The sequence below is a fragment of the Silurus meridionalis genome, chromosome 22, assembly GCF_014805685.1.
Source record: "Silurus meridionalis isolate SWU-2019-XX chromosome 22, ASM1480568v1, whole genome shotgun sequence".
Taxonomy (NCBI): Eukaryota; Metazoa; Chordata; class Actinopteri; order Siluriformes; family Siluridae; genus Silurus; species Silurus meridionalis.
Window position 1 is genome coordinate 15671225 of NC_060905.1, and position 144179 is coordinate 15815403.

At 37.8% G+C, this 144179-nt stretch overlaps 8 protein-coding genes across 12 annotated transcripts in view; 4 read left to right on the forward strand and 4 right to left on the reverse strand.

The window, feature by feature from the left end:
* Positions 1-3135: 3135 nt before the first annotated feature.
* hepacam2 (HEPACAM family member 2) lies at positions 3136-19842 on the reverse strand. The gene is made up of 9 exons (XM_046835059.1): positions 19600-19842; positions 16380-16730; positions 13735-14019; positions 8272-8571; positions 7579-7704; positions 7316-7337; positions 7180-7214; positions 5187-5260; positions 3136-3968 (listed from the first exon to the last, which is right to left on the reverse strand). Exons 1-9 carry the CDS (start codon positions 19724-19726, stop codon positions 3858-3860), a joined length of 1431 nt encoding a protein of 476 aa, XP_046691015.1. The 5' UTR covers positions 19727-19842; the 3' UTR covers positions 3136-3857.
* Positions 19843-24229: 4387 nt separating this feature from the next.
* Positions 24230-32585, reverse strand: fam133b (family with sequence similarity 133 member B). Its single transcript, XM_046835060.1, has 11 exons — positions 32447-32585; positions 31187-31284; positions 27801-27879; positions 27573-27695; positions 27429-27461; positions 27150-27227; positions 26947-27045; positions 25909-25962; positions 25780-25821; positions 25605-25655; positions 24230-24725 (listed from the first exon to the last, which is right to left on the reverse strand). Exons 1-11 carry the CDS (start codon positions 32468-32470, stop codon positions 24624-24626), a joined length of 783 nt encoding a protein of 260 aa, XP_046691016.1. The 5' UTR covers positions 32471-32585; the 3' UTR covers positions 24230-24623.
* Positions 32586-34517: 1932 nt separating this feature from the next.
* cdk6 (cyclin-dependent kinase 6) lies at positions 34518-73200 on the reverse strand. Its single transcript, XM_046834770.1, has 8 exons — positions 72647-73200; positions 71550-71916; positions 68377-68512; positions 62898-63065; positions 47208-47317; positions 41959-42009; positions 41617-41752; positions 34518-41002 (listed from the first exon to the last, which is right to left on the reverse strand). Exons 2-8 carry the CDS (start codon positions 71768-71770, stop codon positions 40853-40855), a joined length of 972 nt encoding a protein of 323 aa, XP_046690726.1. The 5' UTR covers positions 71771-71916; positions 72647-73200; the 3' UTR covers positions 34518-40852.
* A 24127-nt stretch (positions 73201-97327) lies between these two features.
* LOC124376091 (progranulin-like) lies at positions 97328-103361 on the forward strand. Its single transcript, XM_046834981.1, has 5 exons — positions 97328-97421; positions 97601-97735; positions 97833-98063; positions 102604-102831; positions 103029-103361. Exons 2-5 carry the CDS (start codon positions 97601-97603, stop codon positions 103161-103163), a joined length of 729 nt encoding a protein of 242 aa, XP_046690937.1. The 5' UTR covers positions 97328-97421; the 3' UTR covers positions 103164-103361.
* Positions 103362-111508: 8147 nt separating this feature from the next.
* LOC124376312 (progranulin-like) lies at positions 111509-122536 on the forward strand. Of its 4 annotated transcripts, none has more exons than XM_046835328.1 (14): positions 111509-111594; positions 113878-113952; positions 114188-114322; positions 114497-114769; positions 114847-114984; positions 116270-116431; positions 116509-116646; positions 117958-118119; positions 118197-118334; positions 119613-119774; positions 119852-119989; positions 121228-121389; positions 121467-121604; positions 122238-122536. In XM_046835328.1, the coding sequence occupies exons 3-14, from the start codon at positions 114188-114190 to the stop codon at positions 122331-122333; spliced, it is 1842 nt and encodes a 613-aa protein (XP_046691284.1). In that variant the 5' UTR covers positions 111509-111594; positions 113878-113952; the 3' UTR covers positions 122334-122536. The 4 variants fall into 4 exon arrangements, with proteins under 4 accessions (XP_046691284.1, XP_046691286.1, XP_046691288.1 ...); XM_046835330.1 differs by having other exon boundaries at positions 114614-114769; XM_046835329.1 differs by having other exon boundaries at positions 111543-111619.
* A 6619-nt stretch (positions 122537-129155) lies between these two features.
* On the forward strand, positions 129156-135337 carry efcab1 (EF-hand calcium binding domain 1). The gene is made up of 6 exons (XM_046835502.1): positions 129156-129284; positions 132536-132691; positions 132785-132889; positions 132993-133144; positions 133240-133344; positions 135199-135337. The coding sequence occupies exons 1-6, from the start codon at positions 129209-129211 to the stop codon at positions 135247-135249; spliced, it is 645 nt and encodes a 214-aa protein (XP_046691458.1). The 5' UTR covers positions 129156-129208; the 3' UTR covers positions 135250-135337.
* On the reverse strand, positions 135132-143237 carry rbm48 (RNA binding motif protein 48). Its single transcript, XM_046835501.1, has 5 exons — positions 143082-143237; positions 138763-138953; positions 138088-138233; positions 137469-137995; positions 135132-135382 (listed from the first exon to the last, which is right to left on the reverse strand). The coding sequence occupies exons 1-5, from the start codon at positions 143202-143204 to the stop codon at positions 135314-135316; spliced, it is 1056 nt and encodes a 351-aa protein (XP_046691457.1). The 5' UTR covers positions 143205-143237; the 3' UTR covers positions 135132-135313.
* Positions 143238-143983: 746 nt separating this feature from the next.
* The window catches only part of pex1 (peroxisomal biogenesis factor 1), a 21362-nt gene continuing 21166 nt past the window's right edge, over positions 143984-144179 (forward strand). For both annotated transcript variants that reach the window (XM_046835312.1, XM_046835313.1), the window contains exon 1: positions 143984-144179. This exon is cut by the window's right edge and continues 35 nt beyond it. In XM_046835312.1, the coding sequence (XP_046691268.1) occupies positions 144107-144179 (73 nt within the window). In that variant the 5' untranslated portion in view covers positions 143984-144106.

The following is a 144179-nucleotide window of genomic DNA, read 5'->3' on the forward strand; positions in this document are numbered from 1 at the left end:
CCTACATCACTACTTGACTTTACTAACATGCTTGTGTCTCCACATCTCCACATATCTCCACATCTCCATCTCTAAATCTCCACATGCACATTAAAGCAACTAAAATTATTTTTGGAAAAAATATTTTCTCTCAAATATGTTGATTTATTGAGATTGTTTAAAACAATTGCCATATTCCTACATTGCCCTTATGAACCCTAATGCTTTAAACATAAAAACGGAAGAAAAATGTCCAGCAAATGTGAACTAATAAAATAAAATACATAAGAAAGAAAACACCAAAAATGACTGGTAGATCCCTGAATTACTAGTGATCTCCTCCGTTCATTAAGCATCATGAATTCTTCTACATTTTTAGAATTATCCAGCACAAGGGTCTCCTTTCAGATCAGACTGATGTTATGTGAGGTCTGGGGTTTAGTTGGTGGTCTAGTTCATCCCACAGGTGTTCATTATGTTTAAAATCAATATAAAGTATAAAAGTAAAAGCACCTTGGAACAGGTGTGGCCTTCTTTAGGTCCAAAGTAGGGAAATTATAATGTGACAGCATTCAGAAAACATTCTAGAGATTCTTCAAGCAGTTTGTAGAAGACCTACCCATATGTAAGTGTGATGGTCAGGTGTCCACCAAGTGTCTTTGTTATAAAGAGTAAATATAGTGTATTACAAGGTGGAGCTGGAGGTAGCAGAGCTGAAGATGTTGAGGTTTGAGTGACAACGATGGACAGGATTAGAAACAAGTTTATTAGAGGGACAGCACATGTAGGACATTTTGGGGACAAAGTGAGAGATGCCCATTTGAGATGTGGGAGGAGGAGTGCAGAGAAGGGACATGGGGTATATCAGTAGGAGAATGCTGAGGATGGAGCCACCAGGAAGGAGAAAAGGAGGAAGACCAAGGAGGAGGTTTATGGATGTGGTGAGGGAAGACATGCAGGTAGTTGGTGTGAAAGAGGCAGATGTAGAGGACAGGGGGGTATGGAGACGGATGATCCGCTGTGGCGACCCCTAATGGGAGAAGTCGAAAGAAGACGACGACAATGGTAAAAAAAATGTAGAAAGTGACCAATAATTTCTCACCAATTGTTTAACCATTTTATATGTAAATTGATTTCCCCTCATTAAACTGTTTCTCAAGTGTGTTCTCTCAGCACCACTGCTAATATGAGGCCGAAAGCGTGTCCTGAGAGACACTCAGAATATAGATTAACATGGAAGAGGTAGAGCTGCATCTGAACAGGAAAAGAACATCTGGTTTTATTTAATCAGTTTAAATAACCAAATAATGAAATTGCTTTTATTTTAATTGATTTTTTTCTGCACTACAAAGGCATGTTTGTAAAAGAGGCCATCGTTTGAAGTCAGAAGGCACTTAAGTAAATTGATGATTTGCTGTCTGTCTGAAACAAAGAAATATTGCTGGACATATTGTTTCTGTTTTGCGTTGAATGGAATTGCGTTCAATTGAATAGGAATCAGCTGCTTCATATGTATATTTAATGTATAGTATTGTTGACTATGCATCGAAATGCGATTCGCAGTCTCCTTATATGCACATCCCTAATACCTACTGACGATTAAATAGCTACCTAGCTGCTGTAAGTGGCATGAATGGCATTACAAATGAAGAAAAATCATGAGAAAACAAGGAAATCTTCACAGAGCAATAAGGAAAACAGTTTGTGGGGTGTTTCTCTGGAGAGAATTGTCAGTCGAAATCATTTTTCTAACGCAGATAGTGCTTTAGTTCCTGGTTAATAAAGACAGCGACAGCGCTGCTGATTTCCCTGTCAAATGAGGGAGTGGTTGGAGCGACAGACAGTTGTTGCTGTAATTCCTCTGCTCCTCCTGCAAAGCACACAGTGAACAGATGGTCTCCCACCATAAAGCCTGCTCACACATACACAATCTTCGGTTAGTAGCAGCATTATGACTCAGCTCCACTAAAACATCACGCATACCCAAGTGCTTTTTAGTGGTCAGGATTATCGGTGCGCCATATGCAGCGATAATAAACCAAATGAAAGTAAATGGGATCCGCCAAACAGCAGAAACAATCCGATCGGGTTTAACAGTTTCCCTGCAACCTTGAAGCAGCTTCAGAATGCATGGTGTGTGCTGAAACGAGCTCAAGTAGATATCTTAGGTGTAATGTCATTGGATTTAAAATGCTTCAGGATTTATTTTTTTTTGAAACATCACGGCTCGAGGGGAAGGGCCCTGCTGGAGTCGTGTCCTCAACCTTCTGTCACTTCTAACGTCCAGACTGTCGACGAGCAGAGACGGCCTGAGGACAAACTAGTCTATAATACACTCAATAAGAAATCAAACATCTCAAATGTATTATTATTCGTACACATACAAGTAAAAGTAATTCGTTCCTGTTCTTAAGTAGCTTTTTCACGTAAATGTACTTTTTCCATTTGGTGAAACTTTTACTTCATTATATTTCAGTCAAATATTTTACTTTTGACTCGACATTTTGCGAAATCAATCAGTCGTTCCTTTTTGTTTATGAGGATAAAAATGTAAATCAAACACACAGCGAGCAACCAATCAGGGTGCTGTATTGAACTTGTTTTGACTGTTGTGCTGAGAATAACTTCGGAGTCTTTTCACATAAACTAAGTTCATGAAGTAAAGAATCTTGTGACAAAAATGATAATAGGAAAATTATAGCCATAATAAATCATAGTACTTTGGTGCATTTGAAGGCAAATACGTTTGTACTGTTACTCAAGTAAAAATTTAAAGGGACACTTTGATATATTTTAACTCTGTGTGTATATTGGTGTATCTCTATTTTAACCCAAAAACAAGTTTTTTTTGCCCTTTTTTATTAAAAAATTAAAATACATTTTTCTTTGCATTCGTAGTGTGTTTAATGCCATGGTACCGTCTTGAAATCAATGTTTATTTTTTATATCACTTATGTTATAGCAGCTATAAACAATTCTCTAATCAGTTTCTTGTATTTTTTTTCTCTCGCCTTTGCTTTTCTTAAATGAAAAAAGAAAAGAAAAGTAAAAAAAACTTGCCCACCATAAAACCCCCCAGAGCAGCTGGTGTAAAAACATCTGTGTGACCAATTAGAATTAAAAATTTAACAGCGTGTTAATAAAATGAAGTCGACATGCAACATGAATAAATCTTTATTTTCAAAATAAAGAGCACATTTTTTCCTCTTATACACTGTGAACATTAGCAATCAATTGCATTCGCAATATATAATATACAGATAATTCTATGACATATACCAGAGATATAATGTCACTGCAGTGTGCAAAAAAATACAGTATTAGGAAGAAAAAACAAAAAAACAAAAACATTTGCCTATATTTACATGCTTGACAGATGAAGCAGTGGCTAGCCTGCATTTGATATTGCTGTATAAATATATAAATACTCTCAGGTATCAGTTAAGCTGGAAACGTATAAGTCAGAATGATTACGAAGCTTTTCAGATATCCAGTAATACCACTAAAGCTGAACATGAGTGAGAATGAAGAGGAAAATAACGGTAATGAAAAACAATAAAACCAAGAAAGGCTATATACAAAAAAAAACCGGGGACCCTGGTGAAAATAGGTTGTGAGTAAATATCTCAGGATATTTAGCATTGGATGAGAATTCCCATTCCTACTTCGTTCAAGGGTTGTAGATTATCAAATGTTAAATGAGTAAAACCATAATTAAGTGATGCTAGGAAGAAATAAAGAAACCATGGCATTGACCAGCATCGCCAGTTTTTTCTTTTTTTTCATTGCTTTTTTTTTTTTTTTAAAGTCTTTGCAAAACACTTCTCCCATAAACCCTGCTTGTTATTTTGTTTTGTTGTTTCCATTGAACCTGCCGCTCACTTTAACAGGCTCAGTGTGGGAGTTTCAGGAACATGCTTGATGACATCATAGATGGTGGTATGCAAATCTCGTGATGAATCGAGCCGTGTCAGAGATCTGCATGACGCCTGGGGAAAATAAAGAGGACATTACAGAACGGCAGATCCGTGCATGCTAAGTGTCTAAGACGTTACTGGTATCTCCATCCGTATTTGTCTGCATTGCTGTCTGTATCGATATATAGTTTTAACCCGATTGCAGTGGCTAGGGATTTTTTCTTTTTTTCATGGAAAAAAACAGAGCAGAAAAGTCACTTGCGGAAGAAATGTCAGTACTGTGAGCACAGTGTGTTCCTAAACCACAGCTACATCACCCAGGTTAATAATAAGGCTGAACTAAAGAGGTTTGAACAACTGGATTTTAATCTTATTTGCAACCTTTCATCCTGCTGGATCCAAATAGGAATACACTCTAAATCCAACTGCCCTCTCTCCTCTTCCATCAAGTTTCTCAAAGAATAGTGCACCTACACTATATTGCCAAAAGTATTGGGTCACCTGACCTTTCTTGCAATATGTGGTTCTTTTCCAAAGCTGGAGGCACTCAAATGTACAGGACGTCCTTAGATGCGCTATAATACAATTTTGCATTCACTTGATCTTGGAAACCCAAACCTGTTCCAGCATGGCAATGCCCCTGTGCACAAAGTGAGCTTCTTGAAGATCTGGTTTACATGCTTTGGAGAGAAAGATCTTGAGTGGCCTGCTATAGAGCTCTGATCTCATCCCTACTGAACACATTTGGGATGAAGTGAAAGGCTGACAGCACCCCAGGTCTCCTCACCTACATCAGTACCTGCTTTTTGTAACACGTCTGATGAACACAAATATCCATAAGCACACTCCAAAATCTAGTGGAACATTCAATTAATGGGAATTATAAAAGCAAATTGGGAGGTTCCCTGGTGGTCTAGTGGTTATGATGCGGCGCTCTCATCGCTGCGGCCTGGGTTCGATCCCCGGTCAGGGAACCAACCCCAGCCATTAGGGTTGCACAAGTCTTAGTGCCGGTCCCAAGCCCAGATAAATAGGGAGGGTTGCGTTAGGAAGGGCATCCAGCGTAAAAACATGTGCCAAATCATACATGCGGATGGTCCGCTGTGGCGAAAGTAAGTTATAAAAGAAAATTGGGACTAAATGTGGAATGCTATGCTCAAAAATCACATACCAAACTTATGACCAGGTGACCAAATACTTTTGGCAATACAGTGTATATATTCATATAGAACACATTATCTGTTCAATCTGTATTACATCCCAAATAAAAGTACAGAATAGATGACTAACCTCCCTGGATTCCATTTTTCCAGGTATGGAAACAAACTCATAGATGCCAAAATCTTCAGTGGCATCCTCATGACCTAACAGAAGAGAATAATAAAGAGAATAAATCACAGGTACGATATAAAATACTGAATAGCAGGGGGTCTGCAACCACCAAATCCAGAACGAGAATTATTTCAGACTGGTTTAATTTTATTTTGCTGTCTGTTTTAATCAGGCATTATGACATTATAACAGTATGAGTGCTGAAGTGAATGACAGCGATTATCTCTTCATCATGGCACCTGTTAGTGGGTGGATATGTTTATTAGGCAGCAGGTAAACATTTTGTCCTCAAAGTTGACGTGTTTAAAGCAGGAAAAATGGGCGAGCGTAAGGATTTAAGCCATTTGGTTTGACAAATTGTGACGACTAGACGTCTGGGTCAGAGCATCTCCAAAACTGCAGCTCTTGTGTGGTGGTGGTCAGTATCTATCAAAAGTGCTCCAATGAAGGAACAGTGGTGAAAATTGATTGACAGGGTCATGACAGGGTCGTGGGCAGCCAAGGTTCATTGATGCACGAATCAACAGACGAGCTCCTGTAGCTCAAATTACTGAGGAAGTTAATGCTGTTAATGTTCGATGGATCACGACTGTTTTGGCAGCAAACAACAAATCAACATAATATTAGGCAGGTGGTCATAATGTTATGTTATGCCTGATTGATATATACATATACATATTGATATACATATTCCCAGTTCATGGAAAAATTGGCTTGATACTGGTCCATGGTGCAAAAAAAGGTTTGGGACCGCTGCTCTAAAAGATCAGGCAACAGACTGTAAACATCGAAAAAAATGTTTGGAAGGCAACTTGAGACTTTTGGTATTAATATATTATAATAATGTCATTAAATTTTAAAGAATCAGACTTCAGCCTGAATCAGTGTAGAGAATCAGCCTGGTTTTATTTAATTAAATTGTCAACAAACAAAAATGTGAAATATTGTTTTTCTTAAAAAAATGTTTAAAATATTTTATTTACATTTTGTGTAATTTTGTTGCATCTTTTGCCATCGTTTTGGAGTTTTTTTGTTTTTTTGTTTTATGGCTAATATACAGGATGTTCCAACAAACAAATGAACAATTAAATGAAATAATACTTGCATGTTTATTAATGTTAATGATTAATAATAATCAGAACATTAATACTCATAAATGATCCATAAAATAATGCAATTTAAAATTATATTATATCAATTATTGTTGTTGAAAACTGCTAATTATTCTAAATGTTAATTCATGAATGAAAGAATATTGGTTTTCTGCTGGTTCGGATCCAGAATCAGAATTTAGAAAGAGTTTTAAACGTCAAGTATGTTTGCACTTCCAATAATTAGTTTTGGTGAAAGAAGTTTCCATTTGCAAATCTTTTTTTACAAAAAAAATAAAAAAAAAAATAATAAAAATAAAATGAAATAAATAAAAGTGCTATTGCACATTTTATAAAACAAATGAATGAAAATTTAAAAGTATTAAAAAAAAAAGTGGTATTGCAATCATTTTTATGGCACTATGCGAATTATAATTCGGATTCTTCTTCTTATTATTATTATTACAATGGAATTTATTACTGTTACATTTCAGTTTGTACTATATATTAGTATCATCCTTCTTCCTCTGTACTCCCTGTGCTCTCACTCCTTGTTTACATGTCTATTCACTGCTTTCATCGAAAGCAAACTTCTCACACTGACTGTAACTGTACAGACACCGAAACTGACGTCTTCCTGCTTCCTCAAATATGTACAGCTCACACTGCACCCTGGAATTGTGGTTATTAGTTTTGAAGCTGATAAAATGGTCATAATGTGTCTGTGTGACCAGGAGCTATGTACACATCACTGATTAACAGCACACACACACACACACACACACACACACACACACACACACACACACACACACACACACACACACTTGTCTAGTGAATAAATCATGCAGGGTGCTTACCTGAGCGATGCAAACCTCTCTGTTCAGGGATAGGCCTAAATACAGAGAAGCCAAAACCAGACATCATTTAACCACAGAGTAAACAATAGAAAATACGTCCCTGTGTAAATATTGAATCGAACCCCGGGTTTCTTACCTGCTGTAGATTTTCATAAACACTATAGAAGAAGAAACACATCATCAGATATGATATGATAGTCATATAAGGCAGCATTAAAATAAAAATCTCCACAATTGTTCATGAACTGGCCCTAATATGGAAAAGACTTGTACGCATAAAGCAATAATTTTGTCAACTCGAATCGCAGATCAGCTTGACTTTGGTGAGACTTTCTATATAAACCTTTTAGTGACGTGTGTACGTGCATCCGCACAAAGCGAGGTGTGGCTCAGAGGTACCTTTTTTCGCATGGCACGACTTCCTTAACAGCAGAACCAGCATGCAGACGATAATGAGTAAAGAGAAGATCCCGATGAGGGTTAGGAAGGACACCGCGGATTCCTCCTGGACAAGATTTTCTTTGCCTGGCAACAGATTTTGACAAAATATATATATAATTAATTCTATAATTTATTTAGTTTTAATTACTATATAAATCTAATTATATAAGAACTTATAATTGGCGTGGTTTGGGGTTGACGCTAGAATAAATGGCATACAAATGAAACAAAACATTAAAAAAAATATTAACAGAAAAACGATATGCTCTACTATAAGTCGCACATTGCACTAAGAACATCCAACATCCAAATCTGAATAACTACTTGTAATAGGAGTGAAAGTAAAAAGGTGTGAAATTTAAATGCTGTTTAAAAACAAAACAACCCCAGCAGGCTCTTGGAACAGCTGTCAGCCTCTATTTACTTTCCATGCAGCACACATTTCTCATAAGGTATTGAGATACGTGCCTAGCAACTGAAAAAAAAACTAGCAAGCAAACACAGCACACTTATCAGATGCTTGCTGTCAAATCATCAGAATCATTAGACTCCCTTTGAGCCTTGATTGGGAAATCTCTCTCTCCAAAGCAAGCAATTAAACATATTGCATATTGATGAGCATTCGAATAAATATCACCCTTTAATCTATACCTTTGCCGAGATTGGCCACCACCAGCGTGAAATGAGTCTCGTCCTGTTTTTTGGTGACGTTGTTAAAAGCCCGGCACGAGAACTTTGAAGCGTGGCCCAAATTGTGAGACGCCACTTCGAAGCGAGGGCCGGTCATGAGAACCTCCGTGTTGTTGTCACGTCTGGAAATCCATACGCATGTGTTGGGGGGGTTCGAGTCAGCCAGGCAATCGAAAGACACCATCTCGCCCTGATTTACGGTGAACACCTCGCCGATTTTCAGACCCTGTTCACAGTTCACTTCCAAGTTGTAGGGGCCATCTAAAGGAGGTGAAGACACTCATTAACATTAATCGCATTAATCATAATTACAGCAGTTACCGTGGTTTTTCTTCAGCGTTTGGAGTCGCCGCATTGTCAGATTCTGGATTGATTTTGAAATTCTTATGCTGACCTGTATGGTCCTACATGGTATTGCACCTAATTATTTGTCACAACTTTCTACACCGATTCTGGTTTTTTAGATGTTCCTCCTTCCCATTTACGGTCTATGGGGGGAAACTGTGTAATTCTCTCCCCATTGAGATTAGACAGGTTGAATCTTTTATGTCTTTTAATCTGCGCTTAAAACCTTTTTTTTAGGATAAATTTGTGGTCTTTATTTTATTTACATATTTTATTTGTACTCTTTTTTTTTTATAATTGGCAAGTGCTCTGAGATGTAACTGTTATATAAAATAAAGAATATTATCATTGTTATTATTATTATAGTTACTGAATTATTTAACATTGATACAATGAAAACACCAGAAGTCACTAAGAACTTCAGTTAATGCGAATGCAAACAAAAACAACAATTTGAATGCTTTTACTCCGGTTCTAATCAACACCGGGGCTTTTTCATTGGTTCAAGAATAACATTCAACACTGTTTTAATGCAATAATGCTGTAAAATGTCTGTAAAACAAAGTTCCAATATCTGATCACTTATTATATAGTTACGATAGTCTTTCCCCTCATTATCTCCTTTCTCATAGAGATCATACGCAACCTTTCATCTTACCGAGAAAGTAAAAAAAAGTCTTCTGTCCCTTCATTTGAAGGAAAACTTATCCAGACAATGGAGACTCCTACTGTAAATGCTAGATAAATATCTCCACAATCACATAAGAAATTCTTTCTTTGCATTTCCCAGGGATGTGAGGAAAATGGGGTCAGAGAACAGGGTCAGATATGATATAGCGCCCCTGGAGCACAGAGGGTTAAGCGCCTTGCTCAAGGGCCCCAGGTGTGGCAGCTTGGCGATACTAAGGACTTGAACCCCCCCAACCTTCTGATCAGTAACCCAGAGCCTTTACCAGTTCCCCCTATAGAGTTTTCTACTAAAACACTCGCAAAAAAACAATCAGTACCCTCAGACAATGATGTTTGTAAACCAAAAAATTTTATCCAGTATTAACCTTTTATTATTGCTCTTTATTAATAGCATGGGGACCTTAACATAACATCAGCTATAAGTAATTTCTAACTGCATACAAATATTTAGTGTCCGAGTTACGATGGTTTGACGTGTGGTTTTTTTTTTTATCTTATGATGACGATAGTGAAATAGGAAAAAAATGTCAAACATTTTTTAATTTTCGTGTGGCATTTTAATTGTATTATATGTTGGGATGCTGCCACCAGTCTAAAGATTTCAGTTGTCTCTGTTTTAAAGTGTGTTTCTTTTCTGTGTTTTTCATGTTACGAAAACCAATTTTCAGCTCATCGCTCTTTATCATCTGGGTAGTTTAGGCCGTGTCTCAACTTACGATATTTTCAAGTTACGATGGGGTCATTGTACACAGCGCATCTCCAATGTAAGTCAGGGACTAAACTAGACCAGGACATTCTAGAGAACAGACCTCTCAGAGAACAGAAAGATATAAATCCTGAAATTGATCTCATTCCACTAAAACTTCTACAGCTTCTACAACTACACACACTACATTTTGTTATTCCAGCACATGAAAGACGTGGAAAACAACCCACCAGTTGTGAACGAAGTACACACGAGGTAAAAAATGACTCCAGTAAAAGAAAAAGTGTCCCGTTAACCTGTCACTTGACTAAAAGTACAAAAGTATTTGCCTTCAAATGTACTTGTGTCCGAAGTACTGAGATTTATTATGGCTATAATGTTCATTTTTGTCACAAAACTCAACTATGTGAAAAGGCACTAATGTGACTCTCAGCACACTGATCTATTAATAGAATAATATTAATGAGTCAAACACTGATTGATTTCTTTTTCAATGATCATGAGCCCAAAACCTTCTTTGTAACTTAATAAAAAAAAAAAATAAATAAAAAATCACACGAATAAGGCCACTGGTGTTGTGTTGAGTTCGAGTCTAGAGTTTCATTTATTCCTCTCAAAATGTTCTGCTTGATGTTGAACTGATGCTGAACTGTATGTTGGTGATAAGTAGATACACCAAGCGCCAATCAAAACCAGTTTGAAAGAGAATGACCCTGACTGGTGGCTCGCCAATCAGATTTTTTATCCTCTCCTAAATAAAAAGTAATGACTGATTTTACAAAATATGGTTAAAGTAAAAGTTTTCCCAAATGGAAATTCTATAGTAAAGTACAAAGACACAAAAAAGCTACTTAATTACAGTTACAAATTTCATTTACTTCCTTAATGTCCACTGCTTTAACCAACACTATATAGATAAATGTTGTTGTGGACACCTGACTTTTGGGAAGATTCCCCACTACATTTTGTGGAGATTTAGGTCCATTCAGCCACAAGGGTTTTAGTAAAGTCTGATGTAGATGAAGGTAGGAGGCCTGGGGTGCATCCACATTCATCCCAAAGGTGTTTGGAGGGTTGAGATCTTATATAAAGCATATTTTCATGGAGTTTGCTTTGTGCACAGGAGTATTGTCATGCTGGAACTGGTTTGAGTCTCCTTGTTCAAGTACAGGGATTATTGTGTGCCTCCAACTTTGTGGTAAGAGTTTGGGGTGAAATCACATATGGCTCTAAAAGCTAGGTGTCCCAATACTTTTGTCTGTAAAGTGTGTCTGAAACTGTACTGGAGATTTATTATGCTTGAGAAAACCAAACATATCCAAATAAATATCCAAATAAAATGGTAATAATATTAAAAAATTGAAATAATTGTAACTGATTAAAAAGTTTGAATACTGTTTTTTTTATAGTAACAACTTGTTCACAGGGATTTCAGAAGAACCTTCAGCCATTTCAGAAATAGCCTCCACTGTCAGTGATTCTTTTTTTCTAACCCTCACAGCTGTGACTTTAACTTGTAACTTTAAGACTTGGAGGAAATTTTAAGGACTGAGGACAGTGAAGCAGTTCCTCCCAAACTTAGCAAGAGAGAGAAAACTTCACGTGGGTGAGGGAATGATTATATATAGCTGTGAAAAAAGACAAGACATCTGGGCAACAAGCTTTTCTTCCTTTTTATGAGCTATGGTACTCATAAAACTCATAAAAATTAAATGAGAAGAGAAAAAAAAAGAGTCTAATTTATAATTTTTATAAATGCTTTTTAAAAAAGCACGTCTTATTTATGTTTTTTTTTATTCTGTATAACCTAATGTAATAAAACTAAATGCTGATGCTTATGTGCATATAAACTCATGTGTAGGGTCACAAAGGGGTGTAAAATATCTGGTAAATTTCAGGAAACTTTCCATGGGAACTTCATCTGGGGAGTTTTGGAAATATTCCAAGTTGGAAACTTACCAGAAAATTGTTTTAGGAAATTTGTATAAAATGGATCATATATAAACATAAATATAAACATTTTGTTTACTCATAAGCTGACATGCATGCAAAATAATAGATTTTAAAAAATTTAATATTTTTTATTTGATTTAATTGTTAGTATAGTTTTGTTGCACAATAGCTCACACACAACAGAAGGAGGCCTTAAACATATATGTATGTAATTTTATGTAATTTAAGTGAAAGATGGATTTTTATTTATTTATTTTTTGTGTGCAGGTTTGAATAAATTATGTGTGTTACGTGATTCAGGAATGCACACTGCATATAGGGTCTCCTCTGATTCAAAAAGGAAACAAAACAAAACAAAAACAAAAACAAAACAAACGCTGCCTCTAGCAGTAGCGGGCGGTCAGGGCCAGTAAAACCTTCTCTGCTGGCCTAAACACTATCAGAAGCAGTGACCTACATTTACAACCTAAATTTGAATATTTGTTCCATGAAATTGTATTAATTTATTCCCAACAGTTTATTCTCTTCATTTCGTAGTGTTTCTCTCGGCTGCACTGCTTCCAGTACGTGTATGTGAATGTTAAATTTTGTTTGTCCAATCAGATTTCAGCCTCTATGTGCTGCAATGTTAATCTAATCTGCCCAGGGCCTTCAAAGTCTGTACTGCTGGCCTTTTCACCATAGAGAATATTACCAACAGGTCTGTTTCTTTAACCAATCAGATTTGATATTTGCCTCACAGGGCAGCTAGCTGGCCCAGAATAGCGTCAGCATTTTTCCATCCTCTGAATGGTTGGTCAGAGGGAAACTGTTACAGCCAAAGCTAGAGATCATGAGGAGGTCAGCCAACCCTGAAGCTAGCTAGCTTGTCTCAGACCGGGAAAGGCTTTGTTCTCCACTTCCAAACCAGTAAATACGAGTGTTACCACTGGATTACAGCCTCTGAGGAGTGGTGCAAATTATGAGTATGAATCTCTAGTGAGTATATTATATTTTATTTAGATTTTTATGTTTTTGTCGTGTTATTAGACAAATATTGATGCTTAACTGCTCCAGATGATGTAGGTGCACAGTTGTGGTTGTAGTGTAAAGGTTTGGAGTCTTAACTGGGTTTCTTGCTTTAGTAAAATGGTTTTCACCTTCCATATGTGAAATGTCTCTCTCGCTGTAATGCCACGCATTGTTAAATTGGGGTTTTGTACAGTATTGATGGTTTCTATAATTGCAACATGATAGTGGTGGTATTAAGAGGGGGATTAAGTCGGGTACGTCCCCAATGAAGGCCACTAAATGCACGGCCCGCCACTGGCCTCTAGTAGTCTTGCTGTAAGTGGGCTGTGTGCATGTGATTGATGAATGTGCAGGTAGAAATTTAACTGAAACTGCATTAAATCTGGTTGTTTTAATCAAAATGATCTTCCAAGATTTTTTTACATTTAAGTTCTAGGCTAACCTGCTAATTCCCAGTTCATACTCGTTAATTCCTATGGAAAGTGGGTTTCCGGTCTTCATTATTCCTGGAATTTTACAACCCTACTCATGTGTGATATTGAAACACAACTCTTTAACTACAGTGTCAACATTTCCCAGTTCTCATGCGACAAGAGGAACTTCCTAGGCATGACATATAATGATTTACTGGAGAAATGTAACAGAAGAGGATATATGAGAGAAATAAAACTCTGAGGGCGTAAAATGAAAGAGGGAACAGAGAAAAGTGAGATACTCACAGTACACGCTAAGCTCTATGAACTGACTTCGGAAATGGCTGATGGGGTTTTTGACCGAACAACTGTACTCGCCAATATCTTCCTTCTTCACTGGGCTGATTTGCAGAATGCTGTTGTTCTGTAAGAACGCATGACGTTTGCTCGGGTTGACCGGATGGTTGTTTCGAAACCATTTAAACTCTGGCTTCGTTCCTTTTTCCACGGTACATGTCAGAGTCACGTTGTCCTGGTCTTCCATAAGCGTGCCTTTGGAGCTTTTCTCAACCACAGGGATGGAAAGAGGCTCTGGAAAGGAGATATAAAATACAACTCAGTCAAAAAGCTCTATGAGAAGAACAAGGGGCCTGGTTCTAAAAAACACCATGTACAAAAACCTAAGGTAAAATTGGAAGGAAAAAAAAATGTATTCGATGTAATGTAAGTTCTTCACTAGTGTTCAAGATCTGATTTTTGAAGAAATTGTTGACTTCCTTTTAGTTCATTACCCACAAGTCATTTTGTCTACCCACTTGATAGTGAAGGTATTGCGATTTAGCCCTCACATCAATTCTAGCCAAAGAGAGTGATGCAGCAGCGCTTTAGTCTTTTACATCATCATAAACACCATCATTTCATAGATTGTTTACTGGTCGATTGAAAAATCGACCCAGACGACTAGCCGTCACAATTTGGCCCTCGTAAAACTTGCTCAAATCCCTACGCTCGTCCACTTTTGCACAAAACTACAGTATCAGCCAAAAAAACCGCAGCTGAATCACTAAACCCATCATGAGATTTCAATATACAAATGTTGAACTAGTGGACTTCCCAATAGGGATTTGAACTGAGGTAAAGTCAAATGCTTGAGGGTCTCAAGTAGAATGCACCAACTGTTAATAGGATGCAAATCCCATCCCATTAATAGAAATAAACCAAAAGTTACTAGCACTTACTACAGATAATGAAAAAATTTAGTAGAAAACCATACTGGACTTAAAAGAAAGGTGTTTTGCTAGAACAAAATTTCGAAATAGCTAGAAAACGTCGTTCTGAAGGAAAATGATTTAAAGGTTTAATTTTTTAACAAGTGATACACTTTTGTGTGTTTTCAGGTCATTATTTGAAAGGAAGCTAACTCCACAAATACATTAACATATATTAAATGAAATGGTTTTCCTGGTATCAACATAAATTTGCTCCTCCTCTCCACAACTTCTCCATTTTTTTTGCAGAAAAGAGGCTGAGCGGGTCTGTCAATTCATGTTAAGAGACAGAGCTGACTATCTTGTGCCAGTACATTTTAATTTGAGCATATGGTTAAGAAAGCTACAGGAAATATTGCACTGCAGCCTTCCATATCAGTATGCTCGAAGGTATAGGATTTCTATACGTCTCATTTGGATCGGAAATTGCAATCATAAGCATGGAGATTTAAAGATACTCATACTGAATTAAAGTGTCAAAAAAGATCAAATATATTTAGGGAGATATTTAATGGAAAATTGCAAATAATGCAATAAATACTAAAAAATTCAGAAATATTACTGTAGAAATAGTAAAATTACTATACTATACTACACTATACTATACCATACTACTATAGAAAAATTTAATGTTGTAATGAGACTTAAAAGTTTTAGTTGCTTTTTGTGACTTAACTATACACATCAAACACAGTACAAATATATCACCCACTAGTGAATGCCACAAAATAGACAAGTACACTATTTGGGCAAAAGTTTTTGGGCGCTGAACATAAGATTCGTATGTTCGTTTTTTAAACACCCAATTCACACTTTGTCCCTGTTTGCTACTATCATAACCTCAACTCTTGTGGGAAGATGTTCTACTGGATTTTGTAGATTTGTGCTCATTCAGCCACAAGGGTGTTCGTAAAGTCATGTACTGATGTAGGTGAGGTGAGAAGGTCTGTGGTGCAGTCAGCGTTCACATTCATCCCAAAGGTGTTCAAAAGGGTTGAGGCTCAGAGCTCTATAGCAGAAGATTTTCCACTCCAAACCATGCAAAGCATAATTTCATGGATCTGGCTTTGTGCACAGTGGCATCGTCATGCTGGAACAGGTTTCAAGTAAAGAAAAAAATTGCCACTTTTTTGCGGAAGTCAGGTGTTTAAGTACTTTTAGTATTTGTATATTGTGTATATTGCGTAACACTGCAATACTGGTGATAAAATATTTAATTCAGCATCTCATAAGATTCTTGAAATTTTACTGACTAACAAGATAAATTATTCCACCAAGATTTTGTTTAAATTTTTTCCACTGCTTCAATTGGTCTTACTCAGGTTTTTTGGCAATATACAACTTTATTGCCATTGCATAGCAAAGGTACACAGCAACTAAATGCAGTTAAGCCTCTACCAGAAGTGCAAATAATAGCGACTGTGCAAACTGACAAGTGCAGATTAATATGCAAATATATATAGGTGTATTCACGTACAGCAAATAAATATAAAGGCTACGGCGGTCCAAGATGTGCAATAGCTTTTGAGTAAGTACAAAGCTTTTAAAGCGTCCTACTAAGAAAGAAAGACAAAATAAAAACCAGCCCACTTTCCATATAATAAATATGAAACTGGAGGTTTTTAGAGGGACGGGCATTTTTAGTGATGTAATCAAGTCATAAAGAAGTGAAGCCATTCTTACCGTTTACTGTAATCCTCACGTTCTTGGTGACAGTATCCGATTTATTAACTCCATTGCGGTTGATGTGGATCGTTAGCTTGTAATCTCCCTCATCGGCTTCATCCAATCTTGTGAAGTTCAGAGAGATGTTGGGCGGAGTGATGTGCTCCACTGTTTTCTTCAGGACCAGGTCATGGATCGCTCTGTTGTTGTCGAAGGTCACCAGATGAATTAGTTCAGGGCTGATCTGAAACCAGGTGCCCTGGAACTGCACTTCATCTTCATTGAATTTATTTTCCACTGGTATGTAAAGCGACTTGCCCAGGACTCCGTCCACAGCGGAAGGCACCGAAACGAGCTCTGTGTTGGCGCCTTTGGGAAAAGAAACAAAAACGTGTGTGAAACCCCAGGCAGGATTATTCTGCTGATGGCAACCAGAGCGCGAGTGTAAATAAATACTAGTGCAAGGAATGACAATGTGTATCTCGAAGATAAATGCTTAAATGTGTTTTGGTTTTTTATTATCTTCCAAACCCCCAAACACAATAATATGTTGGAAAATCATAACTAACTATCTTTGTGGATACACTACAAATCCATCGCACATAACTGTAGAAAACATGGGGGGGTTCAGACAGACAGCAAATCATCAATTTACTGAAGTGCCTTCTGACTTCTAACTCATGACCCCTTTCACGAACACGCCTTTGTAGTGCAAAAAAAAAGATTATGAAGTGTTCTGTCTGCAGGAAGATACAGCTCTACCTCTGCCATGTTAATCTGTATTCTATGTCAGAGGTCCCCAACCTATTTTGTGCCACGGACCGGTTTAATGTCAGACAATATTTTCACGGACCGGCCTTTAAGGTGTGGTGGATAAATGCAACAAAATAAAATGATAAGATCGGCATAAAAACTGGTATTTTCAATATATAATAATAAACGTGAATCCACTGTGTTGTTTTTTGTTTATTTTGCTCGCTTGGGGGTTTGAATTTAGCGGTAATGTATTATGTTAGAGGCCGGAGCCCCTTTAAGAAGGTAGCGAATGGAGGTAAGACATGTGACCGAGGCATCATGACATGCATCAAGCGGGAGTCATAGACAGATGTGGCGGAGAGAATCCGGTAATTTTCCAAAATAAAACATCGTTCAGAAATAATGTAAGTTATGTTTTCTTTCTGTGTGCCCCGGTACCAATTGATCCATGGATCGGTGCCGGTCCGCGGCCCGGGGGTTTGGGGACCACTGTTCGATATGACTCTCAGGACATGCCTCAGCAGTGGTGCAGAGAGAACACGCTCGAGAAACGGATTTGCTAGGAGAAATCGATCTACATATAAAATAGCAGTCACAGAATATTGTTCACGTTCTAAATAATAAAAGTATTGCGCATCTACTAATAACAATATAGAAATAAATCCTTATTTACAGATGCAATTTATTTTTTTAAACGATGCATCACATCGTTAACTTTTATGCCGAGGCACTGACATAAATTTAATTGAACATCTTTAGTTAAACAACAACTTTTTACTTTTAAATACTGTTTCTTTTTTTACTCAGGCCTAATTTTGACAATTCCAAACATTTATTTCAGTTATACAGTAAAGCAATTAAGGGTAAAGGGCCTTGCTCAAGGGCCCAGCAGTGACAGCTTGGCAGTGCCGGGATTCAAACCCATGGTTATCCGATCAGAAGTCCAGGATCTAATCCACTTCCCTTGTTTCTACCTTAGAATAATTTTTTTCCACCGTGACCACACCAAGAAGAGACCCAAAATATTTTTCTTTGACACAACAGTGGTCCGTAATTAAGCAGTTTTGTTCCTATCGCCGTAACGATCTAACTCTGGACACACAGAAACTCTCTCAAACTCTTTCAGTTCAAACCCGGAATTTGCATGTTGTCCATTTTAAAAAAACGACACTCTGTGCAGGTTTCGCTTTTCTATTTGTTTCCGTGCGACACATATGGCACGCTGTAAAAGATGAAAAGCCGCATTTCGAGTGATTGCGATTAAAAATGCAAGAGGTTCGAACCAGCCTGTTCTTGTATTCTGTTTGTCCACATGCTGCAGTTTAATCACCTATCAAGCTGGATTCACTCGATCGGTCCTGTAACTGGCAAGAGCAAATATTGACAGGCAATACTGGATTATTGTAGCCAAACATAAGATCCTTTTTCACTTGGCGAAAACTGGTCTTTGAACAAACACTGAAAGCGATGTGAAGGAACTGTATTCGATCACGTCATTCGCCTGTCCTGTTTTAAACTGCTCTTCGGAGAAACGTATTAGGGAGAAAAGTCTTTTGGATTGTTATGAAGAGTAAGCGCATTATGTGACATCGTAGGGAATCGGCCAAGGGGGGGGGATCGGACTGGATGTTTAACACACGTGTGAATGGTAGAGAAGGAGTGTAGAGAAGGAAAGATCAGTTACCTATACCTAACTGACAGCTGCTGAGCTGTATATGTTGCTAGGAAAGAACTATTAGGCCACACTTTGCTGTACCATGTTGTGCATTACAATAGAGTCCTGTGTGCCTCATGTTGTGTCCTAAATAATAAATAAGAACACCCCTATAACACTACACAGAATAAGAGAAAGGGAGGGAGGGATTAAAAGTGGACTGCAGGCTAGAAGTGTGTCCCTGTTGACTGCATGCTGGGCTGAATAGCATGAAGCGTGCTTGGCCCTTTCTGCCCCTGTTGTCTACAAACAAACCACAGATTGTTGTGGTGACTAAGGGATCTCCATGACAGGAGGTGTCCAGGCGTGGTTTTTAACCATATAATTAAGAAGCCTTCGAGTAAGTCATATGTAGCTGTTCGCACAGGAGATTGTTGAGCTGGAATTCGATGGCATTCCAAGCAGAAAAATAAATGGATTGCATCAAAACAGAAACAACAAGATCTTGTGATGGATTGACTGTGTGCAACAAGTGATGGCTGAGGAGAAACAGGAACTTGAGGTTTACTTGAGTTTGGGTGAGAATTTAGTTTCTGCATAAAACATGTGAAAAATATATATATGGTTATCAGAAAGAAAAAAAAAGATATACAATTTATTTTTGCTATATTTATAATATAAAATAATATGATCCAATATATATATATAAAATCTCAAAATAATATCAACTCATCAGTATAGAAGATTCCCTTTCATCTACAAAGTTGGCCATAAAAGATAAACAAAAACTTGATTCTTCAAGGCCTCCTTAAGATCTTATCATCTTACCTGAGATGATGAGCATGGCACATAGGAGAAGATTCATGACGGCTGCGACAGATCCCGTGTCTGCTCGCTGCTTGTGTTGCAGAGATCGGTAGGACTTGTGACTAGAAGGGGGAACTGGTGACAGCATTTGCCAGGGAAATGAGAGAAGCGACAGGCCCCTCCTCCCATGGGACAGCAGGAGGAGAGCGTACACACACACCTGGCAGAGGCTTAGACAGGCCACCACCTCCTCCAGGACCAGATATGAAAGAAAAAAAAGACAGTCCCCCTGCTGATACACACGGCTCAGGCACTGCGGATCGGATCGCACAGAGATCTACTTTTTTTTTCTTCGAGAACACCCACTCATTGAAAAATGGAATCTGATAGGTATAGCTATATAGCTGTAGGGTAGATACTAGTGCATCTAATCCTAACTGAGATACACTTACACACACACACACACACACACACAGAATTTGCACAAGGATATGCAAAATTTCACCTGCACACAGACAGGGCTCAAGGACATGGAGCATGAACGCTTCTGCAGAGTGACCATATAAACCTGTACAACCTAAAATAGTTTGTGTTGTGTCTGTATAATGGAATAACAAAAAGAAATATATTATTAATGTAAATATAATATATAGTTTATCTATCTTTTAGTTTATCGTTTTTGGTTTTTACCACAAAGGGAAAAATAGATATATTTATAATTTGCATGACTGCAAAATATAAACTGCAAACTGGTTCAATTGGACGATGGCATGATAACTTTAGTCTAATGTATTTATTAAAGAGGGACACTTGTGTTATAAACACTACATGGACGACATTTTACAGACACCTGACCCTATGTGCGTTCCATATCGACTCCCCGTTTGCAGTCATAACAGTCTCCATTCTTCTGGGAAGATGTTACACCAGATATTAAAGTATACTTTTGGGGATTTGTGCCCATTCAACCACATGGACTTTAGTAAAGCCAGGTGCTGATGTAGGTGAGGTGAGGAGGCCTGGGGGGCATTTACCGTTCACATTCATCCCAAAGGTGTTCAATAGGGTTGAAGCTCTTTAGCAGGAGATCTTTCACGCCAACCCATGTATAGCAGATCTCCATTGTGTTTGTTTTGTGCACAGGGGCACTGTCATGTTGGATCAGGTTTGGGTCTCCTAGTTCATGCTACAGCATCTAAGGATATTTAATACAATTGTGTGCCTCCAGCTTTGGGGTAACAGTTTGTGGAAGAACTATATTTGGCTGGAAAAGTCAGCTGTCCCAATACTTTTATCCAAATAATGTATATTAATGCATTAATCATGATTTAAGTCAGTCCCTAGATCAGTTATAGCACTCATGACAGGTGAGCATGGTGGAGGGATCAAAGTCGATGTGTAAAAAAAAATGTGTAAAGTGTAAAGATCTAAGGACCATATTGTGTTGGCTAGACGGCTAGACGTTTACATTAGAGCATTTTTCAAAAATGTCATGTTGGGTGTAACGGTCCAAGGAAATAACAGTGGGTGTCCAGCAACTGGTTTAAAAACACCTCAGGCTCATAGATATACATCGATCAGGCATAACATTATGACCAGAAGTGAATAACAATATCTCTTCATCATGGCACCTGTTAGTGGGTGGATATATCAGGCAGCAAGTGAACTTTTTGTAATCAAATTTGACGTGATGGAAGCGGAAAAAATGGGCGAGTGTAAGGATTTATGCGAGTTTGTTTGACAAATTGTGATGTCTAGACGACTGGATCGGCGCATCTCCAAAACTGCAACTCTTTTGGTGTTCCTGGTCTGCAGTGGTCAGAATCTATCAAAAGTGCTCCAAGAAAGGAAGAGTGGTGAACCGGCGACAATGTCTTGGGCAGCCCGAGGCTCATTGATGCATGTGACGAGCGAAGGCTGGTTCTTTTGGGGGGTCAATCCAACAGACGAGCTTCTGTAGCTCAAATGACTAAAGAAGTTAATGCTGTTGATGCTCAACAGTTCAGAACTGTTTTAGCAGCAAAAAGGGGACCAACACAATATTAGGCAGGTGGTCATAATGTTCTGCCTGATGGTGTACATGGGGAGTAAAAGCTACCCAGTCTGGGCCGATCTTACAGAAGAGTAAAATAGGTATAAAAAGCTATTGGAGAACAGTGTAGCTGTAGATTATGAGAAGGTTAACCTTTGAAGGCAGTGTGAAGCTCTGCAAACCTTGAGTCCTTACATTTTTGTGGATGTTATTTTGACAAGTATCACCAACCCAAACATTGCTGCAGACCAACTACACATGTTCATGATAAGGGTACTTCCTTCTAAAATGGAAGTGGGTTTCTACAGCGGGAGGTTTAGGAATGGTTTTCCCGGATCTCAATCTAACAGAGTACTCATGGGATGTGCTGGAGAAACCTGACCCATTGAGACAACGACTTGCATGACTTGAAGGATCTGGTGTTAACATCTTGGTGCCAGATACTTCAGAGGGTCATGTGCAGTCCAGGCCTCATCTGTCAGAGCTGTTTTGGGTGCCATAGGAGAACCAGCACAGTATTAGTCAGTTCTCCTGTTAGCCACAAGAGGTCACTGCTGTTCAGATGCAGAATGTTTCTCTGTAACTGCCTTTTGATATTAACTGGGAAATGAACCCTGGTCCAGCAATGCCCCGGGCCTGCACATGCTAGTGTTTTCCCTGCTTTCAGACCCAGATCAGATAAGAAAGAACGATCATTAATTAATTAGTTGAATCAGGTAACCAATTAAATGCAATATGTGCAGGACTTTAGGACCAGGTGGTGAATCCTGTGCAGCTGGAGTCATGCCAAAGTCATGCCATTTATTACTGGTTAGTATTTCTGAAAAATGTTTTACTTTTAATATTTGTCTGCTATTCACATTAAACACAAACCAGGACAAAAAAAATATGTACACCAGAACAAACAAACAATAAAACAAACATACGCCAAAACAACAGTATTTTAAAATAGAAGCATTTACATTTTACGTTGTTGTTAGTATAATGAAGAAAAACAGAGAATTGAGTTTTCCCCCTACAATGCATTTTTTGTCATTTGAATAAATTTTGAGCTGTATGAGTTTTGTATTTCATCGGATGTGACGAGGATGGACAGGATTAGGAGACTTTGTACAGAGTTCCTGAACATTTTTTATTTAAAAAATTTCATGCTTTTCCAGACTCAAATATGCAGACTTCCCTAAAGACTTTTAAACCCATATTCAACATCTCAAATGATGATTTTAAATTCCAACTATAACGTGTGACGTTACAATCTCTGATGTCGGAGTAAGAATCTGCAATGTTCTCCATGTAGACACGTGTTCTGGGGGTCGGGGGGCGCTGTACTGCTGCCTCACAACAACCAATCACAGCTGTCCAATCAGAGCCGGTCTAGCGCCGATCTTTTGATAGCGCTGATGATGGTAGTCTGCTCCAAAAACACGTTTTTAACAAAAAAATTGTTTTTTACAAATTCTTAATTTACAATTTTAGAAAACTGAATAGGGCAATAGTATGAAAACACATTTTTCAATACTAATAATTCAATAATTTCCCCAAATCCAAAATTGGAAATCACTCATCAAATTCCATACTTTTCCAAGGAAGTTTTATCAACACGCTGAGAGAGAAGTGATTGACATAATTTGCTCATATGCACAGGAGGGACATGGGGTATATGAAATGGTAAAAGAAAGTTGAGAAGCGAGCTGCCAGGCTGGAAGAAAAGAGGAAGGAGAAATAGGAGGTTTATTAAATGTGGTGGGGGAAGACATGCAGGTGATTGGTTTAAAAGAGGGAGCTGTGGAGAACAGGGTGATATGAAAAAGGACAATGAAAGAACCAGAAGAAAGAAGTAGTAGAAAAACAGGAACCCCTGAGTATATCAGAGCAATAATAATGATGACAGCAATGATGATAATAATATAATAGGTACATCATCTAATAAACTCATTACGCATTAATCTATTTCATCAAGATTGGTCATTGGTGGAGCTGGAGGTAGCAGAGCTGAAGATGTTGAGGTTTTCGTTAGGAGTGACGACGATGGACAGGATTAGAAATGAGTTTATTAGAGGGACAGCGCATGTAGGACGTTTTGGAGACAAGGCGAGATTGAGATGGTTTGGATATGTGCAGAGGAGGGACATGGGGTATATATTAGTAGGAGAATGCTGAGGATGGAGCCACCAGGAAGGAGGAAAAGAGGAAGACCAAAGAGGAGGTTTATGGATGTGGTGAGGGAAGACATGCAGGTAGTTGGTGTGAAAGAGGCAGATGTAGAGGACAGGGGGGGTATGGAGACGGATGATCTGCTGTGGCGACCCCTAATGGGAGCAGCCGAAAGAAGAAGAATTAAGATTTGACATAAGGCCCATCTTTACCAAGGGTGCCAATATTTCTGGAGCTAACTATATATGAGATGACAAAAAAAAAATTATCACATGATAACACAAATGTAATGCATTTTACAGTAAGCATGTAGTATTACAAAGTGAAGAAAAGCACAGGGGGTATGAAAATGTTTGTTTGCTCTATTGTTTTACTCTGGTTAGAAGAATTTAAACCCCTTGTGTATTAAAAAAAAAAAAAAAAGAATATAAATACATAAAATAAACTCATCTTACTCAATTTGGGTTGTTTGATGGGTTTCCTATTTAAAAGTGCAGTATGTCATTTTGAAGAGTGAGAATTCTCAAAGCCCATTCCTTTTTCTTTCTTTTTTTTTTTGGTTCAGGCTGCTTTTTCTATTTACAAACTGCTCCTTTAAAATCCCATTGTGCACATATTGCATCTGACAGGCCAATGTTAGAACAGCTCTTTATTGGGACACACAATCATCTGCTAAAAAAAAAAAAAAAAGAAAAAAAAAAAAAAAACCCTCTCTCACAGCCGCTCTCAAACAGCCAGCACACGACCCATCCATCCACTCAGACGCACTGCTACACCTCAGCAGCTTTCACAGTCCCACTGGTAGACATCGGTGGGGTTCTCCGGCGACAGGGGGAAAGGGTTCTGTACAAATACGCAGTCACACTCCTGCACTCTTTTCTACGTCCGATCCTGAGCTCTTCTTCTTTTTCTTCTTGCTGTGCTTTTTGTGCTTCCGCTTCTTCTTTTTCTTCGATTTGTCCTGCGTAACCAATAATGCACACGGATGAGCGACGGTCAGGGATAACGGTGCCCTCCGCGTTATACACCGGGTTACATAACAAACAGCATTCATAAGAGCGTTAATAACATTAGTGTGCGTAATGCAGCGTTTCCACTGTGCTCTCGTCTCGTCTCGTGGAAAAATATTCAATAAGCGCAAACTATTTCGATGTTTGTTTCCTATTAGCCGTCGTGCGTTTATTTTTATTTTTAAACATTTAAATAAACGAGTCAGTTTATAAATATGCCCAATACTGAAGTGCTCAGAAACGCATTTTGTCCGTCGTTGCACTTTTAATGTAATAATGAGCACCATATTAATGATTATAGACAATTTCTATGAAAAATGTTTGTTTTATATGGAAGTCTTAAGAGCCCATGCTTTAAAATACAGTGATCAGTACTTCATTTCTCTGTGTATTTGGCATGTGTTCTAGAAGCTGCATCATCACAGAGTCATGGATGAGAAGAAAGCTGTCCGTTCTGCAACTTTATCGGCGAATATAGCAACCCTGAAAGTTCATTACCAACTCGAGAGACTGGGACGTCTGCGTGGCCCCGAATAATGCGTGAAAGATACCGTTTGAATGGGTTGTGACACGGAGCCAATGTTTAGTCTTGAAGACACTATCTGTGATCAGGGTGTTTTCTGAATACTGTAAATGTATAGGAATTTAAAAACAGATTGGAGTGAGGAAAACTAGTCATACTTTCTGAGTAAAAAATAACTCAGACGTAATATTCCCTTAGATTTTCCTTCCTTCGAAGGTAGACTGTATAGGCAAAAGTATTGGGACACCTGTCTTTTCCAGTATGTGTTTATTTGGTTGGGGTATTTATAAAGAACAATAAAACTCACTGTGCTCTTCTCCTTCTCTTCGCTGCTCCGCTTCTTCTTTCTGGATTCTCCCTGTTTGTAGAAGACACAAATGTGAGTCAGCATTGTTTTTTCCTCCTCTGAAAGAACAGGATGTACACTGAAACCAAAATCAAGCCCATTTTCATTAAAGTGACAAGAAGTTGAAGGTACTCACATCGTCGTCTAACTCGGACTCGTCTTTTTTGCCCTTTTCCTCCTTTGGAATGAAAACTTTATGAGTCTTAGAGACCAGTGAACAAATTTGTTCCAATGCAAACCCAATAGACAAATAACATTTTATCACCTTATCTTTCTCTCCTTCCTCCCTGAGCTTTTTCTTTTTCTTTTTTGATGACCCCTGAAAAAAATTAAATGCCAAATTAATGCCAGGTCACAATCTGAGCAATTAAAAAGTCAGTCAGCGACGACACTTTTCAGAGAAACCAATCAATTTTCACTTCAACGTATTGTTGCAGCTTTGTGCTGTTTATAAATTAACACCATCTGGCCAATCAGATTCAAAAATTTCATCCGCTAGAACAGGGTTATTCTCTATCAATATATGGACCCGAGTAAATACAAAATGCAGCTTTTAAATTCTGATTTTATTTATTAAGGGAAAATAAGCTGTCCATTTCCATTTCAGGAAAAACAATATGTTAATAAAAGTCAAACATGGTGGTGGTTGTGTGATGGTCTAGGGAAGCTTTGCAGCTTCAGGACCGGGACGACTTGATATAATTGAACGAGGGAACCATACATTCAGCGCTCCACCAGAAAATCCTAAAGGAGAATGTCCAGCCATCAGATCATGGAGCTCAAGCATAAGCGCACTTGGGTTATGCAGCAGGACTATGATCTGAAACACACCAGCAAGTCCACCTCTGAATAGCTTAAAAATAAATAAATAAATAAATAAATAAATAAATAAATAAATAAATAGGGTTTGTAGCAGTCTAGTCAACTCAAATCCGATTGAGATGTTGTGGCATGACCTTAAACAGGACTCTCATGCTCGAAAACACTTCAGTTTGTCAGAATCAAAACAATTCTTTAAAGAAGAGGGGGCCACAATTCCTCCAGGTCGATATGAAATGTTATCGTAAACGCTTGAACAGCTTTTCTCCCTTAAGAAATAAAAGATCATTTAAAAACTGTATTTACTCGCGTTATCTTTGCGTTAAATTTGCATGATGATTCGATTTTAAAAAGAAATTAAAAAAATCCACAAAGGGGGCAAATAATTTTTCACAGCACTGTACCTACAAATTTTCCGCAGCAACTTTTATCGTGTCTCTAAAAGGATCGAAAAGTTCGGCGAGACCTACGTGTAAAACGTTACCTTGCTGTCTGTATCGGATTCTGCGTCCGATTCGTCTGAAGCTCTCCGTGCCGAGGATCGCTTTCTTTTTCGTTTCTTCTTCACGCTCTTCTTTTCATCCTAACACCGATATAAAGCGAAATCAGAAACCAAAAAACGAGGACCAGGAAAAAATATCTGAGCGATCTGAGAGCATGTCACGGTCGGAAAAAAAAAAGCCGTACCTCGTCTTCAGACTCGGATGACGAGCTGCTGGAGGAATCAGAACTCGATGAGGAGGAGGAAGAAGAAGACGAAGAATGCTTGACCACACAGAAAAGCAGAGCTCATTAGATATCAAGGATAACGGACCCAAAAACGAGGGAGAAAAGTGTAACCAAAAGGGGGAGGAGAAAAAAACAAAAAAAACAATACGCCTTCAGGTCTCCTGAATTATTTGCAAAGCAGATCTTGGGACAGAATTGAGGGAATGTGGGGGGAAAAAAACGGAAAGCTTTTCTCACCCTACTGGATTTTTTCTTTTCCTTTTTCTTTTTCTGTCAAGATAAAAAAAGGACACAACATTGTACTTTATTACACTGTTATGACTACAAACACACACACCGCAACCTTTTAATTAATTAATTTATTTTTTATAAGAAGCTGACCTCTTTCTTGTCTTTCTCCTTTTCTTTCTCTTTCTTCTCCTTCTCCTTATCTTTCTCCTTGTCCTTCTTCTCACCTCCTCCGAGGATTTTTTCGCGGTTTTTCTCCAGTTCCTTCTTCCATCTCTGGGAATTGGAAAAAAACAACAAAAAAATAAAACAAAGCAGTAAAACAACCAGCAGCAGTTTATATGCAAATGTTACACTTCTTTAAAAATCACACAAGTGCACCTCATTCATTTTATCCTCAAAGTCTGCCAGAGCTCTCGAGCCTTTCTTCTTCTTCTCCAGCTGCTCCTTTACTTCCTCCCTACAGCCGGTTGATAAGATACGGGAAGACTGTCAGCAACAAAAAATACACTACATGGACAAACATTTGTAGACACCGGACACTGCATGTATTTCTTGAACATCCAATTCCACATTTAGTCTCTGTTTGCTGTTTTAATAAGCTCCACTCTTCTGGGAAGATGTTGCACAAGATTTTGTGGAGATTCGTTCTCATTCAGCCACAAGAGTGTAAAGTCAGTTACTGAAGCAGATGATGTGAGGAGGTCTGAGGAGCAGTCAGCGTTCACTGTGTGTTCAATAGGGTTCAATAGCTCTCTAATATTAGATCTTCCACTCCAACCTATGTAAACCATATCTTCATGGAGTTTGCTTTGTGCACAGGAGCATCGTCCTGCTGGAACAGGTTTGGGTCTCCTAGTTCAAGTGAAGGCAAAGTTTCATGCTACGGCATCTAAAGACGTCTTATACACTTGTGTGCCTTCGACTTTGTAGAAGAAACACATATAGCTGGAAAAGACATGTCAGGCATCGTTCACCAACCGTCTCTATAACAGCCGATAAAGAGACAAGTTTTTTTGACGTGCTGCTAAAAATGGCTTCACCGGTCTAACAATTCTACAAGGTTTGTGAAAAAGACAATACATTAGCAATCTGCAACGTGTGTAACAAAGAAAATCGTTAAAGTTGGCTAGTGCTGAGAGAGAGAGAGAGAGAGAGAGAGAGAGAAGCATAAAGAAATATTAGACAAAAAAAATAAATGGAAATCATATGCCTTGATCATCAGTCGCTGTCTATTGTGGAAAACGAAGATTTCCGGCGACTCGTGTCCTACTTGGATTCACGTACATCAGTGATTCTCAAATTGTGGGGCGCGGTCCTCTAGTGGGGGGAATAACGATATGACAGGTGGGGACAATAACCGACAGAATTTAAATATATTTATTTATATATTTTTATATATTTTTTGCGTTCACCGTTAACTTTCATTTCAGTAACCTTCAGTTAGGGTATCTACACAACACAACTACACTTTCATTTTCTGCATTTCTGGACTTGATGCTGTTTGATGTTATTTATCATGTAGCATAACAATCGGACAATACAGTTGCCATTAATAAGGGATCAGTGATCGGCCCCAAAAACTCTGATCGGAGCACCCCTAACACCGATAGTTGATTGACTATCGGCAAAAATACATACTGAGTTTTTCCGGGGTGCGTTATACAGTACAAGAGCGGCCTCTAGAGGCGAATCACTGACACCACATGCAGTTTATTTGAAGTGTTAATATTAAACTGTTGATTTATTGTTTTGAACACAATATACATTTTAATATTTTTTTTATCCTTTTTACTATTATTTTATATATATTTGCATGATTTAGTTCTGTGTTTGATTCTTGTAATAAAGTTTAGTACTATTTTACATGGAGCGTTATGTTTGTTTTCGAGTATTCATTTTAAAAATCAAGTACGGCAAGTACGGTACAACCTAGCTATCAGTCAACCTCTATTAGTAATGGAATCACAATAATATAAACATTAATGACATGTAATGTATGTCAATAAGAAATAAATAAAGAATATTTACATTTTCAATCACATTAAACAGTTATAGAAGAATTGGTACAATGAGATAATACTTCTGGGTGGTACAGGAAGGTCAAAATCTTTTGTTTATCCTCAATGAAACAATTCCTCTCTAAACCACCACAAAAGTAAAAAAAGATTACAAGATGAATCACTGTATTTAAAGACAACCAAAGTATAAAAGTAGGCTTAATAACAACAACAATAATTAGGGCTGCAATCCATCCATCCCTTTTAACATACTTTTATACTTTATTTTATTTATTTTTATGTTACTCTTTTTTTTATCTTTATATTGTATTTCTTTTTGTTGATCCTACAAGTTCACAAGTTGGACAGTCGTAAAAAGCATTTCACTATGTGTCATACTGTGTGATTGTGTATGTGACAAATAACATTTTTGCAAAATATAATCGATAAAATTAATAATTGATAATGAAATTCGTTGTCAACGAATGCTGTTATCGATTAGTTGGGCTGCTCAAGTTATGGTTTAGCATGACGGTAAGAAAATACAGCCGCTTGGGAAAATGGCAGACAGTACAGGTGGATAGTACAGGGTCAACCGGCAGGAACAAGTGTGCGTCCCAAGTCATCCCAGGTATGGGAGTATTTTATATTAAACGCAACAAAGAAAACTGTACTGGAAGTTATGTACAGTGGAGTTTGTGTGAGATCGAGGTACCACAGTGATGCACACACACATGAAAATAAAACACACTGGTGTCCTGGATGAAGGTGAAACATCAGCATGGTGAGCAGTGATATTGTGTACACTCTTTGTTTGTTACTTCAGAAAAGTCGCACTGGATCTGTTCTGTTGTGACCCGTGAGCTTCAGGTCACGCAATCAGCTCGTTCGTGGCATGGTGATGGATTCAATTAAAACGGTGCGAACAAACACTAAATATAAAAGCAGCAAATAACAGCAGCAGTAAACGAACACATTTTAATTCACTGTTGTGGTTTTCAGCGAATGATTATGCATTTGTACACCAATCTATATATTTTTCTCTTTTTTTAATCAAGTCTGTCAGCTTGCTGCGTTTCTCCGTTCCATTCTTTTTTTATAACGTTTGTCTACTAAAACAGTAACTTATCCTGTTTTCAAACCTGATTTTTTAATATTTATATATTTAATTTATGCATACATCATCGAATTATTATACAAAATTAAATGATATATTCTCGATGTTATCTTCACAACTGAGCAAAACGTCTGTATTTTTTTAAACAACGATTTGTCAAAACAATGTTGTATTATATTTTAGAGATTTTTTTAAGCATGGTTGTCAACTTTGCCATCTACAAAATACAATACAGTTGATTGACAAATTGCGTCAGCTTGCATTTATTTAGTTTCTTGTCAGAAAGGAAAACAACCCAACACGAGTGAATTTCTTTAAAGGAGAAAGTCCACATGCACTCCTCAACAAGCAGCTACTATAAGCTTAAAAACGACTAAATTAAAAAGATTTGAACTCAATATGTGGCTCCTGCATTTTTCAAGTATATTTCATACACATATACCCTAAATTAGGGTTTTACATAGTTACACACAACAAACATCGAATTCGAAGGGTTCTTTTTCAACCCGATTATTCGGTTAATCGAAGAAAAAAGAATAACCGGCCGATTAATTGATTATCAAAAGGCTCGTTAGTTGAAGCCATAATAATAATAATAATAATAATAATAATACACAAATGACTGATATTTAGATGTTCAGAAGTCATACCATGTTGGTCGAGGTCTGCTGAGATAATCCTGGATCGAGGGGCCGCTGGCAGGCGTGGGTCCTCTGGCTCGGGCAGCAGCTATGGGGTTCATGTAGGGCTGTTAGGAAACAAAAGTGCACTGTGACTGAATAACCAACTTAAGTCTTGCGACACTGAAAGAAATGGTTTCTGTCGATCTGAGAGAGAAATGGAAACTCTCACACTGCCGCTGGTTTTGTCGCCGGATGCCTTCATTGCAATGGCACTAAAAGGGCCGCCAGTCACATTCGCTGAGCTCAGCGAACCGTTTTTTTGTGAGATTTTTGTCTCAGAGCAAAACCAGTACAGCTTATTATTATTACCCATGAATGTATTCTGCAGAGCCTAATCACACACAAACAGTGGAGAGAGTCAATTTGTGGAGACATGATCTCCTGGTGGAGTTTCATCAGTGTCATCAGAACTAATGGGAGGTTATAAAGGACTGAAGGATTATGTGGAAATGTTGAACTGAAAGCTCAGTCCAGTTGGTGAAAGTCCAAATTTGATACTGGGTCTTTGTTAAAGGGTGAACGGATGGTTCCTGAACTTGGTTCTTATGGTCAATCATGGTGGAGATGAGATGAGATGATGTGGAGGTGCTTTCCTGGTGACACTTTAATCAAAATTGAGAAAACCAGCGTGGTTACTACATCATTTTGCCCTGACGTCCCATCATTTGTTTCCAACAGGACACTAACTCCAAACACACAGGTTTAATGGAAGATCTATTGGTCCATTCAAGCTTCCAGAAGACCTGGAGGTTCCTCACACACTCCCTCCCCCTTACTCACCTCTGTATACAACTCAAAATCTACTAATCTCAATATTTTCTTGCAAAAGCTAAAGTTTTGCACTTTATTGCAGAACACTATACGCATGTATACATTTATATGAACCGTTACTCAAATCATGCAGCCTTCTCCTCCACCTTCTCTCCAGTCTGAGCCAGGTAGCCGAGCTAACGTGGCTAATCCGAGGTGTCTAATTCACCTCCATAAATCCTACACAATAAATCTCCCAAGCAATTCACCAGGCTTTTATACTGTTCATATAATATAATAATTATTATCTAATCCTTTCCAATCATTTGGGACTTCACAAACAACTCCAACACCAATGAGGCTAAGCTAACTAGGCCTCAACCGAGTCTTGCCTCTTATCTGGGATTAGTGTTACCATTTTTGTACTGCTTGTCTTTATAAAAAATACACACTATTAATAAAAATGATTAAACTCACCACTCGGTTGTCCCGTTTCCCCATTTTTATAGATTATTTACCGCAAAATGAGAAAGTTACACTCTTTATTTACATGCATGCTGCAGCAGCTTCGCGTCTGAGAGACTGGACTCTTCCACAACCTAGCGGCCACTCGAGGTAGTGCAGTGTATTACACTACACTGCAGCAGTGTGTTAAATAAATACAGAAGTAAATACAGATGGTTCGATTCGGTTCGATTTTACGATATTACAAAGACGATAGTGATACAAAAATTATTTGTAATGTTTTAATTTGATTTTAAAAAGAATGTTATATTAAGTTCGGTATCTTAAAATTGTAATCCCGATCTTAAGGAAGATACCGATACATTCGTTTTAATATAAGATTAAAACATTAAAAATATTTTTTGTAAAAATAACATGGTAGTATAAATGACAGAAAAGAGAGCAAACAGCATAAATATTGTACAAGATATTTATTTTAGACATGGCTCAGAATGGAACATAAAGTTCAATGTCGAAGTTCAGGATGTGGTCATAATGGTCATCTCTGTGTCTGAGTTAGAGTTCAGCTAACAGCTGCACTGCAAAAAAAAAAAATAACCATCTAAATCTAAGTAATAAATGCATGATTTTAGAAACAAGTCAAAATGTTTTTCAATGCGGTACGATATTTACACTTGGTAAGATTTTATAAAATAAGAAAACATATGTAGAATTTAGAAAAGAGCAAAATAAAACCCGAGCTACTAAACAAAAGAATTCCTCTTAATTAAACTATAGTCATCATTATATATTATCTTAAACTGAGACAAATCGTTAGAACTAAACACAAGATTAGTGTTAAAATCAAGATCATGCATACATGCATATTATCAACTAATATTTAACCAAACAAAGCAAAATCATTACTTGCTGCTTTTCAAAGTTTGTAAACTTATTGCAATATAAAACATTAATGAATGTATTTTGTCGTTACTGAACATTAAAACATTTTCAACATGAGAAACTGAAATCAAACTAACTTTGTAAAAAGCCATAAGTAATTTGTATAAAGAACAAAGTAAAAAAAAAAAAAAAAAAAACATAGTGGATAAGGTTTGGAAAGAGTGTAGTGACTTAATACTGCAGACTCTTCTAATTTGTTATTAGGTTGTAAATAAATGTGTTGGTGTTGTGTACATAAAACAAACATTGTAACAAATAATACTAATGAACAAGTCCTAAGTGTGAGTATAGAGCATTTTTACTAGGCAACCTTAAAACCAGTTTTTGCAGCTAAAATAAAGTCTTAAAAGAAACATCTCTGATGGAAATTAAGCTCAATTTGCAGATAAAATAACTAGCTTTCGAAAAAGTAAGAAAAAAGGTAAATAATCTTAAAGCAATCATAATAACATTACACAATCTGCTCTTGCATAGGATATTATTCTTAAAATAGGATCAATAAGATTTTTATGGCTTAAAATAAGATTGTAAATCACATTTTTGCAGTGTGATGGAAAGAAACTGTTATTGGTTCTTCTAGCATGAAGACTCTTGTAGCGTTTGCCTTATATAAGAGGAGTAAACAGACCAGGGTTGAGGTAAGAGGTGTCTTTGGTTATATTTCTTACACTTTGTAAGCATATAATATCTTTAAAGTAAAATATTTTTAGTTTTTTATTTTATTTTATTTTTGGAAGGTCAAAAGTTCAAATCCCAGCTGGGCCCTTAAGCAAGGCCCTTAACCCTCAATTGCTCACTTGTAAATCAGTCTAGATATGGGAGACTGCCAAATGCCATAAATGTAATTGTAAATTCATAGGTTTTAATGTACAGTGCTGTTCACAGTTCAATCCGCTAGGGGGTGCAGAGGATCAGCCCAACAGTAATAAATAGTTTAATCATTTCATCTCCCCTCACAGTCAGTGAATAAATGAATTAATTAGAAGCCTGGCTTTGCATCTCTACGACAATTACTGTTGGAATCGATATATTACTAAGCTCTATTATGTTTTATGAATTTATTACTCACAATCAATTATTTACTTGTCTCACAAACACACATGCACAGAGGCAAAGGCAATTTTAAGAAGGAGACTCGATAAACGGTTTTAAAATATTTATTTAAAAAGAAAACTGAACACATGCAACACATGAGCACAAGCAGCTTTTATTCATCAATGGCCTCAAATTTTGGGTGGGTCTTTTTCTTTCATCATATATTTGAGCCAAGCCGTGAGAAATTAGCAGCAAACGAACAAACAAACAATAAAACAAATACAAAATTTTACCCATAAATAATTAATGCAAACCAAGTGTGTGTGTGTGTGTGTGTGTGTGTGTGTGTGTGTGTGTGTGTGTGTGTGTTGTTTGCTAGGGGATAAAAATGTGGGGCCATTAGCAGTACCCAAAAAACACTCAATATAAATTGGTTTCACCAAAATTTCGGATATTTAAAACTGAAGCTGGAAATGGAATTCAGTTATTCTTTTGTGAATCCGATTCGATGTCAAAAAGAAACAAAAACCCCAAATGATAACATGATAACTCCCTTCACTGAGAGGGGCATGTTTATGCTGTATACTATTGGATTACAGAAGGTACTGATTATAGAAACCTGCTGTACTTGTGTTTGTTTTGGTGGTTGCTGTTGTTCATCTTCACTCATCATAGTAGAGCTCATGCAAAGCTGCAAAATTCCTTAGTTTCTTGAACTTAAAAGTACGAATATGACAGTAAAATGGTGAGGATCCATTGCAAAAAAAAAAAAAAAAAAAAGAAAAAAGAAGAGAAAAGTAAATATAAAACATTTTAATGTTTCTAATGCATGTGTTAGAAACCTCATGTGTTATGAGTACCATTTCAGGAACTGGTAAATGTCAACCACAGTTGCTGAAACAAACAATGTAGATCAGAAATCCACACACCAGCTTTCAGAACAAACAACCTGACACCTACCAAAAAACACGTAAACAAAACCTACTTCTGGTTACTGTGTATGGTTAAAACGCTACTATGCAGAAAGCAACAAATCAGTAACTATCAAAATGATCGATGTTTACCTGGAGCCACAAAGTATAATATAAATGCAACAAGGCAACAAAAAACAGCCTATTTTATGTTAGACATGGAAACTCTAAAAAAAACCATAAAATACCTTACAAAACAACTTGAAATACTTTTAAATTTTCCAGTGAAATACAAAAGTACAATGAAGCCCATATGTGTGTTGGACACTAAAATCAAAAAGACAAAAAAAAAAAAATCAAAATAAAAGAGCAAATAATCGTTCATAATAGTACTGGATACAGCTTTTAAAGGTAGTTGTACCAAAAGGACACAGTAATTTGGGACGCTCAGTAGAAGTAAAAGTACAGATTCGATCTGTTCAGTGACTTTTTCTTGGTTATGTGAAGCACGTAAGGCAAATGATGTGGAATCAGCAGTATTAGCATTGCTTATAAAAGTCATTCAAGTCTAATGTAGGTCATAGTTCAATGTTTTCTAGGGGAAACGTCTGCTGAAAATGAAAAAGAAGAACAACAACAACAAGAAAAGAAATATTGAAATGTTGTTTGTTCACGTTTGCTGTTCTATTAAAACGATCCTGTCCGATACTGATGCTGATACTGATTCTACTTCAAGTTTAAAAAGAATTCTAATATCATAGCACCATCAATACACCACCAGCTAGAATAAAGAGGATTCTAACACGACAGTCTTTTCAATGTATTTCTATTAAAATGCCAATAAATAAAAAAAATATATAAAAAATAGAGTGGAGGCAAAATATAAGGAAGAGAAGAAATCGAAACAAATGCAAAGTACCACAATCCAGCAAATACAATAAAAAAAAAATTGATAACTGATTAAATAAAATTCAACTGATTACATTTCGATTTCCAATTAAAGCCAACGAGTACGAACAAACAGAAATAGTCGAATATATTGTTCCCGTCACACTTGTGTACTCGTAATTGCTATTGGGAATATGAAGGAATCGCATTTCACACAAAAATAGGTTGATTTTTCAAGGTGCTGTTTGTGTCAAATATTTCAGGCCAACATTCAAAAATGTTCTTACGATCTTTAAAAGTCTACATTCCAAAGCTTTAATCTCGGCTTTAATTCCAAGCCTTTGTGACAGAAAAGGCTTAAATTAGAGCGAACGAATAAATCGAGTACTTTCTTGTGTACATTTCTGTATGACATCTAATACCCACTAATATTTTAATGAAAAATTATCAATTTTCAATCCTTCTCATTCTTTGGGGAGAGAAAAAGAACATGCTGTCCCTGTGCAAACAGTCATATTGAGGAACTGCCTGGAAGTGAAGAAGAGGTTTTGAACAACATATAAAACAAAAATGGAAGGAATGTTAGCAGTGTCCGGCAACAGCAACCAAAAAAGACAAAACTAGCGCATGGTTTGTTATAAATCCATGTGTGGCGATTTGGGAAAATCCTTGTCAGTACGATTTCGCTGTAGCGGTGGAGATTTTCACAATCAGGATTTGATGAATTCATCATGATGTTCACTGCCTGAGAAAATCTTTCAGCAGATGTATATGGTAAGCTGGCTCCTTAAATGAAAGAACATGAAAACATTGGTCTTCATGAAATATAGATATTTAGCCTATGTTTTCCCCCCCAAACCACCACACATGTACATATCTAGAATAACTTCTATTCCTCAATAGACTTGTGTTCTAATCATGAAGACTTCATCGGCTCATCTAGAAATTCCCTCTCTTACACCTGGAAGTCATGACATTGGAGTAACACTTGGAAATATGTCACGTCATGATTGATTCGATTGTTTAACATAGAATTCTTGGATTTCCTCTCCAAACTGGATGGCGTTTATTAAGTCGTTTCCACTGATGAGTGATGAAACTCCTCCAAGATTAAAACACAAGTCCAGTTCTCCATAAAGAAAAATGTCCAAACTGTAACAGTGTTAAATGTTGATACCAGTAATTCGATGAACAATGTGTGTAAATAGCCATAGTTTGAAAGCATTATTTATTATTCTATGCAGTCTGCAGACCTAATCTACTACAGCCTAAATGCTAAACAATGAACTTCAACTGAAACAGACATGAAATCTGTTGACTCGATGCATACGACCATAAATAGACCTGAGTGTGTGTGTGGTAGAGTGAGTTAATATCTGATATTTATCAGATATAATTATTTGCTATGAAAAGAAAAGAAAAGAAAAGGAAAACAAACATCCATTACAAATCAGCTGTAAAATCAGAGCTATCTGATAAGTATGAACCAATGAATATACTGAGATCCTGAGTGTATGAAGGAAGCACCAGTGCTTATCTGGATGAACCTGTAGATTAAGGCCTACGACACGACATTTGGGCGTTGTTCTTTTTCTCTTCAGCCTCATCTTGGACCAAAGCTCCTGGGCCCACATCCTACATTACCTAAAGCAGCATTTCCTCCTTCTTCTTTTCCCTCCTCCCTTCTATCATCATCAAACCAGAGTGAAATGGAAAATCGAAGGATCAAATGGAAGTTCGAACTGAACGTACTAAAATTCTGAATATACTGAAAACACACAGTTATTACATAAATCTTGCCTCGACCTCTGCAAAACACTCGTTTTCACACCACATTCGCTGTCTCAAAAACTAAACATGTTCTACTTTCTCAAGCATTACTTGACTACGACTATTTCTCGAACCACCTGCCTTTGACGAATCTACTTGCGCTTGTTGCAAATCCTTTCAACTGTAAAATGCATTTCCAGACCTCCAGCTATATAACAAGTTACTACTCCATTTACACAACTGGGTGTGTACATACTATATAATATAAAAAAAAATTCATACATACATTCATACATACATACATACATACATGTCTCTACACCTTCAAGTCAACTAAAATTAAGACAATACGTCATCAACAATCAACACTGAGATTTCAGAAATAAACTGAACAGTGTGGAAAGATCTATTGGTGTAGATACTATGTGTCGCGATACTATTTGAAGTCTAAAGGCCAGTTTTCCAGACACTAAATTACACCGGTCAAGACTGGTTTATGCTTCTTTCTAGAGGTCAAAAAAGCAGTTCAGAGCAGAGGGAGGAGTTCAACACAATTTCGAATAATTACTCTTTGAAACTCAATGTCTAAATGGGCCACCCAGTTGTGCTTCAATAGGCTAGCAGTAGGAAAGCCGTGGGAACTGGTGGCATCTTTGATTCTCTGACAAGATTTCCAAAGACAGTTGGGTCATAAGGTGGTCGAGAAACAATGTTGGGCTGTATTTGTTAATAAAGTTTCCCAGTAGCATGGGAGCATGTCAAAAGCTAAAGAGCTTGTGAATATATTATATGTATATATATATATATATATATATATATATATATATATATATATATATATATATATATATATACACACACACACACACACACACACACACACACACACACACACATACATACACACACACACGAGTGGCGTTCAAGTCAAGCCGGGACTTTTGATTTTATAAAATAAAAGAACAAATTTCAAAAAGTGGAAACTATATTTATTTTTTTTTTAACATACTTCCCTATATACAGTATACATTTATTTACTTATCCCAGAGTTTAACCAAAGTCTGGAAAGATTCAGCATCGAAAGATTTGTCAGTACGCCTGAACCATCCTAAAGCCGTTTACAGATTATGTGTTCATTATCCAGGACCAGGAGTTTTACGAGCTGAATGTTCACAGGAATGACTGCTGTGGGCTGGGATCCATCACAACCGCGCTCGTCACTGACAGACGTACAACCATCTTTCCTTCAAATGTCTTACTGCAGCCGAGGGTCTCATCACCGCACTATGCTTAAAGTTTTTTGTAGATAACCGTCTCTGGACTGGCCCTCGACATGTGCACTGCCTATTAATAATAGGACACACTTGCCAATTACTTCTGTGTTCAGTACCGCCATGCTAGCATCCATTTTTATACTTGTAAAATGAAAAGTCCCATTTTGACTTTTGTGTATGTGCGTGTATGTATTGTGTATGTATATTTTCTCTCTCTCTCTCTCTCTCTCTCTCTCTCTCTCTCTCTCTCTATATATATATATATATATATATATATATATATATATATATATATATAAATAGCAATCCCTTTATTCTGTTTAGCATTGTATAGGGATCCACTGGGAACACAGGACCAAAAATTTCTACCACCTTATTATCTGACTGGTATGTTTTTCTAAAGGTTTGTTGAAAATCTTGTACCAGCAGGAAACCAACACATATATGTAAGTATGTATGTATGTATGTATGTATATATGTATGTATGTATGTATAAGCTCAGTACCAACCCCTCGACCCCAGAACTGCGTGACAGAAAAACAAACTAATGCAGCACTTTACTGTCTGTAAACATATTACCATAAATTCATCTTGCTGGTTGGTTGGGGTGGAACGGTTTCTATGATATCTGCATTTAGAAGATTTTATTACAGATAAAACCTTTTTTTAACATATCTTGGTGTGCTTCAGTTTCATCTTTTATGTCGTTCATCTACTGTATGTACACTACGACTTCCTCTTTACTACCTCGTTTTCACAAATTTACTCAGATATTTATAATAAAGCATAAACCAGACTTTAGTCTGTGTCCAGAAAACCAGCCTGAAGTGTTGGGTGTATGTCAGGGTTAATAAAGCATCATTGAAGCCTCGACAGTGGTAAAGGCTTAAACCATAGCTCTATGCTTAATCCTCCTTTGTAAGGCACTAAACTGAAATGTGTCTCCAATGCTGTCGAGGTCCACAAAGACCAGCCTTTGGGGATATTCTGACAGATAAATTACCCTAAAACGCTTTGTCCCAGGACTCCAGGTAGTTTTAGAGAGTGAGCACGAGTGTAGTTGTACAATTCCATCCTATCGCTTGTGGTTCTGTTCAACAGACCCGTTATAGCAGTGAAAAAACTAAAGGGTTATTATCTATGATCCAAATGAAAGGTTGAGTCAGTCACAGGCAGTGAGCTTGCTGGTTTAGAGAAGTGTGTGATTGAGGCAGTAAATTCTAGCAGTTGTATTTTTATTATGTCCATCAAGTGATCCCTGGCAATATGGTGTAGCAGCCTCTATATCAGATTTCTGGCAGTGGAGTTTCCTCTGGGTAGAGAGACTTCCTGCTAAAGAAGACAAGCAGGCAGGAAAGCAGCTTTTTGATGTTTTCGTTTGCTGGTTTGTTGTGACTCGGATATTACCTGCTGCAGTGAAAAATGCATCAACCAAAAGTTGCGGTAATACTTCAACAAGGCCAAAAAGCAGCATGTAATGCAGCGATGGAAGACAAGTTCAAAAAGGACTTGTGCCTGTAAGTATATATATATATATATATATATATATATATATATATATATATATATATATATATATATATAAAAACGTAAGTCTTTCAAGCAGCTCTCTCCTCCAGGGAGGGATTTTTGCTCGGGAAGGGTTGGGCATAGAGACTCTTGCTGGTGCTGTCCAGGTTTTGAAAGTATGGATGTGACAGGGCATCATAAGCCGATATCCTTCGGCCTGGGTTAAATGACAGAAATTTCTGTAAAGTTTAAGAGAAAAAAAACAACAACATGAAAACCGTTAATGTCCTTCAAAATGAACACGTTCACCAGTGGTGTAAAGTATTTGAGTAAATATACTTCATTACAGTACTTAAGTCATTTTTTGTCTATTTTATAGTTTTACTGAGTATTAAGTATTAATGATATAAGTCAATTTTACTCTCTACTCAACTAAATGAATGATTGAATAGATGTACATTTTATTTCACTATATTTTAATCGATAATGAGCAGTTCCAATTACATTTTGCACCCCTTTTTGAAAGTTTTACTACTTTGCCTTTTTTGACCGACTTGTTTGATCTATGTTTCGTTCTGGCATGTTGAAGAGACTGTTGTGTTGATCTTGCAGTGTTAATGCAGTGTTGAGTTGTACAATTTGTTTTATATTTTTTTAGGAAGTATAACCTCACCAATCAACTGTTTAGGTTCAAATACTCAAGTAATGTTCAAATCAGATACTCTATGACTTTTACTCGAGTACTATTGGAATTGGTGATCTATTTACTTGTAACGCAGTAAGTTTTGCAGTAAGCAATCTATGCTTATAGCTTTAAAATCATATGCTAATGAGCAATACACCAAATACTTACGAGTAGAAGTAATTTTCCATGCTCATCCATATCAGGCACCAGGTCTTCTATAGGCTGAGGCGACCGAGGAGGAAAGGCACTCTGAGGTAAACCCACTTCCTGGGGCCAATCTTCAGGAGGAGGGACTCCAATCACACTGGAATCATCAATACCATCACCATCATCATCATCATCATCTCAACATGCTTATTGACATAATTTTTTCATGACATTTTTGCATTGCAACACTTTTTCAAATGTTTCTTTTTGGCTGCATAAATGTGACTAATATTTTCCAATTTTGCTCATCTTTTAATTAGTCATCTAAAGAGGATTCATGAATATATCAAAAATGATACTTACTCGAAAATCTTGCCCAATTGGTCGACATCGGAATTTCCACGGAAAAGTGGTCTAAAAGAGAGCAAAATCAAGTATGAAAGTTTAACCCTGAAAGATGAACTTGCTTTTAAATATGCTAATTTCTACCCATTCTCATAGATATATTGTATAGGTAATTCATTTGTAGATCATAGATTTTTTTTTTTTACAGTTTTTCTCATTTGCTTTGTAGCGTTTCTCAGATCAGAAACATCATGTAGTCGCTTGCATCATAAAAGCAATTTGCGTTGAACAAATTACAAATGCTTTGGCACCTTCTTTTAATTGATTGTGTACAAATTGTCTGCTGTTTCTTACATTATCAAATGTTTGTCATGTCGATCATAATCTATTATACTGGTTCTAACCTGAATATTCTTAACCGCTGAAACAGCTAGATTTTTGTTCATGAAGGCAAAACGGCTAAACCAGTTGTCAAGATCATTTTTTTCGTCAATGTGCTTGAATTAATGAATTATGAGTGTTATGAGGAGAATGTACGGCATCAGATCAACCGATGATCCACTAGTTCTCTAAAACAGGTCAAAGGTGAATCTTGTGAACCTTCAATTGGTGAGCGTATACAGAAAAAAAAAAGAATTACAATTTCTGACAATCGATGAATCACCAGGAAACAAACAAACGCTAGTACAGTGCAGTAAAAGTGTGAATCCTGTCTGGTCTCTTGCAATCAATATCCCACATACAGTAATGTGTACATTTGTGCTGTTGTAATTACTATACAGAAGCCTTGTGCATTTTCAATCACTGTAATCCAAACCGTAGTTTACATCAGGAAACACTGAAACCGTGCATATTGAAAACATAACATACTAAACATTTTGCTGATCTTCTGACAAAACGACTTGTTATTCTAATGCCGATATGTTCGTTCACACAAAATACTCACTTTTGAAAAGAATTTTGAGAAAATACAGGCTTTTGCAAGTGATCCAATGCGTGGTGCTGTTTGTACAAATTGTTGTTTAGAGAAATGCATTTACTGGTTTGCAAATATTATGGATGATTCTTTCTAACATTCAAATCTCAGGTAAAAAAAAATCTATTGTCATGAAACAAATGCAAGCTTTTGAAACACGGTTAAAACACGGCCGCTCTTCAGGATTCACACACACATTCGTCTGTTAACAGTGATATGTTTGCTGTGCAGACTTGTGTAGAGTGAAAGTGGAGAGGAGAAAATTCCCCTGGAAAAAGCCAGCCAGGCCATATAGCAGTACAGATGTAAGGAGCTGCACTCCTGTGAATGCTGTAGTTTCCTGGCTGAGAGAGAAAAAGAGAAAGAGAGAGAGAGAGAGAGAAAGAGAAGACTGAGGGCTTTTTCAGCACATGATGAGATGAAGCGGCGCTCATTTTGGAGTCTTCCTGCCTGGAACACTGCTGCTTGCGGTGGCTTTGGCCCGTCATGATGCCTGTAGGCGAGCATGCTTCCCCTGGCACGTGTACAAATTCCAATCACCATTACTGAATCCAAACCACATTCACCAAGGAGGGTGGGGGGGCAAACGCTATTTATCCCTGTAGTCTGTTTTGGCTGTCTGTACGCCTCTGTGTGGGGGAGCAGCAATGAGCCGTGCGAAATAATGGCTCCAATTATCTAAGAAACATGAGAAAGAGCTATAATAAGTCCTGCTCTCACACACACACCAACTATATTCTCATCCTCGCACTAAAAGTGGCATGCTCAGACTTTTTCACCAGAGGTCGCCCTACTACTACAGAACACCCGAGATCAGCACGAGGTCTTTTTCAATCCACAGCCGTGCGGAACTCGACTAACAGTAAAGAGACAAAGAGGCGGCCTCATGGTAGCATCTAACTGCCGCCTTCCATCACCTCGGAAAAGTGCTTTCTGACTCAATCAGACGAGCATTTTTTACTCGCCTGAGCAATCAGGCAGACGTTATTTTAAGGACGAGTCCACGTCAACCGGTCGGTTTTCAGATTCAAAATGCTCGAAAAACAAGTCAGAAGTGAAACCGGCATTATTAAACCAATTGTCTCAGTGTGTGTCATCAGAAAAAAAGGGGCTTATATATTTATTTCCCATCTAGTGAAAGGGTACAAAATGTGAAATGTTGAAAGACTTTGCAGCATGTTTAAAACACACAAACAAATAAAAAAACCCTTATCCTGGTCTGCGTCATGCCAAAACAAGTATGCTTAAAATTCACTGAAGCTGCATTCTCCTCTGCCCCAGGCCTACTTGTTATTCTGAATGAAGAAGAGAGCACAAGGCTGATATTATGCATCCTGAGTGAGTGGGCACAGTCACGGCAACACAGCCAGGCCAGGACACACAGCTGAGTCACACTCCGAGTGCCAGTCTCTCCATCCACATTCCGCACTGATAGCCAGTGGAATGCTCAAGTATGCTGTGTGTGTGTGTGTGTGTGTCAGTGAGTTAATAGGAAAGCATTCGTGAAGCCATGTAGACACAGCACACACACAATTGTGAGAAAGCAAACAACAATGTAAAAGTCTTCCTAGGAAGAACTCTGTGTTTCACGTTAGACCTTTGGATCGGTGGAATGTCAACAACATTTCATGATCATTCATAAACCTGGTGACTAATCGTTCCGCCATCTAAGAGATGCAGATACAGACTTGCACGGAGCGTTCGAAATTCTCATCGAAAATCAACTCAACTAGGCCACCCAGATGAACTGCAAAGCTTTATACACACACACACACAAAAAAAAAAAAAAAAAACCTCCGTTAAAAGGACTGTAATGACAGGACCACACAATACACTGTAACTCAGGTGTGTTACATTAAAACAACTTCTTTGTTTAATTCAAGAAGAAGAAAAAAAGTTGACCCTCCAGGCTATAACCCTTACTCCCCGAAGTCTATTTCCGACCAAAAATAAAACAATAAACCAGACGGAGTGTTGCTAGCTCAGGTGCACCATGTCTTTATCATCCCCCAGTGACTTTTAAACCTCCATTACTCGGATCTGTGAATGGCTCGCACTTCTTAGACAACAGAATGGAAAGCTTCTCCCGGGTGCCTTTTAATCTGCAACAGGTGTCCTTTTTACAAAAAAAAGTCTTCGTAATCACCTCCAGGAGAGAGAAAAAAAAAGAGAGAGACTCATAGCAAGAGAGTGAGAGTGAGAGAGAGAGAGAGAGAGAAAGAGGTGTAGTGCTAACACGGATCAAAGCGTCTCCCTTCTGCCCTCTGGCACTCTTGGAGGTAGGCCAGTAGCCCGGTGCAGTGGTTTTTTTTTTTTCTTTCACAGGTATTGTGTGAGCGAGACAGCTTTTACCAGTACAACACTTCACGTTACACAACCTGACTTATGCACACAGTCACACACCTTTCTCAGACCTGTCCCTGATTTTCTGCAGTCAAGCCCAGTACTAACCTCCTATCTAAATCTGATATAGTTCGTTTATGTTCTCAGACTATGCTACTGAATGTTATTGCATACAAATCAGTGCAGTTGTCTGAGAAGTTATTTTTAGAAAATGATTGGCCCTGGCAGCATTACAAATAATCAGTAAACGTACCCACTGAAGGAAGCATCCCAGAAATCCTACTGACACACTATAATACCTTAACGAGCTTAAACCCGGAATCAAATCCATTTTTAGTGAAAACTTTTCCTGTTCGCCGTTTACTTTTCAGTACCACGGGAAACCAGCCCTGGTGTGCAACCTACTACTGCTTCTACTAATAATAATCGTGTTATTTCAACTTCCTGAATTGAGGTCTGCATAATTGTACATTACAGTTAGGCCTGATAGGATGTGAAACACAGGATGTGTGAGTGGATCTGCAATCTGGCCTCCCCATCATCCACATCTCCCTCCTCACGAGGAAGACATCAACCCCCACATCCTCCTCAGCACAATGAGGGACACTTAGCCAGCCATCGACAAGTAGGAAATACATGTGCCTTAACACACATAAATGTAAAGTACGCTAACACACATACTTTACACTACATGCAGGTACACACACGCACACCTCGCATACTGCACTATCATAGCCCAAAACCCAGATGGGGCCTTTCTGCTGTTTGCTTGTTGCTTGGGACGTGTGTCTTACTGGTGGCAGTTAGGGGAAGGAAATTCAGATTGCAGATGGAGCTTGCTTTTTTAAATGCACCTTGCCTTTCTACTGCTTTTCTTTTACAGAGTGGTGCTTTTCATTCATACACTTCCGTATTAAGATCGCATTCATGTTTTACAGCGTTGTCACAAATTAATAATAAATAATAAAAAAAACAAAACATAAAAGACTCCTAGTAGGCTTTTAGGTCAGCACAAGCTTTTCTACAAGCCTTTGAAAGTATGCTGAAGTAACAAGCTCCATTTTTCCAAAAGAAAACCGTTGTTTTGATGAGGCTCGGCCCAAAATCTCCTATTAGAGCTGAAGAATATAATTTGTATCCTTATCAAAATTATGTAGCCCTCATGCCTTGAGGATGGTGGGATGGAGTCCTCCAGAAAGCACCTATCAGGATCGATAATCGGTGATGCAGTGACACTTTCCTCCAAGGGGAACATAACAAATAGTGCCTAAACCGCCTATATTATATCTGTGTCCCCCAGCTGTACATGAATAAAGTAATGGTGCAACTTGTGCAGCAGATCAACAGAGACCGTTGCTACAACTGACATAGAGGAACATGGCACTTGAAGTTCTCGCATGCCTTCTGCAACCACAGCACATGGTATTTCCCCAACAGTTTAACACCCTGAACTGACCGCAAAAAAATGAAAGACTCGGGCATTTTCTACATTCAGTGTGAAACTCTGAGGAATAGTTACTAATAAAATGTCTGAAACTGCCCACGTAATGCTGCTTTGCTAACACAGTTTGATGCAACTCGAAATAAGCTGAAATATTGCTGACTTCTATAGCAATTAACACTGTTACCACTTAAAGGTAGACTAGAAAACACTGTTGTCTTCTGAGAAATGGCTTTAAAGCTCAGAACCCAAACATTTGCTGCTCTGCTATATTTTTGAGTAAATCCTACGTAGTGAACAACTATCAATGCTGTGGGCCAGACTGAGCAATCGGGTCACTCAGGCTCGACTTGTTTTCTTTTAGTTTTAGTGAAGCATGTGTGCTTTTGAAAGTCATATCTGCTTCATCAAAATCTCCTTCCCACTTGTGAGACTGCAGGAACTGTGAGTTTAAGGGTAAAAAGGGTATGTGTGGGAGCTAAATCCTACTGGATGTACTTTACTTACCTTCTCCTGAACATCTCTGCGAAGATGCACCCCACGCTCCACAGATCCACCGGGGTCGCGTAGCTCGACTGTAGGAGCACCTCTGGAGCTCGGTACCAAAGAGTAACCACCTACAACACAAATGCACACACTGTCACATGCAGATTGTACATGGACACTCGTCCCCATCCTGGATTTTGTGCATATGTCTTTATGAAGAGGATGTTTTAGAAATTATGCTGCATTTTTTTCTGTGCCCCGGTGTTTGAGTTATGTAAGATATGAAGACATATTTGGCAGTGAAAACTTCTAAATGCTCATTTTGGTATGCCAAAATCACACAAACTTCACAGCGAGTCTTTATCCTGCTGAGAAAAAAAAAAAACCCAGAATGCTCAGTCGACTTTTGCTAACTTATTTTTTAATAAAAAACTTAACTAATATAAACCAGCGTCCTGTTTTCCCTGTTTTTTGGATGTGAATATTTCTCCGGACCTCTATGAAGCCTTTAATGGCTTATCAATCTATTGAAGTTGGATTGCTGCTTTTTCTTATTGAAAGCCATGTTCAGTCCGTAAACTCAGTGACTCTTGGCCTTACAGCTGCAGCAGACGGCACATACAGCTGAGCAGCTACAGTAGGGAGAGCTTCCAGACAAAACTCAGTGACCCTGCTCCAGTAAAGTGGAAGGCTTCCAGGTGCTTTCCCTCTCCAGAATGCCGTCCTACAATGGGCTCACAGCCCAGAAACCCTTAGGCTTATCGGCCAAATCAGCCGCCCCTGTGTTTGTAAGCAAAGCCTGGGGAGTATATCAGGGGGTGGGTGGGGACAGGGGGTGGGGGGTGCGTATCATAAAATGTGCCAAATTGCTGAAGAGAATGTTGTTCCTAATGAGCGCTGGTGTGGGAAGGAAGCTGTGAACAGCACACGGGACGCATGCCACTGATTAGAGCTTAATTAGATTTATATAGACACAGCAATTCAGTGTGAGAAGGAACTATTCAATTGAAGAACAGTATATTAAATAAGCAGAGCAGGTTTCCTTTTACAGCAGAGTGTTTTATTCCTCTTGTTCCACGGCAATTTGTTAAGGATTATGACCACCTAATATTGTGTTGGTCCCCCTTTTGCTGCTAAAACAGTCCTGACATGTCGAGCATTAGCAGAATTCACTTCTTCAGCATTTTAGCTGCAGGAGCTCATCTGTTGGATCGGAACCACACAGACCAGCCTTCGCTCCCCACTTGCATCAATGAGCCTCGGCCGCCCATGAACCTGTCTCCAGGTTCTAACACATCAACTTGCTGCCTAATAAATATATATATATATTTGCTGTGATGGTCAATTTAAAGAAACCTCTGGCACTGAAGACTCCTTGCAGAAAGCCTAATCATTCATGTCAAAGAACAGGCTCAGATTACATAGAACGTTCTTCATACAGGGACGTGTGAATTAGCTGTTACTGGCTGCTAATAACAGTAATATATTAGAAGTAGCACATTAATATAAACCTGTGATCTGTAACGATGCTGCAAAATTCAGCTCTATGTTGCCAAGTGAAGGACTAGCTTCTGTGGTTTAAGTCGCAATGAACCTCGCAAATTCTACATGCAGTCAACGTATTGCAAAACATTTACATACAGTTTCAGAGCGTTCGATGCAGGACTCGGTGCAGCGCTTCACATTGACAACTGAAGAATGCAGCAATGCAACATGATCTTACTCCAAACATTTGTGGTCGCTTTACTCATCTATGGCCACAATCTTACAGAGCCCCTGAATGTGCAATCGCAAAAGGTGTTCGTGCAAGGCCATGTGTGAATGGAAGCAAAATGAAAGCCTCATTTTTAGTGTGTAAAATGAGTTATTTTTAAATGCCGACACTTTCTCAAGTTACTCTTCCTGATTAAGGGGAATTGGAGAGGAAGCCAATGATGAAACATGTTGGTCTCTTTGTTGTCATGTGACAGAAACCCAGGCACATGATTAATTCTGAAATAGGTGCTCGCCATTATCATACAAACTCCATTCAAACTTCATTCTTACAACTCCTGGAGATATGGTGATATGATTTCAGGTGCTCGGGAACTGAACAAGGACACGGCTTAAAATGATTAGCATAGCATGAGAACACTACATGGGTACGTCACAGTACAACGGGTTTTACAAATACATTTTCTATGAATTGCATTGAAAATGCTCGCTACACCACGATGCATGCCAGTTATCATGCTAGTTCACTCTATAGTTCAGCTTCAGTGTGTGCTCTAGATTAAAGCTAACTCTAGCAGCAGTAACGAGGGGTGCTGTTTAACTTCTAGGAAGAACCACAGTATATCCGCTTTTCTCAGCGTTGAGTCTGTGGTGTAGACTTCTATTAACACACACATGCATATGTTCTTGTCATATGGTACGCATGCTATAGCGGTGCAAAAACTCTCAGGCAAAGATTCAGCTACCGAGGTGCTACCGCTGGGTTGATTTCGAAGAGCAAACTGTTCAACTCAGCGCCATAGAGAATAGGGTTCATGATCTCAAAACACAATGAAACTGGTTTTGAAAAAAAAAAAAGACCTAGCAACACATTGTAGCCATAAGCATTGTACAGTCGTTTGGATTTCGTCATTTGCCAGAAAAAGATGGTGTAACTGTATCGTGTGGCATTTACACACAGCGAGGGGCCTGTGTTTAAATGGCACATGCGCACTATTTGCACGGCTAAACTGCAGCGAATATGATGAAATAACATCAAATCCTTTTCACTAAGGGCAGAACTATTACAGTGACAGTTAATTCCAATGTGTTTCTCCAAAAAAAAAACACATTTCACACATACTTTGCATTGTTTTTGGTGTGATGTTTAAACTGTGACACAAAAATCAGCAGTTTCTCAGTTGTCATGCTACTGTATTCGAACCCCACCACAAGTCCATCACTGATGCAATCACTGACGGGGTCAATGAGTTCAGGGTGTGAGTGGGGGGGATTACTGGGATGGTGGGCTGTTATAGGTCACCCACATGAAGACATTGCTGGTTATTTATTTGCTGTTTGGCACCTCATAAAGACATTTTGGTCTTTTTACAAGAAAATACAAAAATGGCTCGGATTAAAGAAACCCAAGGAGATGAAGACGACTTAATAAAGCCTGTTTTGTGGCAGAAAGTCAGGGACTGCTCTCTTGTCTCACTTATGTCTTTATTTTCGCTCGGCATGTGCCCCGATGGGATTTTTGGAAAATAAATTAAAAGTTAAAAGCTCACTGAAGCGTTCACTGCTAAGCGGCGCCGGCTTTGATCAATGGTATTTTCAGCGACTTCAGTGCATACTATGCTGATTCTGTTAGGCTAATAAACTTTATTTAATTGTATCCAGTGGTAATACATGGTTATAATAATTTGTCCGAAAAAAGACAATTTAAACAGCATATTTACTCACTCGAAGGGAGAAAGCAGCTGAATGAAACTGAGCTCCAGTGAATCAGTTGTATACTGTATGTTCGGCCTTTTTAGAGTTACCTTACGCGTTATATCATACTGCTACAAATCACTCTCACCATTAACATTCTTAGAATTCTAGTAGTAAATCAACCTAGCACTTGATGCATGCTAACAGTTAAACACTTGGGTTAAAAGGGAGCCGGTGATATACTTTAAAATACTATCTGTCTATTATTTAAAAATTGCGAGTTCGAATCGTGATGATGCCACAGCACTCTAGAGTTTCAAATCTTTCTTAGGGGATTTGTCACATTCTTATGAGTGCACTGCACTGCCTTGCGAGTGGCAGTTCGACAAAATGCCTGAATGCACACGTCTCAGAGTGAGCAAACGTTAGCCTTCACCCTCCCTAACTGTTGTTTGATAGGGCAAAGCTGGCTGGTGGTTAGAAATTGGCAGATGAACACAAACGGGGGGATTGTTTTTGTAAAACGAATTTTTTTGCTACATTCGTGAAAGTCTGTGCATTTTATCATTTCATCGCAAAAAATCGCTTAGCATTAAAAAAAAAAAACTGTAATATCTGTAAAATGTTGTCAAGAATAATTTTTTTTTTCTTTAAAGCCGAGAGCCGGGTTTTAAGCCAGTCGCAGGTTCACATTGAATGTCTATGCATTTAATTCACATGCTATAACATGTCTATACATGCTATAAGTGGACAGCTTGTTTTGCATTAGGTAATGCTTTCTCTATCGAGCCGGTCCTGTGTGCCGTTGGCTGCTAACTGGAGGGTCAGATAAAGTGGTCCTGGTTGCCTTCAGATTAAAGGACAGCATTCTGTGCATTCCTATCTGGTGAGACGGCATGGGCTCACTCAGCACAAGGGGAAACAGTGGCTCTGCAAGCTCTACTCAGCAACACTGCTCGAGCACATCCACACCACACAAGGCCTACTCAGTCAAGCTGCACTTCCACTATACTGGACTGTACCACCTTGCACTTCTTGCATGAATACGCTGCAGTCCCCAGCCTCATCGTTTCCTTCCCAGCCGCATGGAATTAAAACAATAAAGACAGAATGCTGTTAAGAACAAGACTGGCCTTTGGGTTTGGCCATCAGCCTGTGTTTACATTCTCTTTCTCTCTCTCTCAAAGGAAGTGAAGGATGAAAGTCCCTTTCAACACATGACCTTCGTCCGCATTCTTTCAGGCTGCCCTTGGACACTTTTGAAGGGACAAGTCTACTAACTTGGCAGGGGACAAAGGCCCTTCCTTAAGAATGAGCTTCTACCAATGACCTCTTATTTACTTAATTACAGATCTTGTATGTGATATGATTAGAGTAAGATTAGAAGCTTAGTGGTCAGTCTATTAAACTGCTCTGTTGTGTTATTTATGGAAATGCGACCTTATGCGACTTGGAGCAATGAGGAAAAATTCAAGGTGGTATCAAAACGTTTTAAGACTAGCTCTGTTTACAAAAAAGCACTTTATTTATCTATGTTTGCAACACCTTCAAAATAGTCCCCTTGCACAGCAATACAGCACTCGCAGCATTCCTGCCACTTCTGGAATATGCACTTGGAAGTCTTTTCGAAGCTCGTCAAGGACTTTCTGTGATTCGAGCTGGACCTCCGCTATAATGTCAAAACGGCTAATTTTGACCTAGATCTTCATCTTTGGGAAGAGGGCAAAGTCCGCAGGAGACCAATCTGCTGAGTAGGGTGGGTGCGGAAAGTGAAATCATGTGAATTGTTCTCTGCTGATCATCATGCACAAGTTGCTGAACAGTTTCAAAATGTTTGGAGTTTGGGCTAGTTCTGATTTCTTGTTTCTTGATATATTGAGAGTCTATTGCAGAACACTGGGTAGTGGGAAAGTGGGACCCGGATGGAATGCCATTCCATTGCAAGGCATAGTGCACAACATATTCACACCCAGTGGTTGCCAATTTATATACCCGTATGTTTATTGCGAGGTGGAAGGAAACCAGAAAACATAATTCCAATATAATAAGTAATAATTCCACATGGACATAGAGAGAATGTTTATGTAATAGCTTGCAAGCCATCACCATGAGGCACATATTTGCATTATATCATTTTTCAAATCAACCTCGTCGATTTCTACATGCACCAGGCAAATAAATTACAAAACTGAATATGACTTTTATGTCCGTTGTGTCATGTTCTGTCCTGTGACACTTCATTCCTCAAACTCGAATACACAACTAAACGTCTTACTCGTACAGTTTTTTCTTTTTTCTTTTAAAATTCCATTTACAACAGTGACAAGTCTATCAGGCCTGAACAAGACTGAAAGATATGAAGTCACAAGTGAGCAAAGCGTGCATGCAGAACTGTATACAGTAAAAGAAAAAAAAAAGAAGAAAAAAGCGTCCCCAACTGCTGCCAAAGTATGCAGAGCTTACAGGAATGTTGTATGGGGCCCTCTCTGAGCAAACAAAGAGAGTACAGTCAGCCTCTCTTTCCCCTGTGCTACCACATCCGCACATCATTAGTTGGAAAATTCCTGATATATGCCGTAATTTTTTGCTGGTACAGGCAAAGCTTTAATATCCAGATGCTGTTGTGCCCCCTCGATCAGTCTTTCTGCTGCTCTGGTCCGCTGCCAAGATGTCATCAGCAATCAATCTAAACTGAGGTATGAGTAAGATCTCGTCGCTCGTGGACTGACATTGGTGAGGGTCACACAGGAAATACCAAAAAAAAGGAGCTCCTCGTGCATCATGTGTGTCTGTTGCAGTTCAGGATCCGCCCTCTTTTTTTTCCCTTTCTCGTTCCTTCCTTCCTTTTTCTTCCTTTTTGGAATACCGGAAGAGATATCTAAACATTCCCAGAGTCTGCTGCACGTGCTCTCTTGCATGCCTTGTTTTCGTTCTTTCCTTTTTTCTTTTTTTCTTCTTCAGCCATTCCACTGCCTGTATATCGGTCCCGAGTAAAAGCACATTGTCTGGCAGAAAAAGAGTCGCTTTTGATTTCCCCTCAGCAGAAGAGCCTTCTGGAAATCCAACTGGAGCTCGAAGAAATCTCTAGTTTCATCAACAGTTTTTGATCGAAAGTAAACTGGGCTTCATTGTGAGCGCCTTTAATGCAGCAAAGAAAAAAAAACTTCATGGGAGAAAAGTCTGGAGTCATAACCCCTCTCAACAGCCTTCGAGTTTCTCACAAGTGAAGGCATATGACAACGTTACTTAAAGTTATTTCTTGTTCCATTACGTCTAAGTTGCCGGGTCGAAAAAAACTGTCGAACAAAAAAATGATTTGTATAAGCCTCACCTATTATTCTGGGTGTAACAGGGACCTCATAATGTCAAATTACCTCTCACCTGTTTCGTATCAGCGTTGCTAATCCTCAGAGCCAACTTTTGAAAGTTTGCATAAAGATGAACACGATTTGAATGCGAGTTGGGGGAAAAAAACATCCAAAACAGGAAGTTAAATCAGGATATAAGAGCATTTGTTGTATACTGAATGCAAGTCTTCCCATGGATTCTCACTGGTTTATATTTGAGCGTCACTGTACCATCACTTTAATTATCAGTTTACCTCCTGCTTCTGCCCCAGTTCCCTCCAGAGGTGGAGATGACACTGTGTTTCTGTTCACTTCTGACTTCTCATTTCATTCTCTTTTTAGTCAGAGGACTGGGTTTTCATATAGGAAATGCTATGACTTTAAATACATCTGATACTTGCATTTGATACAGAGCATTTTTTCAATAATCGATTAGAGTGCAACAGAGCGAAGAATACATTTCTCTAAACCATACACCAAGATCATTTAGGGATGTTTAAAAGATATTTCTCATTTTGGTAGCTAGCTATTTCTAATTTTTTTGTGGTTTAGCCTGGTTATCGCCAAACTGAAACTCTTGGGGCCCTTGTGCAAGGCCCTTAACCCTCCGGGACGCTGTTTAATGGCTGACTCTGTGCTCTGACCCCAGCTTCTTTCTTTCTTTCTTTCTTTCTTTCTTTCTTTCTTTCTTTCTTTCTTTGAAACAAATCTTACTTACTCATCTGTTAGATCATAACAGTTCTAACAAGCCTGCATTTTGTGCTGTTTTTGAATAATAACTCAGTGGGGATCCTCCTGCTTTAGTTTAAGCTCCATGTTAGGGAGAGGTTAAATTCTTGCGAACTCAAAGCCAGTCATGTAAATCGTCTTCAAATATGAGTTCGTGAAACGATCCGCTGCTCTTGATGTAATTTGTCATGTTTGATTAGTGTCATTTGCATGGCGAATTAGTTGAAAAAATTTGCTAACTGGGAGGGAACTATTGTGCAGGTGGTAGAGTAAACTGGCACATTTTTGCACTCAACCGCCTCCAAATGCAACAAGTCTGAGCAAAGCTAAAAATAATGTTTACCTGGCAGTTGAAATAACAGGTATTAGATGATGGCGTATATGACATTTTATCACGTACGGTTATTGCAATTCGAGTCCTATCCGACCTGATAGTCGGGATAGTTCGGTTTACAGAGGCAAAGAACCTTGTGAACGTTGGAGGAAAACACACACACATATATATATATATATATATATATATATATATATATATATATATATATATATATATACACACATATGGAGAGAGAGAGAAAGAGAGAGAGAGAGCGAAAGAGAGAGAGGCAGCAGTTACGTTTTGCCAACATGAGGAATTCATTCCACCAGAAGAGAGGAAGGAAGCATCAAGGCCCAGAGGACCCACAGCAAAGGTTGCTGTGGAGTTTGTGGTATGCAGAAAAACAGTTGCTGGATCAAGTCTTTTTTAACCGAGAACAAAACTGAGCCGGATTGGGACACTTAAGCCACATGACACCACAAATGGCATGCAAATAACAACATTTTTAAGTTTTTTTAACCATGCAAACCTTAAACTTTGGGCACTGACGGATACAGAATCGCATTCTTTACACTCTTAGCTACCTACTCGTTTCACTGTAGTCACTCTGAATTTCAGTAATAAGCTGAGATGCGCATGAGGGGATACCAGCCTCAAATGGACACTAAACTCATTAAGGTATTTCAAAAAACACAAACGCTGTACTGCTGTATTGCAGTGCATCAAACTCAAGCTCAGCTAAATTCACTTGAATCATCGTGAACGAGAATGTTCTGAGTTCAAACTGTTTATCTTAAGATCTTATTACAGCTTTTCTCAGTTGCTTTGGAGCATTTGTCGAATCATTCTTAATACTTGCAAAAGTGCATTTCTCAAAACATTTTGTATGAACAGCACCACACATTGGATTATCTTCCAATCTTTCTATTTTTCTCAAAATCTTAAGTTCATTTCTCATAAGTATTTGTATCATCAGAATGATAAGTCCTTTTGTCACTGTTCACAAACAAGTTGAACAAAATGGTTAGTCATGTTATGTTCTCAATATGACCGTGCACGGTTTCAGTGTTTCCTCGTGTAAACTACCGTTTGGATTGCGATCATAAAAAACACACAAGGCTGAATTGATTCTGTATGGCATCTATGAATTTCAACAGCAAAAATTTACGCATTACTGTATGTGGGATATTGATTGCAAGAGACCAGACAAGATTCACACTTTTACTGTACTATCGTTTGTCGTTTCTTACTCTTTAACCTAGTTGATCATTAGTTGATCTGATGGCATACAATAGTCTTTATTAGTGACATTCAAGTTTAATTTGCACAATTCACATTAGCAAAAAAAAAGAAATAGAAATTGATGTTTGACAGGTTATGACAACTGGTTCAACCATTTTGCATTTAATGGCTTTTATAATGGATTGATGCCTAGATGTTTGAGACACTAAGAATATTCAGGTGAGAACCAGTATAATATATTTTGATCAACACGACAAAAACAGCAAACAACTGTACACACTCAATTAAATTAATGTACCAAAGCGTTCGCAATTTTTGTTCAAAACCAAGAGATCATTTCTTTTATGATGTGCACAAGTGACTACATGAGGTAGAGGTTGAACAAGTGGCTTTGAGAATTTCATTTCTGGTCTACCCTCCAAAGCAACTGAGACAATCTTTAATGATCATTACTTATCACTACTATCAAAAAACTAAACCCAAAAGATGTGGTGAGGCCTTTTCTGGTGTACACTCCCAAAGAGCATATGGCGTTTCTAAAAAAAAATTAATTTTTGTTTTTATAAACAAATTCATTATAAATAATTTAAACTACATGAAAAGACATTTGATCTCAATAATGAGTTACTTTGTCATGATTACTTTCTTCTCGTTATTAGTATTATTAGTAGTAGTAGTAGTAATCATTTGAGAATGCTCATAATATATTTATATATAATCATTTTTTCCTATTATTATCATCTCTTTCTGGTCATTTCTGGGACACTTTTTGCAACTGATCTTAAAAAATTCCAGGACATTAAAAGATGATAATGTTTAAAAAAAAAGGGAAGTGTAACCATGACTCTTTCTGTCTACAACATTATAACAGATAACTTTTTTAAAGACAGAGATATCGACATAATGTGTGAGCATCCAAAAGCTGCTCAAAAGCACTATATATAAATATAGCTATATAGCTATATAACTATATATATATATATATATATATATATATATATATATATATATATATATATATATATATATATATATCTATAACTATTACTATATATATATATATATATATATATATATATATATATATATATATATATATATATATATACACATAACTATTCATTAAGCACAGACTCAGCCATGATACAGCGCCCCTGCAGCACAGAGGGTTAAGGGCCTTGCTCAAGGGCCCAAGAGTGGCAGCTTGGCCATTCTGGGGCCTGACCTAACTCAGCAACCCAGAGCCTTAACCAATGAACTACCACTTTTAACTGATTGAACTTATCATTCTGCTTCTATATTACTTTCGAACACAACTCTGCCCATAACTATGGCAAGCAACATGAATATCTCTGAAACCTGATACAATGAAGATCTATTTGAAATAATTTACATTTCTTTGTCTTCTTTATTTTGCCCTGTAGCTGTAGATGAAAAGAAAAAACAACACACCACCTGTTAGAATAAATGATTCAGGGAATATCCCTTCAGTTAATCTTTAGTAAATCTATTTTTATAAGCAACATGGTGCATATAATGTTCTCTTGGGTGCTTTCCTAATGGCTTTCATGAGACAACCCTTAAACGGTCGAAAAACAGACATTCCACTTTTACACCAACTCCCACTAGAAGCTGGAATCGGTTTTCAGCATGCATCATTACCATTACCTAATTCTGATCTCATAGACTAACGCGTGTAAAAGGCAACAGAAGGTACGTTATGACCATCACCATCACCAAGTGTATGTATTATTTGCTGTAACCTAGTTACCAGAGCAGTTTCCCCTCTCTTGTGTCTGTACATGACCCAGGATAAACACTTGCTAATGTATCCGAAAAGGCTAAAAGACGAGAAAAAAAAAAACCTTGCTATATTTTGAGCCTTTGCTCTCAGGCTTTACCCCGTCAATCAGAGGTGCACAATGGCCACCAGGAGAGTGGAGTCATTATAATGATCAACAATACAGTGGTCCCATGAGATTTGTAGGGTCAAGCTAATCTCCACATCAGCAGCACCCAATGGGTGGTCTTCTAGCTTACACGCCCTCAGCCTCTCCCTGTCTCATCTACATACTGGAAGAACGAACAACAGCTTTGAGACAGCTGCAAAATAGCAGTGCTTATGCTAAACACTGCGGTAAAATGTTCGGAGCTTTCTTTGCTTATTGAATATTTATTGTACAATTGCTATAAGCAGAGCTGGAAAAATGTTTAAAAAACACCCTTTAAATGTGATTTGGTGAAAATTGTCCTGCATTTAATAATCATTCAACACCACATGCTCATGTACTCCTGTCATCTTTGCTGTTGTTGCTCACGAACCCAGCAGTGGCAACTAGGTGGCTAAGGGATTTAAGCTCATAACCGTCCAACCGTCCCATGTCTTACAGACAGTGCTCACACTCTAAAAGGGGTAATTACCTGATGTAATCTTTTTTCTAAGAATGTGACCTGGTTGTTGGTACCAAAAAAAGCTGGTTTGTTTGTTTCGGAAACCTCTAATCTCCTGATTTTTACACAGGGGTCTCAAGACTTTTTACAAAACAGTGCCAAAGGGGAAAAATCCACTGAGTAGCAGTGCTATTAGTAGAACTGCCTGTTTGATGAGAGGTCAAAGGGTAAAAATGAAACTGGGTTGTGCTTACAGGAAGGCTTATGTAACTGGAATAGTCATTCTTTTAGAATTTTTAAAAAACATTTTAGAATGGTCTCTCACACATCAAACTATAAAGATGGACTACAGGGAGAAGACTGTATGCAATTACATGCACATGACAAACAGATGTGTAACACGAGTTCATCACTCTGAAATAGCAAACTTATATTTTGCTCTAAAATAACCAAACATTTTTGTATGACTTTGTAGACACCTTTGTATCAATCTATATATAGCGATAACTTCCTTAGCAATTCAAGCTACTTATCTGTTAGAGCCATAGTCGCCCATGACCTTGTCACCGGTTCACCACTGTTCCTTCCTTGGACCACATTTGCTAGATACTGACCACTGCAGACTGGGAACACCTTACAACGGCTGCAGTTTTGGATATGCTCTGACCTGTCTAGCCATCACACTTCAAACGTTCAAATCTTTACGCTTTTTCCTGCCTATTTGTCCTTCTTCTAACAAACAAATCTTCACAAACAAAATGTTTACTTAAATGTTTTCAGCTGGCAACAAGTTATTTAACCCTAACCTATGCAGTGAGTAGCTTCTCATTTCTTAAACAACCATGTTGGAAGACATCCTATGGTCGTGGAAAAGATGTTAATCTTTTTCAGAAGGGTCAAATTATTGGCATGCATCGAGCAAAGAAAACATCTAGAAAGTTTGCTGAAACTACTAAAACTGGGTTAAGGACTGTCCAACGCATTATTTAAACATTGGAAGGACAGTGGGGAACCTTCATCTTCGAGGAAGAAATGTGGTTGGAAAAAAATCTTGAATGATCGTGATCGGCGATCACTTTCACGTTTGGTGAAATCAAATCGTGAAAAAAAAACAACAGTAGAGTTCATGGCTATGTTTAATAGTGAAAGTAAGAGCATTTCCACATGCACAATGTGAAGAGAATTTAAGGGATTGGGACTAAACAGCTGTGTAGCCTTAAGAAAACCACTTATCAGTGAGGCTAATCGGAAAAAAAGCATCAATTTGCTAGGGATCATAAAGATTGGACTCTCGAGCAATGGAAAAGGGTCATATGGTCTGATAAATACAGATTAATCCTGCTCCAGAGTGATGGGCCCATTAGGGTAAGAGAAGAGGCGGATGAAATGATGCACCCATCATTCCTAGTGCCTACTGTACAAGCATGTAGGGGCAGTGCTATGATCTGGGGTTGCTGCAGTTGGTGGGGTGTAGGTTCAGCAACGTTATGTGCCCAAAGAATGAAATCAGCTAAGTACCTAAATATACTGAATGACCAGGGTTTTCTATCAGTGGGTTTTTTCCGATGGCACATATTCCAGTATGACAATTTCAGGATTCATCAGGTTTAAATTGTGAAAGAGAATTCATTTTTATTTTGACATGGATTGGCCACCACAGAGTCCAGACCTTAACCCCATTAAGAATCTTGGGGATGTGCTGGAGAAGACTTTGCGCAGCAGTCCGACTCTCCCATCATCAATACAAGATCTTGGTAAAAAAAAAAACTCTGGACGGGAATAAATGTTGTAACATTGCAGAAGCTTATCGAAACAATGCCATGGCAAAAGCGTGCATCATAATCAAACCATAATCCAAGCTAAAGGCGCTCCTTTTTTGGACAGGTTGTGTATATATACACAACCTGTATATATCTGACTGTATATAATCTGACTGTCTGACTAATAGCAATTTATACGTATATATATATATATATATATATATATATATATATATATATATACATATATATATATATATATATATATATATATATATATATATATATATATATATATATATATATATATATACGTATAAATTGCTATTAGTCAGACAAAATTTCTCAGAACCTAAGCAGAAACACTGAGTAAATATGTGATGACTGACTAAATATGGACCTCTTCGTGCAAAATCCCCAAGGCACATACCTTCATATATTATGTAAATCAGACAGCAACCTTTCACTGTATGATTCATTTGGAGTGACTGACATCAGACCTAGTCACTTAAAACCATTTGGTTTCCTTGCAAGGTCTACGTGTGTGTATCAACTCTCTGGTTATCAGGCACTAAAAAATTATAATTTGTAAGATGGGGTGGATGGGGTGGATGGGGGGGGGTGAAAACCTCAGAGTCTGCTTTGCATACCCGGGGGGTTATCGTTTATTAATCCTGCAAAAGGCTGTGAGGAAGTGTTTTTTTAGGCACATTGAAAGCAAAGTGATGTGGGGGATTCCCGATGCAGGGAAATGAATCATAATATTCCATGTCCACTTTTCACCTCTCTCGCTCTCTTTCTCTCGCTCTCACTCACGCTTTCTCCCCCTTTTCAAGTATATCACTTCTCTAAATCACCCTCCCTCCCTTTCTCACCATCTCTTACACTTCATACTGTCTGTTTTTCACTATGTGTCTGTTTCACAGTTGATTTAAGGGTGGGGATGCTGAATCTCTGGTGAATTAACAGTTAAACTTTCAGAAGCTCAACTGCTTAACCTCTGAAACCACATAAGAAAAAAAAATTCACAAACTGAATTGGCAGTGAAACAGAATGGGTTAATAAGCGTACTCAAGGCTGAGCTACTGAAAGGGGATTCCTTTAAATGTCTACAAATTTCCCTGAGACACCCCAGAAAAAGTCCAGCTGACAATATGCCACGCTCATTTTCAGCTAACAGAAAGAAATACAATACATATTTTCTGCGTGAAGTATTAAAAAAAACAAGACAATGTCCATTCACAGGTTTTATGCATCTTCAGACTTTAGAGCTCCCTTCAAGAGACTATAGTTTGAAATAATTATATGGGGAATTCACTGACTCATGATCCATTTCATCCACGGACCACTTTGTGGGGCCCAATGACATTAATCATCTGGACCCATTTTACGATTTTTATACACCTGCTGTTAGACTCGCCGCTGTTGACTGGCTTTTCATTCGTGGTGAGATCACTTCTGACTGGACCTGTCCATGTCAGCCCCAGGGGACAAACTGATCTTTTTACTTTGCTGCAGTTCTCTTTCCTGATTTTGCATTGGAAAAAAGAAAATCATCTAGCCAAATCTTTGCTAAATAATCGATTATAACGTTGTTATCTTTCCATTAAATATACTAAAATGCTGAAATTTACTTGGGAGGACTTAAGAGGGTATAAATTGAGAAACAATGGGTTTAATTTATAAGAGCTGATAACAGCTCAGCTCCAGAAGAAGTCGTTAACCTAAAAAGCTGCAGATGTATTTGGAGTGTCAGAAAGTTGGTAGCTACAAGAAGTGATGCTAATAAGCTCATATTTCTAGCATCAGCTGTGATAGTTTCAAAATAGATAAGCAGTGGGCTAAAATTAGCCTGCTAGATACTGTATTTCCCCTTAAAAAAAAAAACTCTAACTCTGTCTTTCGGGGGTAGTTGATTTACAGATAAATAATGTTAACTGTTACAGTTATTAAAAGCAAAATCTCTTTAGCACGATACATCCGGTAAAAAAATAAAGCATGTAAATAGTAGCTATGTAATGAAAACATTAACTGATTTTCCTGAGTTTGGCAAATAGCTTCCAGGAAGTTAACTATTTTGTCATGTAGCTAGCTACTTTATCAAAAGGCTAGTTTTCTGTAACGGTTTTAATCATGAGCAGTTTGTAGCTTTGAAAGTCACAATTGAGGAGTAGCTTAGACAACATTGTATATTTGTAATACTGTATTCCAAACAAAAACAGTTTTCGTTTCGGTATATTCATGATATGTTTCTGCGAATGTTCTAAATATGTCTTCCACATTTTTTTTTCCAGCTTATCCCATCTCCCCGTGAACGTTGATGACAGTTTTGGTGGCGAAAAACAACGCACACTATAGATTTTGTGTGGTTTTTGTTTTGAATCGAAATTCTTAAACTTGCTGCATAGCTCATCTATTTAGGGCTTCTTATTTTTTTCAAGGTAAAAACTGTTTTTTTTTCAAGGTATGTACAACAGCCATGAAAAGAGGGCAAAGAACTGTTAAGTTGACTCACCACTGAAGTAAGCGCCATCTGAAAACTGTATATGCGCGCCAAGCCAAAGTCTGCCAGTTTGATTTGTCCGCCACTGGTGACCAGAATGTTCTGAGGTTTCAGGTCTCGGTGAACCACACGATGTGAATGAAGGAAGTCCAACCCCTGCAGCAACTGGTACATCATATCCTGAAAAACACAGAAAACACAGCTATTCCTTATTATCTCGGGTCCAGATATCTATACATTGCTTTAAGGGTAAAGCAGAGCATGATAACACATAACTCATAACACATGAGTAGCAGGCTAGTAGAGGGAAGAAAAAAGAAATCAAGGACTGAGATAGGAAGAAATTTCTCACGTGAACATTTAAAAAATGATCACAGGATCATCATTGTTGATATCAGAATTTCTGCTTGGAAAATTAGGGCTCTTGTGGTTTGGAGAAGGAAAAAGTGAGCGGTTGCCCTTTAAATCTAGAGTGTGGCAGTTGTTAACTGACATTGATGCAGGGCCGGAAAGACGTAACTTTAAAGTCCTGTTCTGCTGGGCCTCCACTTCCCTGCAGCTGTCTATCCAGCACTTGTTCTATCTGAGGGCCAGACAAAAAGCAATGCCTATGAAATGAGAGAAAATGGCTTAACTGCCATTTCCTCTGGTGTAACTTGCACAAGAAGGGAAAAAAAACTACAGCCATTGGGACTCTCAGAGCTGGCCTGATAAGTCTACGAGAAAAGGTAAAGGAAACATTTGAACAAGAATTGCCCTGAACTAGGGGCATAAAGTGATGGCAGACACTGGAAAAAAACCTGCCTCCAAGACCTCACAAGTGACATGGATCTGAGCCCACCACCCCATTCAGTCCCCAACCAGCTGGTAAGTGATTAAAAGCACTGACACAATAGTGTGCACACTCAAGCAGAAAACATTTGCAAACGGCACAGATCTGGTCATGGCAGGGAAAGGGACGGGTCCTCTGATAATGCGGATAAAGGAAGCTAGAGCCAAATGAACGTGTGTATCAGTTGAGGCCCTGGGTGCATGGTGGCCAGCAATAAACAAGGGCCTCTTTCTAAATGTCCATCCAGCCATGACCTACCAGACCCACCAAGCCGCCATGGCACAGGCAGGCTGGCGCAACGGCATTATGCCTCATCAGTTACTCTGCTTTGGCATGAAGCCATATTGCCACATTTCCTCAAGCATAATGAACCAAGGACAAAACAAACACTCACCCCACATGTCTCAGATGAGTTAAGTTCAGCTACACTGCATCTACTGAGCTTGTATAATTAAAGGGTTAATTCCACTGACCTGTTTATTTAACATCAATTGAATTGCCTGAATGAAAATAACAATATATCTAATACCATGCAGAACCTTATCCTGTCTAACACCTGTTAAGTGGCTATAGAGAAAAAAACTCCCCTTGTCTTCCGCAGTGCCATTCAAGAGGCTGAATTTAAAAGCTGTGGAAGTGGCACTTAGTGCATTTCATTGTGTCACATTACCTCATAGCGAGAAAACCTGATTACAGCTTAAAACCATCTGCTTAAGCAAGCATCAGCCTCAAACACCTCAAACAAACAATGCACCTGTCCTTAAACGCACCTCATTTGCAAAGAGACATGAACAGGGCACTAAAGGAAAAAAGAGAAGAGATAAAAAAAAGCAGTCTCCTTAAAAACAGCAGTCAAAACAGAGCCTCCAGAAGGCACTCCCCATTCTCATGCTAATTCATGAGAGGCAGCCATATTGTTTATTGTAGCCTGGCACAATGCAAGACATCTGCCAGTTAGCATTAGTTGTAATTCCCTCCCCATGCTTCATTAGGCTCTCCTTTATGGGGTGGAGACAAGCCTCAGAGAGAGACGCTGATCCTGGAATGGCCAGCCGGACTTGCCAACACAACACCAGCTGCTTGATGTCCTTCCAGCCCGTTTGATTGCTGGGGCTTTTTTCATCAATTAGCATGTGGTGGGTCCAAAATGGGGCAGGAGTGGACAGAATAGGGGATTTGAAGTGGATGGGGAAAGGGAGGGAGGGGGCGGAGGACTGGGAGCTCTGCAATCTGGTGTCTTTCTGGGAGGCCGAGAGTAAATGAAGTTGTTGGGGGTCTTTAGCGATACTGCACTAAAGCCTATCATCTGTCCCTGATGTCGATTATCTCATGGTGTGATGAGAAATCCAATCTGCCCAAGAAAACCAAAACTGAATATAAGCTACAGGTGGCATTCAACAGTCTTTCCATAAGCTTATATTGTTTGGCTGAGTGTTTTTTTTTTTTTTTTTAATCATTGGTTATTAATTAAAAACAAAACTGCATAAAGTGAAGTAATAAAAGTTTGGGCCTCTGCAAGCCCCGATTACGATTTCATGTCTGAACAAGTGCTTAGACCTGCACCAGAAGAATGAGCATTGTTCTTCCAGAGGATGTTCCCCTGATTTGGCTCTTGGAAGAGACCACTTGCATCAAGATCAAAATTTTTATTAGAACTTTTAATAGATTTGCAGTCTATACCATGCAGCAGTTCTTTTCTCAAAATCATGTTTATTGCTGTAACATGCTGTTGAGTCATTTTAGGAGTAGTGCTGTCATCCTTCTTACTGTTCTGACTGTATTTTATGGTACATCAACCAGTTTAAAATGTACCTTAGAAATGTCTCAACTTTCGGTAAAACTCAAGACAATCGAGGAGAATCTCGTTTCGGGACTGAATGTATCATATCCTTTGGGCGAAGGCGGGGAAATAAGATAAATGGATTTGTAAGACTAGTGGGTGGGAACGGGGCTGATGATAATGTAGGTGTTCGGGACAAACTATCCAGCATCTCCGTCGGAGATTCTGCATTTTAGAAAAAAAAGGTAAGAGAACTCTGACAATGCTGGCCTTAAAGGATTATCTGTGGACTAATGAAAAGTATATCCACGGTACATAAGTATCGCTTACTTGCTGCCCCTTACATAAGCCTTCTACATTCTGTTTCTTTATTCGCAACAAAAAGCGAGCAACTGAGAGGGCCACTGCAGACAAAACCACACATACACACACGCACATACACACACACACACACACACACACACTGAACAACATTCCTCTGGCTAGTCTTCAGTGAAAGCCAGAGCTGAATGAAAATAGAGGCACACACAAGGGCCCAGCTCTTTAATTAGAAGCCCATCTACCACATGCACTGCCCATCAAAAGGCCAGGCCTCACCCTAATCTTAGAGAGTTCCATCCTCCATCTGCTTCTTTAAAGCTTGCCAAAAGACTCCATTTGTATTCCTCATTCACAGGCCTCAGAACCCTAACACTGGGAATCGAAAACACAAGGTTTACTCATGTAATACACATCAGTCATACTGGTAAAAGTGTGTACGGTGTCCTGAATCAGCTGGGGAAAATAGACAAGGTCAGTGTCTATGCAATGGAGGAGAAAAAAATGCTTTGCATAGGCCTACATTTAAGTGAAATACAACATTATAACAGTATGAGTGGTGAAGAGAATAACACTGATTATCTCTTCATCATGGCACCTGTTAGTGGGTGGGATACTGTAAATTAGGCAGCAAGTGAACATTTTGACCTCAAAGTTGATGTGTTTGGGCAAGCATAAGCATTTGTGTATATTAATTTTCAGTGTCGAGAGGAGCAAATACTTATATATGTTCTACACAACTTCAATTCACTATATTTGGCTTCGGTGTTTGTGTAGAAATCTTTAATTTCGTCAGCCTGGAAGATTCCAGTAAGTAATCTAATGAATTTTAGGTGCTTCTAACTGGCCATCTTTAATAATTAGCGATTTATTGGGAGTGCATCTGTGGCTATAACAGGGCTTAGCTAGAAACTCCGAACAAGTTACCACAAGCATCTGTAAGCAGACATCAAAAGACTAGGACCACACAGGAATTGTTCAGGAAAACATGGTTTAGTCCTGAACCTCAAGACAACAACAAAGAAACTGGCGAAGGAGGCATGAGGTACCAAATAAACACATCCACCATTTAGTCTTATATCACTGTGACCTGAAAGGCAGTGAAGAAACCCCTACTTCAGGGCCTGTATTAAAAAGCAAGGCTGAAATTTGCAGGCAATCACCAGCCTTTGGGAAACAAAAATTTGATCAGCGTTGTATATATGTGAAATTGTGTTGAGGCCTGTGACAAACTAGCCTATAGTCAACAAAGTACAAATTTCAAAGTGGTCATCATGAAAGCGCAAAATGCATTCCTTGAAATGTGTGTCCACGAAGTACTTTAATTAGAAAGGAAATTACAGTTTTTCTCAGTTGCTTTGGAGCGTTTCTCAGATCAGAAATTAATTTCTCAAAACTACTTGTTCGACTGCCACATCATTTAATTATTTGTGCTCATCATAAGAACATTTCTTGTTGATTTGATCAAACTGCTAATGCTTTTGTACATTCATTTAATTGATTGTGTACAATTGTCTGCTGTTTCCTACATTATCAGTTGTTTATGTTGTGTTGATCAGAATGTATTATACTGGTTTCACTTGAATAGTCTTAACCTAATTAATTCTTAATCCTGTCTGGTCTCTTGCAATCAATATAAATCAAATATGTATCGATAAATAAATTTGTGTGCTGAAATTTATATATACTATACAGAAGGAAGTCAAATTATGTGCATTTTCAGTAACTGTGATCCAAAACGTAGATTATATTAAGAAATACTGTTACTGTGCAACACGAGTAAACATTTTGACGATTTTGTTTGTCAACAATGACAAAGGGACTTTTCATTCTGATTGGAATGACGTGTCAAATACTTACTTTTGAGAGATGAACTAAGGATTTTGAGAAAAGTACAGGCTTTTGCAAGAAATCCGATGTATTGTGCTGTTTTGAGAATCCACTTACTTTTTTGCAAATGATCATTCAAGAAATGCTCTAAAGCTGAGAAAAACTGTAAAGAAGTGCTGAGGGAAACGTTGGATCTTTTGTACTAGAATATCATGATTAAGCTGCTGTTCTTTCAGTGGTACACAATAAGCATCCACTGTAAAATAAAAATGGGAAGGGATTTTTGGAGTCATAACCAGTTAGGACGTCATGAGTGGGTCCCATTTAGGAAACGGGTTCAGCCCTAAAAAAGTAGTCCCCAGGTGGTGTTGAATGGCCTGGACACCAAAGAATATCAAGGCTCCACTCCAGTACACGCATCATAATCGCTGTGTTGTTCGAAATGATGCATCCATGTCGTAATCACATAAGCAGGACGATTACAGCGGCCTAACTGGTAATGATGCCGAAATTCCCCTTGTGCAGCACTCACACTATTCTTATAAAAGGTTTTACAGCGAACGCTCGTTGTGCACCACACAACTGTTACATTATACTTAATTGCAAGGGGTTAGAAATGATTTTGCACTGGTTCCAACAATTACCAATGCCCCAGGATTGCAACTCCTAGTTAAAAAATGTACAATGTATAAAACTGTATAATGAAATAGAAACGATTAGCTGGTAAGTACCTTTATTGTTTCCGGTGGCACTCCCGGATCAGGCGCTTTTTCTAAGTATGTGGTCAAGTCTTGGTCCACATGCTCAAAGACCAGAGTCAGTTTGGTCTCCCGGTCAGTTCTTGAAACTGTACAGACGTCAAACAACCTAAAGGAAAGACAGAAGGAAACATCATCATGAACATATTTAAACACAATATTAGGCATGACATTCATTTTTTTTCAGGATTCAACTGAGCCAAATACTATAGATGGGGGAGCAAAAAATTAAATATCCTAAACAGTGAGCTAACTGTCCAGACTCGTTTGCCTGACTGTCAAAAATAATTCTTGTTATGCTTCAAATACCAGAGTTTTCATGGCAAAGTGCATAGAGGTGATCAGTATTTCCAAATATATGCTCATGACAGATCAGACTTCTGGATATACTGCACACTTTATATATATATATATATATATATATATATATATATATATATATATATATATATATATATATATATATATATATATATATATATATATATATATATATATATATATATATATATAATTTATTGTAAACTCAAAAAAAAAAAACCCGGATTATTTCACAGATTTTAATTAGAAAAATAATCATAAAATGCACATTTCTTTCATAATTGTGTACCAGCTCCATCCGATTAAAATCAGAATGACTTCAATGACACCTACAAGAAGCCATGAGTCATTCTGTATATCTCGATATGTGTGTACAAAATTACCAGCTATTTACACGTTGCTTGGTACTGTGAGGAAAGCTACTGCACTACACCAATGTATGATTGTAACTTGTTTAAATCAAACGGATATCATGCGCTGTGGTAACTCAAGAACATATCCGAATTTCTCATTATAGTAATGGCTGGTTATGAGCTGTAGATAACCAGATATCATTTATTGACTCTGATCGTTGCTGATAAAATGACATTTGCGATTTGCGAAAAGACAGCGTGCGAAGCCAACTATTACGCTATAGTATCTTAAAACCCCTTGAAACACAACACATTGATATGACATCAATGATTTCTCCAAGAAATGATTCTCTGGGAATCCTGTACAATGGAGTCCACTGACATAAAACATATGGAAAAAATAAAGTGCTGATATGAAGCTTCCAAAGCAGCCCGTGGCTACACAAGGCTCTGAATATACTACAGACTCGATTTCCCTGTTTCACATGCTGCTTTATATCAGAGGCATCATAGTTTACCTTTTTTTCTTTTTTTTAACAGTAAATGCAACATCCATTGCACAATATGACAGCGTGTTAGGCAGAATTGGTGGGGAAAAAACCCCCACATCTTGTATGCATATTAAATCACATTTATTTTGATCCTTGCTTGAGGTTCTTTTTCTGGAAAGTGATTGGCCCTGGCTCAAAAAAAGGGGTTATTCCGTGACACAGAGTTCGTTATTAGTCACAGAAGACAGCTGAAAATGCTATATACAATGCAAGTCGGCTTTAACCATTTAACACCAACATGTGACAGAAAATGTTTTCTTGCTATTGTTGTTTTGAAAGATGTGAATGTAAAACATGTTGTACATACATTCTGTGGTATTATATTACTGCTAGCTTTACAAGCCCAAGATGGTGAAGAACGGCATACCTTTTACTGGCAACTCCATAGAGGTTAATAAAAGCGGTAATAGGATTATCTGAGTTATCATTCGAAAATTCTGTAGTTTTACTAAATTGATCTAATTAGTATTATTAGTAAATTGTATAACTTAAATGAATACATTCTAAATGATCCATTATCCATTATTAACTCAGGCAATCCATCATACTGGAAACAACCACAATTTTAGTTATTCGTTCAAAACAAGACATCTATTTTGTCCAAATAAAGAATCCATGAAAAAATATAGAATTTTTATTTATGGTATTAGTGTTGTTGCCTAAAGTATTAATATGAGGTGGCACAAAATCTCTGCCAGCCATCACTATGGGGAAAAAAACTGTCAAATAAGTGCATAATGTGTGCTTTACACTGAACTAATAGCGAGGCGTTTACTTCGGGTGGATTCTGAAGGCAATGTGGGAAAGCATGGGGCACACCCTAACAATTTAAGAACGAGCTAGTTAGAGCTCTTTATAACTTATTTTAAAAAATTCACATAGGCCTGCAAATAATGCACTAATATTTTTGCTTTATTTAAATGTTGCTGAACGTTGTAATGTGGCTCTTGAGTGGTAACAGAAGACAGTGGTGGCATTTTGTACTAGTCGTGTGTATCTTTTGCATGGAATGGTGTGTGATGTACATTTATAAATTATTATTTTAAATGCCAAATAATAAGCTTAATTTTAAGCTATACTCACATTAGCCTACCAGGTGGAAGATACACATTAAAAGCACCAGAGACATAGAATCCCACCCAGACACAGGGTAATGTGTAGGGTGAATACTTTATATAATCACTGCCTGATTTTTAACTGAATAAATTTGCATTGTTAATGCTGTCAACTTTTGGACGTGCCAGATGGAGCTTTGTGACTTGCTGCTGTGACTTATATCTTAAGAAGAGGCTGTAAAAAAAAATATGGACCATCCAACAGGTTTTCTCCATTCTTATGTGGATATTATAGACTTGGACCTAGGAAGTGCTTAGACTGAACACACTGGTGCATACTTCAAAATACTGTTTGACTTCGAGGTATACAAGTGCAAAAGCTTGACTTACGCTTATCTCGTTTATACATCCGAGCAGCTATTGGGTTAAGCGGCAGCTTGGTTTCGCTGGGACTTGAACTCATGATCTTCACATCCAAAATCCAATGTCTTAACCATTAAGTTACCACCTCGCACAACTATACTCTTAGATGAGTACGGATTCCTGATCTTCTCCTGTTTTTGTAGTTGTGTCAATTCAAAGGGTTTTCTACCTCTTTCCATTTCAATTCCGATTTATGGGATATATGACAGATGCTCTTATCCAGAGCAACTTACAATTATCTGATTTATCAATGGAGGGTTAAGGGCCTTGCTGGGAACTCATAACCTTTGATCAGAAATGCGACACCTTTGCCATTCTCCGGATCTGATTCCCTTCAAACATTTTGAAACCTTCAAGTTTCTGTTTGTTTATTTTTTGAGAGAGAGAGAGAGAGAGAGAGAGAGAGAGAGAGAGGGCAGATTGCCCAATCCACCCTTAATTACCTGACCACGTTGGGGTGCTCGAAAGACTCGAGTTGCCTCAGTACTGCCACCTCGCGGATGGTCGACAGGGGCATGCCCTCCTCTTCGGTCTGCACGCGCACCCGTTTCAGAGCCACGAAGCGTCCGTTCTTTACGTCGCGCGCCTTGTACACCTTCCCGTATGCGCCCTCGCCGATCTCAGCCACGGGCTCATACTGCTGGTTAAGACCTTCTTTGTCCATTTTTTCTTTTCTTTATCAACTTGGCTTTTTATTGTTATTTTTTTTTCTTTCGCTCGGATGCAGCCCTACCCCGATGGGGGGAATCCCGACAACGTGCCCGGAGAGACTCTTTCACGAAGCCATGCCCAGGAGAGACAGCACCGCTTCTGCAGGCACAAAGGGGGCAACATGAATGAGTTGTGCATGCATATATATATATATATATATATATATATATATATATATATATATATATATATATATATATATATATATATATACAACAATATATAGATATATCCTCGTTTTTACGCAATGCTCCAAGTTCACCATGCAAACATGTGGAGCATCATATCATCTAAGAACCACGATTTATTCAAACTCTTTCCTATCATGCAATGCACACTCGACATGCATGTGTATTATCACGTGCACTATAATTAAGCAATTAAAACAGAAATTCTTCAATCAACCCAAACAGACATACACAAGAAAACGATCACCATTAATACTAAGCACGTATATTCAGATATAAATTATAGATCTATTCATATATTTATGTATTAAGTATGTGACATGATGGGCAAATATGCTCGTGCATCTTGTGCCCCGAAATCCCCGAGAGCACGTGGCTGCCTAGTGATTTCATTGTTCAGTGCATCAATAGAAAGCGCTTGGCCAAAAAAAAGAGCTCAACAGTTTCAGTTTGCGCTACTGGTCTTGTTGCCAATACCGCAATATTGACAACTCCTATGGATCTGTACCCTGGTATGCATGGATCGTGTTAGGGGGAAAGGTGGGCACAACGCAAAAAAAAGTCACAGAACGCATGCAAAAAAAAAAAAATGCAACAAATAAAGAATGCAATAAAATCTTGCAAATGTTGTTGTTACTTACCCCCTTTTTTAGTCCTGAACAAAATGTAAATGCAGTTTATGTTAAAAATAGAAAAAAAAAGCAAACAGCAAGAGAGGGGATTTTTTTTTATTATTCTCCCCCCTCCCTCTTTCTACATCCCGGAGTGTCCTAGCGAGGCCACACAGGTAGTCGCGCTTTAACCCCCCATCCTCCGTGCGCCAGCGCCTGCGCCACTCCGGCACACACCGACCTGCTACTTGCGACTTAATGTTTTTTTTTTTATTCCTTTTCTTTCCCCGAGCGCGCAATAAGAGCTGCTTATATCCTCAACCCGGCGAGGCTCCACCGTCTGTCCGTCTGTTTTGCCCCCACAACGCGTTTTTCCCATCCACGCGGGGAGAGTGCGGTGCGCCGAGCTGCTCTCTGAGCTCCCTCTTGCCGTCGCTTTCCCACGCTGGGATGAATGTTGCCTCGACCCCCTCAGGAGGAGTTTGACACAGAGCAGGGACGTTTCCGCATTCCTCGGCCGACTACAAAGACCAGCCGCTTTCTCTCTCGCCTTTTCTCCGCCTGCCCTCCCCTGCTACTTCACCATTCACAGCTCTCTCTCTCTCTCTCTCTCTCTCTCTCTCTCTCTCTCCGACTTGTCAAAAAACTTGTAAGCTGGGAGGTAGAAAACCAGAGAGCTGATCTGATCCGATCTGATGTTTTATACCGCTCGATATAATCGTGTCAATGTCAAACGGTTTCATACCAAAGTTTGTCTCATTCGTGTTTTCATAGATACAAAACAACAACAACAACAACAATAATAATAATAATAATAATAATAATAATAATAATATACTATATGTCTATTTGCATTTATTTATTTATATTTTTTTCTTTGCTGCTGTAACAAAGAAATTGGGACGAAATTGGGACGAATAAAGGTTTATCTTATCTTATCTTAATAATAATAATCGTCATCGTCGTGATCATAATTTTACTTAAAGAGGTTCCAAATTAAATAACTGTATGACCACATATACAGTATACATACAGGAAGATGATGCTCATAAACCAAAAAAATAAACAAATAAATAGAAATGAAGCCATGACACTTCTACAGTCTTCTATAATTTATAGTTTAATTTATAGTAGTGAATAGCTTTTTTTTTTTTTTTTTACAACTGTCAAATATGTAAATAGAAATAGAATATAAATATCTATTTAGTTTATTTTTTATATCTGAGTAAATAAAGGATGTCGTGGAGGTTTCAATTTTGCCTCTTTTATTGATATACATTTTGTAATTTCATTATATTTTAAATAAAACACATTTGCGTTAAGTCGTTATTTTAAAAAAAAAATCAACTGTAAATTAGTTTAGAAAACAGTTATTTTATTATATATTTTTTTTCATAGTCCATTTTCTTACCCCATCTCTAACCTCCGTCTATCCAAAACTCTACATTTGCATCACAAAGCACAGTTTTCACACAATGCCTTCTAAAGCTATAACTGTAAATGGCTTGTTTTACATTTAGGTCTCACCTTTTGTTTATTTTCAATGAACTCTGAGAGCCATTGCCCAGCATGAATACATTAGCATGCCTACTCTTGACATGAACTGGAGAAGTAATTAAACTGGTGTGCGCAGTATGCAAACACATTTAGCGTATGTAAATCATGTCTATAGAAATAAATTATATGATATACTGTATGTGACGTGAACGAAGGTGAAATATTGTAGATACGATGAGAACTGGATACGGTCAGGACCGTGGAATTAAGACATTCTTCAATGGATACAGAATTCAGCATAAGAATGCAGTGATAATATTAAATAATAAATCTCAACAAAAACATTAACAGTTTATGCGACAGGCTGCAGACTGTAATGTTAAACGTGTTTGATTCATTATAGCAAGAATGTTTTTTGTATATGTTTATAGTAAACACACACACACACACACACACACACACACACACACACACACAAAAGAGTCCCTAAACATGAAACTGTTCTGCCCGACCTGTTCTTTAGGATAGCTCTTACATACTGATTGGCTTGTTCACAGAAACTTTGCAAGACACTTTGGCAGTTAATGATAACGTGAAGACTAAACAGTTTGTTAAATGTGCCGTTCTGATGGCCAAATGCTCGTCTGGTAAAGCCTTGTTCTGTTATTCCTTGTTCCTTTGTGGTTGGTGTGACATTTAATGGTTGTTTACAGTTCCTGATCAAATAATCACTATTATTTTGCGGACTGTACGGTTTTTTATAAGCTTTTTTAGAGTCCCTTTTACACATTTATTCGCTGTCATGATAATCTCTAATCTACTGGGAAGATCTTCCACTAGATTTTGGAGTGTGCTTGTGTACATTTGTGCTTATTCAGTCATAAGGAAATTAGTAAAGTCAGGTATTAATGAAAGGTGAGGAAGCCTGGGGTGCACCCTGTTTCATCAAAAAGGTGTTCAACAGGGTTGAGGTCACAGCTCTATAGCAGGCCAATCAAGACTTAAGCAGAAGAACCATACGTGGATTAAAAGTCAGGGGTCTCAATACTTTATCCCATACAGTATATATAGGTGTCTGAGCAGCTGATCACGTTTAAGTTTCACCACAAGCTGTATTCTGTATATAACTATGCTTGTGACAGATAAAAAAAACATGAATCTTGGATCTTGAGGTAACCCAGTTGCAACTTCATTTATACAAATACACTGTTTTTGTTTATTTTAATGACTTGACTAATGTATAAATAATACAATCTGCAGCAGCTGCAATCTGGGTAAGACGGTTTATCATAGATTACTGGAGTATTTGACAAACACCAAAGTTACTTGAGAAGCAGGAGTCACAGATGGACTTTTAATTGTCCTTGTAAAGGAGACTCTCGTACTGAGTACAAAGCAGGTGACATCCAGTCAGATTCGCTTTCAACTCTGGACACATCAGTTCAACCTCTAGGATCACCTTTCCCAAATCAGTCCTGCTTCCACTCAGACAGGCGGCAGGTGTGAAAAGGATGCTAATGGACTCATATTACCTTCCACATTTAGGCAGGGTGTGTCTTAGTGCCTACTTTCAATGCATTTTAAATGTGTGAAGGAGAACAATCAGGTTTTTAAAATTTGGGGGAAGGGCAAGAATCAGTCACACCAAACATAAAAGAGTGATATACACCTGAATAAGAAAGCAAAAGTAAAATGGAAAGTATAGCACAAAGTACAGTATATGTTTATATGATGGCTTGAAGTTTCTTCCCGATTCCATGTTTGTGAAGTTTTAAAATAGTTTCCTAATGGCAATTTACTAACAATTTAATTAATTTATTTTCAAATTGTAGCCAAATTTATTATACAAATTAATTGTAAACAGTAAAGTCATTTGGGACAACAGTGATAGTCATTATTTTGGAAATCTAAATATTCAAGACCCATGTGAATATCTAAGGCAAACTTTTATGTCATCACATTTCTTTGACTAGCAAGCTAAATAGCTAAAATAGCTAAATAGCTTGCTAGGTTGTACATTTGTTTTCAGAATGTAATATAAATGGAACTATTATACTATAAAGTGTTATACCAGGGAGGTTGTAGATCAGTGGATAAAGCATTGGACATTGGATCTGAGGGTTGAAAATAAAAAGTAGGAGGTAGGAGGGTTTTTTTACAAAGAAGTCTGAGATTCTTACAAATGCTTGTTACAAAGTTTAAATCTGGGAAAAATGGTAGTTTAGTGGTTAAATCTATGAACCTTGGATTTGAAAGTCACCAAGCTGGGCCCTTAAGCAAAACCCTTAACCCTCTCGGCTCATTTGAAAGTCACTCTGGATAAAGGTGTGCCAAATGCCATAAATATGAATACAATTGTCAGAAATGAGGACATACTATACTATAATCTTTTTCCGCATAACAGACCAGTTTCATGCAAGACAATTTTTCATAATAACATACACATTATATAACTATTCTATATATTATATGATTATGTAATTCATTATTGCATACATAATGATAATATAACTCAACTCACCATAATTCTAAATTAGTGGGAGCACCTCATACCATAAAAATCTATAATATTATTTATTTGGGACCCACTGGCCAATACCATCCACGGCCTGGTGGTTGGGGACCCCCGCTATACAAAACCGACAAGAAAGCTTCATGCTCACTATTCAGAAGAGGCAAGTCTGAGGCCAAATTTAGCACAGAACTAAAAACAAGAACTATGATGAGGAACAACGCAACCAGTGAAGGAGGCTAGGAAAACCAAGAAACTGTTTATAGCTCCAGCTATTCACTGTATTATCAATACGAAGGGACTTGAGATCAGCATTGCAAGACGTATGAGTAAAGATCAGGAAAGTAGATCAGGGTAGATTCTTTGATTTCAGATTATGTTCTGGAAGGCTTTGGTTCATTGGCTATGTAATATATTATATGAGGATTGTAAATGGCACATGCAGAAATGCTCAGATACAGAGAAGTAGGTTTAAGGCAAGAGGAACAATACCACATGAATGCCAGAAACCATCTAATCCATTTCGCCTACGTTCTTTACACCATACCCGGTGTATACATCTGTTTATTTTTATACCTATACATAGACTTGTAAACTTTGCTTCTTTTTATCACAGACCTTGCATGCTTGCAGTGCATGCTTAGAACCCCCTGAGTATTAGTGTCTGAGGAAATGCCTCCAGACGCTGTGTGAAGTTAGATACTGATACTATATGCATGTTTTGTCTCAGACAGAGGTATAAAGAGAACCTGAAAATCATACTCGAGTAACAGTATAGATTCCCCACTGCAAAACTTATTCCATTACAAGGTAAAAGTCACAGATTGACTTCAGCAAACTCAGAAAAAATGTTTAAAGATGCATTAGTCCTCAAAACCAATACAGATTTTGGTGAAAAAGCCCAAAACAGTTGATTTGTGAAGATTTATTTCCTAAAATACAAATCAGAATGTATCTCAACGCTGCATTAACACTGCAAGATCAACACAACAGTCTCTTCAACATGCCAGAATGAAACAAAGATCAAACAAGTCCTTTAAAAAAAAGACAAAGTAGTAAAACGATCTTTCAAAAAGGGATCTTCAGTTAACCAATAAAATAACAGTATCATGTCACAAAGTATAGAAAAAATATTATTACATTAATAAAATTAAACATTAAAACATTAACATTATTATTCAATTGACAAATCAAATTTTCATAAATAATTTTAGATAATGTAAAACCCAATGTACAGAGCTGACTGTAATTTGATGCAGCTCTCAGTCTCAGAGGGGGACAATATTTTTTATTCAACTTCAACAAAATCAGGTTTTGGGAATTTATTTTTTGGACTGAAAATGAGGCTAAAAAGTCACTCACATGCAGCAGATGTGGGCAGAGGAGTGTTAATGACATCTTCAAAAATGTCATTAGTGAAGCTATTTGTGTATTAAAATATATTGGAGTAAAAAGTACATATATTGAATCACAGATGTAGCTGATTAGAGAGTAAAAGTTGCTTATATATTTAATACTCTGTTAAACTAAAAAAGTAGCCTAAAATTGCTTAATTGCAGTACTGGAGTGCATTTAATCAAATACTTTACACCACTTGTCTCAGATCAGACACTAACATGTATATTGGATCATCTCCACAGGGTTTTGTCTGCTAATGTTTATATTGTAAAAGAATTTCAAGACATCACAAGCTTCAGTGCAATGTTTCACAAGTTCCTCAAGGCTCAAGTGTATATTGATGGATACTGATAGCAACAACAGAACCACTTTCTTGTTTCAGTGTGATTTGAGCTGAAACTCACTGAGTGGGTCTCTGCAATCCTGGTCATGAAGGATTGCAGGAGAGCATGGTATGCAGGAGAGCATGGCATTAGGTGGGAACTCCCATGGGTGGGAACTTGTATTCAGGATCCAAGGAGAGCATATCAGTTATTTAAGAAGATATAGTTGGAAAAGGAGTATATTTAAGACAAATATTTGAGATATGTTAGTCATCCTTTTGGATTAATCCTGACTACTTGTATAGTTATCCTAAAAGCAGTATGAATTGAGGACTTGTAAGGCAGTCTAAGCAGGGTGGCCTCTGGAGGCCAGGTGAGAATACACAAGACCTTTTCGTAGGGTCTGCTGTATTTTTTTAAATTTTGGATTCTTTTGGCGGGGGATATTTAATATGGTGGCGATTTGGACTGACATGGCAGATGTATGTTTAAGCTAATTTTCTGGATTCTGTCTCCAGACTCCATCTTCCAGCCCATTATCCTGCCTCTGTGGACAAGGGACTGCTTACTTCCTGTTTTCCAGTTATTTCCATAGCGATCAACAGCTGAAATTATCTGTAGAGGTGTAACGGTACACAAAATTGTCTACATTTGTCAGATCCCACTTGAGTAATACAGATATGTATATAAGTGTGTGTGTGTGTGTGTGTGTGTGTGTGTGTGTGTGTGTGTGTGTGTGTGTGTGTGTGTGTGTGTGTGTTTTACACCATTAAACCAAACCAAAAGCCCAAATATGCGTACTGTTACACCTCTTACTACAGCAATGTGAACAGTTTGTTTTTGGGCTAAAGATTCTGCACAGAGTTTATTCAATGCTTGTGATATGGTAAAATATTAACAAAACACACACACACACACACACACACACACACACACACACACACACACACACACACACACAGTATAATACAGTTTAATGACAGAAATTAAAAAGTAAAAAATGCCATGCTTAATCAACAAGACCCTTCGAAAGCAAAACAAAAATTGAAAATATACGTTCTGGTAATATAGAAATGGCAACCTGACAGTAAATGTTGTCAGAAGGAAATAGAGTATCAAATCTAAATGCTGGCATGCAGTAAAGAACACAGAGCTGGCTCAACATTTACCCTGAGCATCACTGCTAGAGACAATGCTAGGTTGTTTTCTGTGCTGGCTTGATTTTTCTTTCTTTTTGTTTTTTTTTTTAAAACTCAAGTCCAGGTCAGGCAGCTAGTAAATCCGTCCCCACAACAGGCCCCTTAAGACAAGACTCTTTCTGTTGGCCATTTCCATGGAAACCAAGCAACTAACTTGAGGAGGGACATAAAAACCTGCTCTGTGGAGAAAGGAGGAACACCTGCCACCTCTACAAACGGACGCTCAGAGAAACTCTGTGCATTTACACATCACACAAAACGCACTTTCACAGGCTCCAAGCGAAATCGACACATCTGTTTAAAATTACATTAATCGCTATTTATTCAAGATTTGTTATTCTGTTTATATTTGCATTGTGGCGATGCCATGATGACAAGTGCTGAAAGAACAGATGTCTTAGCCTTCGCTGTCCATCAACCTGGAACAGGTTTCCACTGACTATTTAGAAACACCTCAATAATTCATCATCAGTGCTCTAAGTAAATGTGTTTAACCAGAATCTACCTACTGTACAACAGGAACTAATAAATGCATGGAGAGTTGGCATTTAATACAGATTATTTCCTTCACTCTGTTTCCATATCCTGTCCAAATATGTTCAGCAGATATGTGTCAGCCCATGAATGATTGCAAGCAGACGGTTCTGGAAAGTACCGGGTGCTCGTGTGCTCTGTTTATTAACAGCATTAATGATTAACTGAGGTGCCATTGTCTTAGTCAAGCTGTCTACTGTTTATCCAGGACTGAGGTCTTCCATTTTCTTTGGCTTCCACTGCTCTGCGTTGAAACTGACAGATGTGAAACAGTGAAGCATGTTTTGTGGGCACGAATGTCGGAGAGTTCATATCTGTAACATCTCTATAACAGTGTAGCATCATTTCCAAGACGGATCCGTTTTAACATTTGCACTGGGATTTAGGTTTATAGCATATATTTCCTGGACATTAGGGCCATTAATGTGTAAAATAAAAATATTTAAAAGTATCAAGAGGAAATAATGATGACGGCAATCCTGACAATGTTGCTAGATCAGTCTTCGCAGCTAAGCAATCTCGTTTGTTATGGCTTATTTTGGTTCACACTTTCACCTTTCTACGAAACGTCACACTTTCATTGACCAGAGTGTGAAACTACATGAGCTTAATGTCATTCAATCACATTTCCTGTATACTGTAGCCACAAATCCATAAATATACCTTGCTGTACACATTAACCCCAAACACAACAAAAGGTCCATTTTATCTTTACACCACAAGTACTTTAGTCTTTGAAGGTTCTGTCACTTTCACTTTGGATCTGGTTTTTGATTTGCCAGGCATCAAGGGTGTATTTCAAATCCATCTGGAAATGATTACATTGCAAGAGGCCTCAGTCAAGCTTTCTCTTCCTCTAACAATATAAAACATATAAAGCCAGGGCTGAGGGTATTACCAAGACATGTATGAATCAAAAACTCCACTCAGTCTATAGTTACTATTCAGTGATAGAGTATTATATAAAACGCATTTATTCTGGGATGTTTGAGGAATCCTTATATAAAACTGAATTTTTTTCATTCGTTTAGAAAATGCTGCGTTGCAAAAAAAAAATAAAAGAGGAATTATTATATCTTTTTTTTTCATTCTTGCAAGAGGACGTCGGCCTGTGCTGTAAAATGATCCCACAGGATTTAACAGGTCCAGTGTACTACCACTAGCAGAGAATAAAAGCTTGCTCAAAATGTCAAAAAGTGTAGCCAGTTATTAAAGAAGGTGTCCTAAGTGAAGTACAAAGCAATAGACTGCATGAAGCAATGGAAATTATTACATAAAACTTTTACAAGACTAACTTCAGAGCAACTCTTTTCCACGAAATGTTCGCTCAAAGTTGCAGTATATTTGCTATGAAGAATATAAATTTTGTGCAAACGATACAAAACAATGCATCAAATCATGTACATTAGATGAACAATCTTTTTAGACCTTTTTAGACCAAGTGCAAGTGTAGATGATTTTACATAAGTATTCTGAAATCAGATATTAGTTTTTCATATGTGGACCTGGGAAAAGCTCTCCATATCAAAATCTATGAATATATAAAGACAATAAAGAAGTCCTGTGTAGTCAATATTATATTATATTCTTTGGCATGGCAGTATTTTTTACAATAAGTGTACGTGGTAAGAAGTTTGCATGTCCTTCCCTCCATGTAAACCTTATTATAATTGAAAATTATTTTTGTAAATTACTACTACATACTCAAACTGTTTCTAACTCTTCATTTCAATTCAAATGTTCAATCAAGTGTGTCTTCAATTATGTTGAAAATCCATCTCGTACTTTTTTCACGTACAGAGTACAGAGTGCTTGTGCTCGAGTGAGCATGCTCACCCAGGATGTCTGGTGTGTGAGTCTGTGTAACGGCTGCATGTTCAGGGGAAATATTTTCTAAATGACATCATCTGGGTTTTAACATGGCCTCCCAGCAGACACGTGAGGGGGACCCACAACACAGAAGTTAATGTAGGCGTGGGTTTGAGTTGTCGAGCAAGCACAATCGCTTCGTTATATGATTCATTACAGCTACAGCTGGAGAGCACAGTTTATCAACCATACACTGCACTCTAAACATAACCTGTTCTACCCCAAACATCTGGAACATAAAATTGCTTAGAACACACTATGGGAACCTGAGAAATTAAAAACGGATCTGCATCTACTACAAACAGTTAATTGCCAAAAGTTTTGGTTACTTTTATGACAAAGTTTTTATTTTATTAAAGTTTATATTTTTTACATCTATCATCTCCATTCATTCATTCATTCATCCATCTATCTATTTAACTGTCTGTCTGTCTGTCTGTCTGTCTGTCTGTCTGTCTGTCTGTCTATCTATCTATCTATCTATCTATCTATCTATCTATCTATCTATCTATCTATCTATCTATCTATCTATCTATCTATCTATCTATCTCCATTCATCTATTCATCCATCCATCTATCCATTCATCCATCTATCTATCTATCCCATATCTATCGAAGCATCCTGAGGTTGCTATAGCTCCAGTCACGTCCCACATTATGAAAATTATGTACCTTTAAAGAAGTAAATGCCGACCCCGCAAACACCGTACCATCTAGAGATGTACCAGTGCACATTGGACCTCTATGAGTGTTTAAAGGCTCTGGCATGGAGAAGCTGGTGTTGGATCTGTGATGATCGCAAATGTTGAGCTATTTTATGAGTTGCTCAGTAGCTCCTGGTTTTATAACCACAAATGACTGTATAAGACTGTAGAAAGAACATTACTCATAATCTTACATTCCAGTGCTCATGTTAGTTCTCACTCTTCAGTGTTCATTGTTTAAAGATTTATAATCACACTCTTGATATCACCCAAATGAGGATGGGTTCCCCTTTTGAGTCTGGTTCCTCTCAAGGTTTCTTTTTCATAACGTCTAAGGAAGTTTTTTCCTTGCCACAGTCGCCATGGCTGCTCATCAGGGATAAATACAAACTGTTAAATTCTGTAAAGCTGCTTTGAGACAATGTCTGTTGTGAAAAGCTCTATAAAAACAGGGTTAGAAATAGGGTTCCTGCCACTTCTGAAATGTGTCCTGGAAGTCTTCTTTTCAAAGAGTGTCACGCATATTCTGATCCTTTGAGCTGGATCTTCATCTTCAGGAAAAGGGCTGGAGTCCGCAGAAGCCAAATCTGGTAGTAGTGAGATCATGTGGATTGTTCTCCAACGATCATCTTGCACAAGTTGCCGAATAGTCTTGACATTTTCGGGGGCTGAGCTCATTGAAGATGTTCCTGATCTCTCGTCGTCTTCCAGTGATGTTGATGAACTTATGCCATGTCAAAAATCTCTGTAACAGATTTGCCCAGTTTCAAGTTAAGTCAAGTCAAGAAGCTTTTATTGTCATTTTAACCATATATATCTGATGCAGTACACAGCGAAATGAGACAACGTTCCTCCAGAACCCTGGTGATACATTAAACAACATAAAGCTACATAACAGAAAACAAAGTTAAGGACTATAAGTGTCCTCGCCGCATAAAGTTCATCGTGTGCAACCGGGTGCAAACAGTGCAAGACAGACAGTGCAAAGACAACACAAGACATATACACAAAACACGAAATTCACACAGAGTTTCATGTTTGCTCTTTGTTCTAACTTGCTGTCCTTGATGAAATCGCAGACGTGGTAACGCCCGTGGTCAGAATAGCACCAGATGCCACCATTAGTTTCGAAACTTTTCAATACCACTTCATATACTCTAATTTGACTTTGTTTTAGAGTCCCATTCTTCTGGCTTAAAAGAACCCCTCACTAGAACTGTACTGATGATTGACATGAATGAGCTCAGAATGAGGCTTTACTTATATTTGTAAGATTTCAAAGCCAGACACAAAGATGTTCACTACATACACACACACACACACACACACACACACACACACACACACACACACACACAAACCCATATGTTATTGTCCACTTATTGAGACTCCAGGTTAAAACAGCTGTGTGGCAGAGAGAATGGATCGAGACAACTTAGCAGGATTTGCAATTCTTGATTCAGTCACATGTCAAAATGCGTAGGCGAGGTATCTGAGTGAAAATGAAAGGCATTAAAGGGGCGAGGCTGCAGTGTAGACATCTTAACATACTTAACAAGTCACACACTCGTGCACACACACACACACACACACACACACACACACACACACACACACACACACACACACGTGCGTGCACACCCGCACTCCTGCTGTGACTGTGTACCAACAACACTAAGGTGAAGACTGCCAGTGCATTTTCACACTGACTGCCACAAGTGAGGGAAATGGGGGGTCTGCAGATTATTTGCTGCAGAACTGCAAATCAGAGAGTCAACCCTTATGAGAAAACATTTCGCTAAAACATGCACACATACTCCATGATTCAATTACATTCATGCCATTTGACAGACACCCTTATCCAGAGCGACTTACATTTTTCTTGTTCATACAACTGAGCAGCAATGGCGTAAGGGCCTTGCTCAGGGGCCCAGGAGTGGCCGCTTGGTGTGGCTGGGATTTAAACACACAATCGGATTTATTCCCTTGATTACTAATGCCATGTGCACACTGATATGTTTCGTTTGAAACACTGCGACGCGAATACGGCGTGAACTGTGAAAATGGAGGCTTTCGAAAACGATGATCTGTTTGTCGTCATTGCAAAAAGTTGCGTCGTTTTTAAAATATGGAAAGTAAATAGACGGCAGGCGGAGATGACGCACGTTTTTCTCACGCGTGGTACAGGGACTTGAGCGTTTCCAGCCGTTTCAGTGAGGATGAGCAACCTTTGGGAAACCATTGAAATTGAAAGTGTGAATGCGGATAGTTTTTAGACGAAAACACCATTTTCAAATGTGTCAGGATTCAATAGCTCAGGCTACTGAAGAGGTCTGAGATATCACCTTCCCTCAATTCAAACCAGTCAGACTTCCAAATCTGAAACGTCTCAAAACAATCATTTGGAAGAATCTCTTACTGAAGTTTTACCAACAAACCAAACTTTTTATTTATTTTTAATTTTTTAAATGCTTGGGTGAGGTGAATAGCAAATCCATTGAAAACCTCAATCAAACTTATCTTCATTTAAGGGTGGAGCTTATTTTCAAGCTGGAAAAATGTAAAACCGAAGCCAAAAATGATTACGATTATGTTTTTGCTAATATTCCAAAAATTGGTTGCATATTACACCTTTAATGCTGATGAGAAGAACTGTGATTAAATCTAATGTGTAATCCTGTGTTGAAGTGGAATAGATCAAATCTAAAACAAGAGAACTGCCAGTACAGCATGAGTCCATGATTTAACACTTGGAAAATATGCTTTCCTGCACTGAACTTCGAATGAGAAAAAAGGAGTATCCTGCACCTGCTGTGCAAAGTCCTGGGACCAACTTTATCAGCCTTATCTGCATCTATTTGGCTCGTGGTATGCAACCAGTATGCCAGAGGGTCACTAAGCCAAAGGCAGTCCGACCAAACATGTAGACCGTTTACACCTTCATGGAAATGGGACTTCTTGACAAGTCTTATCATGCAAAAATTTCCCCTTTCCCAATTCTCTCTCTTAAAATATCAAGCTATGCTCTCATATCTGTACCTCAAGACTATAAGTACAATATGCTTAATATATAGTATAATATATATTTAATACTTGTAATATATTATAATATATATATAACATATATAATATATTTTTAATACTTGTCTTAATATTAGAGTCTTAATTTTACTTTCAAACTTTTTGTCCCCATAAGCAGATTGTTCATGTGGTGCAGTTGCTCATGAGGTACCAGATGAAGCCTGGCTTATAGTCAAAACCATAATATAAATTTTTTTTGCCAGCAATTATATAATCGTATTTATAAAAAGACAGGAAAACCAGATTTGTTTTCCTGCCTATCCTTTAGTTATCTATATATCTAATAGACTTATGATCAAATGTCCCTACAGAGCTGATGGAAGCCATTCATCACAAGTGTGATGTTTCTCTCTTCTATTGAGTGGAAGTAAATAGTTTCACAGCCATTCGAGGTGACGGTTGTAATGCGCTGTTGCCTTACTCATTTAGAAAACTTCAGTTAGTTCAGTTAGTTTATGCAAAGTCAAGCAGAGTTCATTATCCTAGTTTTTTTTTATATATATTATCTAGTTACTCTGTTACCCGGTACTGTTGACTGTATAAGACTGTAGAAAGAACATTACTCATAATCACACATTCCAGTGCTCATGTTAGTTCTCACTCTCCAGTGTTTTGTATTGTTTAATGATTTATAATCACACTTTTGATATCACCCAAATGAGGATGGGTTCCTCTTTTGAGTCAGGTTCCTCTATGGCTTGCTCATCAGCGGTAAATACACATCGTTCACCTTGACTGTTAAATTCTGTAAAGCTGCTTTGAGACAATGTCTGTTGTGAAAAGCGCTATAGAAATAAACTTGACTTGACTTGACTTACCCAGTTTCTCTGGAAAATATCTTAAAACTTCTGCCTAGAATCCTGCAACAGATCGAGTAATTATGAGCTTATAATTACTTCAGAAACGTTAAAATTAGCCTTTTGTCCCAAAAAGTGTACAGAAGTCCTATTTATAACCTTTAAAAATCTAAATAGTGTTGCTCTAGTGTATTTTTTCTGATCAGCTTAAGAAATATAGCCTGTCACAATTATTTTACTCGTAACCTCAGGCATATCAGAGGGTTTTCCTGATATCTAAATTCTGGATTAGTGTTCAAGAGACAATTAGGAATGTTTTAATAGCTGTACAGGTGTCCTTATTGCCATATTTTTTTGCATGTAAAATTTTAATAGCATGTTAAACCCAAAGTGATTGTTAACCATATAAGGGTTAACCTTGGGAATTGTATTATAAATACGCTTTATTGCACAGCTTTTAAGATCTCTAAAACTGCAGCTCTTGCGGGATGTTCCCAGTCTGCAGCGGTCAGTATCTATCAAAAGTGGTCCAAGGGTGGAACAGTGGTGAACCGGTGACAGGGTCATGGGCGACCGAGGTTTACTGATGCACATGGGGAGCAAAGGCTGGTCCGTGTGGTCCGATCCAACAGGTGAGCTCCTGTAGCTCAGATTACTGAAGAAGTTAATGATGTTAATGCTCGACAGGTCAGAACTGTTTTGGCAGCAAAAGGGGAACAACACAACTTTAGGCAGGTGGTCATTATGTTATGCCTGATCGGGTGTATATCCAGGGACCATACCTGAGTTCAGATTGAAGTCCTTGTGGGTTTCATCTATGTTCCATGACCTTCCAAAATGACTGCTGAAGCTGCATGAAGCTGACTGGCTACAATAACATTCATGCTTCTTTTAGTCTGGTGTCTTTTACAAGGTGTGTTCCTGTTTTCCAGTTTTCCAGAATTAGCTCCAGATTCATGACCATGACCAGGATAAAGCAATTACTGATAATTAATGAGTTATTATTTACAGCATGTAGGGTTAGACATTTCCTGATCAAGATACTAGGGCTGAAATATTTAAAGTTTGCTTAATACCTAATAACTAAATTGCAAAATTGTATTTTATTCCTAAAATATATATTTTTTATGTATACCTAATTCACAAACTGCAAGTAATCATAAAATATTTTTTTGAGAAAAAGAAATTGGAAAATTAAAACTAATAGAAATATTATTGTAGAAAATTAACATATGATAATAAATAAGATAAAAATAAATGATTACAGATGGTATTGATCTGTTACCAGGTATTGGGCTGAAACCAGCAAAAATTGCATCACAATACATAGTATAAAAAAAAAAAACATTCTAACAAGACAATGTTAATCTGAGCTTTACAAAAACAGCAACAAAAGAATAATTTTTTGATTTCATTTCAATTCTAAATACTTTAATATGCATAGATCCACTTTCCAAATGTACACAAATTAATACAAATAAAATTACAAAGTAAATAAGTGAGTCTTTAATAATGTTGCTCTTTCGAAACCATTATGCTAATATGGTGTCCAAGTCAAAGCAAACTTTATGTTTGCAGTGGATATACAGACTGAAAATATATTATTTACCAAAAATAATAGAGTCAGAATATTTATTTTCTCTCACTTCTTTCCGCTTTAGTCATAGGCAATTCCCTCCCATAACATCACAGCTACCAACCACGGAGGGCGAAGGTTATCACGTTTCCTCTAATGCACGTGAAGCCTGCCACATGCATCTATTCAAACGCCAACGTTACACACTTGAAGGAAAGCGCCCACCTCGGAATGCTTTAGGTCACATATGCCTGTGATTGGCTCGTGCACTTGTGATTGATGGGTGAGAGACAGTACCACCTCTCCCTCCTTGAGAGCATGGCCAAGTTTTGTTCTTCATACTGAATAGCTGCAGCTTCACTGGGATCTGAACACTTTTTTATCTGTCACTTTCTTTTCGAAACATTATAAAAATCATACTTACAAGTCTTAGATTTTTTCAAATTGTTTTTATTTGTAATTTTGTCTTTCTAGATGAATTGAATTTATCTTATATGTTCATTCATGTACTTATTTAGAATCTTATTTTCAGAGGGATATATTTTATGAATCATAACAGTTTTATATTTTATTCATTTCATTTTCAAAAGTGTATTCATGTTTTTTTCAAAAACAAAAATGTAAAAACTAAAATAGAATATGTTTATATAGTATATAAATATATAATATAGTATATAAAAATTTTTTTTTAATAAGATGTACAAATTATGTATAGATAATTTATATATATATATATATATATATATATATATATATATATATATATATAAAATTAATTATATATAATTATCTATACATAATTTGTAAATATATTTATTATATATATATATATATATATATATATATATATATATATATATATATATATATATATATATATATATATATATATATATAACAGACTATACAAGCTACAATTTTCTACATTCACACTTGAAATGTATTCTTTTCTGATTCTGATGATGGGGTAAGTATTGCACTACTTATCAGCCAGAATGGTGCTATCGATCGATCGATCGATCGATCGATAGATAGATAGATAGATAGATAGATAGATAGATAGATAGATAGATAGATAGATAGATAGATAGATAGATAGATAGATAGATATGCAATTCCACAAAAATGTGTACACTGTAAAATGTAAATAGAAACAAAATGCAGAGATTGACTAATCTCATAAACCCATATTTTATACACAATAGAACATAGAAAACAAATTGTTCACACAGAAAATTTACCAGTTTAAGTACAAATTTGGTCATTTTGAATTTGATAGCTGCAACTGGTCTCATAAAAGTTGGGTCTGTGGAAAATGTTATTATAAATAGACAGTTGGAGAAACATTTACCAATTAATGAGGTTAATTGACAAAGAGTGTAAACAAGTTAGTGTTATTAAAATTAAACAGTTGCAGAAACATTTTGCAATTAATGATGTTAATGATGATGATTGAGTAAGATGATTGGGTATAAATAGTGTGTCTTAGTGAGGCAGACTCTCTCTGAAGTAAAGATGGGCAGAGCTTCACCAATGTGTGAAAGACTGTGTTTACAAATTGTGGAAATAATTTCTGAATAATGTTCCTTAACATAAAATTGCAAAACAGTTGAATATCTCATCGTTTACAGAATATAATATCATCAAAAGTTTTAAAGAATCTGTAGAAATCTTTAGTGCACAAGAGGCAAGGGTGAAAATCAATATTGGATCGTAATCTTCAGAGCTTCAGGTGGCACTGCATTTAAAACAATCATGATTCTTTAATGGAAATCACTGCATGGGCTCATTAACATCACCTTGCCTAGACCTTGAAAACATTTTGTTCATTATGAAACAAAAAACACAACAAAAGACACCCAGAACCGTTGAACAGTTAGTGTCCTGGATCAAACACAAATGGGACATCCCTCTCCCAAAACGTCAGCATCTGGTCTCCTCAGCACCCAGATATTTACAGACAGAAGGCGTGACGCTACACAGATCCTCATGGCCCTGTCCCAACTTTTTTGAGACCTGTTGCAGCCATCAATACAAAATTACCAAATTATTTCCTTAAAATGGAATATATATTTTTAGTTTAAACATTTCATGTTTTTTTATTTTTTATTTTTTTTATTGTAAATATAATATAGATTATTGAGATTTGGAAATCATTCTGTTTTTTATTTACATTTTACACAGTGTCCCAACTTGGGAGAAATTGGGGTTAAAGATAATAAAAATAAAAAATGTAAATAAATAAGATTGATAGACACTAACAAACCTTCTACATTTTATATTAGCTAAAATGAAATGCCATGCCATTTAAATTTTTTGTACGTGTGTGTGTGTGTGTGTGTGTGTGTGTGTGTGTGTGTGTGTGTGTGTGTGTTTAATCAGGCCTGCGGCTCAGCCTCAGAGACTGACTGTTGCAGAGTCACAGTGGCCTCTTTCCAGCCTCTCCTGGCTCAGGCCACATCTTTCCATCCTGCACAGTGTCAGCATGGAGGATCTGAGCTCCACACAGACGCCACTGCGAGTGTCACACGGTTCAACCCACTGAATAAAATACTCTTGAGTAAGACTAACACACTTGGCCTGGCAAATACACCGCCAGACATCTTCACAACTTTTAATTAACCCTTCCAACTCCCACTGGGGTTAATACTATTTGAATTCTATGCTGTGTATATGTATCTTCTGTGCATATGTGCCAAGTTTGACCTTACTATTAAACCCTTTTGCAAACATTATATTAGCGCTTGATGTACTTTATGAAACTTAACAATAGTGTATGATTCTATGTGGCCATCTAGAGGATAAATGTGAAAGAGCTTGTTGTATAGCACTGTAAATAACTACAAAAGAATGTTTCTGTTCTTTTTCTTCATTTCTAAAGCTATATTTTTATTTTTCAATCTCACTATATATGTCTATTTTAAATGCACTCTTTTGCACCCATTTAAACAAAAATGTGAAAATGGTTGAGAAACACATGCCACCAAATCAGTGATAGCAAAAAAACCCAAAAACGTTTATTACTGTATGTGTACCTTTTCTATTAAACACTCAAAAGTCAAGGTTTAGTTGCTGATTTAATGAAATAGATGATACAGTGAAACAAAATAGATATCTGTATATACATATAATTTACAAATAAATATTCTATAGCGTTTAATCTGTGTATAATGCATCTCCTGGATTTGTAAAAAAATATATATATTAGTACACTTTAACAAAACTTGTTAATTTATGACAGGCTGTGCTGGATTTATCAAAATCTAATTTACATATAGAGATGTTTAATGTGTATAGGTGTATAAAATGCATACTTTACTGCAGTAAAGTCAAACTCAACAGTCAATTTCATTGTTTTTTGATATCTTGCGACATGAATTCTGACCAACATTGAAGAATCCTGAGGTCCACCGTTCGGGCCAGATCATATCGTATCTCCCTGAGGTTCTTTTTTAATTTCTTCAGAACCAAATTCCTTTTTTTCTGGATTATTTAAATTAATTTTGGGTTTTACATGGTGATTCATGCCCCTAATTATCTGATTTTGATTCATCTAAAAATTTCTTGTGAAAGTTCTCCAAAATAAAAGAAAAATCTAATGATGACAGAACTTTGTTATTTAATAAACAAAAAATAATTGATATGATAAATAAATGAGAAACAAACGAAAGTTTGTGAAAGTTGTTTTTGAGTCTGTCCCCACTGTGGGATGAATAAAGGTATATCTTATTTAATTTATAAAAAAGAAAAATAAATTAATCTTTGCAAATTTGTATATATTTAATGCCAACTAGCTTAATGTGTCAACATAAATAGCTTCATATGTGTAAATTAATGCTGTGGAACCCTAATACAAAAAAACTCTTTTATTTTAAAAATGACAAATGAATGAAAACCAATTAAAATAAATCAACCATCATGCAAAAATGACTATGAAACTAAAAGCTACAATTCACCACAATTCTTTTTAATCTCAAATCAATTAAAGTTAAATTCATGCTAAGTCGTATCCTCTTTTAATGCTAACTCTAGCTGAGGTTTATAAAAACATTACAAAATATGGAATCAGATTAAAAAAAATAAGAATTTATGTTAAATCCACCTGCAGAAATGTTGAAGTCTATCACAACAAATTTGGATTGATCTTCCCTAATTCATCTATGAATTGTGACACAGCGATACTCAGTTTGTGGCTTTCAAAAGGTTCACTCGAATCTCTGTGCCTCGTTGTTGGCAAAATCACCATGCCACATTAGCGGTTCTGTAAGCAGAACTGTGTGTAACAGCAAACATACACTGATTTGATGTTAACATTTTTGCAGCGTTTACAAAGATTCCTTCTTCAGTTTAATATTTGAGGAACATACTGTTTTTAATACTCTCAGTTTCATTTTAAAGAATTGCTTTCAAATCCAGTAAACATTTCTATATGCTTTTCAAAATTCTTGATAAAGATAAAGCTTTACCTGTTCATAATAATGATTCATAATTTTAGTGCATAATTATATTTTATATTACTTCTTCTTCTTCTTTCGGCTTCTTCGATTAGGGGTCATCACAGTGGATCATCCGTCTCCATACACCCCTGTCCTCTACATCTGCCTCTTTCAAACCAACTACCTGCATGTCTTCCCTCACCACATCCATAAACCTCTTCCTTGGTCTTCCTCTTTTCCTCCTTCCTGGTGGCTCCGTTCTCAGCATTCTCCTACTGATACACCCCATGTCCCTCCTCTGCACATGTCCAAACTATCTCAATCTCACCTCCCTCACCTTGTCTCCAAAACGCCCTAAATGTGCTGTCCCTCTAATAAACTCATTTCTAATCCTGTCCATCGTCGTCACTCCCAACAAAAACCTCAACATCTTCAGCTCTGCTACCTCCAGCTCCACCTCCTGTCTTTGACTCAATGCCACTGTCTCTAAACCATACAACATCTCAGGTCTCACCACAGTCCTATAAACTTTCCCCTTTACTCTTGCAGATACTCTTCTATCACAAATTACTCCTGCCACTCTTCTCCACCCACTCCACCCTGCCTGCACTCCTTTCTTCACTTCTCTAACACACTCTCCATTACTCTGCACTGTTGAGCCCAGGTACCTGAACTCCTCCACCTTCTCCAGCTCTTCTCCCTGCAACCGCACCACTCCGCCGCCCTCCCTCTCATTCACACACATGTACTCTGTCTTAATCCTACTGGCTTTCATTCCCCTTCTCTTTATCAGGTACCTCCACCTCACCAGACTCTTCTCAACCTGCTCCCTAATCTCACCACAAATGACAATATCATCCGCAAACTTCATAGACCACGGAGACTCCTGTCTGACCTCGTCCGTTAACCTTTCCATCACCACTGCAAACATGAAAGGGCTCAGAGCCAATCCTTGATGCAGTCCAACCTCAACCTTGAACCAGTCTGTCGTTCCTAATGCACACTTCACTGCTGTCACACTGTCCTCATACATGTCCTGCACCACCCTCACATACTTCTCTGACACACGTGTTGTATGCTTTCTCTAAATCCACAAACAATTCTATATTATATTATAAATAGTATTATTTATAGAATGATAGACTTTATGTATTATCTATATGTATTAGGTAGTGTTACTACCCCAACTCTATAGTTGTAATATTTCTAGATGCTTCTTTTATGTATTTATATTAAAAGCATGGATATTGGTTATTTTTTTGACAAATTTGCTTCACAGCATTAAATACACTAGGAGTTCATTTGAATAAAAAAAGGGGAATAAGGTATAAGGTTGTGAGAGTTAGGGGAATTTGTGTATCACAGTAATCATAATATTGACATCATATTACATTAGATGTGACTGTATTTGGATCGTGCTTTTCTTAATTGTCTTTCTTTACAGAAATACATTATGAATATTTTATGAATATACATTTAAAAAGTACAAATTAGTCTGTACATTTATCCCTAATGAGTGAGCCAGTGGTGACTGTGGCAAGGAAAAATATAGATGGTATGTGGAAGAAACCGTGAGAGCAACCAGACTCAAAAGGGAACCCCATCCTCATCTGGGTGGCACCGGCAGTCCGAAATTATAGTTCCATCACTGTTGAGGTTATCAACTGTTCACTGACGGGAATGTGAGTAAAATGGTTCATGGTGATTTCAGTCCTAAGCCAGTGTATCAAACTGTTAATATTAATCACAATTAAAATCCATCCTCATAGTTCTCGAGTTTAACCCTCCACAGTAGCCCCATGGATCTTTAGACTGTTGATGTGGAACCACCCTCAGCAGCACAGATTGGTCTCTAATCGAATAGAACTCCATCCAGAGTTAGGGCATCAAGAGACATAAAAATGAGATCACCATGTTTGGTCATGTAATAATTGTTTCTACCATTATCAAACATCGCGAAAAAGTAATGAGAATTTTTCTTTTTATTACAAACGCTAATATGTGCTAATAACGATAGTGCCTGGATTTGATGCTAGACTAGCATAACATTATCAAAGAAAACAGGATTCAATATAAGTGAAGCCAGTTACTGTTAGCAGAAAATAAAAATACAAATATATATATTTGGAAATTAAGGAAAAAGCGATTACAGTGTTGAACTTGACAAAACAACCTGATGCAAGAAAGAACAAATTAGATCCTCAAATGAATTCTAGGTTTACTTCAGTATAATAAAAACTTTTTCCTCACAAAGTATGAGGCACAAGTGCACCTGTAGGAGCCATTTTATTTGCCATGTCTGTGTACATTTGAGTGTTTTATGAAGGCGAAGGAGTGAGTGAAGAAGCACCTATTTTTTTTTTTTGGGAATGAAGTAAGGTAAACGAGTGAAGTGCAGTATTCAATTTAAGCAATAATAGCAGTGTTGGACAATAACAAAGTCAATGTAATTTGTTGCTGTATTTAGGTAGCTTTATTTATGTTTTTGTAGTCTATTGAAGTATTTTCATTTGGGGAAACTTTTACTTTAACTTCATATATTTTTTACCTAACTACATTTCGCAAAATCAGTCGTTATTTTTTATTTTATGTTTGGTTTAAAACATTACTGGTCAAGCAGGCAGCAAGCCACCAATCAGGGTGAAGAGCGTGCTCTGTTTCAATGTTAAGTTGTTTTCTTTGCTCTTGATGGTATCTACAGTAATCCCCCGGTGGTTACGTCCCAACACCGCCCGCGATAAACGAAAAACTTCGATAAACGGACGCCACCCCAAAAATGCTATTTTATGTATACAGTACTGTACTGTTTCAGCATTTTATTTCATTTAGAAATTCTTATATTCTTATTAATAGATTTCATTATTTCAACATAAAACTTCATAAAACAATTCCCTGTATGTTTTTTGGTCTATCGTGCTCTCCAAAAATCAGCCAAACTAATTAGTTATGTGGCAAATCCAATTCTGTGATAAACCGGGGGCGCAAGATTCAAAAGTGGGGGATTAGTGTACTTATCAACAACATACAGTTCATAAACAGTTCAACAGCAAGCAGAACATTTTGAGAATAACTCCTTGCCACAACACCTGTGGCCTTCTTTGTTTGACTTTTTCAAGCAGTCAAAAACAAGATTTTGGGCTTATGATCATTGTAATAGATATCAATCAGTGTTTGACTCATTAATATCATTCTATTAATAGATTGTTGTACTGAGCATAAAACGAGTGTTTTTTCACATAAACTGAGTTGATTAACAAAGAGTCTGACTCATCCACTGTCTTTTCTAGGGTCTCTTCTATGTTCCCCACTACTCTCTCCCTTGCTGACTTCTCCACTATCTCCCACCACCTCTTCCACTGTGTCCTCCTCTGATCTGGAACTTTTTAAGGTTTCCGACCCTTTGGTGGCCTAGAATGAAATAGTACTCTTTTGCTTTTCCCCCCTGACATCTTTAAAACAAACAAATGTAATAATTTGTGAATGAATTGCCATGATATAAAGCATTATTAAAATTATAGCCAGAGTGCTCTTCTTTAAAAGATGTTTTAACATAGCCGAAAAGAGTATTAATACTGTTGAAATTGAAATATAAAAGAAGAGTTTTTAACTCCATCAATCATGATTAAGCACAGATTTGTCGGTATTCCCCATCAGCTCTTACTAGCTTTGACCAAAGTAAAGTGATTATGTCCATTACGTTCATTATTACAAATAAAATCAAAATGAAGGGGTTCCCTACTGCATTCATAGTAACAAATGTGCTTGCAGCGGGATTACTTAATTTACCCGGAAACAACAAATTCTGTTTTCTGATTGGTTGCTAGTCACCATTTAACTCTGTATAAATCGAGACAGCAAAGAAGAGAACTTCCCTCTGTATGCATGTGTCTCAACTATTCATTTAATATAGATTGACAAGTTTTCCCTAGACTTGGGAGCCCTGTATTTGTAATATACACCAACCAGGGATTACTTTATAAGCAACAGACTAATATTGTGTTGGTCCTTCTTTTGCGGCCAAAACAGTTCTGACCTGTCAGCATTAACAGCATTAACTTATTCAGCAATTTGAGCTACAGGAGCTCGTCTGTCGGACTGGACCACACGGACCAGCCTTCACTTCATGACTCTGTCCCTGGTTCACCACTGATCCTTCCATGTAGCACTTTTGATAGATACTGACCACTGCAGACCAGGAACATCCCACAAGAGCTGCAGTTTCGGAGATGCTCTGACTCAGACGTCTAGACATCACAATTTGTCAGACTCGCTCAAATCCTTACGCTCACCCATTTTTCCTGCTTCTAACACGCCAACTTTTAGGACAAAATGTTTACTTGCTGCCTAATAAATATATCCACCCACTAACAGGTGCCATGATGAAGAGTCAGTGTTATTTACTTCACCGCTCATACTGTTATAAAGTCATAATGTTTTGCCTGCTATTCTTAGACAACAGCACTGAGCTGGTTTCTGCTCCTGTACCTCATACTGTGTACTCCTATAATATCTTACTGTATCTACTCATGTATATTTATATACATGAGTAGATACATTTCATTGGCCCTGACAATAAAGTTGAATCAAATCAAATGTAATCTAATATATGAACATTTTTAATAGAGGTACTGTTAAAATCATTTTAGTTAAATGAGATGCATTTTTCTGTTCTTCTTCTCTCATAACTGCCGTACAATTAGAAAGTTCCTCTATACAGCACTGACAGAATGGAAATAAAAGGTTCACATCCTCTTTCTTGGGTGTAGGAGTTTCACATCTGCTTAATAAGTGGGTCTGAGGGGTGATACAGCCATTTGAGCAGCTGAGACAGAAACGTACTCACAGATATTACTAACAAACAATCCACGGCACAAGCAAGGCAAGTGTTGTTCAACTATTTCGTAGAAATCTGCCGTTATTTATTATTTATCAGAGACTGAAGGTGGATTGATTTAAAAGTTGTTATGGATCATTTAGTTTCAACGGCCAGTCCTGTTTTAAGTATTTGCCTCAGACACCAGTGAAATAAGTATGGGTTGTTTTCTGCTTTTTATCCAGATGATAGCTGTGTTAGTGTTGCTTTTGCTAAGACTGGTTTCTGGCAGTATTGTTTGTCCAGACGGGACAGAATGTGACGACAAAAATACCTGCTGTCCAGCTAATACAGGATATGCATGCTGCCATTATCCATTTGTAAGCATAAACAATTAACAAAACTAATGATCTGTTTGTTAATTTAATGCATTCAATTATAGTACATCTTATATAACAATCTTCCATGTATTTTAAGGCTGTTTGCTGTCCAGACAAAGCCCACTGCTGTCCACAAGACTACCAATGTGACCAGGAGACTGGGACATGTAAGAAAAATGGGCTTCATTTGTATGGAATCGCTCATTCCCGTCAGATACCTGCACAAAAGGAGGAGAAAATAACTCCTGTTCCTCTGGGGAAATCTGACAATCCTTTAGTCTCTTGTGGCAACTTCTACACCTGCTTCAAATCTCTGACTTTAAAAAGGGTAAGATTTGTGTTATGTGTAATTAAGTAAACACCAAGAGACATTCAGTTATAGGTAATTAATATAGAACAAGAAAAAAAAGTATAAAAACAGCGATTTATCTTGTGTGAACTTATACTTTCTTTTTTTTCCCCCTTAATGAAATTGCAATGGTAAGTGGTGCACAGGAGAAAGGATGTTTTTCACAAAATAGATGTCTCTGGAAAAAAGAGATATGGTGTGATATTTTTAGGTAATTATCATGTGTGCAAAATTTTTTATTTTTTATATATTTCTTTTTGTTATCATATACAATGATTTATTTATTTATTTATTTATGTATTATTATTATTATTATTATTATTATTATTTTTTTTTTTTTTAGATATCTAATCTGTCACCTCTGTAGATTTGTGTCTGGCTGTTAACCCTCTAAACTGATTTGTTATTCTATAATAACACATCCTGAGAAACTTTTCCTTCTGAATTAAGTGAAGGAAGTCAAGTATAGTGCAGTATTAAATGAAAATTGGTGAAAGTATTATACAGTGGGGCAAAAAAGTATTTAGTCAGCCACCAATTGTGCAAGTTCCCCCACTTAAAAAGATGAGAGAGGCCTGTAATTTTCATCATAGGTACACTTCAACTATGAGAGACAAAATGAAAAAAAAAAAAAATCCAGAAAATCACATTGTCTGATTTTTAAAGAATTTATTAGCAAATGATGGTGGAAAATAAGTATTTGGTCACCTACAAAAAAGCAAGATTTCTGGCTCTCACAGACCTGCAACTTCTTCTTTAAGAGGCTCCTCTTTCCTCCACCTGTTTAGCACCTGTTTAAACTTATCAGTATAAAAGACACCTGTCCACAACCTCAAACAGTCAGACTCCAAACTCCACTATGGCCAAAACCAAAGAGCTGTCAAAGGACACCAGAAACAAAATTGTAGACCTGCACCAGGCTGGGAAGACTGAATGTGCAAAAGGTAAGCAACTTGGTGTGAAGAAATCAACTGTGGGAGCAATTATAAAAAAATGGAAGACATACAAGACCACTGATAATCTCCCCCGATCTGGGGCTCCACGCAAGATCTCACACTGTGGGGTCAAAATGATCAGAACAGTGAGCAAAAATCCCAGAACCACACGGGGGGCCTAGTGAATGACCTGCAGAGAGCTGGGACCAAAGTAACAAACGCTACCATAAGTAACACACTAAGCCGCCAGAGACTCAAATCCTACAGTGCCAGAAGTGTCCTCCTGCTTAAGCCAGTACATGTCCGGTCCCGTCTGAAGTTTGCTAGAGAGCATTTGGATGATCCAGAAGAGGATTGGGAGAATGTCATATGGTCAGATGAAACCAAAATAGAACTTTTTAGTAAAAACTCAACTTCTCATGTTTGGTGGAGAAAGAATGCTGAGTTGCATCCAAAGCACAGCATACCTACTGTGAAGCATGTGGGTGGAAACATCATGCTTTGGGGCTGTAACCAGGACGACTGATCCGTGTAAAGGAAAGAATAAATGGGGCCATGTATCGTGAGATTTTAAGTAAAAACCTCCTTCCATCAGCAAGGGCATTGAAGATGAAATGTGGCTGGGTCTTTCAGCATGACGATGTTTCCAAACACACCGCCCGGGTAACGAAGGAGTGGCTTCGTAAGAAGCATTTCAAGGTCCTGGAGTGGCCTAGCCAGTCTCCAGATCTCAACCCCATAAAAAAAACTTTGGAGGTAGTTGAAAATCTGTGTTGCCCAGCGACAGCCCACAAACATCACTGCTTTAGAGGAGATCTGCATGGAGGAATGTGCCAAACTACCAGTAACAGTGTGTAAAAAACCTTGTGGAGACTTACAGAAAACGTTTTGCACACAGGGGAGCACAGGGGAGCAGTAAGGAGTCCGGGTGATCTAGGGTATGTGTAGGGTGTACGGTAGATCGGACAACGAGTGAATGGAGAGGGAGCTCTTTTGAGGGGACCTTGTTATGGGAAAACAGGTGCAGGTGATTAATAGGAGGAACACTGGAGTCTATTTTAAAAATTTTTTAAAAAAGCATCAAGCACACATTTTTTATAGATCTCTACGATTAAGTGAGAATCCCTCATTCATGTCTGTGAAACTTAGCCATTACTCAAGGAATGTACTGAGAAATTAAATGTAATTAAAGTTATGGAAAGTGTATAAAAACCTCACTCAGGTAAAAGTGAAACAATTCAGTCAGAAAATGAAAGTAAACTTTGACAAAGTCAGGTGCAAACTAACTCGGCACATATGTTGACTAAAACTTACACTGTTATAATCTGCCTTTTATGCAGCAAAACGCTTGTTTTTACTCTGTAGGACTGTACAGTAGATTAATGGTTAGCGAGAGTAACGCATCGCTTAACAGTAAAATAACCAAATGCGTCAGTATTTGATCTCTTAGGTGGGAATTAAAATGATAAATGATGATAAAATTGAAAAGACAATGTTGTGCAATTTCAGCTTTTCAATTTAATACAAACTGCTCTAGTTTCTATGTTGTATCTGAAATTTTAATGTAAGTGCATTAGCAAATTTAAGTGTTAGCTAGAGTTTGCTTTTACATTTTCCACAATGACTACAAATTTAGCGACGCTTAGGGTATAAATCGTTTTCATTCACCCCTATTTTTTTTTTTTTTTTATTAAAATAATTTACATGTAAGAAAATTATTGTTTTTAGAGATAGTAGCCCCATTCCCAAGTCCCAACACACCGTTTAACCCCTGAACATTTCTACTTATTATTTGTTTATTTGCCCATAACTACAGTGAAACCACAGTAAAAGTATTATGTGAGTAAGGAATTCATTTCACAACATGCCAAAGGAAGTGAAAAACATCTATAAAAAAAAAAAAAGGGTGTATGAATAAGTGAAGGGAAATGATTCAGATTTATGACCCATAATAAAGTTCTATTTATGTTAGGAATAAAAAATAACTAAAGTATATACTTTTTAAGATAAATAATCAACAATATGTTAACATTTTTGTATGTCTGATTTTATTTTTAATGATCTAAAACCAAAAAAAATTGCAAAATATTATATAATAATATAGTATAAAATAATTTCCCTAGAAACCAAGTGCTAAAAATAGTCAGCTATAGTCAGTGGTCATTGCCTCAACCCCATGACTCCCGTGTGATGTTGGGCATGGCTGTCTGGTCTTTTGAAATACAAACTCATGACATATGTTAAACTTTATTGCTTTTCAGTTTATAGTATGTGTTCCAATACAAACTGTGTAATATCTGTGTAATTAAAACATTGCGATCTGTAGCATCTGCTTTACCATATTAAATTATATAACAACCCACAATGCTTCCCTAAGCGACAATATGGATAAGATTCACAGATTCACATCTATGCATCGGCTTAAAAGTTAAGTGTTAAAGTTAAAGTTAAAAGTTATGTGTTGCATCAATTTAAAAAAGTGTGCATCGGACACAAGTTGGCATTTGTATCGCGATTCATAATTTTTTTTAACAGATGTGCATCAGTAAAAAAATATTTATTTATATATAATTATTAGTAAATGTGCAATACTTTTATTATTTAGCAATAATCTGTGACCAATATTTTAGATTGATTTCTTTTTGCTAAACCATTTCTCGAGCGCGTTCTCTCAGTACCACTGCTGCTACGTGAATAAGACCGAGGCGTGTCCTGAGAGTCACATAGAATACAGATTAACATGGCAGAGGTAGAGCTGCGTCTTCCTGTAGACACTCTACAGGAAAACTCTGGTTTTATTTTATCTTTTTTTCTTTTTTTGTTGCACAACAAAGTGCTATTTGTAAAAAGGCCATGTGTTAGAAGTCAGAAGGCACTTAAGTAAATTTGTCTGTTGCACTGTCTAAACCAATTATGTCATATTGCACTGACTCGCATTGAATTGTTTTGAATCAAATTGTAACTGTATCACACTGCATCATAATTACATTTTATTGGGTATACATTTTATCGATACGGTAGCAATACCGATATTGCTTCTCAATACCGCTATTTATCGATACTGCTATACCGATACTACACTCTATTATTTTATGTAAAAAATACACAATATGAATTTTTTTTTCAATTTAAAGTTATTCTATTACTACTGAATTTTAGTACTGCAGTTTACAAATGACTCTAATGACCTCTTTAAAAAGGAACATAAAGCACTCTTTAAAATGTGTGTGAGAGCGAGAGAGAGAAAGAGAGAGAGAGAGAGAGAGAGAGAGAGAGAGAGAGAGAGAGAGAGAGAGAGAGAGAGAGAGAGATTTTCTCAGCATACCACAGCACAACATATTTGAATTAGCGGTCGACCAATATTTAGTCCGAAAGCTACATTGGATCGTAAATAAAGCCGCATTTAATCAGGTTTGAAAACAGATCATTTACTATCCTTTATAATTATTTGTGGTTAATTAGATTAGATTCAACTTTATTGTGATTGCACAAAGTACATGTACAGAACCAGTTAAATGCAGTAATGCTGCTGTCATACTCGTGCAAAGCCTCTCTGAATGACTAAATAGAGTTATTCTCTGCAGGATCAGTGTTGTCAGTGCAAGGCAGGCTGCTGTCCCAACGGGTTTCACTGTAATGAGAAGACCAAAGCCTGTGTGAGAGACTCCGATCCCTCGACTTTAAAAAAGTCCACGTTAAATCTCCAGAGTCGGTCTGGAGTTATACACTGCAGTGACCAATTCTACTGCCCAGATGGAAACACTTGCTGCAAGACACCCACCAGCCAGTGGGCATGCTGTCCATATACTCTGGTATCATTCATCCATCCATCCATCCATCTATCTATCTATCTATCTATCTATCTATCTATCTATCTATCTATCTATCTATCTATCTATCTATCTATCTATCTATCTATCTATCTATCTATCTATCTATCTATCTATCTATCTATCTATCCCTTATAATTCTAATGAACTCATTTATTTTATTGTACATTCTTTTATAGGGTCAGTGCTGTAAGGATGGACTGCACTGCTGTGAATATGGCTATGACTGCAATTGGACATTTACAAAGTGCAAAAAAAAAAGAGGCTACACTATCGTTCCTGCTGGTGTCACCAAAGAAGCGCTTCTCCTCTGAATCTTCGTTCCTTGAGCCAAAAAGGCGAGAACCCTAAAGAGCAATATAAATAAATAAGAGCATTGTGTATGATTCATGAAAGTTTGCAATTTCTATTTTGTTAGTCTTTTTTTTTTCTTAATGAACAAAAATAAATCACATGAATAACTGACTTTAATGCACATACGAATAAATAAAAAGCGATTTTTTTAAATCAGAGTTTTGTATTATATTTATTTCTAGTTTAATTCATATTGTATAGCCTACATTCTATTTAAGAATTTCTGGAAGGTTTTTCTCTGTTGGTTAATATTTGTATCTTCTTAATGAGCCATACCTTTTGTCACACTGTCTCAGTATTCACCACTGCATTAATTGTACACCTGACAAGTAACTATTTGGCTAAAAGTATGTGGACACGTGACTCCATCCATGTGTGCTTTCTGAACATTCCTTTATAAATTTGTCCCTCTTTACTATTATAATAAGCTGCATTCTTCTGAGAATGCCTTTCGACTATATATAGGAGCAGAGTTGCGGTAATTCATTCTTTTAGGCACAAGACCATTATTAAAGTAAGATGTTGATGTTGGGTGTGGGGGTCTGTGGATCAGTTCATCCTAAAGGTACACTGTGAAAAATTAGAGTAGTTTCTTCTCATTTTATATATGAAATTATTTGTTAAATATTCAGAATGGAGTGATTTATTGTGTTGTTATAGATTAAATAAATACATGATTAAGAAAAAAAAAGTGTGCTTGACGATCCCTCGAAACTTTTTAGCGTCCCCTAGTGTGGGTTAAGATCTTCCTTGAGTTCCAGTAATGGCAATGGCATACAAAAGCATCCTATACAATTGGTGCTTCCAAATTTGTGTCAAAAAAAAACAAAAAAACAGGAAAGAACCACAATTATGTGAAGCTCACCAGCAGTACAATCGTAGACAGCAGCAAATCAGCTGATGCTTAGTTCCAACAAAACTGCTTTCCAACCCATGAAATTTATTTCCATGTGAACATCTTCTGACCTTTATGGAAAACTCTCTGAATGCAACTTTGGGTAAACCATGGACAATCAACAGTCCTTCTCATGTTGCTGATCTAACACGCTCATGTTGATTTCTCCTTTACAATAACAGGAGACGTGAATTTCCGTCCACAGGACAGCTCAGGTGTTTGTTCTGTCCCTCGTCATCTCAATACTAGACTCTTGGCATGTCTGCCTCCAGAAGACCATCACACCACCACACCACCCCACTGCTCTATTCCCTCCATTGGTTTCCTGTAGTTGCTCACATCAGCTTTAAAAAAACTGAAGCTTGCCTACAATGCCAAAAATAGACCAGCTTTCTGACCTCACAGCATTTATCTCACCCCACAGTGCTTGATTTGTCTTTTAGGCAAATCTTCTCTGTCATTGCACTGAGTTTCCCACTAGATGACGTCAGAGATTCATTGGCATTTCCAATGTTTGTTTTGATTTTCAGCCTTTGTAGTCAGTGGTCCTCGACTCGACTCCTAGGACTCCAGCTCTTTGCAAATCGCATGAAAAAAGAAAGCAGAGACATAAGATAAGATATACCTTTATTCGTCCCACAGTGGGGAAATGTCTGTGTTACAGCAGCAAACAAAAAGAAATGTGCAAATATATATACACAAAAGTAGAAACATAATACAGTATATACAACACAATGTATGAATACAAAAGAAGAAAAAGAGACCACCAATAAGAAGTTACGCTATCAAACATATTGCACATAGGTAATATTGCACGGTTTTAAATTATTGTTATTGCACATTTATTGCATTAAAAACTGCTATTGTTATTATTGCACAGTTAAACAGAATAACACTGTGTATTATGGTGACTGGTTCACTGGAAGCAGCTCTGATTGTAAAGTCTAATAGCAGCAGGGAGAAAAGACCGTCTCTATTCTTCAGAAACTTAGAATAGAAAGAAATAATTATTATAGATATAAAAAGCAAAGTCAAAGATGGATTTTCTCAAAAACTGTTTAAAATGTGAACAAATGTGAACACACAACACTGCTCCTATTTTCTGCTAACATAATTTTTTTTAAATATATACTATTTTATAACTAGAGCCACGTGTATATTTGATACTGATGATTGTAATGTGGACATAAGGCAAAATTTAAAGTAGATTGTCTTTAAAGAGGACTAAAGAAATCACCCAGATGCAAATGTGCTAACATATTTTTCTAATATCTAATGACAGCGATAAACTTAAATATATAGGATTTAATCAACCCTATAAGGTGTAAAGCTAGATTTATAAGTATAATATATAAATATATAATTAGAAACAGCGAAAAACTTTATCAATACACTGTAATAGTTTATTTGTCCCAATAGACCAAATTCTTGAAAATTCTAGAACAAAATCTTTTCCACACAATTTTAAATAAACAATATTTTGATATTATTGACCCTTTTGGCTTTCCACAGTCACAGCTCCACCTTAAGTACACTCCAGGGTCTAATAAGGAAACCAAGAAATCTGGGTGCTTCACTGCGGAACAGAGGTTTTGTATGTAAGTTTGCTGTTCCTATACATAGGTAATACTATATATACTAATACTATATGATCCTATACATAGGAATTATTCAACAAATAAACTATAATATATAAAACACTATGTTGAAAGGAATGAAGTTTTTTTAATCACAGTTTCTTGAACAGGGATTATAAATGGATTAGGAGTTTTAAGGATTTGAATTATATTTTAGTTCAGTTTGAAAAATTGGGAGGGAAAAGAATCTTATATAAATTTAATTCGGTTTTATTTGTAGAGTGGTTTTTAACAATGCACATTGTCACAAAGCAGTTTTACAGAGATAAAGTGGTTATAAAATATGAATGTATACGTTATATAAGATCATCTGCAATGAACCAGCCAGTTGAAACAGTGACAAGAAAAACTTCCCTGGCAGGTAGGAGGAAGAAAGCTTAAGAGGAAGCAGACTCAAAAAAAAAAGTCCTTATCTTGGTGGCATCAGAAGTCTATTCATTACAGTTCTTTAATTGTTGCGGTTCGGTGGTGGGTTTTTGAATGGAGAACTGTTCATGCAAATTGCGATCCTAAGTCACTGTGGTAGGCTCTTTACATTAATTACAGTCCAAATCCATCCTCATAGTTCATGGGCTGCTCAGTAACTTCATGGATCTTTCGAGAGATAAGGATTATTAAGTGTGTGTGATCAGGGTATGAGAAGGAGAAAAGACCTTCTGTATCGTTCCTTCAGACACTTAGGATATAACAGTCTGCCACTAAAGGAGCTCATAAATTAAAAGTGTGAGCCAGAAAGCATCACAATCATGAGGGATCTCTTTAATAAGAGATGGCCACCACACCACTGTCAATAGAAAACCTGAGTAAACACATGAGAGTAGTAGGATGAAAGCATCTAAACATCCCAATTCAACTTAATTCTCTATAACCATGATCTCTGCAGATCTGCTTATTTACTTAACAAAAGTTACTGACAAAAGACTTGACTAAATTAATGTGTTCAGCCTTGATTTGATCACTGAGATGGTTTTTGAGTCCCAAACAATGATTGGAAGGCTGTTTTATAACTGTGGTTCGTAATCGTAGGTGCATGTCCACTGTGAGAGACATAATCTAAAAAAAAAAAATCCAGAAATCACAATATATGATTTTTAAACTATTTATTTGTATGATACAGCTGCAAATAAGTATTTGAACACCAGTCTATCAGCTAGAACTCTGACCCTCAAAGACCTGTTAGTCTGCCTTTAAAATGTCCACCTCCACTACATTTATTATCCTAAATTAGATGCACCTGTTTGAGGTCGTTAGCTGCATAACGACACCTGTCCACCCCATACAATCAGTAAGAATCCAACTACTAACATGGCCAAGACCAAAGAGCTGTCCAAAGACACTAGAGACAAAATTGTACACCTCCACAAGGCTGGAAAGGGCTACGGGGAAATTGCCAAGCAGCTTGGTGAAAAAAGGTCCACTGTTGGAGCAATCATTAGAAAATGGAAGAAGCTAAACATGACTGTCAATCTCCCTCGGACTGGGGCTCCATGCAAGATCCCACCTCGTGGAGTCTCAATGATCCTAAGGAAGGTGAGAAATCAGCCCAGAACTACACGGGAGGAGCTGGTCAATGACCTGAAAAGAGCTGGGACCACCGTTTTCAAGGTTACTGTTGGTAATACACTAAGACGTCATGGTTTGAAATCATGCATGGCACGGAAGGTTCCCCTGCTTAAACCAGCACATGTCCAGGCATGTCTTAAGTTTTCCAATGACCATTTGGATGATCCAGAGGACTCAATCCACAGTCATGAGGGATCTCTGGAATAAGAGATGGCCACCACAACACTGTCAATAGAAAACCTGAGTAAACACATGAGAGTAGTAGGATGAAAGCATCTAAACATCCCAATTCAACTTAATTCTCTATAACCATGATCTCTGCAGATCTGCTTATTTACTTAACAAAACTTACTGACAAAAGACTTGACTAAATTAATGTGTTCAGCCTTGATTTGATCACTGAGACGGTGTTTGAGTCCCAAACAATGATTGGAAGGCTGTTTTATAACTGTGGTGCTGCTGTAGTCTTCATATTCTGAGGTACCAACAAATAGCCTGCACCTTTTGATCCAAGATCGTTTTAGTGAAACATACAACTGTGCATCGTCAGCATAGCAATTTAAGCTAATATGAAGTTTACAATCAATTTCACCCAGTGGCAGCATATATATATATATATATATATATATATATATATATATATATATATATATATATATATATATATATATAAATATAAATTCAGTGGCCTAAGACAGATTCCTTTGGTGTTTTCTCCCTCAGTAAGTGTAGTCTAGCAGGGAGAATATAATGATCAATGGTGTCAAACGCTGCACTAATATCAAGAAACACAAGCAAGGAGACACAGCCCTGATCAGAGGCCGCTGTCTCTGAATGTTATTTCTATGCAGGTATGAGCATAACTGCTCTGATATAACCTTTTATCTAAACTCTTGCAGATAAAGGGGAGGGATTAATATTGGCTTATAGTTGGACAGCTGACAGGGGTTGGCGGTTTGATAACCTGTTTGAGAACAAGTTTGAAATCGTCTGCTATTATCTGTATGAATAAACATGTTGCTAAAGGATCTAGAACAGAAGTTGATGATTGTGATGCATAAATAAATGTATTTGCTATCTTTAAAACATCATAAATTGATGATTGCTGTTATAACTACAATGTGACATTTCTCCTGAAGAAAATGTAAGTAGTGCTTGCCGGTGCAATAGTTAACACCGCCGGGCGTGCGTCGTTTTTAGTGCCGACCGAGAGACAAGCAGTTCGCCTGCGCACACCTGTAATTGCCCTTGTTTTTCGGGGGGGTTGGGGGGGTGTCAGTGACACACGTTGTCCGACTCCCCTCGCAGTGACGAGCGTTTTGACATATCGTGTTAGTTTTTTAGCCTATTTGGAATATGGTGGGGGCGTGGCTTGAGGTGACATCACGCTGAGTCTGTTGATATGTCACACGTCCCCTTCCTGTATCTTTTTAAACCCCAAACCCCCCACTTTATTGCCCCTACCCCCGTCTCCCCATTCAGTTTGGGGTTATAGCATCTCCCATGATGCAATTAATAGTGAATGAACTAATAGTCTGGATTTTCTGCCACATTTTTTTTTTATTTAATCAATAAACAAAATTCATAAAATTATCACTGCATATTGAGAAAAATAAAAATGTAGGCTATGGACATGTGACTATCACACCCATGTGTGCTTTTGCATTCTTCTGGGTAGCTTTTGCACTAGTTATTGGAGCAGCATGTTAATCTTTCAAGTACTGATGTTGGGAGTGGAGGTTTCTGTGTTACAGCAGCAAACAAAAAGAAATGTGCAAATATATATACAAAAAAGTAGAAACATAATACAGTATATACAACACAATGTATAAATACAAAAGAAGAAAAAGAGACCACCAATAAGTAGTTACGCTATCAAACATTGTGCACATAGGTAATATTGCACGGTTTTAAATGATTGTTATTGCACATTTATTGCATTAAAAACTGTGTTATTGTTATTATTGCACAGTTAAACATAATAACAGTGTGTATTATGGTGACTGGTTCACTGGAAGCAACTCTGATAGTAAAGTCCAATAGCAGCAGGAAGAAAAGACCGTCTGTATCGCTCTTTAAGACACTTAGGATAGAAAGAAATAATTATTATAGATATAAAAAGCAAATTAAAAGTTGGATTTTCTTGAAAACTGTTTAAAATGTGAACACACAACACTGCTCCTATTTTCTGCTAACATAATTTTTTTTAATATAGACTATTTTAAAACTAGAGCCACATGTATACAGTGAGGAAAATAAGTATTTGAACACCCTGCTATTTTGCAAGTTCTCCCACTTAGAAATCATGGAGGGGTCTGAAATTGTCATCGTAGGTGCATGTCCACTGTGAGAGACATAATCTAAAAAAAAAATCCAGAAATCACAATATATGATTTTTAAACTATTTATTTGTATGATACAGCTGCAAATAAGTATTTGAACACCTGTCTATCAGCTAGAATTCTGACCCTTAAAGACCTGTTAGTCTGCCTTTAAAATGTCCACCTCCACTACATTTATTATCCTAAATTAGATGCACCTGTTTGAGGTCGTTAGCTGCATAAAGACACCTGTCCACCCCATACAATCAGTAAGAATTCAACTACTAAAATGGCCAAGACCAAAGAGCTGTCCAAAGACACTAGAGACAAAATTGTACACCTCCACAAGGCTGGAAAGGGCTACGGGAAATTGCCAAGCAGCTTGGTGAAAAAGGTCCACTGTTGGAGCAATCATTAGAAAATGGAAGAAGCTAAACATGACTGTCAATCTCCTCGGACTGGGGCTCCATGCAAGATCTCACCGTGGGGTCTCAATGATCCTAAGGAAGGTGAGAAATCAGCCCAGAACTACACGGGAGGAGCTGGTCAATGACCTGAAAAGAGCTGGGACCACCGTTTCCAAGGTTACTGTTGGTAATACACTAAGACGTCATGGTTTGAAATCATGCATGGCACGAAAGGTTCCCCTGCTTAAACCAGCACATGTCCAGGCACTTCTTAAGTTTGCCAATGACCATTTGGATGATCCAGAGGAGTCATGGGAGAAAGTCATGTGGTCAGATGAGACAAAAATAGAACTTTTGGGTCATAATTCCACTAAACGTGTTTGGAGGAAGAACAATGATGAGTACCATCCCAAGAACACGATCCCTACTGTGAAGCATGGGGGTGGTAGCATCATGCTTTGGGGGTGTTTTTCTGCACATGGGACAGGGCGACTGCACTGTATTATGGAGAGGATGACCGGGGCCATGTATTGCGAGATTTTGGGGAACAACCTCCTTCCCTCAGTTAGAGCATTGAAGATGGGTCGAGGCTGGGTCTTCCAACATGACAATGACCCGAAGCACACAGCCAGGAAAACCAAGGAGTGGCTCTGTAAGAAGCATATCAAGGTTCTGGCGTGGCCTAGCCAGTCTCCAGACTTAAACCCAATAGAGAATCTTTGGAGGGAGTTAAAACTCTGTGTTTCTCAGTGACAGGCCAGAAACCTGACTGATCTAAAGAAGATCTGTGTGGAGGAGTGGGCCAAAATCTCTCCTGCAGTGTGTGCAAACCTGGTGAAAAACTACAGGAAACATTTGACCTCTGTAATTGCAAACAAAGGCTACTGTACCAAATATTAACATTGACTTTATCAGGTGTTCAAATACTTATTTGCAGCTGTATCATACAAATAAATAGTTAAAAAATCATACATTGTGATTTCTGGATTTTTTTTTTAGATTATGTCTCTCACAGTGGACATGCACCTACGATGACAATTTCAGACCCATCCATGATTTCTAAGTGGGAGAACTTGCAAAATAGCAGGGTGTTTAAATACTTATTTTCCTCACTATATGTGATACTGATGGTTGTAATGTGGACATGAGGCAAAATTTAAAGTAGATTGTCTTTAAAGCAGACTAAAGAAATCACCCAGATGCAAAATTTGCATCCATATTGGGAACAGGACATGTGCTAACAAATTGTTCTAACCTCTAATAACAATGATAAACTTAAATATATAGGATTAAATCAAACCAATAGGGTGTAAAGCTAGATTTATAAGTATAATATATAAATATATAATTAGAAACAGAGAAAAACTTTATCAATACATTGTAATAGTTTATTTGTCCCAATAGACCAAAAACACATTTCTTTTCCACACAATATTAAATAAACAATATTTTGATAATATTGACCCTTTTGGCTTTCCACAGTCACAGCTCCACCTTAAGTACACTCCAGGGTCTAATAAGGAAACCAAGAAATCTGGGTGCTTCACTGCGGAACAGAGGTTTTGTATGTAAGTTTGCTGTTCCTATACATAGGTAATACTATATATACTAATACTATATGATCCTATACATAGGAATTATTTAACAAATAAACTATAATATATAAAACAATATGTTGAAAGGAATGAAGTTTTTTTAATCACAGTTTCTTAAACAGGGATTATAAATGGATTAGGAGTTTTAAGGATTTGAATTATATTTTAGTTCAGTTTGAAAAATTGGGAGGGAAAAGAATCTTATATAAATTTAATTCGGTTTTATTTGTAGAGTGGTTTTTAACAATGCACATTGTCACAAAGCAGTTTTACAGAGATAAAGTGGTTATAAAATATGAATGTATACGTTATATAAGATCATCTGCAATGAACCAGCCAGTTGAAACAGTGACAAGAAAAACTTCCCTGGCAGGTAGGAGGAAGAAAGCTTAAGAGGAAGCAGACTCAAAAAAAAAAGTCCTTATCTTGGTGGCATCAGAAGTCTATTCATTACAGTTCTTTAATTGTTGCGGTTCGGTGGTGGGTTTTTGAATGGAGAACTGTTCATGCAAATTGCGATCCTAAGTCACTGTGGTAGGCTCTTTACATTAATTACAGTCCAAATCCATCCTCATAGTTCATGGGCTGCTCAGTAACTTCATGGATCTTTCGAGAGATAAGGATTATTAAGTGTGTGTGATCAGGGTATGAGAAGGAGAAAAGACCTTCTGTATCGTTCCTTCAGACACTTAGGATATAACAGTCTGCCACTAAAGGAGCTCATAGATTAAAAGTGTGAGCCAGAAAGCATCACAATCATGAGGGATCTCTTTAATAAGAGATGGCCACCACACCACTGTCAATAGAAAACCTGAGTAAACACATGAGAGTAGTAGGATGAAAGCATCTAAACATCCCAATTCAACTTAATTCTCTATAACCATGATCTCTGCAGATCTGCTTATTTACTTAACAAAAGTTACTGACAAAAGACTTGACTAAATTAATGTGTTCAGCCTTGATTTGATCACTGAGACGGTGTTTGAGTCCCAAACAATGATTGGAAGGCTGTTTTATAACTGTGGTGCTGCTGTAGTCTTCATATTCTGAGGTACCAACAAATAGCCTGCACCTTTGAAGAATTGAAGATTGAAGATCGTTTTAGTGAAACATACAACTGTGCTTCGTCAGCATAGCAATGGAAGCTAATATGAAGTTTACAATCAATTTCACCCAGTGGCAGCATATATATATATATATATATATATATATATATATATATATATATATATATATATATATAAATTCAGTGGCCTAAGACAAATTCCTTTGGTGTTTCCTCCCTCAGTAAGTGTAGTCTAGCAGGCAGAATATTATGATCAGTGGTGTCAAATGCTGCACTAAGGTTAGGGGGGGTCCGACTCCCCTTGCAGTGACGAGCGTTTTAATGGTGGGGGCGTGGCTTGAGGTGACATCACGCTGAGTCTGTTGATATGTCACACGTCCCCTTCCTGTATTTTTTTAAACCCCAAACCCCCCACTTTATTGCCCCTACCCCCTTCTCCCCATTCAGTTTGGGGTTATAGCATCTCCCATGATGCAGTTAATAGTGATTAAACTAATAGTCTGGATTTTCTGCCACATTTTTTTTTTATTTGATCAATAAACAAAATTCATAAAATTATCACTGCATATTGAGAAAAATAAAAATGTAGGATTGTGCATTTATGATCTTTTAGGAGGGCAGCAAAATATATGGTGATCTAAGCTTTTCTATAACTTGGAAGGCTGCTTTTTAATACTATCAATTTAGTTTGTGTTCTACTATCATTTCCAAGTGGCCTGTTTCGAGGCGTGTATATTACCATTATACAACGGCGCTAGTTTTTCTCTCTAAAAATTTTAGAGACAAGAGGACATACAAGAGGAGATACATTATGGAGCATTTTAGACATTCAGTAGCTCAGTGGGGTCAGACAGTGATCCAATCCCTATTAATAACTCCGGGGAGATAATTAATTATACACACTGCAGTAGCTGATATTAATGTGCGTTTGACATGGTAATGTGTCAAAGTACATATGCTATGACTGGCAGATTTTAATGATCTAAAATAAATTCAGAGTTGAAAACTATGACTACATTTTATATGAACTTTGCTTTTTCTCAGAATGCATTTAACATTATACAGAGTTCATTTCCTACAAATCAGTTCCTCAATGGAATGACAATGAAACGTCTTTAAACAATACTGACACAACTGTTTTGAAGGATCACTTCCTGTTTTGTCACATCTGCCTGCTACTGTGTTTACAGATCAGTACAACAATTTAATGAGCTGAGAAGGAACCTTACAGATACTGTGAACGAACGGTCCACTTCACAAGCAAGGCAAGTGTTCGAGTGCTATTTATACTTTTTATATAGACAACCACACAAACATTAACATAAGTAAACTCAAATTTAAGCAGTCGGTTTTAGTTTTAAATGTATTGTTCAGATTCTGAAATTTTGCTGTCTTTTATATTTTCATTATTGAAGGTAAATTTAAAAAGTGTGTATGTCGAATTAATGTTGTTGGTGTTTTTCACTAGTATATATGCTTTATTTTCTATTCTTCATCTAGATGATCGCTATGCTACTGTTGCTTACGATTGGACTAGTTTCCGGCAGGACTCTTTGTCCAGACGGGACAGAATGTCAGGAGAGAAATACCTGCTGCCCAACTAAAACAGGATATGCATGCTGCCATTACCCATCTGTGAGCAGAAACTATTCATTTCTTTAAAGGTTTATTAATAACAGAATAATGAAAAAATCATCTAACATATTAAAGATAAAAATTTCATTCTCTGCATTCTGACTAAATTTTAAGAATATTCTATATAGAAACCTTCTTTATATCCTCTAATTTAAACCCTTTGTGTATTTTAAGGCTGTCTGCTGTTCAGACAAAGCCCACTGCTGTCCACAAGGCTACCGGTGTGACCTAAACAGTAGGCTGTGTGAAAAGCAAGAGGTCCCATGGTACAGACTTCTTTCTTCCCCTCAGATACCTGCACAGGAGAACAGTGTTCCTGCTCCTCTGGGGAAATCTAACGATCCTGCTGTCTCTGTGGTTTACTGTGATAATTACTACACCTGCACTGATGGTACAACATGCTGCAGGACTCCCTATGGGCAGTGGACTTGCTGCATATACAATGTGGTTGGTATTTGATCAGTAAATAATGGATGTGAATGTGGTTTATGAGAACAGTCTAAACCTTTCGTTTGATCCTTCAGGGTCAGTGCTGTCCTGATGGCATCCACTGCTGTCCCTTCGGTTATCGCTGTGACAGCACGTCCACCCAATGTTTTAGAGGAGCACTGAGATTTCCTGCTGCTCCAAGGATCCCTGCCATGAAGAGCGACAGCATGCAGGTAGAAGACAGAACAATAACTTTCTCTCTGTTATGCAATAAACGCTAAACATTAGCGAAATGGCATGCTATAAAATGAATGGGAACAGGTAGGGGAAAGAAGTTAATCATGAATTAAATCTGTGGTCTTCGATAAGGTTTTTTACTGGATTCCACAACGGATCACAACGGTACATTCTTGTAAAACGGGAAACGCTTGTCCCAATTCCAGTGATGAGAAAATGGGTATTGGGGCAAATGTAATCCATCCATCCATTTAAGGATTATTGCTGGAGACTTTACACTTATGGCATTAAGAAAAACACACTTATTCAAAGCAACTTACGATCATCTCATTTATACATTGAAGGTAATGAGGGTTCAGGGCCTTGCTCAAACGCCCAGCAGCAGCGGCTTGGTGGTGCTGGGATTTTAACTCATCAAATTACAATCAAAAGTTAAATATTTTAAAGACTGAGCTACCACTTCTACTAGAGCTCTCTCTTGTTATAGACTAAAGGTTGACCGATTGATCAGTAGGCCAACTAATTGGGAAGATTATTAGGCAGGCACATTTGACACACCAAGCCATGCATGCGTTTACGTTTTGTGCGTGTATGAGAGAACAGAACTCTTCCATACCAGCAGGTGGCAGTAGTCTGTATTCGGTATCCAAACAGGAAAACCGGAAGAGCTAGAAGTGTGAATATTTAAAGCTATCAGCATTTACATCTTCCGTGATAATTACTAATGGATTTGTGTAGCTTTTTACAATCATGTCTGCTAGGTTGCAAAGAGAAGTGTAAGAATGACAAGTGTCTGTGTGTGTGCCCCTGTTTATTCTGTCATTGTTTGCTTTCGTCAGGTTTGTCTTTTTCTCATGTGATCATTAGCTAAGCTATATAGCTAATTGGTGTTGACGAGCTCCGCCGCTGATTTGATATGCAGAATCAGCCAGAAAACTGTCCAACTCGAGCTAACGGTGCAGAACACACAGAAAAAAAACTAATGCAGACGGACACTTAAAAACCACCCGCCGTGTCACTACGCCCGCCATCAGCTTAGTGTGTCCGGGTTTTAAGTTCTTATCCTTCGTTCTTCATCTAGCCTCATATACTTCATTGGTTAAATATGATGCTGCATTTAAAGAGAGAATGAGAAGTACTTTCGAGAGCGTAACGCGCATAACTTTTTGATACTGTATTGTAAGGGGGTAAAAAAAAAGAAAAAAGATCTATATATCGGCATCGGCCACAGAAAAACCCATATCGGTCGACCTCTAGGACAAATTTCCTCTTTCCCCTTAGATACCTGAACAGAAAGAAGAGAACAGAGTTCCTGCTCCTCTGGGGGAATCTAACGATCCTGCTGTCTCTGTGGTTTACTGTGATAATTACTACACCTGCCCTGATGGTACAACATGCTGCAGGACTCCCTATGGGCAGTGGACTTGCTGCATATACAATGTGGTTGGTATTTGATCAGTAAATAATGGATGTGAATGTGGTTTATGAGAACAGTCTAAACCTTTCGTTTGATCCTTCAGGGTCAGTGCTGTCCTGATGGCATCCACTGCTGTCCCTTCGGTTATCGCTGTGACAGCACGTCCACCCAATGTTTTAGAGGAGCACTGAGATTTCCTGCTGCTCCAAGGATCCCTGCCATGAAGAGCGACAGCTTGCAGGTAGAAGACAGAACAATAACCTTCTCTCTGTTATGCAATAAACGCTAAACATTAGCGAAATGGCATGCTATAAAATAAATGGGAACAGGATGGGGAAAGAAGTTAATCATGAATCAAATCTGTGGCCTTTTAAAAGTTTTTTTACTGGATTCCACAATGGATCACAACGGTAGATTCTTGTGAAACGGGAAACGCTTGTCCCGATTCCAGTGATAAAAAAATAGGTATTGGGGCAAATGTAATCCATTAATAGATTTACAGATTATTGCTGAAGACTTTACCACTATGGAATTAAGAAGACACACTTATCCAAAGCAACTTACAATCATCCCATTTATACAATGGAGGTAATGAGGGTTCAGGGCCTTGCTCAGGGGCCCAGCAGTGGCGGCTTGGAGGTGCTGGGATTGAACCTCATTAAATAACGATCAAAAGTTAAATATATTAAAGACTGAGCTACCACTTCTACTAGAGCTCTCTCTTGTTATAGACTAAAAGTCGACCGATTGATCAGTAGGCCAATTAATTGGGAATATTATTAGGCAGGCACATCTGACACACCAAGCCATGCATGCGTTTACGTTTTGTGTGTGTATGAGAGAACAGAACTCTTCCATACCAGCAGGTGGCAGTAGTCTGTATTCGGTATCCAAACAGGAAAACCAGAAGAGCTAGAAGTGTGAATATTTAAAGCTTTCAGCATTTACACCTTCCGCGATCATTACTAATGGATTCATGTAGCTTTTTACAATCATGTCTGCTAAGTTGCAAAGAAAAGTGCAGGAATGACAAGTGTCTGTGTGTGTGCCCCTGTTTATTCCGTCATTGTTTGCTTTCGTCAGTTCTGTCTTTTTCTCATGTGATCATTAGCTAAGCTATATAGCTAATTGGTGTCGACGAGCTCCACCGCTGATTAAATAAGCAGAATCAACCAGAAAACTGTCCAACTCGAGCTAACGGTGCAGAACACACAGAAAAAAACCTAATGCAGACGGACACTTAAAAACCACCCGCCGTGTCACTACGGCCGAACGTCAGCTTGGTGTGCCAGGCTTTAAGTTCTTATCCTTCGTTCTTCATCTAGCCTCATATACTTCATTGGTTAAATATGATGCTGCATTTAAAGAGAGAATGAGAAGTACTTTCGAGAGCGTAACGCGCGTAACTTTTTAATACTGTATTGTAAGGGGGTAAAAAAAAGAAAATCTGCAAAACATATCGGCCAAAAAAGATCTGTTCTATATATCGGCATCGGCCAAAGAAAAACCCATATCGGTCGACCTCTAGGACAAATTTCCTCTTTCCCCTTAGATACCTGAACAGAAAGAAGAGAACAGAGTTCCTGCTCCTCTGGGGGAATCTAACGATCCTGCAGTCTCTGTGGTTTACTGTGATAATTACTACACCTGCCCTGATGGTACAACATGCTGCAGGACTCCCTATGGGCAGTGGACTTGCTGCATATACAACGTGGTTGGTATTTGATCAGTAAATAATGGATGTGAATGTGGTTTATGAGAACAGTCTAAACCTTTCGTTTGATCCTTCAGGGTCAGTGCTGTCCTGATGGCATCCACTGCTGTCCCTTCGGTTATCGCTGTGACAGCACGTCCACCCAATGTTTTAGAGGAGCACTGAGATTTCCTGCTGCTCCAAGGATCCCTGCCATGAAGAGCGACAGCTTGCAGGTAGAAGACAGAACAATAACCTTCTCTCTGTTATGCAATAAACGCTAAACATTAGCGAAATGGCATGCTATAAAATAAATGGGAACAGGATGGGGAAAGAAGTTAATCATGAATCAAATCTGTGGCCTTTTAAAAGTTTTTTTACTGGATTCCACAATGGATCACAACGGTAGATTCTTGTGAAACGGAAACGCTTGTCCCGATTCCAGTGATAAAAAAATAGGTATTGGGGCAAATGTAATCCATTAATAGATTTACAGATTATTGCTGAAGACTTTACCACTATGGAATTAAGAAGACACACTTATCCAAAGCAACTTACAATCATCCCATTTATACAATGGAGGTAACGAGGGTTCAGGGCCTTGCTCAGGGGCCCAGCAGTGGCGGCTTGGAGGTGCTGGGATTAAACCTCATTAAATAACGATCAAAAGTTAAATATATTAAAGACTGAGCTACCACTTCTACTAGAGCTCTCTCTTGTTATAGACTAAAAGTCGACCGATTGATCAGTAGGCCAATTAATATATTATGAGATATATTAATATATAATATAGTATGAGAGAACAGAACTCTTCCATAACAGCAGGTGGCAGTAGTCTGTATTCGGTATCCAAACAGCGAAACCGGAAGAGCTAGTGTGAATATATAGTGTGAATATATGACGCGATCAGCGTTTACACCTTCTGCGATCATTACTAATGGATTCATGTAGCTTTTTACAATCATGTCTGCTAAGTTGCAAAGAGAAGTGTAAGAATGACAAGTGTCTGTGTGTGTGCCCCTGTTTATTCCGTCATTGTTTGCTTTCGTCAGTTCAGTTTTTTTCTCATGTGATCATTAGCTAAGCTATATAGCTAGTTGGTGTCGACGAGCTCCACCGCTGATTTAATAAGCAGAATCAACCAGAAAACTGTCCAACTCGAGCTAACAGTGCAGAACACACAGAAAAAAATTATGCAGACGGACACTTAAAACCACCGCCGTGTCACTACGGCCGAACGTCAGCTTGGTGTGCCAGGCTTTAAGTTCTTATCCTTCGTTCTTCATCTAGCCTCATATACTTCATTGGTTAAATATGATGCTGCATTTAAAGAGAGAATGAGAAGTACTTTCGAGAGCGTAACGCGTAACTTTTAATACTGTATTGTAAGGGGTTAAAAAAAAGAAAATCTGCAAAACATATCGGCCAAAAAAGATCTGTTCTATATATCGGCATCGGCCAAAGAAAAACCCATATCGGTCGACCTCTAGGACAAATTTCCTCTTTCCCCTTAGATACCTGAACAGAAAGAAGAGAACAGAGTTCCTGCTCCTCTGGGGGAATCTAACGATCCTGCAGTCTCTGTGGTTTACTGTGATAATTACTACACCTGCCCTGATGGTACAACATGCTGCAGGACTCCCTATGGGCAGTGGACTTGCTGCATATACAACGTGGTTGGTATTTGATCAGTAAATAATGGATGTGAATGTGGTTTATGAGAACAGTCTAAACCTTTCGTTTGATCCTTCAGGGTCAGTGCTGTCCTGATGGCATCCACTGCTGTCCCTTCGGTTATCGCTGTGACAGCACGTCCACCCAATGTTTTAGAGGAGCACTGAGATTTCCTGCTGCTCCAAGGATCCCTGCCATGAAGAGCGACAGCTTGCAGGTAGAAGACAGAACAATAACCTTCTCTCTGTTATGCAATAAACGCTAAACATTAGCGAAATGGCATGCTATAAAATAAATGGGAACAGGATGGGGAAAGAAGTTAATCATGAATCAAATCTGTGGCCTTTTAAAAGTTTTTTTACTGGATTCCACAATGGATCACAACGGTAGATTCTTGTGAAACGGGAAACGCTTGTCCCGATTCCAGTGATAAAAAAATAGGTATTGGGGCAAATGTAATCCATTAATAGATTTACAGATTATTGCTGAAGACTTTACCACTATGGAATTAAGAAGACACACTTATCCAAAGCAACTTACAATCATCCCATTTATACAATGGAGGTAACGAGGGTTCAGGGCCTTGCTCAGGGGCCCAGCAGTGGCGGCTTGGAGGTGCTGGGATTAAACCTCATTAAATAACGATCAAAAGTTAAATATATTAAAGACTGAGCTACCACTTCTACTAGAGCTCTCTCTTGTTATAGACTAAAAGTCGACCGATTGATCAGTAGGCCAATTAATATATTATGAGATATATTAATATATAATATAGTATGAGAGAACAGAACTCTTCCATAACAGCAGGTGGCAGTAGTCTGTATTCGGTATCCAAACAGCGAAACCGGAAGAGCTAGTGTGAATATATAGTGTGAATATATGACGCGATCAGCGTTTACACCTTCTGCGATCATTACTAATGGATTCATGTAGCTTTTTACAATCATGTCTGCTAAGTTGCAAAGAGAAGTGTAAGAATGACAAGTGTCTGTGTGTGTGCCCCTGTTTATTCCGTCATTGTTTGCTTTCGTCAGTTCAGTTTTTTTCTCATGTGATCATTAGCTAAGCTATATAGCTAGTTGGTGTCGACGAGCTCCACCGCTGATTTAATAAGCAGAATCAACCAGAAAACTGTCCAACTCGAGCTAACAGTGCAGAACACACAGAAAAAAAAATTATGCAGACGGACACTTAAAAACCACCCGCCGTGTCACTACGGCCGAACGTCAGCTTGGTGTGTGCCAGGCTTTAAGTTCTTCATCTAGCCTCATATACTTCATTGGTTAAATATGATACTGCATTTGAAAAAAAAAAATGTAAAAGTACTTTGGAGAGAGAACGCGGGTAACTTTTTGATACTGTATTGTAAGGGGGGGTCTGTTCTATATATCTGCATCGGCCAGAGAAAAACCCATATCGGTCTAACTTTAGGACAAACTTCCCCCTTCCCCTCAGATACCTGAACAGGAAGAAGAGAACAGTGTTCCTGCTCCTCTGGGGGAATCTAACGATCCTGCAGTCTCTGTGGTTTACTGTGATAATTACTACACCTGCCCTGATGGTACAACATGCTGCAGGACTCCCTATGGGCAGTGGACTTGCTGCATATACAATGTGGTTGGTATATGATCAGTAAATAATGGATGTGAATGTGGTTTATGAGAATAGTCTTAACCTTTTGTCTGATCCTTCAGGGTCAGTGCTGTCCTGATGGCATCCACTGCTGTCCCTTCGGTTATCGCTGTGACAGCACGTCCACCCAGTGTTTTAGAGGAGCACTGAGATTTCCTGCTGCTCCAAGGATCCCTGCCATGAAGAGCGACAGCATGCAGGTAGAAGACAGAACAATAACCTTCTCTCTTTCTGCAATGAAAAAGTTTGCAAATAAAATATCACATTACTCTGTAGTAAATGTTTAAAATTTGCAATGGAAAAGGTGAGTGCATGGTGGAAAAAGTTAGGATAGGTCAAGATTTGTGCACTCAGGGCAAAAAACATGGGTCAGAAAATTTGAAAGAATGAAACAAATAGATAAAGTAATTTAGTGTGGGATGGTAATTTTTTGCTTAATAATGTGTGATGTTTAAATTCACAGCAATACCAGCTTATTGTTAGTAATCATTGCATTAACTCCACTAATTTACAAGCGACAGTTGGACGAGATTGCATGTCTATGTGAAATCCAGTCTCATGAAATACTTTATATCTAGTGTTACACAGTTTCTAGGACTCTATCATCCACACTTAGTCCTGCAGCTGAACTATTTAAATTGGTGTGATAAAATAATTAAAAAAGTATTATTGCTCAACGATTTGACAAATTTATGCATACTGGGAGTTAAATATATGAAGTGAATAAAAGTGATAAATAAATGAGGTGGGGGGGGAAGGGAACTGCACATTTAACAAGCAAATAATAAATGTAGCATGGCTAACCACAGTTAAATCTCTGTTCATCTGTGCAGGATCACTGCTGTCAGAGCGAGAAGGGCTGCTGTCCCATCGGGTTTCGCTGTGATGAGGCGAGCAAAGCCTGCTTAAGTAACTTTGATATTCTTTGAACAGAAGGCAAAATCTAGAAAAGAGCAACAGTCATTTGTACTCTATTTGCCCAATTTTTTGCAAGCCTATCTTGAGTGTCATGGTTAGAATTTTTTTTGTTATGCCTCAATAAACAAGCTATTGCACTGGATTTTTAAAACATTTTCATTTTGAACAAGAAATAAATAAATTCCAAATAAATTCATCTTAAAGCAAACTCAAATAAATGTGCATTATTTCTGTTTCTACATTTGACATTTGACTGTCTGCTTATTACAGAGTTCAGTTCTGCTTTATGGTGCACAAATGGTTTCCAGAAATAGCTTAAAGTACTCAACAGTGCAAATATAAGCAATCTTAGAATTTCTTGACTTAATACCCAAATGTAGCAATTTAGTTTTTAACTTGACAACATTTCAGTAGAAGTTCCCCCAAGGGAAAGATCTATGTTTATCTTGGTGGTTAGATCATGTGAAGCTTCCCTATTTTTTTCACTCACAAGAATATCTCTGTCTTTTTAGTCTGTCTTATCTTTATCTGAACTGGATTGAGATAGAACTACTTTCCTGGGTAAAATAAAACTTGCCCAGCCCAAAATGTAAAAACAGGAAGCTTTAAATGATCCAAACAACAAATGATCACTCAGGAAACTAGCACAATTTTCTTGTTTACTGTTGTTGAAGTGAAGCGAGAGTCAGGGACATTCACTTATATAATCTTCTTGTAGTCTTCCTTGTTAATCCTGATACAAATTCAAATGTTTAATATATCAAATATAAAACAAATGCCTGGGTTCTCATCAGCTGACTCTCATTGTTTGATAAAGTACAACAAAGTTGTTTCATCATTTTGGTTTTGGCCCATTTTTTAACCCTGGAGTGAAATTACCAGCTGAGACCCATCAAGTCAAGTCAAGTCAAGAAGCTTTTATTGTCATTGCAGCCATATATAGCTGACACAGTACACAGTGAAATGAGACAACGTTTCTGCAGAACCCTGGTGCTACATAAAACAACATAAAACATAGAGTTACAAGAACACAGAGTTAAAGACTAAAGGAAGTTGTCCTCACCACATAAAGTGCAACTTGGTGCAGACGGTGCAAGACATAGACAGTGCAAACACAAAACAGTGTAGGACAAATACACAAAATTCAAAATAGCGCCACCAGTAAACCTACTGTATGTTATTCGAGTTTCAAGATGGCGCCGGTAAGGTTTGCTGACGTCACGACTGCTCCGGGTACAGGTTTTTGATTTTTTACATATCTATCATTTTCTTTATATAAGATGGCCATCATTACATATGACAGAGCCACTCATATCTATTGGTATACAATCTACTTACCTTTCCCCATTTTTCAACCCGGACCCATGTTGGCCGAGCGAGAACCTGGGGAAGAACAAAGGTCAGTCGAGGGCGAAATGAGCCGGCACCAGGAACAGGCTGAGGGCACGTGCAAACCGCGCCCCCTTACATAGTATCCCATTAGCCAACATCCAGTCTAAAACAAAGACATGGCAGAACCCAGCGGTACCGGACCACACCATCCAGCCAGCCGAGTTTTTATCAGTTTACAGCATGGACAGAAAAATGGAGATGGGGAAGTAAAGGAGAGGTGGAGTGTATCTAATGGTGAACAAACACCGGTGTGAAGAACATTGTTCCTCTTTTACGCTCCTGCACACCAAATTTGAAACTACTGACAATCAAATGTCGCCCCTTCTATCTCCTTCGGGAATTCAGCTCGATCATAGTCAGGTCCGTTTATATTCCACATAACATTAAAATATGGGAGTTTCATAAGGATGCGGCGCTCATGTGTGTTGATGTCAACATGTTTACGGAAGCGGTTGTGGTATTCATCTGGAAACTAGTGGATGACACGGTACAGCTGATCAGCTGATCAGCTGACCATCAGAAGGTTTCCCAACCAGAAGCCAGGGGTGGATAAAACTGTCCACGATGCTCTGATAACCCGCTCCGCTGACTACAAAGCAGGGCTCATCACCGGGAACATGGACGAGTACAAGGCTGCATCTTACAGTGGCACAAACAGCACGCATGCTGAGAGAGCCATAGAGGTAAACACATTCACCATCTCGGAGCATGACATGTTAGCTAGCACCGGTGCTCACAGAGATATTTAACCTTTTCCTGGAACAGTCTGTTGTCCTTTAATGCTTCAAACAGCCAAACAGTCAAACAGAGACTACATCACTACCGGACACACTGGATCCTCTACAGTTCGCATACCACCAAAACCACACTGAGGACGCCATTGCACATCTTGTACATACAACGATTAGCCACCTGGACTGCAGAAAAGGGAATTATGCAAAAATTCTGTTTTCACTTCCAACTCTACCACCATCATCAAGTTTGCTGATGACACTGTAGTTCTGGGCCTGTCTGTACAATTTGAGATGGCTAAGGGACTTTAAACTACCCTCTCAGGTGCTAAGGACTTGCACCACCTTTACACCTGCACCACTGAGAGCATCTTGATGGGTAGCATAATTGTCCGCTCCTTGAAGGTGTACTTGTAAATAAAAACAAAATGTAAACACAAAAGGTTGTGCAAAACAGCAATAGCAGCAGTCCAAAAGATGTGCAAAAACAGTATGTAAAGTGTAGATATAATAAAATAATATTACAATATGGGTGGTGCTAAAGACATGTATGTGTCTGAATTGAAATAAGTATAAGTGTGGGTTTGAGTTCAGATTTGTAACAGTTCAGTAACACACGTGAGTGTGTGCGTGTGAGTTTCAGATCCAGTTCAATTCTGTGTGTTGAGGAGGCTGATGGCTTGAGGAAACAAACTGTTGCACAGTCTGGGTGTGAGGCCCAAATGCTTCAGAACCTCTTTCCTGATGGAAGGAGAGTTAAGCGTGTGTGAGGGGTGTGTGGGGTCGTCCACAATGCCATTGGCTTTGCGGATGTTGCATGTGGTAAAAATGTTGATGATAGAGGGGAGAGATCCATTGTCCTGTAGGGTCTTGCGATCTGAAACAGTGCAGTTTTCAAACCAGGCAGTTATGCAGCTGCTCAGGATGCTCTCAGTGGTCCCTCTGTAGAACATGGTCAGGATGAGGAGAAGAAGATGTGCTTTCCTCAACCTTTTTAAAAAGTAGCCTTCTCAGGATGTAGAGATGCTGCTGTGCTTTCTTGGTGATAGAGCTGGTGTTAAGTGACCAGGTTAATTTGAACACCAAGGAATTCGGTGCTCTTGATGATCTCCACAGAGAATCCATAGATGAACAGTGGAGAATGGCCGCTCAAGCCGTCAACAACCATCTCTTCAGTTTTGTCAACGTTTAGAGACCGGTTGTTGGCTCTTTACCAGGCTGTTAGCTGTTGCACCTCCTCTCTGTATACTGACCACGATCGTGTCAACAGTGAACTTAATAATGTGGTTCGAGCTGTGCATTGCTACACAGTCAGCAGAGTTAACAGCAGTGGGCTAAGCACACAGCCCTGATAGGCCCCAGGGCTAAATGTGGTGGTGCTGGAGATGCTGTTCTCGATCGGGACTGACTGAGGTCTCCCAGTCAGGAAGTCCAGGGTCCAGTTGCAGAGGGAGGTGTACAGACCCAGTAGGCTCAGCTTCTCAATCAGGTGTTCAGGGATGATTGTGTTAAATGCTGCACTGATGTATATGAACAGAATTCATACGTGTGCGTCCTTATTGTCCAGGTGGGTGAGGGCTGTGGAACAGTTTGGACGATACACAAACTTAATGGGGCCCAGTTAGGAGGTATCTGGGTCTTGATGTACCTCATGATGAGCCTCTCAAAGCACTTCATTACATTGGATGTGAGTGCCACAGCCCGATAGTCATTGAGGCAGGAGACTGTAGACTTCTTTGGCATGGGTATGATGATCGTTGTCTTAAGGCATGTAGGAACAACTGCGCTGCTGTGGGAGATGTTGAAGATGTCAGTAAAGACATCCGCTAGCTGTTCTGCACATTTAATGAGCACTCTGCCAGGAATGTTGTCTGGTCACTCCTACAAGTCGGTTGCAGCCTCCTCAAACAATCAGTGCTTTTAAAGCGGTCCTGAAGAGCAGACATGGATCATGCTGGCCAGGTTCTTACCTGCTTTCGAACTAGTCTTGAATGCTTGTTGAGGGGTCTGTATGCTGGAATTAGCATAACAGAGATGTGGTCTGAGTACCCGAGGTGGGAGGCGGGGCTTTGCCCGGTATGCGCCTGGGATGTTTGTGTAAACAACATCCAGCATGTTTTTCCCTCTGGTTGCAAAGTCCACATTCTGACTGAAATTTATGGAGCGCAGTCTTGAGAGTTGCATGGCTAAAATCTCCAGCGACAATAATAAATATCCGTCAGGTTGTGTGTCCTATGTTCCGTTAATGGTCCCATAGGGTACATAGAACCCCTCTTTAGCATTAGTGCTAGGTGGAATGTACACTCCAAGCACAATAGTGGTGGTGAATACCCGTGGTAAATAAAAAGGTCTGTATCTCACAACCATAAGGGTGGAGTTCTTACACAGTTACTTGTTAATGTAAACACAGAGTCCACCGCTGCAAGTCTTACCGCACAGGGCTGCATTTCTGTCGGCACAAAATGTGTTACTTAGCCACATCTCCGTTAAATATCCCCCCTTGCTTGAACCCAATCATCTTGTTATTCTAGATAACAAACTCAACCTGTCTACAGAATTTATTCAAATTTGAGAGAAAATCTTGCTTAAGGTCTAGATATTTCCAGACTGAAGTGGTAGCTCAGTGATTAAGGTGTTGGGACTTTTGAGCAGGTCATGAGTTCAACTACAAGGTCGTTGGGAAACTTAGTGTCCCTTAGTTTCCTTAAAATAAAAAATTCGTACATTACTACATCAGGAAATGTGTGTAATACATATTAAGTATACAGAATCACAACATAGCCCTCTCTTTCTTCGAAATAAAAGGTGATGTAAGCCTATTAAGGTTTTACTGAAGCCTAAACATTAACTTTTAATATGTAGACAGAGATAACATTCAGCATGTTGATAAAGAATATATGTTCATGTTTGAGCATCAGGTATCATTTCTTACTTTACTTTATTTCCACATCTTTCTACTATCCAAGTGTTTTCCTGAAACGATTGCAATTTCGTTCATTTAACATAAAATAGAATTCAAACATCTACAGTGCATGCAACATCTTAATGATCTTCAAAATATTTTTCAATATAATCTATACTTTAAAGTAATTTTTTCTTAAATATTTGATTAGTTTTGTAGGTTTGGAGTTGTTACAGTTCTCCAGTCTACAGTTGGGGAAAAGGGAAATAAACAGAAAGACAGAAAGAAGAGAAAATACAGATAAAAGGACTAATAACAGATACACTGAAAATATAAAATGATGGATTTAATTAACTTTTTATTTAATAAAATACAGGTCATTTCCATATCGGTGATGTTATTTAGTTAGGTAAACATACATTAATTTTATAAGGTGGACACAATGCTGTTTAGTTAAATCAGGTTAACTGCGTTAACAAAGTCCAACACTATTAGATTAAATTGTTCTAAAAGTAATCTTTTTCTAATCAATAAAAAAAAATTCTCTATTTTGCCCAGAAATGTGTGTAACGTTTAAATTCACAGGCCTCTGTGTCCATGCATCAGGCCCAAGTGTTATAGACAGTAAAAATATACACATGGATATATATGTGTGTGTGTGTGTGTGTGTGTGTGTGTGTGTGTGTGTGTGTGTGTGTGTGTGTGTGTGTGTGTGTCCAAACCAGGTACACACCTGTAGTGTTATAGAAGGTTCTATATGGAACTCCATAAGATCCATAAAGGCTGCAAAGTTACCTGACCCCAAAACTCTGCCCAAAAAATAAAAATGTGAGTCTGTTCAACCAAAAAAAAATAAAAAAAGGAAGAAAAAATAAATAAGGAAAGAAAGAAAAAAAGAAAGAAAGAACAAAAGAAAGAAAGAAAGGAAGAACGAAAGAACGAAAAAAAGCCATAAAAATCTCAGAGACTGACAAAATCATGATAAGGCCTGTGCAACAAGCTAACAGTTAGTAAGTAGCCATTTTATTAAAATAAACTTCTCTTATCCAATAATATAATAAAATATAATTTCTTGTTGTTGTTAAGTTTCATTGTTATTTAAACATTTTTGGACTTAATATCACAAAAAAAACAAAAAAAAAAACAAAAACAAAAAAAACCCCACCACCACCAACAACAACAACGTAATAAATGATGTGAAATGAGAAAAACACTGTAGTGTGTTAGTGCATGAGTAAATACAAATAAAATCAGGATTAATAAACAAACAAACAAATGAATAATAAAGACATTGACAAATCAATTAAAAAAGATATGTTTGTTCCATTACAAATATATATGAGATATGATTTAACACATTTAAATATTTATTTATTGTTATATTGACCCATAGTCATTCATTCCCTTACTGAATGAGTAAATTTAAAATGAAATAGATTAATATACAAACTAAACTAACAAATGAATACCATAGACATAATATTGCCATAATTGTCAAAATCGATTAAACATATATGCTTGTTTGTTTTATTATTAGCTATTAGATTGAGATATATAGACTGTTTTTATTTAATCAGGTTATAAAGAAATGTGCAAATATTTAAAAAAAAAAGTAAAGCTATAATATACATCATGGATCTAAAGATGTATAACTTAGTTTTATTTTATGTTAAACTGAAGGTTTCACCGCTTAGATAATTAGGGCACTAAACAGGGTGTACAGCATCAGCTGCTCTATCAGGGGGTATTTGGGTTTCAGCGTGATAGAATCGAGTTGTTCGCTTATCGCCCCCTAGAGGCGATTTTGGGTTTCCATGGTAACCGAGTGTCAACATCGTGAGTTGGTGAATGCGCTTCCAACATGGCAGAGATGTCTGCACTGAGCAGGAAGTTAATCCAAAACATGGCTGAAACCTTGTCTAAACAAGTGAAACACTGTAAGTATCATATCTTGTTGCATATTTATTTAATCAGGATCTGGATCCTCAGGCAACAGGGAAAATCTAGTTGTTTATTACCAGCTTAGCCAGCTAGTTGCATTGTTGACCTAGTACACAGTATACAACTAGTGATTGGTAATCCAGTTTTTCATTATTTTTGTTTGTTTAATTTTTTTTTATATCTATTCATCCCTTTTTATAAGCACATTTCGGAGATGTATCAGAGGATATTATTGAATTTATTACAGAGAATTAAAAAAAAAGTGCACGTTACACTTCTTTACAATTTCCAATACATTGATACTTGTAAAAGAACATCAACAGTCTAATTAAAATAATTGTTAAATTGACCCGTAGTGTCTTAGTGAATGTAACAAAGCAACAAAGTTGTTAAATAAATGTACAGATGTTATTTACAAGTGTGCACTTTACAAAGAGACCATTTGGATTCTATGTACAAATGTGACAGTTATGATGGACAATGTGTAGTTCTGAATATTTTGATTGTTCATGCTGATTATAGCCTGCGGGAAATCTCCATTGTTTTGAGTGTGTTGAGCTCCAGGTTGTTGTGGTTGCACCAGACAGCTCTCTAACCTCCTGTCTGTAATCATCCTGGATGAGGCTGATGACTGTAGTGTCGTCAGCAAACTTCAGGAGCTTGACAGAGGGGTTTTAAGAGGTGCAAGTCATTTGTGTACAGGGAGAAGAGCAATGGGGAGAGAACACAACCCTGGGGAGCACCAGTGCTGATAGTGAGAACCCTGGATATGAGTTTACCAAGCCTCACTGTTTGCTGCCTGTCTGTCAGGAAGCTAGTGATCGGGGTGGGCATGGAAATCTGGGTCAGTTTGGCTGAGAGAAGGTCAGGAATGATGGTCTGTCAAGATGTTGCAGAATATATTGCAGTCCAATGTTCCTCTGTATGCAAACTGAAGGGGATCCAGCAGAGGTCCAGTGATGTCCTTCAGGTAGGCCAGGACCAGACTTTCAAGTGTAGAGCGCTTAAAGCAGCAGGGAACTACACACTAGTGATCTGTTAAAGATCTAAGTGAAGATGGGAGCCAGTTGGTCAGCACAGACTGAGCCAGAAGCTTTCCTAGTCTTCTGTCTTTGGAAGACTCGTTTCACATCCTCTGCGCAGGTTGAATGAAGAGGGAGGCAGGAAAGGGGTGTTGAAGGGGGAGAGGTAATTGTGTGAAGTGCAGATCAGAGGGGGTGGTGGGTGGTAGACTGGGCTTTTCTCAAACTGGCAGTAAAACACATTCAGATCTTCAGCCAGTTGTTGATTCTCCACAGACTGTGAGGGTGGTGTCTTGTGCTTGGTGTTGTTCCTCAGAACAGTCCATACTGATGCTGGGTCATTGGCTGAAAGCTGTTTTTCTAGCTTTTCAAAATATATATTTTTTTTAGCCAATCTGATCTTCTTTGTTAGTGTGTTCCTGGCCTTATTATACAAGATTTTATCCCCACTTCTGTAAGCATCCTCTTTAGCATGACTAAGCTGTTTGAGTTTCCCAGTAAACCATGGTGCATATATCCGTACAGAAACTGATGTATGAAGTTACTCCGTGAGCCCGTCCAGATTGGTTGCTGCAGTTTCAAAAATACTCCAGGAAGTGCAGGTGAAGCAGGCTTGTAAATCCTGCTCTGCTTCATTACTCCATCTTTTACCAGTCCTCAGCACAGGTTTAGCTGATTTTAGTTTCTGCCTGTAGGTTGGTATGAGATGAATTAGACAGTGATAAGAGCCCCAAAGCTGCTTACGGGACAGAGTGATATGAATCTTTTATTGGGGTGTAACAGTGGTCTAAAATATTACTGTCTCTGCTGGGACATGTAACGTCTGTATTTTTGGCAGTTCACAGGAAAGATTCGCTGTGTTCAAATATCCAAGAACGATTAAAAGAGAGTCTGGGTACCTTTGCTCCGTTTCAGTTATATGTTCCGCCAGCTGTTGTAGCACTGCGCTGAACAGCTGGAAACCCGGCAGTTGTAGCACAACTAAAATGTCCAACGAAGCGTCTCAATAGTCAAAATTGTGAAAACTATTGTCCAGGATGTGTTGCTTAATGTTTAGGAGTTTGTTTCTGGTACAACTTATAGAGGAAAAATGACTAAACACAGAACAAACAAAAACAGTAGAAGAATTGTGGAGCTCAGCACCGTGGCTGCCATTCGCTGCGCCATCATGATACTACTATCTGTTAAGACTAACAGATAATTGGTTATATAGTATGTGTATACTATAGGTAGTCAGCTTTTAGTAGCCAGATACAACTTTTCCAGCGGTGGACGAAGAACACAAATCATGTTGTTGATTTAAAGTAGTGAAAAACAGGGTAATGGTATTACTCCAGTAAAAGTGCTCCCTTCAAATGTACTAAGTATCCAAAGTACTATGATTTATTCTGGCTATCATGTTCCTGTTATCATTTTTACCAAAAAGCAACTCAGTTTATGTGAAAAGACACACTTATGCTACTCTCAGCACACTGATCTATTAATAGAATGATATTAATCAATCAAACACTAAATGATTTCTATTAAAATGATCATGAGCCCAAAACATTCTTTTCAACTACTTGAAAAAAATCATGAAATAAGGCTAAAGGTGTTGTGGTGAGTTCGAGTCAGGAGTTTCTTCATCATTTATTCTGGTCAGAAACGTTTGTTATTTTATCACGTGACTTCAATAGACGCTACACATAGTTTGGGTTTTTGGTCCCAATCTTGACATTGCTACAATATTCATGGGAGTCACATAACAAAAGAACTAACGATACAGACCAGACGATATGAGACATAAAGCTACTCATTCTGTCTATCATAATTTGACCATATCTGCATTTTCTTCATTATTGGAACTATAGTTAAAGATCATGTAGACGTGCTGGGGAGTTTGCTTACTAAAAATGTAATATATATATATTATTTCTGGTCGAAGGAACAAAGTAATCTGAATGACAAAAAAGGATTCGTTTATATTGATGAAACAGAGTTTGCGCTCGACCCTGATTGGTGGATCGCTGCGTGCTCGATCAGTTACATTTTTAAGTACAGATCCGCAAAAAAGCTACTTCAATACAGTAACGAATTACATTTTCTTCTTTACTGTAAACTGCTGATCTTTGGATATCGAAGATTCCGATATATTTCGATACGCTCCCTTTCTCATACACATGATTCTTTGATTCTTTCTTTTTTGTTGATTCTTGATTCAATGATTCTTTGTTTTTGTTGTACAGTTAATAAAACTGAAACGGAGTGCCTGATCCGGTTGTTTAACACACTCCTGGGAGAAAAGACCGAGAGCAAAGCGACACACGGGTTGGACCGAGGCAAATTCCGCAACATCCTGCACAGCACATTCGGACTCACCGATGACATGATAATGGACCGAGGTTAGCAAACAAAAGTTTGGCCTCAGGTGTGATTTCTAAGATCGAGTTTTTCTGCAAAGTTTTTTATCAATTAACCTTCGTTATCTATCCCAGTATTTCGCACCTTTGACAAGGACAACGATAGCAGCCTCAGTGTTAAAGAGTGGATAGAAGGACTAGCGGTCTTCCTCCGAGGGACGTTAGACGAGAAAATAAAATGTACGATCATTTTCATTTGTGTTATATTTTCTTCTTCTGTACGAGTATCTCTAATCGCAGCACTTCTCAAGCCACTGTCCTTCTCTGTCTGAAATGCCTGTAGTCTGTTTTGTCGTGTACGACCTGAACGGAGACGGCTACATATCTCGAGAGGAAATGTTCCACATGCTGAAGAACAGCCTGATCAAACAGCTGACTGAGGAAGACCCTGATGAAGGAATTAAGGATCTGGTGGAAATAGTACTGAAGAAAATGGTAAGTGAAAAGCAATGGAATCTCTTATAAGAGAAAGAGATCTGAAATATGACAGATCTAGTAACATTTATGGTGCAAATGATGTTTGTGTTCAGGATTACGACCATGACAGCAGAATTTCATTTTCCGACTTCAGTAATGCTGTGAGAGATGAAAATCTGCTACTGGAAGCTTTTGGACCTTGTCTTCCTGACCTAAAGGTAAAAAGAACAAGAATCAAACTTTTGGTATGAAAGTGCAGGAGATGTAGTTATTTAAGGACTGTTTTGTGCATATATATATATATATATATAAACCCTGAGAAGCCTTTTTATTATTCAAAACACTGTCCAGCCTTGTGTTTCCTCTTAATTACCCTAGAACTTTGACGAAACTGCATATGTGTGACAAATGAAATACCAAAAAAACTATGATTTGCCCTAATGAACAGAATAAACACTCACTGAAAAGTGTGACGTGACGATGCTTATTATATGTGCAGTTTTTCTGTTGCTTTGGAGCATTTTTTAGATCAGAAATAAAATTCTCAGAACTACTTGTTCAACCTCCCCGTCATGTAGTAGCTTGTGCACATCATTAAGCAATTTATCTTCGTGTTAAAAAAATTGCTACGGCTTGGTAATTAATTTAATCGATTGTGTACAATTGTTTGCTGTTTCCTACATTATCAAATGTTTGTCATGCTGATCCAAATATATTATACTGGTTCTCACCTGAATTTTCCAAACTGCACATGAATCTTGATTGTCACTAATGAAGGCGAGTGAACGGCAGCAGATCAACCAATGATCAACTAGTTCTCCAAAACAGGTCAAAGGCGAATCTCGTGAACCTTCAATTGTTGAGCGTATACAGACAAAACTAAATTTCAGAAAATGGTTGAACAACCAGGAAACAAACCCGAGTACAGTACAGTGAAAGTGTGACATACATACAGTAATGTGTATGTTTGTGCTGTTAAAATTCATGTACGCCATACAGAAGAAATTCAGCTTTACTGAAAATCCTGGAATTGCGCGTCGTCATACTGACATGTTCAAACTCTTGATGTCACCCAAATGAGGATGGGTTCCCCTTTTGAGTCTGGTTCCTCTCAAGGTTTCTTCCTCATAACATCTAAGGGAGTTTTTTCCTTGCCACAGTCACCATGGCTGCTTATCAGGAATAAATGCACACCATTCACCTTAACTGTTGATTTCTGTAAAGCTGCTTTGAGACAATGTCTGTTGTGAAAAGTTCTACAGAAATAAACTTGACTTGACTTGACATTACTAAACATTTTGACGCTCTTGTTTGTTTACAATGACAAATAGACTTCTATTATTCTAATTAGATGTTCATCGCGGTTTATATTATATTTCGAACGGTACGATATAATTTTGCTAAAATTCGGTTCTTCATACGCTGCTGTTCCGAAATTCACCTGTAGGCGGCAGCGCTTCCCAAACTGATAGGCACATGCATTAATTGTGTAAACTCAAAATGTAACCCATGATCTTGGTAGGTTTTTTTGTTACATTCTGTTTGCACAGAAAAGATCCGAAGATTTGAAAACATTTTCATTGTATTACTTCAGTTATATTTAAACTTTTTTCCAACATAAAAATCTATGTTTCCTGTAGGATTTTTGTTACAGTTTGATACAAAAGGTATGAATCTTTTTTTATTATTCACATCTTTTAAGGCTGGTTATTTATTAATTATGGTTTAGATTTGGTATCGATTCCGAGGTATTGCATTTTGGTATCGTACGGACGGCAAAATTATTTAATTGAGCCATCCCTAACTGACACACATACTTACTTTAGAGAGACTCACTAAGGATTTTGAAAGAAGTACATGTTTTGCAATTAATCCATTGTGTTGTTCTGTATGTACAAATTGTTTTGAGAAATGCACTTACTGGTTTGCAAATATTAAGAATTATTCAAAAAATGCTGCTAAACAACTGAGAAAAACTGTAAAAATTCAATAAAACATCACAATGTTCTGCCATCCTTTTTTTTATATAATTAATATATGAAAAGTAATTTATTATTATTATTGTTTTGCAGAGCATACAGGCATTTGAGCAACATGCATTCCAGGATACATCAAGAACCTAAATCACTCAAATCCACAACAAAGCCAAATGCAGCTCCTGTATGTGTTATGATGTTTAGAATGGGATTAAATTCTTCTCCTTGGCTTTGCTGTGGTGGTACTGGTGGTCTTTATCTCTGAGGAAATTGATGAGACCTAAAAAAAACAAAACAAAAAGAAACACACTTAAATTAAATACATACAACATACATTGAATATTTAATTGTAAGTCTAGTGACTTATACTGTACAGTTTCTATGTAACAAACTAGATAAAGGGCTAAAACAGACCAGAATTGGACAGTGAGTGAGTGGAAGAAAGTTGGACATTTTTGAATCTAACAGAGGAGAAGATATTAGCCTCACCCCACAGTCACACATGGAGATGGAAGCTAAATGATTTGGGGTTGTTTTGGAGCAGGGAAGGTTGAAGACATATTCTGGGTAAAATATACCAACATGACAACCATAATTCAACACCATGCAATTCCATCTGGACTGCGGCTCATTGGAATCGAAAAAATAAGCGTACGTCATTCTGGATCACAAGAACAACATCTCTAGCGATGTTTTACAGGAAGCATAGCAAAGTATTTCAGCTGAATGTTTGGTGAAATAAACTGTCCTTATGCCAAGCTGTTATTCATGTTTGGGGAGAATTTTTCAATGAAAAAATAAAGAATATTTGAAACTGTATTTATTTGTTGTAGAGCTGAAACGACTTCTCTACTCCATTTAACTCCACACGGAGCACCGTGTTTCCCCACGGATCATTATTACTGATGCACCACCCGCTAAACTCTGGAGCGCTCTGGACAGGTAAACACTATGGAAGCCTGTGTCCACCATATAAAAAACATTTGCCTAATTCTGAGGGGTTTTATTTTCACAATTCTGACTTTCTTTTTAGTTAATCGGGCAACGTTGCCCCTCTGTAGTTCCAGAAAGATTTACACACTGGAAATTAAACTGGCTTTCAAACTAAGCCTTCAATCTCTGTCTAACAATCAGCTCTAGAGGAGAAGGAACAAGAAGAATGAAGCAGAGGAGCCTCGTTCATACACAACAGCTTCAAATTTCAAAACATTTTTAAAAGACAAAGTTGCAATTGCGAGAAAAAAATTAATTGCAATAAAAAAGTCGTAATTAGGCAAACCTTGTTTTTTTTTTTTTATGTGGCAGAAACGGTATTTTATACAACACAGAAAACGCTGCAGAAGAGCGAAAACAGCGAGGGGTAAAGGGAAGATTCAGGTCAAAGAACACGACTAAACAAAACAAAAAAACAGTACAGTGCATTTACCCTTTTTAAAGTAATTTAACAAATTTTTATATTTTTATTAATTATTTAAATATTTGTATTTGCATTTTGATGTAATATGGCAATTAAATGGACTAAATGGGTTTAGTTTTTACAGATATTCTTGTTTGCAATTTCAGCAATAAAAATGTTAATTTTTCTAAAAAGGAAGCAAATGAATTTTTTTTTTTAAATTACATTTTAAGAAACCTGTCTTGTTTTCTCTCTCTCTTATTTTCTCTTTTCATACTTTCATACAAAAAATCCGTACTGAATCATGACAATGTTCTAAATAAAAATTAATATATTGATTATATGAATAAATACTGAGGAAAATAAAACACATGCATTCAAACTGAAACAAAAGATAACATTCAAATAAAAAAAAAAAACCACTTCAAATACAAAGAACTGCATGCGATTCAAGTATAACAAGGTCCATTTCTGGTTCTAGTTCAATATTTAAAGTTAAGAAGCCTCAAATTATAATAGAGAAAGCAAAGCTGGTGTGCATGGTGTTCAGTGATTCGCCTCTAGAGGCCGCTCTCGTACTGAATAATGACAGCGGCAAACAAACATGACGAACATGTCCATGCACAGTCCATTCAACATTTTGGATAAGGCCAAAATATAAGGAATGCTCTGGTAATATTCTCAATCATCACACCTTCTCATTTAAAATAGAATCAAATGCATTTTATTCAGTAAAGAAATTATTATTCATAAACCCTGAGCAATGACATCAAACGCATTATTACAAAGCTTACACAAAAGAGGAAGGCGTAGTTTAGTGTTCAAGATGTTGGACTTTGATCAGAAGGTCATGAGTTTAAATCCATGCACCATTAAGCTGCCACTGCTGGGCCCTTGAGCAAGGCCCTTAACCCTCAATGCTCAGTTGTATAAATGAAATAACTAACATTAAAAGTAAATGTAATCTTACCTTTGCCATTGTTTGTCTGATTATGTTGGCCGTGGTGTTTAATGAATTGTCTTCCATGTCCATTCTTTGTTCTTCTGGAAGTTTGGGTCCAAACACAGGAGCATTTTTGTCCAGCAAATCCATCCTGTCCTCCATTTTTCTCTTCCTCTTCTCCAAACTTGCTGTCCTCGGTATAAACCTTGGTGCAGTGGATGGAGGAATTTGGGATTTTTTAGTCCTGTCTCTTTCTTCTTTTTCAGCAGATGCTGAGATTGTGCATTTTGAGGTCTGTTTGGAAAGTTCTGGGGAAGCCGGGATGAAATGATGTAGAGATCCCATCTTATCCTCTGTAGGTGCACTCGTTTTGTTTTGTGATTTAAATCCGCTTAAAGATAAACTGTACTGAGGTGCTTTTTTATGTGGCGGTAAGGGCAAGAGTGGAAACCCCAAACAAGTCTCAGTTTGAGCACTGTTCCTATCTCCCCATGAAGTAGATGCTGGTGCTGATGATCCTGCAGGTTCCTTTTCACAGTCCGTTTCTGGAACAGCTTTGTGCAAGACAATTCATAAGGCATGAAATGCATATGCAGAAAAAAATCTCGATATGTATCTAGGAAGTGGACGGGTTTAATCGCGCTACCTGATTTCACACATGCTCTTTTCACGTAGCTCCTCCTGTCTTGTAGCTTCTTTCTTATATCTTCTACAGTCTCATATTCAGGAGCATAACATACATGAAGAATGCCCCCATAAAAGCTTTTCTCGTCAGTGTTCCGCTTAGCAGCCCTGAAGAAAAAAAAAAAATCAATATTATTACAATTTTAGTGCAACTACATAATTGTCTTAGTAAGTTTAAAATTTAGAAATCAAATTCGAAATCATTGTAAACAGGTCTTAATTTTCTGATGTCCACGTATCGCTATTTCTAACGCTCACTGAAATGCTGCCGCAGCACTTTAGAATGGTTTCGTTTGTAGTTTCCGTGGTGATGCAGTTCTTTCTTTGCGCTATTTCAAATTTAATTCGCCGTATTACGACTACAAACGAGACCAACATGCAACAGCCAATCAGCTTTCTCTAATTGGCGTGAATCTCTCTTGGATTGTGGCACAGATTTAAAACAGATTTCATTTTCAGCTGTAGGAAAATGCAAGTTTAGCGACATATAGCCTAAAAAAAAAAAAGAATTTAGGGCTCGTTTAAGGTATTTGTGTGTTTTTGATATCGTGATACAGGTCTTAATTTTCATTCTTAGTGATCTTAAAAAGTATTACATTTGACTTTGTGAAACCTGCAGAAACCCTGCGACCCTCACCTTGCCATGGTGAGTTTCTGGAACTTGATGAGATAAACTTCGGTGAATTGTTCAGCAGGATATTCATCGAGAATCCTATATTCCTCGATCACACCGTAAAGAGCAAAAAGTTGCACCAGCTCGGCCATCACACCGATAGCAGGCACTCCTTGCACCAGAAGAAACCGAGACTCCAAGTTAATGGTATAAACCTAAAAAAGCAGACAAATTATAGGACAAGAAGCAGAACAACCAACATGCAAATAATATAAAAGAGCACTCTGAAGTACAGATTGATTACCGAAACTGATTGAGTAGGAATGGAACGGTTCCTCGAGTAATTCGATTACAAAAATTAATCAAGGCAAAATTATTTGTAAAGGAATTACTCGAGGTGCGTGCTTAGTTTAGTCTATTTAACTACACATGGCGCGCTGCGTTTCCCACGGACCATTATTACTGACGCACCACCTGCTAAACTCTGGAGTAGAGACCTGCACTCCCACAGGAACGAGTGCGGTGTGGGACAAGACTCAATTGGTGAATGCGGATGAGTCACTGAGTGCTACAAATATCAAGTCAAGTCAAAAGGCTTTTATTGTCATTTCTACTATACACAGTGGTACACGGTAAAAACGAGACAACATACCCCCAGAAACCTGGTGCTACACTAAACAACACAAAAGGTACATAAAGTGCATCGAGTGCAACCTAGTGCAAACAGTGCAGCCGAAAAACAGTACAGACAGACAACAGTACAGACAGACGAAAAACAGTAGACAGACAGACAGACAGACAGACAACACAAGACAGTGTGGGACAACACATAACACAAGACAGCACCTACCAGTAAACCTCCTGTATACTCTGAATACACAGTACTGTGCAAAGAGAACTATAAACACTATAACCAGGAGTATGTATGTATGTAAACAAACACAATACAGTGCAAAAACAGCAGTAGCAGCAGTCGAGAGGTGCAAAAAAACAGCATGTAAACAGTGTAATATGGTTAAGTAAAAATAAGAATAATTCACTATCCTCTGTAAGGTCTTGCGATCTGAGACGGTGCAGTTCCCAAACCAGGCAGTGATGCAGCTGCTCAAGATGCTCTCAACGGTCCCTCTGTAGAACATGGTCAGGATGGGGGAAGGGAGATGAGCTTTCCTCAGCCTTCTCAGGAAGTAAAGACGCTGATGGGCTTTCTTGGTGATGGAGCTGGTGTTGAGTGACCAGGTGAGGTTATCCGCCAGATGAACACCAAGGAATTTGGTGCTCTTGATGATCTCCACTGAGGATCCATCGATGATCAGTTGATCCATCGATGATCAGTATCACTTCATTATTAAAGGAAGGAACAAACACCACAAAACCTTGGCCTGTTTTTTTCTTTTTATAAGATATCGTTTCAGTTGATGTTCTGCATCAGCTGAGTTTAACTGAATCAGATCACAACCTGGATCATCTCCTACCTGTGTACAAACCCCTTGCATGCAGGCAACCAGCAGCCTCACGCACACTGAGGACATGTGAAAGAATGTTTTGGCACAACTACGTGGGAGGAATTGTGCAGTCCACATGGGGAGGATATTGACAATCTAACAGACTGTATTACAACTTCTGTGTAAGCTAATCAGCAGATCAGAGAAGGAAAAGCATGCTACAGGAGGAAGATGGAGGATCAGCTGCAGCAGAACAACATTAGCGGTGTGTGGAAGGGGATCAAAACCATCACTGGTCATAAGGTGCCCAGCTCTCAGGCTGAGGGTGACCAGAAGTGGGTGAATGATCTGAATTTATTCTTTAACAGATTTGATCAGCTACCAAATTTTGAAACAGACCAGTAGCACTGCCCTCGCATCTGATGAAGACGTTGGAGAGGATGGTGCTTACTCATCTCAGACCTCTGGTGAGCCTATCAATGGATCCACTTTAGTTTGCCTACCAACCTGGCATTGAGAAAAGGCTGGGAGCACAGTGCGAGTCATATTCTTTTTATTTGTCACCTGCAGAATCGTTGGTCTGATCACGGATGATGATAACAGGGAGTACAGAGGACTGATTCAGAACTTTGTGGACTGGTGCCAACAGAGCTGCCTCCAGATAAACGCGAGGAAAACCAAAGAACTGGTGGTGGATTTCCGTAGGCACAAATGCACTTCGCGTCTACCAGTAAATATTCAGGGAAAGGACATTGAGAAAGTGGACAAACACCTGGGTGTTTATCTGAACAGTAAACGGGACAGGACAGAGAGAAGATAATACTGAGGCAATTTCCAAGAAGGGACAGAGCAGACTCTTTCTGCTGAGGAGACTAAGGTCTTTTAGAGTGCAGGGAGAGCTACTGAAGACCTTTTTTGACTCTGTGGTTGCCATTTTCTATGGTGTGGTCTACTGGTGTAGCTGCATCTCTCCTGCAGACAGGAAGAGACTAAACAAGCTGATCAGGAAGTCCAGCTCAGTCCTGGGGATTCCTCTGGACACTGTACAGGAGGAGGGAGAAAGGAGGATGGTAGCTAAACTATCATCATTGCTGGAGAACGCCTCTCACCCCCTGTATGAAACAGTTTAGTCTGTGAGCAGCTCCTTCAGTGACAGACTGTTACGTTCTAAGCTGCTCCCAGTGAACCAGTCACCATGATACACACCGTTATTGTGTTTAAGTGTGCAAGAGTGCATGTGAAATATGTTTGAAAGCGTAACTACTTTATTTGTGGTCACTTTTTCTTTTGTATTTATACACTAAGATGTAGAACACTTGTATTATTTCTGTACTTTTTATATACAGTAGAACCCCGGTGCTCGACCGTTTCAGAACTCGACGGAATCGGAATTCGGTGCGAAATTTCGAGTAAAATTCGCATCGGAATTCGAACAAAAACCTGGAATCCGACCCGATAAACCGCGTGATAATTATGTTATTTAACTCTGAACCATCTAAGTGTGATTTCTGCGTAATGTTTTGTATAAAAAGGCAAAGTTTGGGTAATAACTTGGTGGTCGAGAACGGATTAATCCAATTTGATTTATTTCTTATGGGAAAAATATAACGGATTAGCGTCGAAGTCCGGGGTTCTACTGTATTTTCACATTTCTTTTCTTTGCTGCTGTAACACAGAACTTTTCCATTTTAAAGTATATATATTTGTATTTACATTTTGATGTAATATGCCAATTAAATAGACTAAATGGGTTTATTTTACACAGATATTCTTTTATGCAATTTCAGCAAAGAAAATTGTATATATTATATTTTTTACAATAATATATTTTCTCTTCTATATTTAGTATTTCTCTTTTTTTTTGTTCATTGTTGGAATAATCGGTAGAATACTTAATTACTTAAATAATTGATAGCAACAGCTCTACTATACATACTATTTATATGTTGATATTTGGACCTGATGCCATCCAATTTATCAGTGGCAGCCTGTAATTGCCAGTAAGATCTTTTCTGCTGGTCTAAACTCAGAATCTCTGACATATAGTTTACTATATTTTTGTCCATGAATATTTATTCTCAATAGTCTATTCTCTTCGTTCCATAGTGAATTTAGATTGGAGTTTCTATCTATTCAGATTTCAGCCGTCACATCACGTGTTGCAGAGGTCAAGAGTATCTGTCTGCCATAAGGGCTGTTAGTATCTTCAAATCTATGTTGCATGAAGCTGTTTCTTTAACCAATCAGATTGCGACTTGCTGACTCCGAGGCCCTCTAGAAGGCATCCAATCACATCAGCATTTTCATGTCCTGTGACTGGATGGTCAGAAAGAGCACTAGTCAGAGCTCGCAAACCGCATCTATAGCAAACTGCACAAGCTCAAATCTATTCATGTGGATTCAATAGTTTTAATTTAATAATTTTTTCATTCCACAATAACTGAAAGAGGAGAAGAAATTGATTTGGCTGCAGATACACTTACAAGGACATTTATAAACTTTTCAGCAAAAGATCCCTGCACATCCTGAGAAAAGATCAGCCAAAACATTTCAAAACAGTTGTTAAACTTTTTATACTTTTGTGTGTGTGTGTGTGTGTGTGTGTGTAGGGGGGATTTTAAAATCCCCAGAGTCATTTTATGAGGTTAATGTTGATGCTTCTGCTAGAGATGATGTATGCAGGTGTTCCGGCTGTGGCTACAGTGAATGGAGAATTGTTGAATTGTGTTCATTGGGGTTCTTGCTTTAGTAATGCCTTTCATTCTTACATTATATGCCATTTAATGCCTTTCCCAACCATCCCATGGAAACCTGAGCTCCTAGCTGATTCTGTCAATTCCGATCCATTATCTTGACTTCCTTTTAAATAAATAAAATAAATAAAAAAACAAAGCTGACCTTGACGGCTTTTGGTCTCCTTCCTTCCCTGTACTTCGGTCTTGTGTGACAGACCTTTTGCTGCTCATGGTGTTTGTACACTCGGGGTGCATCCCAAACAGAGCTGCCCCTGGACGCCGCCATGTTTTCTCGCTTTCTTCCCTGCGCATGCGCACAACCAATAAGCTCTCCTGATGCTACATTCAATGGCATTAAAATTGTTATCAAGTTCCTAAAGCGAGCGTTTCTGTAAATCTGTAACTACATATTTAAAATACGATATCAAAGATGACAAAATAACCCAACCCATTTTTATCTGCCGCACCTCTGTATTTACAAACCTAGTTTCTATAATAAGTTATATTTTAATGTTCGATGCGATCACAATGTATTCGTACGATGACAAAAAATACTATTTGTACAATATGTATAGATATATATTTTATTATAGTGAAGGGTGTGTTTCAGTTGTAGTTATTCGATCGATTTATTGGTTGAGTTTCAAGGATGGATTATAAGTATTGATAATTATAAATACATCTAGGAAGCATGAATGCTGCATAAGACCAAACTAATCTATCTACGATGGCTTCCCCAAAAAAATACAATACAAATAATTTCAGACTTTCAAATAAACAATATATATTGAAAATATTTTCTGAATGCAGTAAGTTTAAGTTGTTTAAAATGTGTTGCTGTCTCTAAAGCGGACAAAGATAATAAATAAATAAATAAATAAATAAATAAATATAACTAGAAATAGAAAAAACAGATACATTAAATAATAATAATAGTCTATACAGTGATTTAATATATATCTATTTATTATATTAATATATATAAGTTTGTTTCTTGAGATCCCTTATGTAATGATCAGGACTAGAGAGTGATCAGTTTACCGACAGATCTACTAGTCATGTCTTGTATGGACTATGGACATGGTTAGCATGGCAGTTGTCAGTTCACGTTAGCCATGAAGATAAATATTGTCTAATATTTATCTATAATTATTAAACATAGTCCATTTTGAATCATATTTCCATGCAATGCTAGGCAGCTATGGGATTCAACCAGTTACTCTGGTCTTTAACAACTTTAAAGACTGTTTTCTGCACCTGT

Excerpts from the sequence above, each read along its gene's own strand:
- hepacam2 (XM_046835059.1), bottom strand. The coding sequence starts at position 19,726 with ATGCTGTCACCAGTTCCCCCTTCTAGTCACAAGTCCTACCGATCTCTG. Across the intron at positions 8,572-13,734 it reads CATAGAGCTTAGCGTGTACT|ATGGCCCCTACAACTTGGAA; the intron begins GTGAGTATCTCA and ends CACCTCCTTTAG. Across the intron at positions 3,969-5,186 it reads GAAAAATGGAATCCAGGGAG|GCGTCATGCAGATCTCTGAC; the intron begins GTTAGTCATCTA and ends TATTTTCCCCAG.
- fam133b (XM_046835060.1), bottom strand. The coding sequence starts at position 32,470 with ATGGGGAAACGGGACAACCGAGTG. Across the intron at positions 27,880-31,186 it reads AGCAGACCTCGACCAACATG|GGAGGAAGTAAAGGAGCAGC; the intron begins GTATGACTTCTG and ends AACCGGCTGTAG. Across the intron at positions 27,696-27,800 it reads TTGAGGATAAAATGAATGAG|AGATGGAAGAAGGAACTGGA; the intron begins GTGCACTTGTGT and ends TCCAATTCCCAG.
- cdk6 (XM_046834770.1), bottom strand. The coding sequence starts at position 71,770 with ATGGACAAAGAAGGTCTTAACCAGCAGTATGAGCCCGTGGCTGAGATC. Across the intron at positions 41,753-41,958 it reads CAATTGGGCAAGATTTTCGA|TGTGATTGGAGTCCCTCCTC; the intron begins GTAAGTATCATT and ends TGATGATTCCAG. Across the intron at positions 41,003-41,616 it reads ATGGAAAATTACTTCTACTC|AAATTTCTGTCATTTAACCC; the intron begins GTAAGTATTTGG and ends TAAACTTTACAG.
- LOC124376091 (XM_046834981.1), top strand. The coding sequence starts at position 97,601 with ATGATAGCTGTGTTAGTGTTGCTTTTGCTAAGACTGGTTTCTGGCAGT. Across the intron at positions 97,736-97,832 it reads CATGCTGCCATTATCCATTT|GCTGTTTGCTGTCCAGACAA; the intron begins GTAAGCATAAAC and ends ATGTATTTTAAG. Across the intron at positions 98,064-102,603 it reads AATCTCTGACTTTAAAAAGG|GATCAGTGTTGTCAGTGCAA; the intron begins GTAAGATTTGTG and ends TATTCTCTGCAG.
- LOC124376312 (XM_046835328.1), top strand. The coding sequence starts at position 114,188 with ATGATCGCTATGCTACTGTTGCTTACGATTGGACTAGTTTCCGGCAGG. Across the intron at positions 116,432-116,508 it reads CTTGCTGCATATACAATGTG|GGTCAGTGCTGTCCTGATGG; the intron begins GTTGGTATTTGA and ends TTGATCCTTCAG. Across the intron at positions 119,775-119,851 it reads CTTGCTGCATATACAACGTG|GGTCAGTGCTGTCCTGATGG; the intron begins GTTGGTATTTGA and ends TTGATCCTTCAG.
- efcab1 (XM_046835502.1), top strand. The coding sequence starts at position 129,209 with ATGGCAGAGATGTCTGCACTGAGCAGGAAGTTAATCCAAAACATGGCT. Across the intron at positions 129,285-132,535 it reads GTCTAAACAAGTGAAACACT|TTAATAAAACTGAAACGGAG; the intron begins GTAAGTATCATA and ends TTTGTTGTACAG. Across the intron at positions 133,145-133,239 it reads AAATAGTACTGAAGAAAATG|GATTACGACCATGACAGCAG; the intron begins GTAAGTGAAAAG and ends GTTTGTGTTCAG.
- rbm48 (XM_046835501.1), bottom strand. The coding sequence starts at position 143,204 with ATGGCGGCGTCCAGGGGCAGCTCTGTTTGGGATGCACCCCGAGTGTAC. Across the intron at positions 138,954-143,081 it reads GGAGACCAAAAGCCGTCAAG|GTTTATACCATTAACTTGGA; the intron begins GTCAGCTTTGTT and ends CTGCTTTTTTAG. Across the intron at positions 137,996-138,087 it reads AAGAGCATGTGTGAAATCAG|CTGTTCCAGAAACGGACTGT; the intron begins GTAGCGCGATTA and ends TCTTGCACAAAG.